Below are 144179 nucleotides of genomic sequence, written 5' to 3' on the forward strand. Positions count from 1 at the left end.
TAAACTCTGCTGATAAAAATTTCCTCTCATTAACAGCCTTGCTCAGGACTTGCAAACTGAGGGCTGTGGCATCCTTTATTAAGTCAGTTCCTCTCGTGGTGGGTGTTCCTCTTTTCCTGTTGCCATCACCATTTCCTAGCATTATTGTCTTTTCCAGTGAGTCTTTCCTAGTGACTAAAGCACAGCAGCTTCAGTTTAGTCGTTTTCGCTTCTAGTAGCAGAATTGCTGGATAAAACATTTCTTGGGCTGTCCTTTGTCAAGCTGCGAAGGAGTGTGAGGTGTGCTTGGTGTTTCCTATGTCAAAATTATGTGTGCTGTACTCAGTGGTGGGATCCAAACATTTTAGTAACAGGTTCCCATGGTGGTGGGATTCAAACTGTGGCGTAGCACCAATGGGGCTGGGTGGGGCACAACAGAGGCGTGGCCGGGCATTCTGTGGGCGGGGCATTCCTGGGCACGGCTGTGGCAAGGACGCAGCCACTGTGCCAGTCCTTAGGCGGGAAACGAATGCACGCAGGCGCAGGCTGCCACGCACGACGGTGCACCTCCTGCTAGACTGCTTCAAGTTCCGCGCGCTACTGCTGAGAGGAGGGGCGAAACTAAGGCCAAAATCACGTGGCAAAATCACCAATTAGTAACCCCCTCTCGGCACACACAAATAATTAGTAACCTACTCTCGGGAACCTGTGAGAACCTGCTGGATCCCACCTCTGGCTGTACTTGAAGAAAAATGCCCAGGAAAAGGCTAGGCTGAAAAATTTTCCACCTTGGGTTGGGTTTTTATATGTGCTGAAAGGCTGAGGGAATATTCAAACATTATAGATAGATAAAATAATGTAAGAGTATAATCATTCATTAGCAGTTCATAGAGGACAACATAATTTACTCTGCCCATTAAAAGAAGAAGAAGAAGAAGAAGAAGAGTTTGGATTTATATCCCCCCTTTCTCTCCTGTAAGGAGACTCAAAGGGACTGAAAATCTCCTATCCCGCCCCCATAAACACCCTATGAAGTGTGTGAGGCTGAGAGAGCTCCAAAGAACTGTGGCTAACCTAAGGTCACCCAGCTGGCATGTGTTGGAGTGCTCAAACTAATCTGGTTCACCAGGTAAGCCTCCACAGCTCAAGTGGCAGAGCGGGGAGTCAAACTTGGTTCTCCAGATGAGAGTGCTCTTGCTTTTAACCAGTTCACCACGTTGGCTCTCTTGTTGTTGATTGTATATGTTGATAATATACATTTATATATACATGTGTGTATGTGTGTGTGTGTGTATAATATGGGGGGCCCATCATTTTGTACTTTCTCCCCCCTTCAAAAACTTGTAGGTGCTCATGAGCTCATCTCCCTCTATTATCCCAATAGCCACAATTTAGTCTTGACCTTTTCTCCTGTTGGTTCAGTTTTCCTTCCTTCCTTCCTTCCTTCCTTCCTTCCTTCCTTCCTTCCTTCCTTCCTTCCTTCCTTCCTTCCTTCCTTCCTTCCTTCCTTCCTTCCTTCCTTCCTTCCTTCCTTCCTTCTGTTCATTCTGTTGCATCCAGTATTAGATTTCTGAGAGGCTTCTGGCTTCCTGCTGTTCCTTGGACACCTCTGACCATTGTTTGTTTCCACTAAACTGTTCGGTGGGGTGTGGGGAATAGTCAAGAATTTACAACTCTTTCTTAGGCCGGTGACATCATTGCAACACCTGCCCCAGAAAGTACTTTTGCTTCCACCAATATCTGAGCAGAATTCTACCATTCCTTGCCATGCCAAGAGTTGCAGTGAGTTGAACTGGAAAACCTTCTGGCCTCTTTGGCCTCTTGTCCACGCCTCTCCTCTTCCATACTCACAAACAGGGCCAGAGCCAAGTTTTTGGAGTCCAGATGGACAGTTCTCAGGGACCTCCTCTGCCCACCAGCAGGCACATACCCTCCTTCCCTTCCCACCTGCCTACGTGGGTAACCCTCTCTTGTCTGCTCACAGGCCCCTCCGTTGATAGGGATGCCAGCCTTCAGGTGAGACCTGGGAATCCCCCAGTATGACACCTCAGCTCCAGACTACAGAGATCAGTACCCCTGGTGCAAAGGACTGCTTTGGAGTGTGAACTCTATGGCATTGTGCCCCACTGAGGTCTCTGCCCCAGTGGCGTATCTGCCTATGGACAAGGGAGGACATTTGCCCTCGGGCGCAACAATTTTCAGTCACGTGGGGGTGCCAAAATGTCTGAGCCCCGCCCACTCTGGAGGGTGGCCACCCGGGGGGGGCACCAAACTCAGGTTTTGCCCACAGGCTCCAGTTTGCCTAGATATGCCTCTGCTCTGCTCTGCTCTGCTCTGCCCTCCCCCACCTCCACTCCTAAATCTGCAGGAGTTTCCCAATCTGGATCTGGCAACCTGACCTCACCATCCCCCTCCAGGAGTCACTCTAGAGGGTGCCAGCAGCAGAAGGCCCTGCTAGAAGTATTTGTCTTGGAAGCTCAGGATGTGCAGATGCCAGCCCTGCCCTCAAGGGTGCCCTACCCAGACCAGAAACCTGGATACAGGAGCATTTGAGGGTGCAGACGGGCACATGAGGTGCACGAATGAGCAACAGCGCCCAACCAAGCCTCTGTGCATGTGCGCGCTGCTGGGGCTGAACACTGGTTTCAACCTCACCCTCCGTAAGTGGAATGAAAGCAAGAAACTGCTGCAGCTGCTACTGCTGCTGCCTGGTGTTCGTCAGATGCAGCGATCGCAGCGATCGCATCAAGGGAGGATTCTTTTCTCTTTGCTTCTGCTGAGCTGAAGCCCATTCTGCCTCCCCCCCCCCGCCCCGGAGAAGTTCACTGCAGATAACAAGAGACCGGCTGGCTGGATTTTCTCACATCGCTGCCTTACTTCCTTGTTCACAGCTGCCAAAGAAGCAGAGAAGGTTTCCTGACAAAGAGACCTGCGATGGCAAACAGGATAATCCCAGTGTTGGAATTCCTGGCGGTGAGCGGCTGTTTCCTGGCTATGGCACAGGTAGGGATTCCTCCACTACTCCTGTTTTTCAAGGTTTGCTAATGCGGAATCTTGAGGGATCTTGTCTAGGAGGGAGAAGAACGAAAGAAACAAAGTATTGGCATTTTTAGTGCATGTGTTGTATTGCATAATGCCTTCGCGCATAAGGGGGAAAGAACGGTGTTGATTATAACTTCCTGAACAGCAGAAAGGTATGTTTTTATCGCTTATGTTTTATTCCAGTACATCACAGAGATCAGCCATCATTCCCCAAACATTACCGGCACGTTTCTTTGCAACCTGTCGGTAACATGTCGAGTTAATAAAGCTACGTTCCAAGTATAAATTTCTAGCCTTTGTTCAGCTGAATTTCAGAAGGTGCCATAAACATATCCTGCTTTGCAGATTAAATAGAAAGGGTAAAGCAACAGTCTGCCTCGTCAACGGTCTGGGGTATAGGGGGGGGGGGGGAAACCAGTAATAAGTCTGAAATGATTTGTTTTGGAGAAATGGATCTCAAAATAATCTATATACTATGGATGAATTATATTCTTGATTCCCTTTGACGAGTGCCTGTCCTAACCCAGTCAGCCTAAACTAGCCAGGTCGCCCCAGATCTCAGAAGCTAAGTAGGGTCAGTCCTGGCTAGAACTCGACTGGGAGATTACCAAGTCATTCCAGGGTTGCAACGCAGAGGGGAGACACAGCAAACCGCCTCTGAAAACCCCTGTCTTGGAAACTCTATGGAGTCACATAAGTTGGCTTCAACTTGGCAAAAAAAGAGAGAAGTGTTTGGAATTCCTTCCAAAAGCTGCACCCAAGAACCGCTTCCTAAATACGCACAGTTCTCAGATATCAGAGTCTTCCTAATACGCTAGAAGCCACATGGTATCATGTAGATTGAACTGCGTGTTTCTGCCACTTCAAGCACCTGCCTGATGGTTGAAAAAAAGAGGCTAGGGTGGAGAAGATCCTTCAAAATAACGCTGGCCAGGGTCAAGGGTTCTCGTGCTGTGTAGATGGGGAACTCCACTTCGCCTCCCTTGTGTATCTGTCTTGCTGTGTTTCAAACGGATATTTCTGGCCACTACAGTTGAGACTGATTCCAGTGAGCGAGGTCCCACTCAGAGGTGGGATCCAGCAGGTTCTCACAGGTTCCCGAGAGTAGGTTACTAATTATTTGTGTGTGCCGAGAGGGGGTTACTAATGGGTGATTTTGCCACGTGATTTTTGCCTTAGTTACGCCCCTCCTCTCAGCAGTAGCATGCAGAACTTGAAGCAGTCTGGCAGGAGGTGCACCGGCGTGCGTGGCAGCCTGCGCCTGCGTGCATTCGTTTCCCGCCCAAGGACCGGCGCAGCAGCTGCGTCCTTGCCATAGCCCTGCCCAGGAATGCCCCGCCCCCAGAATGCCCGCCCACGCCCCCGTCATGCCCCGCCCAGCCCCATTGCCGCTACGTCACAGTTTGAATCCCACCACCATGGGAACCTGTTACTAAAATTTTTGGATCCCACCACTGGTCCCACTGCTGTCCATTCTCTCAGATAAGCAGCTTGTTTTCACATATAGCAACATGAGACGCCACCACAGAAACAATTTATCAACAAGAGGAAAATAGAAGCATGTGCAAGAGGCTAAAAGTGTTTTTAACTTTGTGTGTTAGGAGCCAAAATAAGAACTAGATGAAATAATAAAGTTGGAATGAACTGACAGTGTATGTTTAAATACACTTGAAATGAACTGACAGTTTGAAACGAACTGATAGCCAGCATGGTGTAGTGGTTAAGAACAGGTGTACACTAATCTGGAGAACCGAATTTCATTCTCCACTCTTCCACATGCGTGGCCGACTTTTATCTGGTGAACCAGATTTGTTTCCCCACTCCTACATTCCTGCTGGGTGACCTTGAGGTAGTCACAGCTATTGGGAACTCTCTCAGCCCCACCTACCTCACAAGCTGTCTGTTGTGGGGAGAGGAAGGGAAGGAGTTTGTAAGCCCCTTTGAGTTTCCTTACAGGAGAGAAAAGGGGAGTAGGGTATAAATTAGTGTGACCAGACGTCCTGCTTTTGGCGGGACAGTCCCGCTTTTAACCAATTCGTCCCGCGTCCCGCTGGGTTTTTTTAATGTCCTGATTTTTGGAAGGCTGCCACACTGCCTTCTGGGGCACTCCCAGTTCCCGCCCTGTGACAGGGTGGGAAACCGGGGAGCGCCCCAGAAGGCAGTGCGCTCCTGCGGCCACGTGCGCACGTATCCCGCCTTAAAAAGGTGAAAATCTGGTCACCTTAGTATAAATCCAAACTATTCTTTTGATTTCCATAGAAGTAATTCATACTGTGTATAAGCTTAAACAGCAGACACGTATCTGTATCTTTATATATGTTGCTTAACATACGTGAGCCAGCGTGGTGTCGTGGTTAAGAGCAAGTGCACTCTAATCTGGGGAATTAATTAAATACATTTAAGGGCTTTTTAATCTGCCTCTCCCCAATCTGGATTCTAGGTGAGTTACAATTGGAAGGGAAGGGGGAGAGAGAAGGAGAGAGAATACAGTTAGAACATGTATCAGAAAACAACTACTTGTTGCCTGCAGGTGTCTGTCCTGGAAGCCCTTCTGAAAAACTGGCTGTTGTGGGTTTCCCAGGTTTTGTCTGAGGGGGGATATGATTGAAGCCTATAAAATTATGCATGGGGTAGAAAATGTTGACAGAGAGAAATTTTTCTCTCTTTCTCACAATACTAGAACCAGGGGGCATCCATTGAAAATGCTGGGGGGAAGAATTAGGACTAATAAAAGGAAACACTTCTTCACGCAACGTGTGATTGGTGTTTGGAATATGCTGCCGCAGGAAGTGGTGATGGCCAATAACCTGGATAGCTTTAAAAAGGGCTTGGACAGATTTATGGAGGAGAAGTCGATTGATGGCTACCAATCTTGATCCTCTTGGATCTGAGATTGCAAATGCCTTAGCAGACCAGGTGCTCAGGAGCAGCAGCCGCAGAAGGCCATTGCTTTCACATCCTGCACCTGAGCTCCCAAAGGCACCTGGTGGGCCACTACGAGTAGCAGAGTGCTGGACTAGATGGACTCTGGTCTGATCCAGCTGGCTTGTTCTTATGTTCTTATGTTGTGGTCACAGTCTGGTAGATTCTGCTCATGCAGAATAATGCACTTTCAATCCACTTTCAATTCACTGCATCTGGATTTTACTGTGTGGAATAGCAAAATCCACTTGCAAGCAATTGTGAAAGTGGATTGAAAGTGTATTATTCTGCATGTGTGAAAGGGGCCTCTGTGGCACAGTGTGGAATGATTGTGTGTTAAGGTATATATTTTGTCCACTTCACATGTCTGTGGGGGGGGGAGGGGCACTCCACATTTTGCTACGGATGCAGGCAAAGCTTTAGGAGCAAAAACTATCAGACCACAGCCACACAGCCTGGAAAACCACAATAGCCAGTTGACTCCTGCCATGAAAGCTCTGGCAATACTCCTAAGAAACTGTCCTCTTAAGAAATCCTCTATGATATTTTCTGATCTTTTGTTTTTTTAAAAAAAAATCTGCTAGAGGGTTATGTGGTATGCAGTAGCTATAACAAGCAGTAGAAGAAAACTTAGAAGAAAAGCAGAGATCAGGGAAAGCTCCAGCAGAAGTAGGTAAGAGGTCACCCCATCCCTAGCGGCAGTGGTGGGATCCAAAAATTTTAGTAACGGGTTCCCATGGTGGTGGGATTCAAACAGTGGCGTAGCACCAATGGAGCTGGGTAGGGCACGACGGGGACATGGCCAGGCATTCCGGGGGTGGGGCATTGCTGGGCGGGGCTGTGGCAAGGACGCAGCCGCTGCGCCGGTCCTTGGGCGGGAAATGAATGCACGCAGGCGCAGGCTGCCACGCATGCCGGTGCACCTCCTGCTAGACTGCTTCAAGTTTTGCGTGCTACTGCTGAGAAGCGGAGGAGGGGCATAACTAAGGCAAAACTCACGTGGCAAAATCACCAATTAGTAACCCACTCTCAGCACACACAAATAATTAGTAACCTACTCTCGGGAACCTGTGAGAACCTGCTGGATCCCACCTCTGCCTAGCTGTGTCTTTAGGAGAAGATCCTTTTGAAATCTAGAAAACAACATCAGCTTCTGTACTGAGACAAACCAAAGTTTGCTATGACTTGCAGGAAAAAAAACGTGGTTAGAATGCAGAAGTATGTTTGGTTGGCAACGAAGGGAATCTTGATATCCTCAATCTCACTGTGAACATCTACTTTACACAGTGGTTGTGGAGATTGTAAGGTCAGGTATGTGAAGCCCTTAGTGAGCTCCAAAGCATGATAAGACAACTTTTCTTTTTGAGCCCGTCAGCACTTTGAAGATTTCATAGCATTTCAAGATGCACAGAGCTCCATTGCCTCGGAGCAGTTCTTTAAGGACTCTCTGCAGAAGAGGACGGAGAAATACAAAACCTTCAAACATTTTGAAACGATTGGTTCCTTTAAAAAAATAACGTTCTGTGCATCTCTGTCTGTGGGATTAAATAGATACCAAATCTGGTGAGTCTGTGAACTTTACAATTTGAACTTGAGTGGGAGGGACTGACTACATGGGAAACAGAAGAGTTGAAGGACTTGACGGTTTGCTTACTTTTTTGTGCAGGAAGCCTGCTCAGGATTACTTTGGTGGTTGAGGTCTAACTCTACCTTACTTAACTGGAGTAGTTAAAGCAGAGGCGTCGCTACAATGAGGACATCCAGGGACAAATGCCTCGGGCACCCACCATTGGGGGCGCAGAAAAATTTGGGCTCATTTCTAAAAAAATTTGGGTATTTTTAGTGTTTTTATTTTGTTGGCCAGCAGGGGGCGCAATTTTTAAGCTAGCGGCACCAAAATTTTAGAGTATCTTTAAGTGACTCTCCTGATGATACCACCCAGGTCTGGTGAGGTTTGGTTTAGGGCAGGGGTAGGGAACCTGCGGCTCTCCAGATGTTCAGGAACTACAATTTCCATCAGCCTCTGTCAGCATGGCCAATTGGCCATGCTGGTAAGTGATAGAGTATGATTCCTAATTTATCTGGAGGCCTGGGATCCCTGGTTTAGGGGATCCAAAGTTATGGGCTCCCAAAGGGGGTGCTCCATCCCCCATTGTTTCCAATGGGAGCTAATAGAAGATGGGACTACCCCCTGAATAAAATTTCACTAAACCTAGGTGGTATCATCAGGATGGTCTCTTTCTGATACCAGCTAGGTTTGGTGAAGTTTGGTGCAGGGGGTCCAAAGTTATGGACTCCCAAAAAGTGTGCCCCATCCCCTATTGTTCCCAATGGGAGCTAATGGTAGATGGGGCTACCCTTTTGAGAGTCCACAACAGATAAAAGTGGGATATAAAAACCCAACACTTCTTCTGTTTTGGGAAAGGAATTGCATACCAGTGTCAGAGTTAGTGCTGAACCCTTTCTACCAGCACGCTCTGCCATTGCTTCAATTTAATTTAACCAACCTCAGGGTTAGCCTCAGAGAAGAGTTGTGTGTCTTGGAGAGATCCATCCCATTTGTTTTGCTCTCCAGCTTGCAGCTTGGGGCCAAAAACACCACAGGTCAAGCAAGGAGTTTGTTTTTACTCGGTCTGAGATGTTCTACCGTGCTGAAGGAAACATGACTCTGTTCTGTACCTTTGAAAGTACTTCAAAAATTGTTGTTTAGAACACGGGCCCCTGCAGAGATGCAGGCCATTTCAACCGCGACTTGTAAATATAAGTTGGGAAATAATAATCCCAGTCCATCAAAATTCAGCCACCAAAGGTGTCCCAGCTGGGTCCTGCACAAGTCCAATGGTCTCTGTCTCATTGCTCAGCCTCTTGTAATTTTACCATTTGATAAGCATGGAAGCCACCCCCACCAAAAAGATTGGTCTCTGACGTGTGACGCAGCAGGAAGGGTTTCAAAACTTTATAGGACACAGGGGCAGGCAAGAGGCACTTCACATTTGAGCCTGTTTACTTCCCTGAAATACTTGAAGGTACATTCATAGTCAGCCCTGTGGCAGTGGCACAGAGGAGTAAGCTCAGGCTGACCAGATGTCCTGCTTTTGGTGGGACAGTCCCGCCTTCAAACAATTTTTCCCACGGGTTAATTCAATTGTCCGCATTTTTGGGAGGCTGCCGCTGCCTGGGGTGCACTGCCTTCTAGGCTTGCTGTTTCCAGCCCTGTCACAGGGCGGGGGAAGCAGCATGGCTGTGATATCTCTCTCTTTCTACAGCGCCCAGTGTTATACCCCGTCCCAGTTCACAAAGGTGACCATCTGGTCACCTTAGGTAAGCTGCAGTACTGCAGTCAAAGCTCTGCTCTTGACATGAGTTCAATCCCACCAGAAGTCAGTTTAGGTAGCTGACTCAGGGCTGACTCAGCCTTCCATCACCTCCTTATGACATTCAGAGCTATAGGGACATTCCCTAAAGAAGCGTGAATCCTGTGTAGGAAAGTCTTGAAAGGGGTTTTGTTTTTCTCTTGAACTGGGATAAACTGTTTTCTGGAAATAAACATTTCTGCATCCCTTTAAACAAACATGGCGGCATCCAAGCGGAACGGTTGTTAGGAGAACAAATCTCATTTTCTCAAACCCGCAGTGACAGGACGGCAGACAAAAACTGATTCATTATGCTAGCGATGAGAAAAGAGTCCCAGTGATCTCACAGTGGCGAAATCTTCCGATGCTTAGACGTTAATTCGGTTCTTCAAAAGGGAAGGGCAGCTGCTGTTACGTGCAAACTTTGATTGTTGACTCTCTGCTGAGATATTCCTCACCAAGGGTGTTTCTGTCTGGGCTTCTCTTTGCCAGGTTGATTTGGACTATGCCGTTACCACAGAGGATCAAATCTATCTTCTCCTGGAGGCCAAAGTTCAGTGTTGGCAAAACATCACATCACAGCTCAGCAAAGAAACAGGTGATGTATCTGAGCAGCCTCTCTCCTTGTTTTTCACTCCGCGTTTCTAAACTATTTTGAGGTCTATGAGCCATGAGAGTGAGATAGATTGGTGTGAAATCAGTCTGGCTTACTGCTCAACTCTTGGATACAAACCAACAGAGTGAACATAAGAACATAAGAAAGAGCCAGCTGGATCAGACCAGAATCCATCTAGTCCAGCACTCTGCTACTTGCAGTGGCCCACCAGGTGACTTTGGGAGCTCACATGCAGGATATGAAAGCAATGGCCTGCTGCTGCTGCTGCTCCCGAGCACCTGGTCTGCTAAGGCATTTGCCATCTCAGATCAAGGAGGATCAAGATTGATAGACATAAATCGACTTCTCCTCCATAAAACCTGTCCAAGCCCCTTTTAAAGCTATCCAGGTTAGTGGCCATCACCACCTCCTGTGGCAGCATATTCCAAACACCAATCACACGTTGCGTGAAGAAGTGTTTCCTTTTATTAGTCCTCATTCTTCCCCCCAGCATTTTTCAATGGATGCCCCCTGATTCTAGTATTGTGAGAAAGAGAGAAAAATGTCTGTCAACATTTTCTACCCCAATTATAATTTTATATTTATAATTTTCTTGAACTCAGGATTGAAACATTATACTGTACCAAATGTTTATCTATCTCTGAGAAATCTGCATATGCATTATAGAGTTTGCACTTCTCCCCCAGTGAAGTCATTCTACCATGAATATTTAGGAGTAATTACTTGGGAAACCTTTATTACAGAACAGTTTTGTTTGGAATGTGCAAAAAATACAGAAAATACAAAAAATACAGTGGGTGGAAATGCAGCCTAGTGGTAATAATTGTTCCACAGACAATCTCAGGTAGGCCACTATGGCATCATAATTATTGAAGGCTTTCATGGTTGGAATCCTTGGTCTGTTGTGAATTTTCCAGGCTTCGTGATCGTGGTCTGGACGTTTTTGCTCCTAATGTCTTGCATGCATCTGTGACTGGCATCTTTAGAGGCATATGATAGTTAGATGTGTTAGGTCGAATCCCCACTTGAAATTTGCACGCAGATCCAAACCTGTTCGTTGTGAAACTGTGTCCTCTTCATCGGAGTTTCTCCCTCCCATGGCGAGAGCACACAGCAGACACACCCGGTTGCAGAACTCTTAGCAATCCCCACTACCAGGCCGAGAATGGCTTTGCCGGTCTCCCCTGATTGGCTGGCGTGCCTTGATGGGGCGGGACCTTTTCCCACTGCGGAAACATACATTGTAGGGGTGGGATTAAAAAAAACAGCATGTAAAAGTTGAACGTTTAACTGTGTAACTGTGCAAACAGTTAATCGTTACCTGTGTAAACCGTGAACAATTCAAAGTTACGCGTTTGACCGTTTAATGTTTGCATCCCCTTCTGCTGGCCGATGCTTAAAGCGGAAATGAAACCAAGGAAAGGAGCTGCGTGTGCATACGCCGGAGTGCTGATTGGTTGCCCAAATCCTGCGATCACACTCCAGGGTGGGAAGCAGGTCAGGATTTCAACCCTCATCCCTACCCTCAGATCAGCTCTGAGCCGTGTTAATGGTGTCTATGCCACTTGCAGCCAGGTCCTGCGGAGCGCCCAGATTAGCGGAGAAGCGAGAGCACCAAACGGAATCTGCCACACAAGCAATGGGGAGGTCGTCCCTCAAACCTGGTTAGTTTGTGTCCTGAAACCTGGCTAAGATGGTAGTGGGGATTTGACCTTAGAGAGACCAAACCTGGTATGGTGGTTAAGAGCAGGTGGAATCTAATCTGAAGGTTTGATTCCCTGCTTCTAGTGGGGTAGCGCCCATGGGGCGGGTGGGGGCATGATGCCCCAGGCGGAGCCACGGCGGAGACATGGGTGGGCCATGGAGGGGGCATGGCAGGGATATTCCAGGGGCGTTCCAGGGTAGGGTGGGCAGCGCTGCAGCAGGGGCGCAGGGTGCGCGCATGCCCTTGCTCTGCCTCTTCCTACTTTTCCACATGTGCAGCAGACTCTTATCTCGTAAACTGGGTTTGTTTGCCCATTCCGCTGCAGCAAGCCTGCTGGGTGACCTTGGGCCAGTCACAGTTCTCTCTGAACTCTCTCAGCCCCACCTACCTCACAAGGTGTCTGTTGTGGGGAGAGGACGGCAAAGGAATTTGTAAGCCCCCTTCAGTCTCCTTACAGGGGGGAAAGGCAGGATATGAGTCTAAATCCTGCTGCTTCTACTGAGAAACAGTTCTCACTGTGTGTCTTACCTGTGAAGATGCCAGTCGCAGATGTGGGCAAAATGTTAGGAGCAAAAACCTCCAGACCACGGCCACTCAGCCTGAAAAACGCACAGCAGTCCATTAAGACATATTTCACTGGGCTCAGGAGCTCTCTGGCTCATTCTTCCTTTTAAAAAAAGAGAAGAGTATGACACTATCCTCTCTGTGCCCAAAGTACATCATAACTTGTACGAACCAGCTACCTTGTTCTGGGTGGCCTAGCTAGCTCAGTCTTGTCAGATCTTAGAAACCAAGCAGGGTCATCCTGCTTAGTACTTGGATGGGAGACCAAGAGGCTTTCCCCACTACAGAAGGGAGCTAAGGTCGACTCGGTTCCCTTCAGTGGAGGGCGATTCCAGGCTGTCCCCACAGCAACTGAGTTGGCCCCCTGGAACCGAGCTAAATTAGGCGGGGATCATCTTGGTGCCTGTTTGGCTCCTTGATACGCGATTGGCTTGTGTTCGGCGGAAGCGGGCGTTCTTTTAACAGTTTTACAGTTTACGGTTTACAGTTACACATGCTTTCTGCCCACCACGACTCTCCGTTCTCGCATGCCACAAAAGTGGCTTTCGTGATTGGTTGAGCAGGATGAAATTAATGGATTTCGATGCTTCCCCTTGACGGTATCGACCTTGTTCCAACAGAAAAGAGTGTAGTTCATACTTGGCGACAAAAGGATGTACTTGATTCGGGGAATTGGGGAACTGAGACAAAACAATGTTGAGCTCGGTGGCAGTGGGGATTCACTGAGGCGAACCTAGGTAGAAACCAGTTCAACTCTGTCAGTGGGGAAAGCCCCCAAGAAAGAAGTCTAGGGTTGCTGCACAAAGGCAGACAATGGTAAACCACGTCTGTTTGTCTCTTGTTTTGAAAACCCTACAGGGCCACTTCCTTCCACTATCGTGAATGAGTTTCCAAAGTATTATCCAAAGAAAACAGATGTTTCAGACCCCACTTTGGACTAGAATCTGTTGACTCTTTGGACTGACTACAACAGACAACCTACTGCCCCTGAGCTTCTTCTACAGTACAGGTGTCAAACTCGCGGCCCTCCAGATGTTATGGACTACAGTTCCCATCATCCCCTGCCAGCATGGTGCTGGCAGGGGATGATAAGCGGTTGGCTATAATGCTAACATTTGGAAGGCTGCTTGAACAGTTATTTTCTCTCTAGAGGATGTCTGTGTGTGACTGGCATCATGTGACACTATAGAAATTTCCCAGATCTCTACAGTAAAAGCCATTTTGTGAGGTAGGCAGAGCTGAGAGAGTTCTGAGAGAACTGTGACTGGCCCAAGATCACCCAGCAGGCTTCATGCGGAGGAGCAGGGAATTGAATCTCCAGATTAGAGTCGGTTGCCCTTAATCACTACATCACACTTTCTCCAAAACTAAGCAGAACAATTGAAGCATGGTCAACAATTGCAATGGGTTGTGGGATAAAACCAAGCAATGTAAGATGGAGGAGAGGAAAACAGGGGAGAGAGAAAACTGTGACAAGAGGAGAGAACTTGCGCCCCCCCCCCCCACTCCACACTGAACAATTAAACAAAGAGATTATGCATGGGGTAGAAAATGTTGACAGAGAGACATTTTTCTCTCTTTCTCACAATACTAGACCCAGGGGGCATCCATGGAGAATGCTGGGGGGAAGAATTAGGACTAATCAAAGGAAACACTTCTTCACGCAACATGCGATTGGTGTTTGGAATATGCAGGGGTGTAACGAGGCAGCCCTGGGCAAACTGTAGCCCTGGGCAAAACCTGAGTTGGGTGCCCCCCCCCATGGGCGGCCACTCCACCATGACCAAAAAATTTTTTGCACGAGGACATTGGTGCCTGCAGGGGGTGCATTTTTAGACATATCAGCACCACAATTTCAACATATCACCAGAAGACTGTCCTTGTGCTACTCCCCAAGTTTGGTGAGGTTTGGTTCAAGGAGTCCAAAGTTATGGACTCCCCAAAGGGAATTAGCCCGTCCCGATTGTTGTTCCAATGGGGAGCTAATAGAGGAGATGGGGGGCTACCACAATTTTCGAGGGTCCATAACTTTGGCCCCTAGACAAACTGCACCAAGCTTGAGAGGAATTGCTACATCATCTCCAGATGATACCCTGAAATTTTGGTGCCGATACATCCAAAAATGCACCCCCTGCAAGAACATCCCGACATTTGCCCAAGAATCTTTGTTCTGCATTGAGTTTTCTGCATTGATGTCAATAGGGGTTGCAGGCTGGGGGGGGGCACATTTCTGAAGGCACAGTCTCAAAACTTTCAGGGTCTCATTAGGAGACTGCCCTAATGATACCCACCAGGTTTGGTGCAGTTTGGTTCAGGGGGGCCAAAGTTATGGACCCTCAAAACTGTAGCCCCCATCTCCTATTAGCTCCCATTGGAAACAATGGGGGATAGGGAGACACCCCCCCTTTGGGGAGTCCATAACGCTTTGGACTCCCTGAATAAACACTTTCTCACTTGGGGGGTAGCTTTATAGGACAGTCTCTCCTGGTGATCTACGGCTGGAAAATTTTGGTTCCGCTAGCCTAAAAACTGCGCCCCCTGCAGGCCAAAAATGGAAAACCACTAAAATACCCAAAAACGAACCCAGCATTTTGATGCCCCCCACAAGGTGATGCCCTGGGCAGCTGCCCACCTTGCCCAATGGGCATTACGCCAGTGGGAATATGCTGCCACAGGAGGTGGTGATGGCCACTAACCTGGATAGCTTTAAAAAGGGCTTAGACAGATTTATGGAGGAGAAGTCGATCTATGGCTACCAATCTCGATCCTCCTTGATCTCAGATTGCAAATGCCTTAGCAGACCAGGTGCTCAGGAGCAGCAGCAGCAGAAGGCCATTGCTTTCACCTCCTGCACGTGAGCTCCCAAAGGCACCTGGTGGGCCACTGCGAGTAGCAGAGTGCTGGACTAGATGGACTCTGGTCTGATCCAGCAGGCTAGTTCTTATGTTCTTATGTTCTTATGAAACTTATGGGAGATGGGTAAAACTCTCCAGGAAATAGCCACCAGGGAAACCGAGATGGTGAAATCCAGCTCCCAGTTAAAGCAAAATATCAAAGAAGTCAGGAAAAAGTCGCTTCATTAACTGCAGAAGGCCAATTTAATAAAGCGCGCACATGCCCCCACAAAACCTTTGGGAGGGAAGCGGAGATCAGATTCAAAGCACATCGGCGACTAGCAGCAACTAGGAGAGATGCACGCAGAGGGCTTCAGAGAGCGTTTCAGTAAAACCGTTTCTGAGTCATTGATCTAGTGCCTCCCACTCATTCTATTTCCATACCATGTCAAATATTTTGCCTTCCCCTTCCCAGTTGCAATAATAATACCCAGGAGGCAAAAAATATCTCATGGTTGATTCCTTGGGGACTTTCACGCCATCAGCACAAGATAGATTTATCTTGTTGTCCCAGGCCCTTTCCGTACCTATGGCCTAAAACGTTTTGAAAACATGTTCAGTCCCTACCCCCCTTTACTATATACTGACCCTGCTTACCTTCCAGGATCTGACAAGATCAGGCTATAGCATGCTGCCATCCCTCCCAGTTGAAGTATTAAATAATCTTAATGAAACAAAATTGTCAAGTGGCGTAGGAGGTTAAAAGCTCGTGTATCTAATCTGGAGGAACCGGGTTTGATTCCCAGCTCTGCTGCCTGAGCTGTGGAGGCATATCTGGGGAATTCAGATTAGCCTGTACACTCCCACACACGCCAGCTGGGTGACCTTGGGCTAGTCACAGCTTCTCGGAGCTCTCTCAGCCCCACCTACCTCACAGGGTGTTTGTTGTGAGGGGGGAAGGGCAAGGAGATTGTGAGCCCCTTTGAGTCTCCTACAGGAGAGAAAGGGGGGATATAAATCCAAACTCTTCTTCTTCTTCTTCTTCTTCTTCTTCTTCTTCTTCTTCTTCTTCTTCTTCTTCTTCTTCTTCTTCGTCTACTTCTTCTATTGCCTGGAGATCAGTTGTAAACCTGGGAGATCTCCAGCTATCACCTGGAGGCTGGCAACCCTATGCTAGGGTGCTCAGCCTTGGTGGAACACATATGCACCCATACTATGGCACTGACACGTTTAACAGACGCAAAGCATATGCACAATGTTCCATGCCTAATGATGTTTGCATGGTTTGCGTCTTTGCAAGAGACCCTAACACCCTAGTAAATTAAGGCCTTGCAATTTTATATTACCTATGAGTTATTGATATGTTCCTGCAGCATATTCCACTTCCACACCAAGCCAAAGAACAGTCATCTATGCATCCGCTTTCTTTCATCTCCGCCGAACAAGGTCCCCAGTCCCCGAGCGTGAATAAATCATCACTCTGTTTTTATTCATCAATGCAGTTCCGAAGTTTGCAAGTCATCTTTTAGCAGCCAGTGTTCAGGTTTTATGTTGTGGTGTCAAAATATCTAATAGCTGTCTCTTCTAATAAACCATCCAAACCATCCAAAGGTTCTTATGGCTTTGAGCTCTTTTAGCAGTGGCCAAGATTCACCCATTTCCAGACCTGACTAAGGGAGCTGGTAGACTTGATCAGTTGTATCCAACATATGTTTGTCATTCAGTACCATTCAGGAGAGAAAATCAAGGGGGTAGTAGTAGTAGTAGTAGTAGTAGTAGTAGTAGTAGTAGTAGTAGTAGTAGTAGTAGTAGTAGTAGTGGTGGTGGTGGTGGTGGTGGTGGTGGTGGTGGTGGTGGTGGTAGTAGTAGTAGTAGTAGTAGTAGTAGTAGTAGTAGTTTTCTCCTGTGAGGAAACTGCAAAGGGCTTACAAGCTCCTTCCCTTTTTCTTCTCACAACAGACACCTTGTGAGGCAGGTGGGGCTGAGAAAGTTCAGAGAGAACTGTGACTAGCCCCCAGCAAGAATGTAGGAGTGTGGAAACAAATCCAGTTCACTAGATAAGAGTCCACTGCTCATGTAGAGGAGTGGGGAATCAAACCCGGTTCCCCAGATTAAAGTCCACCTTCTCTTAACCTGGACTCTATGCTGGGATAAAAACCAGCTCTTCTTCTTCTTCTTCTTCTTCTTCTTCTTCTTCTTCTTCTTCTTCTTCTTCTTCTTCTTCTTCTTCTTCTTCTTCTTCTTCTTCTTCTTCTTCTTCTTCTTCTTCTTCTTCTTCTTCTTCTTCTTCTTCTTCTTCTTCTTCTTCTTCTTCTTCTTCTTCTTCTTCAGAAAGTCAGCCTCCAGTGGTCTCTGGCGATCTCCCAGAATTACAGCTCATCTCCAGATTACGCTGCTTTGAAGAGTGAACTCTATGGCATTATATCTCTCTGAGGCCCCTCGCCAAAGCCTTGTCCTTCTCGAGCTTCGCCCTCCCCTCACAAAGCTCCAGGAGTTCTCACCCTTAACCATAGGAGGATTTGGAGTCGTCGGGTTCAGTTTGGGAGGGAAAAATTGCAAAAGCATTGCAAAGCAGAATTCTCAGTGATCATGCATCAGACTTGCAATGTTCTTCTGTAACCTTTATCTGCAATTTCTTCCTAATTGTTTTTTTGCAGAAAGCAACTGTTTTCCAGAATGGGACGGCCTGATTTGCTGGCCCAGGGGATCTGCGGGGGAAACACTGGCTGTGCCTTGCCCTTCTTACATTTATGACTTCAACCATAAAGGTACCAAATACACCCTTCTCATTTACAGTTTATCTTCTGCAAAAGCAAGACAGGGAGAAATGTCTTCAAATGAAGGTCTACTCCTTAGAGTCAATCCACATGTTACATTAGGAGCGACCATCTTTAAATTCTAAGAAATAGCTGCTGCAAAAAGCAGTGTTCTGCAAAATGGGGCACTAACTCATCTCATTCATATTTACCTCACTCAAAAATGAGTTTCCTAGGCTGCTGTTCTTTGTAGTATTGGGAAAAAGACCAGTCTCGTGTGTGTACAATATTTTCCCCCCATCAGAGTTAAAGTCAGCTAGTGGGAAGGGGCATTTACAACAGTGGCGTAGCTATAAGGGGACAGGGGGTGTGCATTGCACCGGGCGCTCGCTTGGGGGTGGAAAAATTGCCCCACCCTGCCTACTTTCCTTTGATGTGCATCTGTGTGGGGGCTAGGCAGGGGATGCGCCCAGGCGCCATTTTGCCCTGGATGCCATTTTCTACCCCTACGCCCCTGATTTACAACCAGTGATGCCAGAGAAACAGCACATGGAGGAGCCTGTCCCTTCCCCCTTCCAGTACCAACTCACTGACCCATACGTTTGTCAGCTTTGGGTTGGGAAATTCATGGAGATTTTGGGACTGGAGCCTGGGAGGGAAAGGTTTAGGAAGGGGAGGAGCCTCAGCAGCATATAATGCCATAGACTCTAGAGTCTGCCCTCCAAAGCAACCATGTTCTGAAGGAGAACTGATTCTGGTCTTCTGAGTTGGGTATATTTGATTAATGTAGCAGCATTTGTCCGATCATAGAAAATGTGAGATTGAGCTCAATAAATCAATCCCCCCCAAGAAGAAGAAGAAGAGTTTGGATTTATATCCCCCATTTCTCTCCTGCAGGAGACTCAAAGGGGCTTACAATCTCCTTGCCCTTCCCCCCCTCACAACAAACACCTCCGAGAAGCTGTGACTCGCCCAAGGTCACCCAGCTGGCGTGCGTGAGAGTGTACAGGCTAATCTGAATTCCTCAGATAAGCCTCCACAACTCAAGCGACAGAGCTGGGAATCAAACCCGGTTCCTCCAGATCAGAGTGCACCTGCTCTTAGCCACTATGCCACTGCTGCTCCCACGAAGTACATCGCAAAAAGGCAACACTTGAATTTATTCGGGTCAGTTCTTTTCACATTCTTGATGCAGTTGAAAGAAAGATAGAAATCCTAAAGAATACATATCCCCAGACAAGTGGCCAGCTGATCCAGCATCGTGTGAGTGCAAGTATGAAATACTTGCTTCTATAGAAGCATCTGACAGCATGCAGGTCTATAGGGAAAGTGAGGCAAAGAACAGTGGCTACTGAAAGAGGAGGAGGAGGGATCAGAGGGTAGCTCCCAGGTTCAGACAAAGAGAGGAAGATCCTGCCAAGAGACAACACTGATACACTTAGGCCGTTTCCGCACGGCCTCCTTGCGCCCCCACGCCGCTAAGAGTGGGGGCGGCGTGGGGGCGCAAGCCCGTTCGCATGAACGGGCGAAGCGGAGGCCGGCAGGCGGCAGGAGGTCGGAGGACAGTGTGGGCGGGGCTGCGACGCCCAGCAGGCGACGACGAGGACACTGTGAGTGGGGCGGAGACGGGAGACAGCGTCTTCCCAGCGGCACGGTTCGCACCGCGCTGCCGGGAAGACGCTTCCTCCCCAACAACAACCCTTTAAAGGGTTGTTGTTTAGGGTGGCCTGAGGCCTGAGGCCGCCCTGGGGGGAGGGAAGCGCATCCAGGTCGCCGCTGCTGCAACGCAGCAGCGGCGCCTGTGCGAACGGCGGCCCGGGGGCGGCGTTTTTACCGCCCCCAGGCCGTCGTTAATTGGCCGTGCGGAAACGGCCTTAGAGAGGTTTAGCACCCTTGCAAAGCTGAGGCATGCTGAGTCACTCTCACTCCAACGTTCCAGAGATTAATTGTAATCAAAGGAGATCTCCAGGTGGCTCCTGGAGGTTAGCAACTCTACTGACCCTCATATTACCCTTGGTTGGTCTTCAGAACCAAAAAACATGTTTGGAGTTCAAATGTTTGCACCACATTGTCCCATGTGGGTTGACCCCCATTGAGATAGTAAACCTGGGCATGAAACCTTCATGGGTCTCAGATCATTGGACGTTCCTCTGTACTATTTTTTCCCCCCTTTCACAGAAAACTAGATGGCAGTGCAGCAATTTCCATCCTTAGCTTTCCTTCTTTCTAGTTTGCTGGTGGTGTGGTGGTGAAAAGTGCCATCAAGTCTTCACAGTCTCATGGCGACCCGTACATAGCGTTTTCAAGGAAAGAGACATTTGGAGATGGTTTTCCATTGGCTGCCTCCCCCTGGGCTGAGAAACTTTCTCTGGAGAGCTAACAACAGAAAATAAAGAAGAAGAGTTTTGATTTATACCCCACATTTCTCTCCTGTAAGGAGACTCAAAGACAGGGGCGTAATGTCCATTGGGCAAGGTGGGCAGTTGCCCAGGTCACCACCTTGTGGGGGGCATCACAATGCAGGGTTTGTTTTGGGGTATTTTTAGTGGTTTTCCATTTTTGGCCTGCAGGGGGCGCAGTTTTTAGGCTAGCGGCACCAAAATTTCAGCGTATCATCAGGAGACTGTCCTTATGCTATGGTGAGGTTTGGTTCAGAGAGTCCAAAGTTATGGATTCCCAAAGGGGGTGCCCCATCCCCATTGTTTCCAATGGGAGCTAATAGGACAGTGGTGGCGAACCTTTGGCACTCCAGATGTTATGGACTACAACTCCCACCAGCCCCTGCCAGCATGGCCAATTGGCCATGCTGGAAGGGGCTGATGGGAATTGTAGTCCATAACATCTGGAGTGCCAAAGGTTTGCCATCACGGTAATAGGAGATGGGGGCTACAGTTTTGAGGGTCCATAACTTTGGTACCCCTGAACCAAACTGCACCAAACCTGGGAGGTATCATCAGGGCAGTCTCCTGATGAGACCCTGAAAGTTTTGAGACTGTGCCTTCAGAAATGTGCCCCCCCCCCCAGCCTGCAACCCCCATTGACAGCAATGCAGAAAACTCAATGCAGAACAAAGATTCTTGGGCAAATTTCTGAGATGTTCCTGCAGGGGGTGCATTTTTGGATGTATCAGCACCAAAATGTCAGGGTATCATCTGGATACTGTCCTGATGGGACCCCCCAAGTTTGGAGCAGTTTGGTTCAGGGGGTCCAAAGTTATGGACCCTCAAAAGGATAGCCCCATTTCCTTAGCAAAGAGGGAGTTCTGAGAGAACCATGATTGGTGACAGGTCAACCAGCGGTACCAAAATTTCAGCGTATCATCAGGAGACTGTCCTTATGCTATGGTGAGGTTTGGTTCAGAGAGTCCAAAGTTATGGATTCCCAAAGGGGGTGCCCCATCCCCATTGTTTCCAATGGGAGCTAATAGGAGATGGGGGCTAAAGTTTTGAGGGTCCATAACTTTGGTACCCCTGAACCAAACTGCACCAAACCTGGGAGGTATCATTAGGGCAGTCTCCTGATGAGACCCTGAAAGTTTTGAGACTTTGCCTTCAGAAATGTGCCCCCCCCCCAGCCTGCAACCCCCATTGACAGCAATGCAGAAAACTCAATGCAGAACAAAGATTCTTGGGCAAATTTCTGAGATGTTCCTGCAGGGGGTGCATTTTTGGATGTATCAGCACCAAAATGTCAGGGTATCATCTGGAAACTGTCCTGATGGGACCCCCCAAGTTTGGAGCAGTTTGGTTCAGGGGGTCCAAAGTTATGGACCCTCAAAAGGATAGCCCCATTTCCTTAGCAAAGAGGGAGTTCTGAGAGAACCATGATTGGTGACAGGTCAACCAACGGTACCAAAATTTCAGCATTATCATCAGGAGACTGTCCTTATGCTATGGTGAGGTTTGGTTCAGAGAGTCCAAAGTTATGGATTCCCAAAGGGGGTGCCCCATCCCCATTGTTTCCAATGGGAGCTAATAGGAGATGGGGGCTACAGTTTTGAGGGTCCATAACTTTGGTACCCCTGAACCAAACTGCACCAAACCTGGGAGGTATCATTAGGGCAGTCTCCTGATGAGGCCATGAAAGTTTTGAGACTGTGCCTTCAGAAATGTACCCCCGCAGCCTCCAACCCCCATTGACAGGAATGCAGAAAACTCAATGCAGAACAAAGATTCTTGGGCAAATTTCTGGGATGTTCCTGAAGGGGGTGCATTTTGGATGTATCAGCACCAAAATGTCAGGGTATCATCTGGAAACTGTCCTGATGGGACCCCCCAAGTTTGGAGCAGTTTGGTTCAGGGGGTCCAAAGTTATGGACCCTCAAAAGGATAGCCCCATTTCCTTAGCAAAGAGGGAGTTCTGAGAGAACCATGATTGGTGACAGGTCAACCAGCGGGACCACAATTTCGTTGTATAATCAGGAGACTCTCCTTATTCTATGGTTAGGTTTGGTTCAGAGAGTCCAAAGTTATGGATTCCCAAAGGGGGGTGCCCCATCCCCATTGTTTCCAATGGGAGCTAATAGGAGATGGGGGCTACAGTTTTGAGGGTCCATAACTTTGGTACCCCTGAACCAAACCTCACCATAGCATAAGGACAGTCTCCTGATGAGACCCTGAAAGTTTTGAGACTGTTCCTTCAGAAATGTGCCCCCCTAGCCTGCAACCCCCATTGACAGCAATGCAGAAAACTCAATGCAGAACAAAGATTCTTGGGCAAATTTCTGAGATGTTCCTGCAGGGGGTGCATTTTTGGATGTATCAGCACCAAAATGTCAGGGTATCATCTGGAAACTGTCCTGATGGGACCCCCCAAGTTTGGAGCAGTTTGGTTCAGGGGGTCCAAAGTTATGGACCCTCAAAAGGATAGCCCCATTTCCTTAGCAAAGAGGGAGTTCTGAGAGAACCATGATTGGTGACAGGTCAACCAGCGGTACCAAAATTTCAGCGTATCATCAGGAGACTGTCCTTATGCTATGGTGAGGTTTGGTTCAGAGAGTCCAAAGTTATGGATTCCCAAAGGGGGTGCCCCATCCCCATTGTTTCCAATGGGAGCTAATAGGAGATGGGGGCTACAGTTTTGAGGGTCCATAACTTTGGTACCCCTGAACCAAACTGCACCAAACCTGGGAGGTATCATTAGGGCAGTCTCCTGATGAGACCCTGAAAGTTTTGAGACTTTGCCTTCAGAAATGTGCCCCCCCCCAGCCTGCAACCCCCATTGACAGCAATGCAGAAAACTCAATGCAGAACAAAGATTCTTGGGCAAATTTCTGAGATGTTCCTGCAGGGGGTGCATTTTTGGATGTATCAGCACCAAAATGTCAGGGTATCATCTGGAAACTGTCCTGATGGGACCCCCCAAGTTTGGAGCAGTTTGGTTCAGGGGGTCCAAAGTTATGGACCCTCAAAAGGATAGCCCCATTTCCTTAGCAAAGAGGGAGTTCTGAGAGAACCATGATTGGTGACAGGTCAACCAGCGGTACCAAAATTTCAGCGTATCATCAGGAGACTGTCCTTATGCTATGGTGAGGTTTGGTTCAGAGAGTCCAAAGTTATGGATTCCCAAAGGGGGTGCCCCATCCCCATTGTTTCCAATGGGAGCTAATAGGAGATGGGGGCTACAGTTTTGAGGGTCCATAACTTTGGCCCCCCTGAACCAAACTGCACCAAACCTGGGAGGTATCATTAGGGCAGTCTCCTGATGAGACCCTGAAAGTTTTGAGACTTTGCCTTCAGAAATGTGCCCCCCCCCCAGCCTGCAACCCCCATTGACAGCAATGCAGAAAACTCAATGCAGAACAAAGATTCTTGGGCAAATTTCTGGGATGTTCCTGCAGGGGGTGCATTTTTGGATGTATCAGCACCAAAATGTCAGGGTATCATCTGGAAACTGTCCTGATGGGACCCCCCAAGTTTGGAGCAGTTTGGTTCAGGGGGTCCAAAGTTATGGACCCTCAAAAGGATAGCCCCATTTCCTTAGCAAAGAGGGAGTTCTGAGAGAACCATGATTGGTGACAGGTCAACCAGCGGTACCAAAATTTCAGCGTATCATCAGGAGACTGTCCTTATGCTATGGTGAGGTTTGGTTCAGAGAGTCCAAAGTTATGGATTCCCAAAGGGGGTGCCCCATCCCCATTGTTTCCAATGGGAGCTAATAGGAGATGGGGGCTACAGTTTTGAGGGTCCATAACTTTGGTACCCCTGAACCAAACTGCACCAAACCTGGGAGGTATCATTAGGGCAGTCTCCTGATGAGACCCTGAAAGTTTTGAGACTTTGCCTTCAGAAATGTGCCCCCCCCCCCAGCCTGCAACCCCCATTGACAGCAATGCAGAAAACTCAATGCAGAACAAAGATTCTTGGGCAAATTTCTGAGATGTTCCTGCAGGGGGTGCATTTTTGGATGTATCAGCACCAAAATGTCAGGGTATCATCTGGAAACTGTCCTGATGGGACCCCCCAAGTTTGGAGCAGTTTGGTTCAGGGGGTCCAAAGTTATGGACCCTCAAAAGGATAGCCCCATTTCCTTAGCAAAGAGGGAGTTCTGAGAGAACCATGATTGGTGACAGGTCAACCAGCGGTACCAAAATTTCAGCTGCATCATCAGGAGACTGTCCTTATGCTATGGTGAGGTTTGGTTCAGAGAGTCCAAAGTTATGGATTCCCAAAGGGTGCCCCATCGCCATTGTTTCCGATGGGAGCTAATAAGGGATGGGCGCTACAGTTTTGAGGGTCCATAACTTTGGTACCCCTGAACCAAACTGCACCAAACCTGGGAGGTATCATTAGGGCAGTCTCCTGATGAGACCCTGAAAGTTTTGAGACTTTGCCTTCAGAAATGTGCCGACCAGCCTGCAACCCGCATTGACAGCAATGCAGAAAACTCAATGCAGAACAAAGATTCTTGGGCAAATTTCTGAGATGTTCCTGCAGGGGGTGCATTTTTGGATGTATCAGCACCAAAATGTCAGGGTATCATCTGGAAACTGTCCTGATGGGACCCCCCCAAGTTTGGAGCAGTTTGGTTCAGGGGGTCCAAAGTTATGGACCCTCAAAAGGATAGCCCCATTTCCTTAGCAAAGAGGGAGTTCTGAGAGAACCATGATTGGTGACAGGTCAACCAGCGGTACCAAAATTTCAGCGTATCATCAGGAGACTGTCCTTATGCTATGGTGAGGTTTGGTTCAGAGAGTCCAAAGTTATGGATTCCCAAAGGGGGTGCCCCATCCCCATTGTTTCCAATGGGAGCTAATAGGAGATGGGGGCTACAGTTTTGAGGGTCCATAACTTTGGTACCCCTGAACCAAACTGCACCAAACCTGGGAGGTATCATTAGGGCAGTCTCCTGATGAGACCCTGAAAGTTTTGAGACTTTGCCTTCAGAAATGTGCCCCCCCCCCCAGCCTGCAACCCCCATTGACAGCAATGCAGAAAACTCAATGCAGAACAAAGATTCTTGGGCAAATTTCTGAGATGTTCCTGCAGGGGGTGCATTTTTGGATGTATCAGCACCAAAATGTCAGGGTATCATCTGGAAACTGTCCTGATGGGACCCCCCAAGTTTGGAGCAGTTTGGTTCAGGGGGTCCAAAGTTATGGACCCTCAAAAGGATAGCCCCATTTCCTTAGCAAAGAGGGAGTTCTGAGAGAACCATGATTGGTGACAGGTCAACCAGCAGGCTTCATGTGGAGAAGTGGGGAAACAAACTCGGTTTCCCGCATTAGAGTCTGCCACTACTCCACTGTACCCTGCTTGCTCTCTAACGGGAGGAAACTATTTTTGATCACCAGGGTTCTATCATGTGAATTTCCTCACAGAGGTACACTCGACACAAGTACGGTATATTGCCACAGTGAAAACTAAGTCTAACGGGAGTTATCTCTGCCTCACAGGTATGGCATTTAGACACTGCAGCTCAAACGGAACATGGGTCTTCGTGCAAAGTTTAAACCGAACGTGGTCCAATTATTCTGAGTGCCTTCACTTCTTACAAGCAGAAATCCATTCTGGAAAGGTACGGCTTTTTTCTTCGGGGAGGGAGAGGTGATATAACGCTTCTTTACGCAATGTTTTTGAGAGCACTGAGAATGGAGTTGGCCTCTGTTTAACAGCCCAACCTACACTTCATTCCACCGCAGGGTGAAAAAAATGAGCTGGTACGTACAGAGGCACTCTCTCAGGTGCCCAAGACTGAAGCCATATCAATATTATTGATCCACAGCTAAATCTTCCTGTGCAGACAAATCAATCCAGGAGGCAAATGATGGCTAGAACAGCCCAATAACCAACAATATTGGGTTCTCCCAGCCCCCACTCTCAATAAAAGTTCAGGATGGTCACACTTGTATTTATTTGAGGGACTGGAGCACCTTCCCTATGAGGAGAGGCTGCAGCGTTTGGGACTCTTTAGTTTGGAGAGGAGATGGCTGAGGGGGGATAGGATTGAAGTCTATAAAATTATGCATGGGGAAGAAAATGTTGACAGAGAGAAATTTTTCTCTCTTTCTCACAATACTAGAACCAGGGGGCATCCATTGAAAATGCTGGGGGGAAGAATTAGGACTAATAAAAGGAAACACTTCTTCACACAATGTGTGATTGGTGTTTGGAATATGCTGCCACAGGAGGTGGTGATGGCCACTAACCTGGATAGCTTTAAAAGGGGCTTGGACAGATTTATGGAGGAGAAGTCGATCTATGGCTACCAATCTTGAGCCTCCTCGATCTCAGATTGCAAATGCCTTAGCAGACCAGGTGCTCAGTAGCAGCAGCAGCAGAAGGCCATTGCTTTCACATCCTGCAGGTGAGCTCCCAAAGGCACCTGGTGGGCCACTGCGAGTAGCAGAGAGCTGGACTAGATGGACTCTGGTCTGATCCAGCTGGCTTGCTCTTATGTTCTTATGTTCTTATGTTCTTATTTTATCTTTGAAAAAACTGATTTGCATCATAAGCTGTTATCTATTTTGAGGGCGGGACGCACGAGCTGCAGTCATTTGGGCAATTCTGCATTGGTGGTCCAAATACTAGCCAGCGCTGACCCTTCTTAGCCTCTGAGGTCTGATGAGAGCAGGCTAGCCTGGGTTATCCAGGCAAGAGACATTCGGAGGGCATTTGCCATTGCTTCCCTCCACATAACAGCAGAAGACTTCTTTGGTCGTCTCCCATTCCAGTTCTAACCAAAGCTCTTAGTTCTATTTAGTGTCTGAGGCTGATTCCGCATGGGCCAAAAACAGCAGTGTGAAAACGGTGTGAAAATGGTGTAAAAGGGTTTAAAATGGCGTAAAAGGGTTTATACTGTTTTCACACCGTTTTCACACCACTGTTTTTGGCCCATGCGGAATCAGCCTGAGATCTGAGGAGACCAGGTTTGCCTTATCCATCCAGGGCCAGGGTCATAAATTAATTCCGTTGTGCATGCTGGCCCAGCTGTGAAAATCAAAAGTATCAGAGTCAGCTGAACTTCGCATGTTAGAGCTTGTTGATTTTGACAATTTAAAAACTTGCATATGATGCTAAAGCTCTCGATTGCGCACCCAAATAAAACCGTGTCCTAAAAGTCTTGCTGTTGTTCTTTCCTCCAGAGGGAGTTTTTTGAACGCCTCTATATTATGTACACTGTTGGATACTCAGTCTCCTTCAGCTCCCTGGCAGTGGCTATTTTCATTATTGGCTACTTCAGGTGAGTGATTAACAGTTCCAGAATGTGGCTGATCTGAGATATTCCCAAGGTAAAAGAACATCTGTAAAAAACTACCTCCTGCTTCTACGTTACTACTACTACTACTACTACTACTACTACTACTACTACTACTACTACTACTAGTAGTAGTAGTAGTAGTAGTAGTAGTAGTAGTAATAGTAGTAGTAGTAATAGTAATAGTAGTGGATTCGAATCTGGATTTCCAGATCCTAGTAGTAGTAGTAGTAGTAGTAGTAGTAGTAGTAGTAGTAGTAGTAGTAGTAGTAGTAGTAGTAGTAGTAGTAGTAGTAGTAGTGGATTCGAATCTGGATTTCCAGATCCTAGTAGTAGTAGTAGTAGTAGTAGTAGTAGTAGTAGTAGTAGTAGTAGTAGTAGTAGTAGTAGTAGTAAATTTTGTTTGATATCACAGCTGCCAGTTCTTTAGCTGGTTGTTGGCCTTTCATTACCATTCACCCAGAGGCCCAGGATGTTGTAATGTATTCATGTAGTATCTGTGCGGATCCCAGCAGCACTATCTTTTGAATCACGGGCCCCTTCCGCCGATGAAGAATAATGCCTTTTCAATCCACTTTCAGTGCACTTTGAACCTGTGTGGAATAGCAAAATGCACTTGCAAACAGTTGTGAAAGTGGATGGAAAGTGCAGTATTCTGCATGTGCGGAAGGGGCCAGACTAATGTTGATTTTGTTGATTTGAAGATGTTTCAAGTGCTGCCCTAGTATTTCTGGAACGGGGCCCAGAGTACTGATGACCATTGGGATTACCTCAGCTGTTTTGTGCAATAGTCTCTGAAGCACCATTTTCAAACCATGATATTTAGTGACCTTCTCGTGTTCTTTTTCATCAACCCTACTGTCCCCTGGTATTGCTGTGTTGATGCTGGTCACTTTCTTACCTGCAACCACTGTGATGTCTGGTGTGTTATATGGCAAGAATTTGTCCATTTGGATTCAAAAATCCCACAAGATCTTCACCTTCTCACTTTCTCCGGGTGATATGCCCACCTGTTTTTAGCCATCCTGACATTGTAATTCTTGCATAAATTCTAGTGGAAGAGGAGGAGGAGGAGGAGGATGTGCAAGCTGGTAATTGAGGAGGCCAGCCATATGGATAATATGGACTAATGGATGGCCTTAACCAAAAGCTTGGTGGAACATCTCTGTCTTTCAGGCCCTATGAAATTGAGTAAGGACCCACAGGTCCCTGGTGTCAGCCAACAAAGAGTTCTGCCAGGCTGGTGCCAGGGCTGAAAAGGCCCTGGCTCTGGTTGAGGTCAACATAATGTCCTTGAATCTTAATCCTAGTGCAAAGGGCTTTTCTCAGACTTTTTTTTACCTCGACAGGAGGCTTCACTGCACCCGGAATTACATCCACCTTCACCTGTTTGTCTCCTTCATGCTCAGAGCTACCAGCATCTTCATCAAAGACAAAGTAGTCCACACTCAGGTTGGAGTCAAAGAGCTTGACTCCCTGCTGATAAGAGACCTGCAGAGTGCTGTAGTGGTTCCCCTCTTAGACAAGTCCCAGTACGTAAGTATTTCCTCTCCTTCCCATACTCTAGCTTCTCCAGTCGCCACTGTGGGAGTGACCATTGAAATACATGAGGGTGTTTTCACACCATTTGGGCCAGGGGTAGGGAACCTACGGCTCTCCAGATGTTCAGGAACTACAATTCCCATCAGCCTCTGTCAGCATGACCAATTGGCCATGCTGGTAGGGGCTGATGGGAATTGTAGTTCCTGAACATCTGGAGAGCCGCAGGTTCCCTACCCCTGATTTGGGCCAAAGGGAAGATGAGATGAGATGATAAGAGGAAGTAGTAATTGGGGACCAAGAAATGCGTCAGCGGTGGGGACCTGTGTTAAGAGAAGGTGCCAGTTAGACATATCTGAGAAGGGCACTCCACAACAGAGCAAAATAAGGCATTTTGCCCTTTCCCCACTCACCTTTGTCCAAGGGTTGCTGCGCTCAATTCCCAGTGCGCGCAATTCCTGGCGCGCGCCCTGGCTTCCCCACGACCCCGCGGTCATCAAAAGGCGCCATTTCAAAAGGCACCAGGAATTACGCGCGCTGAGGGGGCGCGAGAGAGGCAGCGTCGGGGCAGCTGTGTTCTCGCCACCCCTGAAGTGGGGAGTGCAGCTGGACCCCGCGCTGCTTGAGGAGAGTAGCGTGGGGCTTAAGGTAAGTGGGGAAAGGGCCATAGATTTCACTCACCTCAGAAGGTGGGGCATGTGACTTGAGCAGGCCCTCAGCTGCTGATCTTGATTTGTGTACCAGTGAAGCAGCTGCAGACCCTAGACCTGCTGGAACATTACTGGTCAAAAACAGAACTTTGAATAGCACCCAGAAAGAAAATGAAGGCTAATAAAGGTGTTCCATCACTTCCAAGGCATTATGAATACTTTGGCTGAAGCTCAACCAGCTTCAATTTCCAAATTCCTTTTCTAGAGAGCCATACAAATAATGTTCTGTAGTCTTCTCATTTCGATATTACCAAGGCATGGACGTATTTTCAGTGTTGTTATGCATGCCTATAATCAAACTGGGAGCATTCCTGAAGGCCCTACCAGTCATTTCATGATATTGTAGACAGCCCAGAATCATGAAGCAGAGCCAGGGTAAGATGGATGCCGATATTAATTCAAGGGCTCTGATCTAAAGAGCGTTTGCCTAACACATGACATCAGCCTTTCTCCGTCCTGAATCAAGGATGCATTGCCTTGGACAATGGGCCTTTCCCCACTTACCTTAAGCCCCGCACTACTCTCCTCAAGTAGCGCGTGGTCCCGGGGCACTCCCCACGACAGGGGTGGCGACAGCGCAGCCACCCCGACGCTGCCACTGTCGCGCCCCCTCAGCACGCGGCATCCCTGGCGCTCTTGTAAACGGCGCCTTTTGATGACCCTGTGCAGAGCGCGGGGTCGTGGGGCCGCCCGGCCGCGCGCCAGGGATGCTGCGCGCCGAGAGCAGCGCACGGCATAGGGGGGATCGTGGTGAGTGGGGAAACGCCCAATGCCTTCCCTGAAGGCTCAGCCACCCGAATCTGGATATCAACAACTCAGCTTTGAGATAATGGACCTGGCACCATCCTCACAAAGAACTTGCGAATACCCACACCCTGATTTCATCGCTGAACTGGCTAGATCACCCGTTACCCTTTTCTCCCAAATGTTATTTTAATCTTAAACTTCCTGCCAGCTATTAAGGGCTAGCAACCTTCCAGAGTGTCTTTGTTTTAATAGTCCAAGCTCAGAAAGCTTGGAATGCCCCTGTTTGTTTGTTTGTTTGTTTGAATTTCATCAACACCGTCCACCAAATCTTGGGCACTCCCAACTCTTAATCCAACCAAGCCTTTTCACACAAGACTGTCTGTATCAGGGAACAGAAGTTTGTTTTGTTCCAAAAAAAAATGCCTCTCTTATCATAGCCAGAGGGTCAGTTTTATAACTAGCCCCAATGAACTGGAGCAAAATTGGACTTCGTTCCTTGTGTCCGACATCATTTCCTGTGAGCTGGTCACTGTCACTCGCTTCCTTGAACCTCTTCCAGATTAGTAAATATCGGGCGTTTTCCCACTTACCAGTAGCTGCGCGCTACTGTAGGCAAGTAGCACGGGGTCCCCCGGCACTCCCCACTACAGGGGCGGCCACAACGCAGCCGCCCCGCCGCTGCCGCTGTTGCGCCCCCTCAGCGTGCGTCATTCCTGGCGCTCTTCCAAATGGCACCATTTGATGACGTGGGGAAGCCCGGGTGCGCGCCAGAAATGACGCACGCTGAGAGCAGCGCACGGCATAGGGGGGTCGTGGCAAGTGGGGAAACGTCCATCATCTGCCTCAATGCCCTTTCCTATTCCAGATCTCTCACTCTCTCACTCTCACTCTCTCGCTCTCTCTCTTAGGCTTCTCAAAATTCTGTATGTATTTGCAACGTGTGTGTGTGTGCATTTTTATTTTCAACCATTCAATAAAATTGTAACCCTTCTTCAATTTCTGTGTTTTTGGAGGGAGGTGGGTGACCTCTTTATAAATTGGTGTAGATTTCATTACCATCCTCTTGCATTGCATGTGTGTTCCCAGTTAACTCCCCCAACTGAAGGTGAATAGACCACTCTAATTTGGGTAACACCAGGATAAGGTTCTATTGGTGGAACAGCCAGAGGCTTATCGAAGGAAAATGGCACCCAGGGCAACACCTGCTCTGGGCACATACACACCCCACAGCACCCCACCCCACAGCTCCCCCCAGGCTGGGCCTAGGGCAGCGGCTCCTCCGGAAGCAGCCTGGCTGGAGCCGAGCATGCCAGGTGTGGCCATGCAGGGAATTAATGAGGGGGGGGGAGAAGGAGGTGTATGGGGGCAATTTTATGGAGCAGCAGTGGCGTAGGAGGTTAAGAGCTCGTGTATCTAATCTGGAGGAACCGGGTTTGATTCCCAGCTCTGCCACCTGAGCTGTGGAGGCTTATCTGGGGAATTCAGATTAGCCGGTACACTCCCACACACGCCAGCTGGGTGACCTTGGGCTAGTCACAGCTTCTCAGAGCTCTCTCAGCCCCACCCACCTCACAGGGTGTTTGTTGTGAGGGGGGAAGGGCAAGGAGATTGTGAGCCCCTTTGAGTCTCCTGCAGGAGAGAAAGGGGGATATAAATCCAAACTCCTCCTCCTCCTCCTCCTCCTCCTCCTCCTCCTCCTCCTCCTCCTCCTCCTCTTCTTCTTCTTCTTCTTCTTCTTCTTCTTCTTCTTCTTCTTCTTCTTCTTCTTCTTCTTCTTCTTCTTCTTCTTCTTCTTCTTTTTCTAAACGGCTGGCACCAGAGGATATGTGACCCCACTTGTCCCCATGGACAGTACGCCCCTGGGAGCAGCCAAAGGTAGTAAAGGGTTGTTTGAGCCACATACTCCATTTGAACAAATTTGGCTCCAAAACCAACTCCCCAGATGTCAGAGTAGGGTCACCTGCCAACACTTCCCTGGTGCCCAACAAATGTTCTTAAGAAATGGGCGGGGCCAGATGGGGCTTTTGCAGGGCTCCAGACTGTACATTTGATTACCTGTCCAGGTTTTTGTAAACGTTGCTTTGGCAAAGATCTTCACGTTGTGATTGGGGGTGCGCTGCAGCAGTCATTCTGTGGCGCCCTCCTATGGCCACCATTTTGTTGCAGCCATTTTGTGGCTTCGCCCAACATGCTGTGTCAGAATTCCAAATGTGCCACAGACTCAAAAAAAGGTTGAGGACCCCTTCTTTAGGGGAAAAGAAACATTATCCCGAACAGGATTTATCTTCTGTGGTCAATTCTGCCGTCTACCAGCAACCTCCTTAACATGAAATATTGTCCATTCTTTGTTTGGATATCACACTAGCTTTAAGAACCTTGAAAGTCAAAGGCGGTTTCCACACAGCCAAGGGAGAGACCCTGCATCGGCATTAATCATGCCAATTCAGGGTCTGGGGCCGTTCACACAAACAGCCCTATGGAATGCGCAGCTATGGGAGCAAGTTCCGCACAGCTGCGTATTCCCCTCCCCGACCCCAAATGCCTCCTTACCTTCTGCTGGCAGCCGTGTCGCTCTATCGTCGCTCTGAGGAGGGAAAGGGACAAGCCCCATGTCCACAGTGATGGCTGAAGCACCGGAGACCAGGGGGCGTGTCCCCTTCCCTCCTCAGAGCGACGATAGAGCGACACGGTTGCCAGCAGAAGGTAAGGAGGCGTTTGGGGCCAGGGAGAGGAGGGGAAAACGCCGGCTTCCACCTGCTGCCGTTCACATGGCAGCGGATGGAAGCCGGCGTTTGCAGGAAAACTCGCTCCCCAAGCGAGTTTTGAATACACCATTTGGGCGGGCACAGAGCGCTGCTACATCGATTTGGCTGCGGCCCCTGTGTGAAGGGTCCCCGCCAAAATGGTGTTTTACAGGGCAGAAGCCGTTGCTTTCTGCCCATGCAGAAACCGCCAAAGACTAATTCTGATTGGCAAGGACAGTATCTTTGGCATCCCAAATGATGGCAGTGTTGTTTTGTTTTGGATTGATGTGGCAGGTGGGATGCAAGATTACCGTGGTGATGTTTATTTACTTCTTGGCGACCAACTACTACTGGATTCTGGTGGAAGGCCTCTACCTGCACAGTTTGATCTTTGTGGCGTTCTTTTCAGACACCAAATACCTGTGGGGATTTACCTTAATTGGCTGGGGTAAAGTACATCATCTCACATTCGAGAAATGCTTTTTCCATTCTAAAATGTATTTATTTACAGTTCAGTAATTTGTCCTCCTGCTCAGCTAGTACAATTTTGTTGTTAAAGTTACAATTGTCAATATTTTCAGATTAAAATGTTTGGGATTTTTTTTTTGTATCGATGAGATTTCTTGCAGCTCATCAGTTCCTTTAATGGCTCAGTTGCAGGGAGAAACTCACTATTGGCTCTCTCCCTTCCCCTGCTCAACAACTCACTTATAAAATGCCTCAGTGGGCATTTCCCCACTCATCACGATCCCCCCTATGCCGCGCACTGCTCTCAGCGCGCGGCATCCCTGGCCATTTACAAGACCACCAGGGATGCCGTGCGCTGAGGGGGTGCGTCAGCATCAGCATCGGGGCGGCTTCGCTGTCGCCACCCCTGTTGTGAGGAGTGCCGGGGGACCCTCGCTACTTGAGGAGAGTAGCGTGGGGCTTAAGGTAAGTGGGGAAAGGCCCAGTGTCACAACCTGTCCAAGTCAGTTTGGAAACCCCAGGTGTCTACCCTTCGAGAGAAGCAGTTGTGCTGTCAAATAGCCAGTTCTAATATGTACACACTGATCAGGCTCTTGAATCCTTCTGGGATCTTTCAAGTCTCTGCCGATATTCATGAAAGTCCTCCCCCTACAGGTTAGGGGAGCTGATTGCAAGTTCTGTGCAGTGGAAATGAGTAGCAATGTGTCAAGCCCCGGATCTGTAGACAAATATAGGACTCTGGATTTCAAATCAGTAGCCTTTATTGACAGACATCGGCATGCCCCCAAAAGAAGCCAGTTCTAAAGAACTGACTTTGGGTACAACCTTTTATCCCTGATTTCTCCCCCCCTCCCTCCTCTCCTTCACACTCCAAATCAAAGGCAGAGTGAAACAAGACAGAAATGTTACAGCAATTGCTTTCTCAAGGCCTGTGTAAAGTGAGATAGTGAGGCGCCAGCGCTTGGGTGCTCCTAGTTCGCTACATGTTACACATCAAAGGGAAGGTGGGAAACTGGAAGTAAAGTGCAGGCCTAGTAACATAACAGAGCACATAGCCCCCTTTGATGTCTGGAAGGCTCTTCCTGACACAATGGCAGCAAGTCAAGGCTTTCGTTTCCGAGATGTTATGAAAATGAAAATGTCCATTGGGGCCTCCTCAGTGTCAGCAAGCTCCCATCGGCAGCTCCTGTGCATGGTAGTTTCATTCGGCCCCATGGCCCGGATCCCAGCCAGGTTTGATAGCCTGGCTTTGCTGCCTTTGGCTTTAGCTTAGGCTGACCAGACGTCCCGCTTTTGGCGGGACAGTCCCACCTTGAAACAACTTGTCCTGCATCCCGCGGGTTTTTTCAAATGTCCCGGGTTTTGGAAGGCTGCCGCACTGCCTTCTGGGGCGCAAGGCAGTGCGGCAGCCTCCCGCGCGGCCGCAGGAGTGCACGGCCTTCTGGGGCGCCGCCGTTTCCCGCCCTGTGGCAGCCACCCATCTGTCCTGGTTCGCGAAGGTGACCATCTGGTCACCTTACTTTAGCTGCAGCCCAGCTCCTAGCCTTGGCAGGTACTTCAGCTCCGGCACTGGTGGGGACTCTAGCTCTGACAAGGATATTATGTCAGAAAGGCCAAATTTCACTGTTCCAGTGAGGAAGGGTAGCTTTCCACCCATCTTATTGGCTCTGGTGATATTATTCCGGAGTTTGTTCCTGGCCCCTAGCCTCCCATCGGCTTCTCCATAAGTTCAATCTTTTGCATGCTTGACATCAGTGCTTGCATAAGTCTATGCGGCTTGCTTTCCTCTCTCAGCCCCCTGCAGTTTCATCTGCGGTTTGAGCTCAGGCTCCTGTTTGAAATTCACCCGCGTTTGCCTCCTGACGGGTGAGATGAACCACCGACACATTGTCCTTCAATCATGAACAGAAGCTAGCACCTTGTAATGTACTAACTACATATTACCTGTGAGGCCATAACCCATGTTCGGCCTGCGCAGCTGTCTTGAGAAAAGATAGGTTAGAAACAAACTCCCCAAAAAGCATCAGACATCTGACATCAGAAACAAACAGAACGTTTTACTGAACAGAACATAGATCTCTGACAGAAGGTGACCCCTCTGGGTGCTCTCGAAAGAGAGACACGCCCACCATACGAAAGACCTTAGTCTTTATAGATACAAAGAATACATACGTCACAGTTCATCCCCATACCCACCTACACAATCCATACCCCTTTCACGGGCTATAAGCATGAACCTTAAAATCCCATTGGATAATTTGTCTTCTTCCTGCTTCGAGTCTGAATCCTTCTGTTACGCAAACTCTGCATGCTGTTTGCTCATGTCCCTCTGCCCATGTGCAAACGGCTGCAATAAAACTAATGTCTGCCTTTTCTTGTTTCCAAGAATAACCAGTTTCCCTAGTTTTCTAAGTTTGCTCCTGAAGAGAGATACCTCCCCAGGGTATGTAGGTTTTTACCTACATTCTTTAAGATCATAAAACTTCCCTTTTCCCAGTTTGAAATGATTTTACTTTAACAGATTATACAAACATTGATTCTAACAATTATACCACTCGATTTTAATACAATAGAATTATAATAAAATACAGGTACATATGAATCTCTCATCATCTCTCTGTGTTCATTTAACATATATAGAAAAACACTTTTTTCCATTTAACTAATCACATTCATTTCTAGTCTTAACCTACTGCATCTGTGTATGGTTCTCCAGTTGCACAGCGGTAGATAGGAAGGCGCTCCAAAGGGTGATCACTACTGCACAAAGGATTATCGGCTGCCCTCTCTCCTCCTTGGAAGAACGCTATAATTCCCGAAGCCTAAAAAAAGCCCAAAATATTCTGAGGGACCCGTCTCATCCAGCACACTCTCTTTTTGAACTGCTACCATCTGGTAGGCAATACAGGACTATCAAATCTAGGACAAAGAGGCTTAGAGACAGCTTCTACTCTAGAGCTGTGGCTATGCTAAACTCCGCGGCTTCATGTTGATGTGTTTGGGGCTGTGTAGGGATGGGTGGAGGAAGGGGGAAGTGAGGATGATGTATGAGTCTGAAATTGTATGAGTATAATGTATTGTATGAAATTGTATGAGTATGATGTATGAGTCTGAAATGGTGTGCATCGAGGAATGCTGCTGTAAATTTCGTTATGCGTGCACAATGACAATTAAAAAAATGCTTATGCTTATGCTAACCTCTGATCTCTTTATTTCCCTTAGGCATCCCATGTAGCTAGCTTTAACAAAGTTATACAGTTTATGTCTTCTTTGTCTATGTCTTTATGACAAGATCTTAAAGATATTTATCTTTGCTTGCCTGCATAATCACTGACAAGATTCTAACATGCAGTTTGACCATCTGCTAACATGCAGTCCTGCTGGTCTCTATACAGAAACCCCATTTTGATTCTTAGAAATCTTTGGTTCATACAAACTTAATATTCCTTGATCAAATACAATTTGCAGGCATTCTGGTCCATTCTCACAACCGAATAAAATGGATTAACTAAATATTAACTAATAAAATAGCAATGTTATGCTTTACAGCCACGCCTCCCCTGTTTCCATCCTCTTCAGAGGCTTTCCAGTTGCCAATCATGGACCGTTAACTCTAAGGGGTGTCCTTGGGCCATTCCTCGACAATCCAGTGTTGGGTTAAGACAGTACGGCCCCTTCTGCACATGCAGAATAATGCACTTTCAATCCACTCGCACAATTGTCTGCAAGTGGATTTTGCTGTTTTGCACAGTAAAATCCAGCTGCAAAGTGCACTGAAAGTGGATTGAAAGTGCATTATTCTGCATGTGCGGAAGGGGCCTATCTGACCCACTTCTCATCCCCTTCTGTTGATGGCTTTTGGATCATGCCACATGAACTGGGAAGATTAAGGAATCCTTCCAGCTGCCTGGCTGGCGGGAAAGAGCAGATCAGCGGAGGGCATAATTGCTGCCAATTAACCGCCTGCTTATTTGGCTTTGACATTTGGAGGAAATGTCGGCTGCAGCTGCCATAATTAGGGAACATTCCATCATAGGAGCTTCCACTTGGGTCCCTCATTTTCTTTGAGGGGGTAACGCCGTCTCTTAGTAACATCAAATTTTGCCCCCCATGAAGGCTGATGGGATGGAATGTTCCCACAGGGAAAGAAAATCTTGCACATAGAGCTGGGGAAGTGATGGCGAACCTATGGCACAGGTGCCAGAGGTGGCACTCAGAGCCCTCTCTGTGGGCATGCACAAACAGAGTGCCCCCCCCAACACATCTAGGCTGGCCTGGGCCACTGGGCTCGATTATTAGCATTAAACCGAAGACCTAGTTTTGCGGAAGCAGTGTAGGTAACCCTGTTAAGCCCCACTGATTTTCATGTGAAGAACTAAAGTGTATCCTTTACCTGGGAGTAAACTCGGTTGCTGGCAATGGGGCTTGCTTCTGAGTAAACCCTCCTAGGGTCGTGATTCACCTGTTGGAAGCGTTCAACGGTTGCTTCAAAGCAAAGGCAACAAGGACTACCAAGCTTACTCCTGAGTAACGCACGCCTCGGAGCCAACCGTTTTTTCTAAACTAAAAACCTCAATATTCAGGTTAAATTGCCGGGTTGGCACTTTGCAATAAATAAGTGGGTTTTGGGTTGCAGTTTGGGCACTCAGTCTCGAAAAGGCTCTCCATCACTGCGCTAGGGTTCTCCTTACTGACTGTTAGTTTTCTAAATCAAGGCGATGGGGGGGGGGGGTATTTCATTATGACATCCTCCATGATGAGCATATTTCCCGTGCCTCACTCCGTCAAAGCCTCTCTTTGTTGCTTGCCAGTGCAATTTTTAATCTTAAGCGAAATACTGTCTTGCAGCAAATGAAATCATTTTTCTGGGTCTTTGCTGGAAAGGGCTGTTTGTCTGCTATGCTTTCTTTATCCATGTAGCAATTCTTGACTGTCTTACAGGCCGTTTGCCTAATGGGATGCTTGGGACAAAACACCCAATTAGTGGGCTGTGAAGTTGCTGTGTGCAAAACAGGCTGTAAGGATTAGATGTTAGACCCCCATCTAAGCAGTGGGTGGTAACCGGAGGGAGGATTGTGGGGGTGGGGCAGAATTTCTGCCGTTAAGGGTGGCACAATCACCCTGGGAAGTTCTGACCATAGAGTTTCTGATGTTTCCTAGAACTACCTGGAAAAGATAAGGGTGTCTCTAGCAATCACCCAAAACTCTATGATCTGAACTTCTGGTATTTTCCTTTTTAATTTTTTCCCCAGGATGATCGTACCCTCCCCTTTTGGCTGCAGTTTCTGCTCCCTGATCAGATGAGTGACATCAGGCAAGCGCTGCAATTGGCCCAGGGTTTCCTGCCGTAAGAGGGCAAATGGGAACCCTGCCCCCATCTAATGTCTACGAACTGGCTCCTATCCAAGTCAACACATTCGTGTCACTTGAGATATGAGGCCAGGCGTTTCTCTGTTATTTTGAGCCACCTTGAAAGTCTTATAGTTGAGAAAAGTGAGTTATAAATCCAAACTCTTCTTTTTATTTTTCTTCCTTTCAATCTGAGCCTGAAACCATTTATGCTTAGAAAGGCTGATTCTGCACAGGCAACACTAATGGATTAAATGGACCCATGTTGCCTTCGTCACTGCTTGCACAGCGTGGCCAGCTGGGATCGCTGTGATCCCGCTGGCAGGAGGTGGCATGGTTTGCATGGGAAATACAGTGTTTCCCTGTGAACTGCACAGCTGAGATTCCACCCCACCTAAGAATTGCCCCACCCACTTACCTGCACAACATGATGGCCCCCTGTTACAGAATTCATTCTAATGGTGGCCACCTGGAGAATCCACCATAATGGTCGATTGGGGGGGGGGGGGCGGAATAGAACACTTCCTGTTTGCCTTAGTTAGCACAGACAAGCAGAAAGAGTCTGAAACCCAGGTTGAAGAAAAAACAAGTCTTAACCTACTGCATCTGTGTATGGTTCTCCAGTTGCACAGTGGCGGATAGGAAGGCGCTCCAAAGGGTGATCACTACTGCACAGAGGATTATCGGCTGCCCTCTCCCCTCCTTGGAAGAACTCTATAATTCCCGAAGCCTAAAGAAAGCCCAAAATATTCTGAGAGACCCGTCTCATCCAGCACACTCTCTTTTTGAACTGTTACCATCCGACAGACGATACAGGTCTATCAAAACTAGGACAAAGAGGCTTCGAGACAGCTTCTACTCTGGAGCTGTGGCGATGCTGAACTCCGGGGCTTCGTGTTGATGTGTTTGGGGCTGTGTAGGGATGGGTGGAGGAAGGGGAAAGTGAGGATGGGGTATGAGTCTGAAATTGTGTGCATCGAGGAATGCTGCTGTAAATTTTCGTTGTGCGTGCACAATGACAATAAATGCTTATGCGTAATTGCTTATTTAGCTACTTTCATTTAACCGAAGTTCAGGCAAATATAATGGGTTAGAAGTGTCGGGGGAGTTCTGTGGGAATTTCTCCCCCATAACACTTTGAAAAAGGACCTGAACCCGTTCTATTTGTCCTGTGCAGAATCCCCCAAAGGCCACTCATTCCCCAATGGCTTTTATTACTTGCTTTTGCCATAGGTGAAAAGGATTTTGAGACACTCTTTTGTTCCTCCCGCCAATCTGACCTAACAGGTAACTTTTTTTTTCATTTATAGGATTTCCAGCTGCATTTGTAACAGCGTGGGCTGTGGTTCGAGCGACGGTGGCAGATTCAAGGTCAGTGGACAAGGTAAAAGTGTGATGTGGAGAGGTAGCATAGTGTTGTGGTCAGAGGATCTGGGGGTTTCCAGGGTTTGCATCCTCCCTCTGCTGCGAAAGGTGTTAGGACTCAGACCTTAAAGCAATAAACAGACTCTGGATTGTTGATCAGTAGCATTTATTGGAAAGTATCGAAGCACCCATCTGGATAAAGCGAGTTCTGGAGAACCTGGCTTTTGCTATCAGTTTTACTCCAATGCTACTCCCGCCTCCCATTTCCCCCCAAAATACGAGAAATAGTTAATTTGGAGCTGAAGCACCCGAGGCCAGCGATCGATAGAGATAAAGCCACCTGGCATCCTGCGCCCACAGGACAGCGGAAACAATCCCGTTTCCCATGAGACAAAAGTGTCAGGGGAAAGCCTAGTTATCTACTCAGCGTGTGAAGTCATAAAGCAAAGATCAAGGAAAGAATGCCCCGTAATGACAGTGATAACATAGAGCAGGATGGTTAGATATATCTTTTAGCAAGCTGTTTGCATATATCTTGTAGCAGTTACATCGAGCTATGAATGCATCTCAACCAACTAGATACAGTCCCCTGACACAAGATGCCCTCTACACTCTCAACCTCATCTGTGTCACAGAGTTGTTGTGAGGATAAAAGGGAGAAGGGGGGAATATTATTAGCCAACTTGGTTCTCTGCCAGAGGAACAGGCAATTTATGGATGAAGTAAGCAAAATGATAAATACTTGATTCTCATTTTTCCTGTATGGGCAATTGGATAGCTGCTATTTGAGCAAGCTGTTCATCAAATGAAAGTGGTGATGTCAGTAGGGATGTGGGTAGAAAGAAGAGCTTCTGATTGGCCAGACTGTGGGGGTGGGCTCTGGAGGTGTGATGGGAGGCGGGGAGAATTCCATCAGCAGAGTTTAAAGCGGAGTTACTCTGGTAAGATGAGAAGGTCTGGTAATCTTCTTGCACTCACTGCAGCCTCCTAGCACTTTGGAAAAGAATACTCTCCACGCAAGATGTTCTTTCCAATAGGAAGGTTTTACTTTAGCAGCTGCAAGGTTACACAAGTCTATCCTATACAAGACTACAAAGCTATACAGAACTCTTCAGGAAGAACACAGTGAACACACACACACTAAACTTAGACACTCAACTTACACTCTGAACTTAGCATGTACAATGCTTTGCCTTTTATACATTCAAACAGGATACTTTTCCCCCACCCTGGCAACAGCCTCTCATTGGTCTAGAGCAGGGGTCTGCAACCTGTGACTCCGGAGCCGCATGCGGCTCTTTTGTCCTTGTACTGCGGCTCTGTGTGGCTTGGGACCTGAGCAACCTGAGGACCATGCTTTGCCATAATAAGCAAGCGCACAACTACCCTGGGCCATCTACGGAAGACGCCCCCAGCCGGGCAGGTGACAGCAGGCACCTGATGAGGGCAGGAGGGGAAAGGACGTTGGAGAGAGGAAGGAAGGAAGGAGGGGGTGGAGAGGGAGGCACGCTCGCCGTGTCCCAAGTGCAACTTGCCATCATTGGCGTTGCCACCGCTGTCTATCCTGCCCACTTGGATGACAGCTCACAGCATTTTTTGTTTGCTACATGCTTTTTAATTCATTTGACAGAGACCTTCAGACTCGGCATGTTTTTCGGTTATTATTATTTAAGAGTTCAAAATGCGTTCTTTACATAAATAAAATATACTTTTCTCTGTAGCACTTCATGGATTTCATAAGCAACACACTGTAGTTGTTTGAACAAAGCGTAAAGGTAAAAAAACCAATATATACAGTGTCATCTTCATTTTAAATGTCAAAAAATATTCGTGGCTCCAAGTGTTTTCTTTTCCATGGAAAACGGGTCCAAATGGCTCTTTGGATGTTAAAGGTTGCTGACCCCTGGTCTAGAGTCACAGTTGAACTCACCAATCATGTTAAAGGTTAACTGTAGCCACTTGCCCCTAGACCCGGGGACTGCAACCTGTGGCTCTCCAGATGTTCATGGACTACAATTCCCATCAGCCAATTGGGCATGCTGGCAGGGGCTGGTGGGAATTGTAGTCCATGAACATCTGGAGAGTTGAAGGTTGCAGACCCCTCCCCTAGACTGTCTCCCCTAGACTGTCTCCGGCCTCTTTGTTGGGCAAACCTCTGCTGACTAGAAGATGAACCTTTTGTGAACCTTTATTTTTTATATATCATGATAAATTCCATCAGCTGCTCAGGAGGAGAAGACTTGGCAGATGGCTGGTGAGCTGGGGCCAAGGATGGGAAGGTATATAGGAAGAGTAGCAATCAGCACTGAGAGGAAAGGGAACAGAGGGCGTTTCCCCACTTACCTTCTGCCCTGCGCGACCGTAGCCAAGTAGCGTGGGTCCCCCGGCACTCCCCACTACGGGGGTGGCGACAACGCAGCCGCCCCGCCGCTGCCGCTGTCACGCCCCCTCAGCGCGGGTCATTCCTGGCACTCTTCAAAACGGCGCAGGGTCGTGGGGAAGCCCGGGCGTGCGCCAGAAATGTCGCGCGCTGAGAGTAGCGTGCGGCATAGGGGGCTATGAGTAAGTGGGGAAACGCTCAGAGAGGGGACTGGGCATCTCAGAAACCAGATGATTAAGCAGTGATCAGTGGAGGAATTTGCCCATGAGTTCCTCATGTGCCTCACTTGTCTGTTGTCATGCCAGGGGACAGCATTCCTCTGAAAAGGCATCCTCGGGTTAAATGTTTGCTTCCTGTCACTCCTCCATCTAATCTTCCAACCGTGCATCATTTTCTGTCTTGGAGGCTTCGTGTTGTACGACCAAGTCTCTATCTGAAGTGTCTGTAGGACATCTTAACCTTAACATTTTTGTTGTCGGTGCCCAATTACTTCAGCAAGGAGAGCGTCTGAGAAAAACACACACTCCATTCGCACCGGTCTCTGTGTGTTCCATAAAGAAAAAGCAGCCTTCTCTTTGATACCACACTTCATTGATTCTGAAGGTCAGCTCAACTTCTCACAGGAATTGAGCGATCTGCTTGCCTTCATTTTCTTCAAATCCCAGTCATGCAAAGAAAAAGAACTGATACGTTTTGGATCTTGGCAGAGTCTTGCATATTTATGGTAGAACAACTTCCGCTAACCAAAAGTCTGAATCTTTGTTTCTTGCCTGCAGTCTAGGGCCTTTCCACACAAATCTTTTAAAACATTTCAAGGCAGGAAACGAAACGTTTCCACCATGGAGTTCCACATATCTTTTTTTTAACCCCCAAACATTATATTTCCAACCTCAAAACATTTTAAATGAATCCCCTTTTAAAATGGTTCTCTAGCTGAAATGTTTTGAAAACTCTGCTTCCCTAAACTTCCGCCTCGGCGCCATTTTCTAAGCTCACTCAGTTCCTCCTTGCCTGTTTATTTGCATCATTTCTCTGTTTGTTCTTTTATTGGGAGGGCAATCTTCAAAGCATCGAGTGTACAAGGAGTATAGAACACATCACAAGACTGTGAAGCATTGGAGCATTGATTCAACACAGAAGGTTTTTTTTAAGTGAAAAAATCATGTAATGGCAGTCAGGAATCATTTCGAGGGGGTGAGTGTAAACATACATTGTTGTAAAGGGGTATCTGGAGATCTTCTGCTATTACCATTGATTTTCAGACTGAAGGGCAACAGGTATATTTGGTGTATATATAATCCTGTCAAGCAAAGTAATGGGTGGAAATGTGGATTGTGCGGCACATCATATTAGAATAGCTTATCTGTCAAAAAACCGGCCGTTTTACCTCCGACGTTCATGAAAACATAAGCAGAACTTTACTTAACCTGAGAGAGAGATACATTATATACACAAGTATCACATAATAGTTACATGCACGGCTAATGGTTTGTTACAGTTTGGTTGTGTTAAAATATCTTTTATTCAGTATAGTCAGAGCACATTTCTATATCATTTGGTTTACAGAGCAGTATACAGGGCATCTTTCTTTTAGTTAGTCAGTCAGGGAGTCTCCTAGTGTTGATGGAGAGGGGAGCGGCCGCCGCCCCTGCAGCTCTCCAGCATTGTTTGGAGGCCGTAGCTGGTTGGTTGAAACAGAGCAGGCTGAAACTGAATCCATCGAAGACGGAGATCCTTTGGCTGAGGCGTGAGGGTGGGGTGGGGGACCTCCAGCCGCCGGTGTGGGAGGGGGCTATATTGGCACCAGTCCCCTCTGTTCGCGACCTGGGGGTCCACCTGGATTCGTCTCTTTCGATGGAGACCCAGGTGGCCCATATAACCCGGGTTGCGTTTTACCATCTTCGCCAGGCCTGGAGGCTGGTCCCCTTCCTCTCCCAAGCTGACTTGGCCACGGTGGTCCATGCAACGGTCACCTCCAGGCTAGACTATTGCAACTCGCTCTACGCGGGCCTTCCCTTGCGTCTGATTCGGAGATTGAAAATGGTCCAGAATGCAGCGGCGCGTATGCTCACGGGAGGTGCCATGAGAGAACACATCATGCCTGTGCTCCGCCGCTTGCACTGGTTACTGATTGAATACCGAATCATTTTCAAGGTGCTGGTGTTAACCTTTAAGGCTTTACGCGGCTTGGGACCTACGTACCTACGGGACCGTCTTACCCCATATGTCCCGAATCGGCCTCTGCGTTCGGCAGAGGCCAACTTACTGGTGATCCCTGGCCCCTCAATGATACGGCTGGCCTCCACCCGGGCCAGAGCCTTTACTGCTCTGGCCCCTGCCTGGTGGAACACTCTCCCACCAGCTGTTCGGGCCCTGCGGGATCTTGTTGAATTCCGTAGGGCCTGCAAGACAGAGTTGTTCCACCGGGCCTTTGGGGAGCCTAGCCATTGATAGGGGCCCCCTACCCCCCCTCCTCTTTATGATCTTATAACATCAAGTGGATCTACCGCCCGTCCCCTTTGAAGTTTGGGAGAACGGAAGTTGGTGCCATCTTGTTTTAATGCTATACTATTGTACTGTATTTTAATGGGGTTGGGCTTATTTTTATTAGAGCTGTATTTAATTTATATTTACTGAATTTAACTTATTATTGTGCTCTACTATATATCGTTCACCGCCCTGAGCCCTTCGGGGGAGGGCGGTTTATAAGCCTAATAAATAATAATAATAATAATAATAATAATAATAATAATAATAATAATAATAATAATAATAATAATAATAATAATAATAATAATAATAATAATAATAATAATAATAATAGTGTGTGTGGTGAGGGAACAGAACACTACCAACGGATTCTAACTGCCACCTTTAGAATGTTCGTGCAGCTTCCCAGAATTCCATGCTGCTCTTGCTGCTGCTGCATGCAAAGCAAGGCTGGGAATTCCAACACTTTGGACCTCCGTTCAGCTCAGATCAGTTCCCGTGGATAAAATGGCTGCTTTGGAGGATGGACTCTGTGGCATTATGCCCAACTGAGATCCCTCCCACAAACTCCATCCCCCAAATATAACAAGTTTTTTCCCAACCCAGAGTTGGCCACCTCACTTCAGTACTATTATCCAGAGCGGTGGGGGGATCTCCAAATCATCATCGAATTGGTGGCTGAGAGAGACCACATTTCTTTGGCTAGCAAGTCTCAAGACATTCAGCCAACAGAAGGTGTTACTGTGTATTCCTAGTAACATGAATCCTCCTATATCGCTTGTAACACCAGTGCTCTGCGGAGTAGTGACATGGGCCTCAACTTTAGTCAGCCACTACAGGTTGGATGCCATGACCTCAGTCGATGCAACTGATGCAGCCCATAAAAGTATGTCCCAGAACAATACAGTTGACGGTTCTTCCTTTCCATTTTATGCGTGGCTTTTTAACATCTGAACATTCAGGCCCATTCCACATGGGTCAAGAAACATGGGTGCAGGATGCTATATAACCAGAGGTGGGATCCAGCAGGTTCTCACGGGTTCCCGAGAGTAGGTTACTAATTATTTGTGTGTGCCGAGAGGGGGTTACTAATGGGTGATTTTGCCACGTGATTTTTTGCCTTAGTTACGCCCCTCCTCTCAGCAGTAGTGTGCAGAACTTGAAGCAGTCTAGCAGGAGGTGCGCCGGCGTGCGTGGCAGTCTGCGCCTGCGTGCATTCGTTTCCCGCCCAAGGACCGGCAGCAGCAGCTGCGTCCTTGCCACAGCCCCGCCCAGGAATGCCCCGCCCAGGAATGCCTGGAAATGCCGCCACCGCCCTCCACGGCCCGGTAGTCGCCACAGTTTGAATCCCACCACCATGGCAACCTGTTACTAAAATTTTTGGATCCCACCACTGGTCCTATAGGTTAACACCATGATGAACTTCTATTACTGCTTGCAAGAAACTAGTTAAGTCTTCCCATATGGTTGGATCAGAAGAGTTTAATAAACAAGATAGCTTTAAAGTGTCAGAAAATCCAGCTGTATAGATTAAAATGGGGTTTATATATTTTTCACGGATGGTTCCAAGTCACAGTGTATGCAGTAGCTGCAGTATACCTACCTTTTGCTTATTTTGATTTGGTTTTGTTTGTCCTTCACTGTTTATTTATGTATCTTTGACTGATGGCTACGAAGCATGTCTGTGTCACGGAGTTCCTGCTGGGCCACTTCATTGAGCCACACTATTTAAACTTACCTGGGTCCATTTTGTTCATCGGGGCTGAGTCTGTACAAAGCTAAACACAAGCCCTTTTTTTTGAAAAGGCAGCTCCACAGGCCTTCTGGGTATCCAGGCAACATTCTGAATTCATCTCATGTAAAAGATCTATTTGCATCCAGATTATTGGTCACCAGGATGAAACAACTGAAAACACCTGAGGAACTGCCAAGAGAGTATAATGGACTGGAAATCATTCAGACAAATTGAGAACTGATAGAGCACAGCCTTTGAGGGAAAGAACACATTAAGCCTTTGAGTTCCTGCTTTGGGCCTTTTTCGCACACGCGGTTTGTTCTAGAATTAAAGCAATCTGCATCGACATCCTGACCTTTTTGTTGCTGTTTCGTCGCTCGAGAGCATTCACACATCACCAGGTTGTTACGGATCTTCTGGGTGCTTCACAACTCCTGTGTTTTTGCATCGCCCTGGAATGCGGTGCAAACGACGATTCCGATTGGCTGTTGTGCCGTCCAGGGGCGGGTTCCATGTGAAATCTTGGCAGCGCTTCGTAAGCTCAACCGCATCCTGATTGGTTGGAGAAATGCGCATCACACAGTGAAGCGTGATCCTCGCGGTAAGCTTGCTCCAGTTGTGTTTTGCACCTAGGCACCAGATTGTGGGGGGAATCCATTTTATCCAAGAAAGTTGCACAATTATCGAGCAACAGGAAAAATGTGGGACAAAGGCTGAAATGAGGTACAGATTAGGGGTCGGGCCACATTACGGCTCAAGTGTGTGCGAAAAAAAGGCAGAAACCGTGACGACCTCACATATTAAATCAAGAACAAACCGTGTGTGTGAAAAAGGCCTTGGGACTCCTTGCTGGCTCAGCCTTTCCAAGGAAGTAAAGATAACCAGCAACAGGAGGATGAGAAACAAGTCTGAGGGCAAACCACTTGGCTCTTTCTGTCTTCTATTGGAGAGGTAAATAGCAGTGAGGTGTAATGGTTAAGAGCAGTGGACTCCAACCTGAAGAATCGGGTTTGATTCCCCACTCCTCCACATGAGCGGCGGACTCTAATTGGCGAACTGGATTTGTTTCACTGCTCCTACACATGAGGCCTGTTGGGTGGCTTTGGGCTAGTCACAGTTCTCTCTGAACTCTCTCAGCCCCACCTACCTCACAAGGTGTCTGCTGCAGGGAGAGGAAGGGGAAGGAGCTTGTAAGCTGCCTTAAGTCTCCTTACAGGAGAGAAACAGCAGTTTTTCTGGAGTTGTAACAAGACATCATCTAAATAGCCTAGAGTGTGATAAATTACAGGGGCCTGCTGAAGTTGTTAAGAACGGACTTGGGATTTATACGGAAGGAGTCTTGGTCCAAAGATAAGGTGACCAGATTGTCACCTTTGTAAACCAGGAGACCAGACAGCGGGAAGCAGGAGCGCCCAGAAGGCAGTCTTGGCTCCCCTGTACACGTCTGTGAGGCCACTTACTGCCTTCTAGAGGCCCCCTGTTTCCCACCCTGTGACAGGGCAGGGCAAAAATCGGGACAGTTCAAAAAACCCACAGGACACGGGACAAATTGATTTAAGGCGGGACTGTCCTGCCAAAAGCGGGATGTCTGGTCACCTTGTTCAAAGACCGCAAGATGAAGAATCCTATGTGCCCATGTGTCAATTATTATTATTATTATTATTATTATTATTATTATTATTATTATTATTATTATTATTATTATTATTATTATTATTATTATTATTATTATTATTATTATTATTATTAGTATTTTATTAGATTTTTATACCGCCCCATCCCCGAAGCCCTGGGGAGCACAGTGGAACCGGAAGCGCATCAGGGAAACAATTCTTCCCCAATGTGCTTCCTCTTTGTGGTGTGCAAAGAGCGGAGGTGCATTGGGGCAAGATTCCTTGTCCCAACATGCTTCCTCTTGCCCACACATGCTTCTTGCTTTCCCCAGGGAAAGCAAGAGCACTTCTGGCATGACTTTTTGTGCTAGAGCGGGGCAGGGGCGGGGAACAGGCAGCAGTGGGTAATCGGCCACTGACAGGTCTCCTGAAGATAATTAGTGACATTCCTGTCCCCTCCAGTTCAACACACCCCCTTTATTCCTCTGTGCAGATGTCTCCATGAGTCACAGACAAGAAAAATGAGCAAGACATGTATGATGAACAAGGTGTTCTGCTGCAGTAATAATAGTTTCTCTTCTCAGTTCCTGTGCCCGGAGGTAGATCTGCAGAGAGAAATGCCACTGCAAAATCGTAGCCTTCGATAAGCAGCTATTAATGAGGCAACCAGGTCCCGGGAACACACTTCCTCCAGCCTCGTGGATTGCTCCTGATGATTACTAAGTGAAAGTGACAGGTCTCCACTTCCTGATTCATGATGTGAGGGAAAGGGTGCACTTCCCCACTGAGTCTCCTTTCATCTCTTCATTAAATGCTGGAGAATAAATTGAATGTCACCTGTTCAAAAATGCAGTCTCTAGGATTCTTTGAAAATGTTCACCCTGAAGAAGAAGGAGGAGGAGGAGGAGCAGGAGGAGAAGGAGGAAGAGGAGGAAGAGGAGGAGGAAGAGGAGAAGAAAAAGGAGAAGGAGAACAAGAAGGAGAAGAAGAAGAAAAGAAGAAGAAAAAAGGAGAAGAAAAAAGGAGAAGAAAAGAAAAAGAAAAGAACAAAAGAAAAGAAAAGAAGAAGAACAAGAAGAAGAAGAAGAAGAACAAGAAGAAGAAGAAGAAGAACAACAAGAAGAAGAAGAACAAGAAGAAGAAGAAGAAGAAGAAGGGGGGGTTGTACCCATCATTTTTCTACCTTTTAGGAGTCTCAAAGTGGCTTACAAACTCCTTTCCTTTCCCCTTCGTACAACAGACACCTTCTGTGGTAGGTGGGGCTGAGGGAATTCTGAGAGGACTATGACCAGCCCAGTGTCACCCAGCAAGCTCCATGTGGAGGAGTGGGGAATCGAACATGGTTCTCCAGATTAGAGTCCATTGCTCCTAACCACTATCCCACGCTGGCTTTCCCTGCATGCAGGCCAGATTGTTATTGGCAAAATATTTGAATATTCCTCACGAAGAAAGACTTTGCTGTTGTCAACTTAAAGAACATGACATGGGCCCTTTCTGGACTAATCCCCCCCAAATGTTGACAAAATGTTTTCAATCCTTCCCCCTTGTTTGTTGGCACTCATCCCCTTTGAAAAGATTCCTGGCCGCCATTTTGTGATGGTTCCATTTTGGCGGGATTCTCTGTGGATTTGATGCTGTGATGCCTCGAAGCCTTGGGCTGCGATTCTTGTAGGTTGCGTACGCGAAGCTTTGAAGCTTTGACCCCACCAAATGAAAATAATGAAACTAAACGGGCGAGCCCACGGAGCGAGCTCAGAAAATGGCACCGGGGAGGAAGTCTGAGGGCTGCAGAGAAATGTCGAAAACATTTTAAGGGGATACACACACCAGGTCAAAACATTTTGAAAATATTTCAACAATAACATTTCCCAAACGTGAGGGTACATTTAAAACACTTTGAGGCTGGAAATAAAACATTAGGGGGAGGGGAACATCTGTGGAACTCCTCAAAATGTTTTATCTTGGTTGTGCGGAAAAGGCCACTATTGTGCCTGTCCCCTCTTGCACTACCCACTGCATAGTCGGCAGAGTTCTCAATTAATGTATCCCCTTCTGCGAGCGCCAACAAGATTGGACAATCGAAGAATCAGATGAAATTTCTTTCATCTGATTATAATCCTGAGGTTACTACTTGGAAGCACGCGAATTTTCATGACAATGGACGCTTCCCCACTTGCCGCGGCCCTATGCGTATGCTCTCCAGTGCTGGCGTCATTTCTGGTCGCGTGCCGGAGCTACAACCCAGCTTCTGCACGGGTCATCAAAAGGAGCCATTTGGAAGAGCGCCAGGAATGACGCATGCTGAGGGGGTGCGACGGCGGCAGCGTCGAAGCTGCTCGTTATCGCCGCCCTGTAGTGAAGGAGTGCCGGGGACCCCGCGACTACTTGCCTACGGTAAGCGGCGGGGCAGAAGGTAAGTGGGGAAAAGCATATTGATATTTCAAAAGAGGTTTTTTTCAGGATAAGTGGGATGTTATTGAACGAATTAACTGCATGGGGATAAAACTATTTTATCCTCCTCTCGATGCTAATAAAGATGTTGATTGATTAGGAAGGATGGATGGACCAAGAGTCTGACCTAGTGAAAAGCAATTTCAGGAGCCCAGCTGGACAATAGGACGAGTGCTACCAACTGCTGGTTCAGAAATACCTGGAGATTTGAGAAGGTCACCTGAATATTTGAGGTTTAGGAAGGGGAAGATCTTGCCAGGGTTTAATGCCCTGCAATCCACTTTCCAAATCAGCCATTTTCTGCAGGCGAGGGGAATAAACATTTTGAATAAACGATGCGTGCAGTCCGGAGGTCAGGGGCAATCCCAGGAGACCTCCTGCCCCCGACATGGAAGCTGGCAACCAGGGGTGTAACGAGGCAAACTGTAGCCCTGGGCAAAACCTGAGTTGGATGCCCCCCCTCAATGAGCGGACCCGCACCACGACCAATTTTTTGCACCAGGACATTGGTGCCTGCAGGGGGTGCATTTTTATACATATCAGCACCAAAATTTCAGCATACCATCAGGAGACTGTCCTAATGCTACCCCCCCAAGTTTGGTGCAGTTTGGTTCAAGGGGGCCAAAGTTATGGACCCTCAAAACTGTAGCCCCCATATCCAATTAGGTCCCATTGGAAACAATGGGGAATGGGGCACCCCCTTTGGGAGTCCATAACTTTGGACTCCCTGAACCAAACCTCACCAGACTTGGGGGGTAGCATAAGGACAGTCTCCTGGTGATACACTGAAATTTTGGTGCCACTGGCCCTCCAAAGACCGGCGCGCTGCTAAAATGGAAAAGCCATACAAACTCTCAAAAGCAGACCCACTGCATTTGATGCCCCCCACAAGGAGGTGCCCTGGGCAACTGTCCACCTTGCCCAATGGGCATTACACCCCTGCTGGCAACCCCAGAAAAGACAGGAACGCTACAGGCTTCTTCTCCTTTCCCTGATGGGGCTAATGGTGGTTGATTCATTCTCGAAACAATGCAGAGAGGAATGGGTCAAACAGCCAGTTCTGCCTCTCTGATCCAGTTCCTCCCCTCTTCTCCCCTCCCCACAACACACAAAGGTCTGAAGTCACAACCAGTATACGGCAAAGCAGCAAGGGGGTGACAAAGCAAGTGAGAAGCCGAGGTGGTTTGCCACTGCCTTCCTCTGTAGAGTCTTCCTTGAGGGTCTCCCTTCTTTTTTTTAATTTACAACCTTTATTAGGCATATTAAAATAGGCTCCAGAGCGTTACAGACATTTCTGAAGTACAAATCAAACGTACATTCAAAACACAGACAGATCAACTGTATCTAGCATTGGACGTTGCCAAGAAAAGTCTGTCACTTGTCAAAGAAAATTTACACTGCACTTTTCCAAGAGCCGCGGCCTCTGTGTTATTTAACAAAAGCTCCACAACAAGAGTTGTCAGAGTCTCTTTCAGATTTGTCTAAGACCCACCCAGGAGAGAAATTCCTAATACCCACATATCCTCGGACAGTCAGAATTATAATGTGAGCTTGAAGAGTCTCCCAGCCTTGGTTTTTTACGAGTGTGGCTGGACAGGACCGCACGATCCTGAGAGAGAGGGGATAGATAGGTAGCGTAACGCTTGTAATGGCCGATGGGAAAGTATTGCATCTGACCCTTGCAATAATCCATCTCTGTTGGGGTTCAGTTAATCGTTCAAGATATTTGGCTCTGTGCCCCTGTTCTGGTCTCCCTTCTAAGTACTGATCCTACTTAGTTTTTGAAATCTGAGACGCAGAGGTGGTTTTCTATTGCCTTCCTCTTCAGAGTCTTTTTTGGTGGTCTCCCCTCTAAGTACTGACCCTGCTTAGCTTCAGAGATCTGAGAAGCAGAGGTGGTTTGCCATTGCCGTTCTCTACAGAGTCTTCTTTGGTGGTGTCCCTTCTATCTACTGACCCTGCTTAGCTACTGACCCTGCTCAGTTTACAGCAGGGGTCTTCAAACTATGGCCCTCCAGATGTTCATAGACTACAATTCCCATGAGGCTCCTCCTACCTACCTTGGCCATGCTGGCAGGGGCTGATGGGAATTGGGGCAGATCCATGAACATCCTGGAGGGGCTATGCAATTCTGGTGAAGACCCCTGGTTTACAGGATCTGAGAAACAGAGGTGGTTTGCCATTGCCTTTTGAGCTTTCCTTGGTGGTCTCCCATCCAAGTACCGATGCTGCTTAGCTTCCAAGGTCTGATAAGATCACCCTTTACCATGGCATCTTCCCTCCTCACAAAGGAGTGCAAAAGAGGGGGTGCAAAAGAGCTTTCCTCTTCTTTTGCTGTTGGTGGGAACTTGCTCTTTAAAAATTACTAGTCTTTGAACAGCCAAACTTAGAATTCAGGTAGCACTCCAGGCCTGGCATGAGATCCATTTACAGCTTCCTTCAAAATTACGGATTGGTTCATTAATGATGAAGGGCCTTTGAAATCTTTTTTGAAAGCCCGAAACTGGAAACCTCTCATTCTGCGCTTGTTCTAAAAAGGCAGGTAACCCTTTCCAGCCAAAGAATGAATATACTCCAGGAGAATTTATTCCCCTGCTTCATGCTGGTCATGCTGAAATCTTTGATTTTACAGGTGCTGGGAGCTCAGCGTTGGAGACCTCAAGTGGATTTACCAAGCTCCAATTTTAGCAGCTATTGGGGTAGGCCTGATACATATCACGTTTGTTTAAATGCTCTGATTGAGGGGGGTAGGGTTGCCCACTCTGAGTTTTGAAATTTTGGGAGATTTGTGGGTGGGGGGGACTCTAGGGAGGGGAGAGACTTCAGTGGGGTATAATGCCATACAATCCGCCTTCCAAAGGACCCATTTTCTCCAGAGGATGAGTTGAAAACAGGAGATCTCCAGCAATGACCTGGCAGTTGGCAACCTTGGGATGGTGGCATCCAGAGGTGTAGCTACCAGGGGGCCAGGGGGGATGCACGTTGGACCAGGCACGTGCCCGGGGAGCACAAACACTGTCAGAGTTGCGTTTTGTCAGGGTTGGAGTTTTTTTTTTCCCAGTTTTTTTTTGGTCTTCAGGGGAGGCAGTTTTAGAAGCTAGCTTAGCACCACAAGAATTCTCAAGGGAGTTTCTTGGGGAGACTCTCCCTGATGATACCACCGCAAATTAGGTGAGGAGTTTAGTTCAGGGGGTCCAAACTCATGGACACTCAAAAGGGGTCCCATCTCCCATTGTTTCCAATGGGAGCTAATAGGAGATGGGGGCTACACCTTTGAGGGTCCATAACTAGCTACGCCTCTGGTGGCATCTGTACGGGCACAAATTTGCAAATGCAAGGAGGATTTGAGGAAGAGTTAGATTTCTCTCCTATAGGAGACTCAAAGGGGCTTACAAACACCTGCAGTGGCGTAACTAGGCACACTGGAACCCTGGGCAAAACCTGAATTTGATGTACTGAGTGGTATGATGCCTGGCCTGCAATCTTGCACACACACACCCGGAGCCTTGTAGCTGGAGTCCAGTGTGGCATATCTAGGCAAACTGGAGTTTGGTGCACCCCCCCCCCCACGGGCAGCCATGCCCCCCACCATGACCAAGCAATGATTTTTTACACCAGGTCGTTTCAAAGTCACCATCACATTATAGAACATGCCCCAACTCACCAAAATCTGAACACAGCAATAGGCCATGCACACAGCAGAAATCCCTCCCTTTGAGGTGGATTTTAAAAGGAGAATCCCTTTAAAGGCTCCCTAATTTCCAAACAAGTGGGATTGCTGGAATCCACTCCCAAACAGCATCATTTTCAATGGTAGTGGCCCATAAACTAGGGAGCCCAGATTTATCTCGCTTTTAAATATCCACTATAAAAGAAAAAATCTAAACTTCCCAGTTTAAACAACATTGAAAAGTGATGCTATTTTGGGGTTGAGTTCTCCCCACCCTGAAACAGCATCACTTTCAATGGTCAACTGAAGGACCTCCAGATTTTCCCTTTAAAATTATGCCAAAGGGGGGGATTTAAAAAAGGAAAAATCTAGGGGAAATTTGGGGGGTGCCTGCTGTCAGGAGTGCAATTTGGTTAAAGTTAGCAGCTTGGCCCTAAACTTTTCCAGGGGCTATCTTTAGGAGACTCTCTTGAATTATACCCACCCAGGTTTGGAGGTGAAGTTTGGTTTAGGGGGTCCAAATTTATGGACCCTCAAAGGTATAGCCCCATCTTCTATTAGCTCCAATTGGAAACAATGGGTGATGGAAGCACCCCCTTTGAGAGTCCATAGCTTTGGACCCCCTAAACCAAACTTCACAAAACCTGGGTGGTATCAGTAAGAGACTCTCCTTACAATACCTCCCAGGTTTGGTGAAGTTTGGATCAGGGGGTCCAAGGTTATCGACCCTCAAAGGTGTAGCCCCCATTTCCTATTAGCTCCCATTGGAAACAACGGGGGATGGTCACCTCCTTTGGGAGTCCATAACTTTGGACTCCCTGAACTAAACCTCACCAAACCTGGGTGATAGCATCAGGAGAGTCTCCTGAAACATCCCTGAAATTTTGGTGCTGCTAGCCCAGAAGTAGGGAACCTGCGGCTCTCCAGATGTTCAGGAACTACAATTCCCATCAGCCCCTACCAGCATGGCCAATTGGCCATGCTGACAGAGGCTGATGGGAATTGTAGTTCCTGAACATCTGGAGAGCCGCAGGTTCCCTACCCCTGTGCTAGCCTAAAAACTGCACCACCTGCAGGCCAAAAACGGAATACCCACTCAAATACCAAAAAAAACCCACAAATGAACCCTGCATTTTTGGTGCCCACCACAAGGGAGCGCCCTGGTCAACTGCCCACTTTGCCCAATGGTCATTATGCCCCTGACACCCTGTGAGGCAGGTGGGGCTGAGATAGCTCAGAAGAACTGTGACTAGCCCAAGGTCATCCAGCTGGCATGTGCTGGAGTGCACAGGCTAATCTGAATTCCCCATATGCGGGGAATCAAACGTGGTTCCTCCAGATTAGAGTACACCTGCTCTTAAACACTATGCCACTGCTGCGAAAGCCATGAATCAAGAATGGGGAGGGAATGAGATTGCCAGGTCTGGATTGGGAAATACCTGGAGATTGGGGGTGCAGAGCCTGAAGGGGATGGGGTTTGGGAAGGGGAGGGACCATTTTTCTCCAGGCAAATTGATCTTTGGCCCCTTCTGCACATGCAGAATAATGCATATTCAATCCACTTTCACAATTGTTTGAAAGTGGATTTTGCTATTCCACACAGTAAAATCCAGCTTCAAAGTGCATTGAAGATGGTTTGAAAGTGCATTATTCTGCATATGCGGAAGGGGCCTCTGTTGCCTGGAGATCAGTGGTCATCCTAAGAGATCTCCAGCCATCAGCTAGGAGCCAACAGAATCACATTTTAAAAATGTTCTGGGTTACTGATTTATGTGGGTGACTCCTGTATTATTATTGGCTTTTGCCCTGAAGTTGGGAATGTTTTGCCATGGAAATGTTTTGCTCTAAGAATGTTTTTTTGTGTGTGTGTGTTTTAATTGTGAGAATAAAGGGACACTGTTCATTCATTTGGTTTGTAGAAAGAATCCGAAAGATATAATTACTGACCTGTTGCATTCCAGAGTTTCCTATTGTTGCAATTTAAAATCCAATTGCTGCACAAACCTATTAGTATGAGCAGATAGTCCCCCTGGGTTATTTCAGAACCGCTGTGTTTTTAAATTTTAAATTTTTGCAGCCTCCTCTGATCAATTTGTCACTTCATTTCCATTCCAGGTGGGCACATCCCTTCCCATATCAAACCTTAATTGTTTGTTCTTCAATTATTATTATCTTCAATTATGGAAACCAAAGTGATTGCTCATTAATTTCTCGTTTTGATTTTTATGCTCATCATTTAGCAATTATTTCATTACTATCATGAAGTGTTTAAAACATGGGTTTTTCTTTGCCGCAGAAGAAGAAAAGGTTTAATTACTTCCCTTGAGGGGGAACGGAACTGGGAATTAAAAGATCATTTGAGGAGTGGCACAGCTACCAGGGAAATGTAAATAATGAAGCAGACCAACTATGGTCGAATCCCCGCTTGAAATTTGCACGCAGATCCAAACCTGTTCGTTGTGAAACTGTGTCCTCTTCATCGGAGTTTCTCCCTCCCCACCGCAGCGAGCACACAGCAGATACACCCGGTTGCAGAACTCTTAGCAATCCCCACTACCAGGCTAGCTCGCTTCGCCAGTCTCCCCTGATTGGCTGGTTTGCCTTGATGGGGCGGGACCTTTTCCCACTGCGAAAACATACATTGTAGGGGTATGATAAAAAAAACAGCGTGTAAAAGTTTAATGTTTAACTGTTTAACTGTGCGAACAGTTAATCGTTACCTGTGTGAACCATGAACGATTCAAAGTTACATGTTTGACTATTTAATGTTTGCATCCCCTTCTGCTGGCCAATCGCAAAAGCGGAAATGAAACCAAGGAAAGGCTGCATGTGCATCACAGTGCTGATTGGTTACCCAAATTCTGCATCACAATCCAGGGTGGGAAATGAGTCAGGGTTTCAACCCTCATCCCTACCCTCGGATCAGCTCTGAACTGTGTTAATGAGGTCTATGCCACTTGCAACCAGGTCCTGCTGGAACACGGATTAACGGGGAGAACAAGTGCCAGAAACGGAATCTGCCACGCAAGCAATGGGGAGGTCATCCCTCAAACCTGGTTAGTTTGTGTTCTGAAACCTGGCTAAGGCTGATTCCGCATGGGCCAAAAACAGTGGTGTGAAAACGGTGTGAAAACATTATAAACCCTGTTACACCATTTTAAACCCTTTTACACCATTTTCACACTGTTTTCACACTGCTGTTTTTGGCCCATGCGGAATCAGCCTAAGATGGTAGTGGGGATTCGACCTATAAGTCAAAGGAACAAAATGTAAGAATATAATAACAAGGAGAATATTTGCTGAAGGACATTTGCTTTGAACTGTACATATGGTGGGATCTTAGCTGTTAGGCTTATGGGAAATATAGTCAATATATCAGGATCACCAAAACCGTTTTGGGCAAGTGTTCTTAGAAAATGAGTCTCCTACAGGAGAGAAAGAAGAAGAAGAGTAGAAGAGTTTGGATTTATATCCCCTTTTCTCTCCTGCAGGAGACTCAAAGGGGCTTACAATCTCCTTGCCCTTCCCCCCTCACAACAAACACCCCGTGAGGTAGGTGGGGCTGAGAGAGCTCCGAGAAGCTGTGACTAGCCCAAGGTCACCCAGCTGGCGTGTGTGGGAGTGTACAGGCTAATCTGAATTCCCCAGATAAGCCTCCACAGCTCAGGCGGCAGAGCTGGGAATCCAACCCGGTTCCTCCAGATTAGATACATGAGCTCTTAACCTCTTCCTCCTCCTCCTCCTCCTCCTCCTCCTCCTCCTCCTCCTCCTCCTCCTCCTTCTTCTCTTCTTCTTCTTCTCTTCTTCTTCTTCTTCTCTTCTTCTTCTTCTTCTTCTTCTTCTTCTTCTTCTTCTTCTTCTTCTTCTTCTTCTTCTTCTTCTAAAAACCACAGGCTGATTATACACTTCTGATCTGCTCTGTCTCGAACCTTGAAGCAAGAAACGGACTCTGTATTGTTGATCAGCAGCATTTATTGATAGGCAGTGAAGCACCCAGTTCTGCCAAACCTGCCTTTTGCTATCCCCTTTATTCAGAAGTTGATTCCCCCTCCTATTTTCCCAAAGAATGTGAGAAAGAATTATTTTAGAACTGAGGTGCCCCGAGATCGGCAATAGACAGAGATAAAGCCACCTGGTCTCCTGCCCTCACAGGACAACGGAAACATCCCGTTTCCCACGGGACCAGAAGTGTCGGGGGTAAACCTAGTTACCTACTTAGCGAGTGAAGCCATAAAGTGAGATCAAGGAAAGAATGTCCCATTCCAGCAGTGGTAACGTATAGCAGGGAGGTTACATATCTCTTGTGGCAATTGCATTGAGTCAGGAATGCATCTCAATTAACCGGATACAATCCCTGGCAATATATTTTGTAACAACTTCATCGGGCTAGGAATACATCTCAATCACTAGGCATTCTGCAACAAGGGAACGTTTCCCTCAAGGCAGAGGTTTCTGAACTGTCACATTCTGTTCTAGCCCTGCGGATCCTGCAAGCCCAGCTGCTAATGAGAGTGGAGAAACCTCAATGTTTATTCTCACTTTGAGGTTTCTGCTGCTTCCAGTCTGTGAGAGAACGGTCTGAGGGAGGTGGCGGTGGTGGCAGCAGCAGCAACAGAAAGGCTGGGCAGAGCTGAGCAAAGCTCCTGTACTCCAGAGAACACCTGGCAGAGCGGACAGAAGGATCCCATTCGGGTGTACAAGCAGCCCGCTGGTACGCCACCTCCTCCCTCAGACAAAAGCTAGGGATGCTGGGTCCTTTTGAAAAAAATACACAGCAATATCAATATAACACTTATATCAAGATGAAATTTAAGTGGCTTCCAAAATGAGGCCAGCTATCTCACAAGGAGCGGGAGCAGAGGTGGGATCCAGCAGGTTCTCACCAGTTCCCAAGAGTGGGTTACTAATTATTTGTGTGTGCCGAGAGGGGGTTACTAATTGGGTCTGCTTTTCCGTTAGAAATTCCATTAAGTCCAAAAATCATAAAGTCCCGTTGTTTCCTATGTGGCTGGTTAGCGAAGGTAGAAAACGGGATAATTCTCCCTGTTGGGATGTTTTCAAAACATGTTTTAGAAATATGGTCAAGTTACTTGTTTAAGGAAAGTATCCTTCTTGTGATTTCTAGAAACAAAATTAAGTATTTGAAAGTATTCAGTATTTGACAGGCAGTCAATTAGAGGAGAAGTGGTTGTTTCTGTTGGCAGTAGACGATAGGACTTGCTATAATGAGTTTCAATTATGGACAGAAAGATACCAGCTGGAAATTAGGAATTTTTTTTTACAGTAAGAGTTTTTACAGTAACAGAGAAATTATTAATGCCCCACCCCTGGAATGCCCGGCCACGCCCCCATCATGCCCCTCTCAGCCCCATTGGCACTACGCCACTGTTTGAATCCCACCACCATGGGAACCTGTTACCAAAATGTTTGGATCCCACCACTGAGCGGGAGCCAGGAGCAGAGCAAGGGGAAACTAACCCTAACCCGTCCGCCCCTTTCCTTCCCTGCCATGTCCCCAGAATGCCCTGGAATGCCCCTGCCATGCCCCTCCACACCTCAGCCACACCCCCACCACAGCACGTGCCCGGGGCGTCATGCCCCCCTGTTGGTTCTATGCCACTGCCAAGAGCGACCTGAAAGTGGGGGCAGCCGAACCACACAGCAGGCCATGGCGCACTTCCTTGTGTGTAAACACAGAACCACAAGGGGATTCTACTGTGACTGCCCTGTGCAGCGAAGAGCCTGAGGAAAGCACTCCATGCATAATAGGCTACAGAGATCAGGGAAAGTCCTAGAGTGCTGTGAAACACAGCAACATTAATTCTGCATGCTTAGCTGGAAGTGACATTGCGGTGCTATTGTCCCCCCCCATTCCACCATTCCTCCGCCACTGCTCCACTGAACGCTGCCAGGGATATGAGGAGCTCACTTGACATCTAGCAACCTGATGTGCATTTGCCTTTTATCTTTTATGTGCTGTTTCCAACAATATAACCAGTGTATTCCGAGTGCCCTTTCACCGGGCTGCCTTTTCTGTTTACAGTTCAGACCTAGCTCTTGTTCGGCACGCGCTTGTGTCTCTCGTGGGTCTGCTAATTTAATATTCTGATCCTGCCTTTAAACACTCCCGCTGCCTTGGCAATTTCCATGCAACGAGTTTGTGTTATATCAGCATCTCCAACAATGGCTCACGGAGCCTGTGATCTCTGGTCACAGAGCTAATTCCGTCTTTGACAAGCGAGTCTCTGATCGCTCCACAATAACAGATTGCTGCTGGCATCCTTGATGCTACTACATAAGGAGTCCGCAGGTACTGTAGAATGCCGCAGCTAGGTGGCTTTCTCAACTCTGTCCCCATTCTGGTAGCACACTCTGTCCAATGAGACCGGGGCCCTGCAGGATCTCATGCAATTCCACAGGGCCTGTAAGACAGAGCTGTTCCATCAGGCATGCAAGGGAAGGAGAGGAAGGGAGAGGAAGGGAGGGGTGGCATGCAAGGGAGGGGAGGGAGGGGAGGGAAAGGCATGAAAGAGAAGGGGAGGGAGGGTGGCATGCAAGGGAGGGGAGGAAGAGGGTCCGGCATCTGGACATGGCCCACTCACCCTAGCAGAGGGAGGGGAGGGGTGGCATGCAATGGAAGGGGGGTGAGAGAGGGGAGGGAGGGAGGGGTGGCATGCAAGGGAGGGGAGGGAGGGGATCGAAGCAGCTATGGTTGAAGCAGCTATGATCCCATCTGGCCTCCCCCTGCTTTCCTCAAGTCTACCACTAATCCCTCAAATATTTGTGCACTGTTTACTGCCACCTTGTATCAGTAAATAATTATGGGAATGTTTTCAAATGAAGAAGAAGGAGAAGGAGAAGGAGAAGGAGAAGGAGAAGGAGAAGAAGAAGAAGAAGAAGAAGAAGAAGAAGAAGAAGAAGAAGAAGAAGAAGAGAAGAAGAAGAAGAAGAAGAAGAAGAAGAAGAAGAAGAGGAGGAGGAGGAGGAGGAGGAGTTTGGATTTATATCCCTCCACAAAAGGGGCTTACAAACTCCTTTCCCATCCTCTTCCCACAACAGACACTTTGTGAAGAAGGTGGGGCTGAGTGAGTTCAGGGAGAACTGTGACTAGCCCAAGGTTACCCAACAGGTTTCATGCGGAGTAGCAAGGAAACAAATCTAGTTCACCAGATAAGAGTCCGCAGCTCATGTGGAGGAGTGGGGAATCAAACTTGGTCATCAAACATCTCCGGACGACAGAAATCAGTTTCCCCTGAGAAAATGGCACCCTTGCTGAAAGTCTGTCTTCTCCCCTACATTCCTGCCCAGGGATTGAGATGATAGTGAGAGGCCCTCTTGACTGTCCCACCAATCAAAGATGATCTGTTGGTGGGTACTCACTAGAGGGCCTTTTGGATGCCAGTATTCATCTAGTCCAGGAGTGGTCAACCTATGGTGCTCCAAATGTTCATGTTTGGACGTATCAGCACCAAAATGTCAGAGTATCATCCTGAGACTGTCATGATGCCAACCCCAAGGTTTGGTGCAGTTTGGTTCAGGGGGTCCAAAGTTATGGACCCTCAAAAGGGTAGCCCCCATCTCCTTAGCAAAGAATGTGGGATGGGGTACCCCATTTGAGGGTCCATAACTTTGGACCCTCTAAACCAAACTGCACCAAACTTGGGGAGTCCCATTAGGATTGTTTCCAGATGATACCCTGACATTTTGGTGCTGATACATCCAAAAATGCGCCCCCTTCAGGAACATCCTAGAAATTTGCCTCAGACACTTTGTTCTGCATTGAGTTTTCTGTATTGCTGTCAATGGAGGTTGCAGGCTGGGGGGGCACATTTCTGAAGGCACAGTCTCAAAACTTTCAGGGTCTCATCAGGAGACTGTGCTGATGATACCCCCCAGGTTTGGTGCACTTTGGTTCAGGGGGGCCAAAGTTATGGACACTCAAAACTGTAGCCCCCATCTATTAGCTCCCATGGGAAACAATGGGGTATGGGGCACCCTTTTTGGGAGTCCATAACTTTGGACTCCTTGAACCAAACCTCACCAGCCTTGGGGAGTAGCATAAGGACAGTCTCTTGATGATATGCTGAAATTTTGGTGCTGATATGTCTAAAAATGCACCCCCTGCAGGCACCAATGTCCTGGTGCAAAAAAAATTTTGGTGGTGGTGGAGTGGCTGCCCATGGGGGGGGCATCCAAATCAGGTTTTGCCCAGGGCTACAGTTTGCCCAGGGCTGCCTCATTTTGCCCCTGGCCTGCACACCCTGGGGGTAAGGGTAGGAAGGGGAAGGGGGTGTGTCATCTGGTTGTGGCCCACCCACCATGCAGGGAAGGGAGGGAAGGGGAAGGGGGCCCATCATCTGCCACTCTGAGGGGAAGGGGGCCTGTCATAGAGTTTTATTGGCAACTCCTAGAGCATCAGCCTCAGCATCATAGCAACACTTCCATTTTCTACCAGGTGTAACATCACACATCTCATCACCACTGCCCCACTATTTCAACCCATTTCCCCTCCAATGGCCTGAGAACCACCAGCCTGCACTACTGGAGATGATAGTGAACTGAGGGAAATGGCCAGGAAGTTTTCTGCTATAGGTGCAAACAGGTCTACTCAAAAGTCGCATGCTATTCAATGGGACTTACTCCCAGGAATGTGTCCTTAACATTGTAGCCTATATTACTTAGGCATCATGAGATAACAATCTGCGTTCTGTTTTACAGTTAAACTTTGTTTTGTTCCTGAACACTGTTCGAGTTTTGGCTACAAAAATCTGGGAGACCAACGCAGTTGGCTACGACACAAGGAAGCAATATAGGTAAGTCTCCATGATACATGTTAAATCTCCTCCTCTAAATGTTCCAAAAAAGCAAATAAGTGTGGAAACATTACATAATTTTTGGAAACGATGGGGGACTAAACTTTCACAGTGTAAATAAAGCTGTGTTTTCAAATTCACCAGTGCTACTTTTTAATATATATGTCAAAACAACGTCTATATTTACTAATTTCAGCACTCTGAGTTAGGATTTAAAACTGACACATCTGAACATGAAAGTTTCAAAGAATGCAATAGGAAATTGATCTTTTTTTCTTGTCTGTTTAATCCATATGTAAGGCAGGTTTTAGTCAAGCTGAATGATATGTGTGCCTGCCATCAAAATTTAAAACAGAGTCTCAGTCACTGATCTAAGACATCTCTTCTCCTGAGGACTGGTTTGGTTGTAATCAGCATAGGTGTCAAACTTGCGGCCCTCCAGATGTTATGGACTACAGGTCCCAGGGATACCGCGGCAATGCTACCGCCCCCCCTCACTTTTGCGGTGAATATGGCAAGAATATGGAGCAAGAATATGGAGCTGGCCCAGGGGGTAGGACCTGCCGCAAAATCAGCAGCCACTTCCCACCAACCCACCCCCATGCTTCCCATCACCCTTGCCACCCCCACCTTCACCCTGGGAGGGGAAGGTGGGGGTGGCAAGCAGGGGGACTAGGAGGGGAAGGTGGGGGGAGGATGGCAGGGGTACCATGAGATATGAAGAGTGAGGTCAAGAGTACCGTGACGTCAAAAAGGTTGGGAAACACTGCTGTAGATCCTTGTGCCACGGTGGCAGCTGCTGCCAAAGCAACAACCTGCAAAAGCAACAATCTGCACTGGCAATCAAATCTACAATAGTCAATCAAAAGTCTTGCTGAACAAAAACCTTATCTGTCCCTCCAACTTTCTAAAAAGTGTGCAGGCACCAGAAAAGATGTTGGTGGGCACCGCTGGGAATCACAAAGCATGCTGGGTAACCTTATGAAAAAATCTTATCACTCAGTCTAAACACAGGCCACACTGAGTTTTTTTGTAGGGAGATTAGTATATGAAGATATTTCTCTGGCATTCTAAATGGCAGGGAGGTGTTAAATTCACAGTGAACTAAAACGATGGCATTTTCAGAATGTATCTTCTCTGAGAGATCATAATTTATTCTGTTCTAACCTCCATGACACTTCATGCTTTCTTTTTTACTGACTCATAGGCCGTTTCCGCACGGCACAATTATACCTGGTTACGATCGGTTTCTTAAAATCCGAGTCTATTTTATCGCAGTTTCTCCCTTCGCATGGCTGCCCGTTTCTGTGAAGGAATCAAGTGAAGACCAAGAGAGAATACTCCAGTTTGTTTTGTACGAATCCGGGTCCTTTGTATTTACACTGCAAGTGTGTCCGCCCATGCCCGGTGTCCCCCATTCTGATTGGCTGCTGTTTTTGAGTGGCAGCTTGAATGAACGTCAGGGAGGGAGATCAGGAGCGCAGGCGGTGGGGAGGGGAGATCAGGTGGCTGGGCAGGAAAAATAAATTGGTTCTGCTCCTGGGGTGTTTGCACGATAGTGGGTTCACCCCGGGATTTTTAAAAAGAATCAGCAAATTGGCGATTTTTGAAAATCCTGGGATAAGGGAAATATCGCAGGGCAAACCCGCTTTAGGAACAGGAACGTGCGAACCTCTGGGCCACACTGGGATATTTCCCTCGCTCAACTCAGGATATTTGGACCGTGCAGAAACAACCATCGAAGAAGCCACACAGCCTGATCATTTGGTGCTAAATTTAAAAAGTAAAATCTCTAATCCTTGCCAGCTTGGTGTAGTGGTTAAAAGCACGTGGACTCAAATCTGGTGAACCTGATTTGTCTCCCCACTCTTCCCCTCTCCTGATTTGTTTCCCCACTCCTGCTGGGTGACTTTGGGTTAATCACAGGTGGGTTCCACACAGGCTGGATATAACAGGCATAGGACTGTATATGAATCATTTGGTGGGGGGGGGAGACTTCACATAGGTCTCATTCCTAAAACAAGTTGGGCCTGTTCTGTTCCTCTCAGCAGTGGCGTAGGAGGTTGAGAGCTCGTGTATCTAATCTGGAGGAACCGGGTTTGATTCCCAGCTCTGCCGCCTGAGCTGTGGAGGCTTCTCTGGGGAATTCAGATTAGCCTGTGCACTCCCACACACGCCAGCTGGGTGACCTTGGGCTAGTCACAGCTTCTCGGAGCTCTCTCAGCCCCACCCACCTCACAGGGTATTTGTTGTGAGGGGGGAAGGGAAAGGAGATTGTCAGCCCCTTTGAGTCTCCTGCATGAGAGAAAGGGGGGATATAAATCCAAACTCTTCTTCTTCTTCAGTCTGGGATTTTCAAAAATTGCTAAATCAGCAATCCCTTTGCACAGTCTCTGGGTGGAGGTTCTCCCACGTGAACACAACAGGCAAGAGATGCTTTATTTTTTTAAAAAAAATCAGCGCGTGAGGGGGGCTCAGGGCAGGGGGCAAGGGCGGGTCTCCCCCAGGGCGGCCGCCCCCCCCCCCACTGCCCCGGACCCCTCAGAGGGAGAAGCGCGATGGGTGGTGAAGACGGTGAGAGAGGCAACAACACCGCCGCGGCAGGCAGGCAGGCGGGCAGGCAGAGGGATGGAGGGATGGAGGATCTGGGGCTCAGGTCCTATATATGATTTTCCACGCTCCATGTATATTCACCCCTTGATAGAGAGGTTAAATATTGACATGTCATCATCTGTTATGAACTTTCCACTCAATGGTCCTTGTGATCTGTGAAAATGTTGCGAGCTTTCTGAAGCATTACCTGGCTAAGCGTAATTATTCTCCGCAAAACAGTCATGATTAATTTAGCTCTCTTTGTGTTCTGTATACAGGGTCCGTATGCAGATACTTAATGCATATTTTAATGTATTTTAATGGGTTCAGTGAATAGATAAACGTTCCCTTTTTTAAAATATTGTAATTTATAATTCCCAAAAAAGGCTTCTGTCTGTAAGATGCTTTATTCCCCTCCCTTCCACCCAAGTTCTACACCAGTGGTTCTCAATCTCGCTAATGCTGGCGACCCTTTAATACAGTTCCTCATGTTGTGGTGACCCCCAACCCTAACATTTGTCCATTTTACAGATGGAGAACACTGATGCAGAGAGTCTTAGGCGACCCCTGTGAAAGGGTTGTTTGACCCCCAAAGGGGTCTCGAACCCCAGGTTGAGAACCACTGTCAGGGAGAATCAGCCCACCTGCCATTCTGTGCAGGTCACCCAGCAGGTTGTTCCTGACAGTGTACAAAGTCCTCCAAGCATGTTTTCTCCCTGTGGCAGTGAGTATGACTGATCTACAGCAACATGTTCCTTATTGCCCAGCCAGGGAAGGGAGGTCCCTTTTTGTTTTTCTTTTTCTTTTGTGTGTTGCACATGTGCAGTTACCCAGGTGCAGCCGATCGTATTGTGGGAGGATTGGCATGGCTACAGGGGTTCATTTCTGTATGCCTGTGCAGCTACACACGTGTTGCAGGAAATTTATTAAAAAGAGAGAGAAGCATCTCCGTGCAAAGCTGTTTTCGTGGGCTCCAATTGCTGCCCGAGTGGGTGACAGGCACACATGTGAATGGGAAAAGGGAAAAAAGGGGTTCCTTTATGAAGACTATGTAAGAACATAAGAACTAGCCTGTTAGATCAGACCAGAGTCCATCTAGTCCAGCACTCTGCTACTCGCAGTGGCCCACCAGGTGCCTTTGGGAGCTCACATGCAGGAGGTGAAAGCAATGGCCTTCTGCTGCTGCTGCTCCCGAGCACCTGGTCTGCTAAGGCATTTAAGAACATAAGAACATAAGAACTAGCCTGCTGGATCAGACCAGAGTCCATCTAGTCCAACTCTCTGCTACTCGCAGTGGCCCACCAGGTGCCTTTGGGAGCTCACATGCAGGAGGTGAAAGCAATGGCCTTCTGCTGCTGCTGCTCCCGAGCACCTGGTCTGCTAAGGCATTTAAGAACATAAGAACATAAGAACTAGCCTGCTGGATCAGACCAGAGTCCATCTAGTCCAACTCTCTGCTACTCGCAGTGGCCCACCAGGTGCCTTTGGGAGCTCACATGCAGGAGGTGAAAGCAATGGCCTTCTGCTGCTGCTGCTCCTGAGCACCTGGACTGTTAAGGCATTTGCAATCTCAAATCAAGGCAGCCATTAACATTGATGGGTGTTTGGGACATAACTCTGGAGAAATCAAGTAGCAGCGATGAAGTTTCTTTTCAGCTGAAATTCGAGTGGAAATATTTCAATTTCAGTTGAAATATGTCCATAGGCATTAAATATCAGAACATAAGAACAAGCCTGCTGGATCAGACCAGAGTCCATCTAGACCAGCACTCTGCTACTCGTAGTGGCCCACCAGGTGCCTTTGGGAGCTCACATGCAGGATGGGAAAGCAATGGCCTCCTGCTGCTGCTGCTCCTGAGCATCTGGTCTGCTAAGGCATTTGAACCTCAGATCAAGGAGGATCAAGATTGGTAGCCATAGATCGACTTCTCCTCCATAAATCTGTCCAAGCTCCTTTTAAAGCTATCCAGGTTAGTGGCCATCACCACCTCCTGTGGCAGCATATTCCAAACACCAATCACACGTTGCGTGAAGAAGTGTTTCCTTTTATTAGTCCTAATTCTTCCCCCCAGCATTTTTAATGGATGCTCCCTGGTTCTAGTATTGTGAGAAAGAGAGAAAAATGTCTCTCTGTCAACATTTTCTATCCCGTGCATAATTTGATAGACTTCAATCATATCCCCCCCTCAGACATCTCCTCTCCAATCTACTACCCATTATACATATGCTGTGCAGAATCCACCACAGTTCTCTCTGAACTCTCTCAGCCCCACCTACCTCACAAGATGTCTGTGGTGGGGAGAGGAAGGGAAAGGAGTTTGTAAGCCGCCTTGAGTCTCCTTACAGGAGGGAAAGATGGGGGCCTAAATCCAAACTCTTCTTCTCTTCCTAACAAACTGGGATTTGTTACTAATTTAATCCCTCTGATTTCAAAATCATGTGGGCCTAAATCTTAACCAGTTCAGGGAGTGCTGGAGTGGTCAGCTTCGGGTTGGGACATTCCTGGAGATTTTTTTGGCTGCAGCTTGTGGAGGACGGGGTTTGGGAAGGGGAGGGACTTCAGTGTAGAGTCCACCCTCTACAGCAGCCGTTTTCTTCAGGTAAACAGATCTCTAGACTGGAGATCAGGTATAACTCCGTGAGATCTCCAGCCATACTAGAACCAGGGGGCATCCATTGAAAATGTTGGGGGGAAGAATTAGAATTAATAAAAGGAAACACTTCTTCACGCAATGTGTGATTGGTGTTTGGAACATGCTGCCACAGGAGGTGGTGATGGCCACTCACCTGGATAGCTTTAAAAAGGGCTTGGACAGATTTATGGAGGAGAAGTCGATCTATGGCTACCAATTGATCTCAGATTGCAAATGCCTTAGCAGACTGGGTGCTCGAGAGCAGCAGCAGCAGCAGCAGAAGGCCATTGCTTTCACATCCTGCAGGTGAGCTCCCAAAGGCACCTGGTGGGCCACTGCGAGTAGCACAGTGCTGGACTAGATGGACTCTGGTCTGATCCAGCAGGCTAGTTCTTATGTTCTTATTTACTTGAAGGCTGGCAGTGCTAGGGAACACCCTAAGAACCTTTGGAGTTGATTTGCTTTACTGGTGACACCAAAGTTTGTCCACTGGGTGTTGATTCAGGGGTCCCAACTTGATTCTTCTGTGAGGGGCTTGATCACATAACCATTTATGGTGAACTACAAATACTTCCACTGTCTAAGCATGTGAGTAAATTAGGGGTGAAAGTGAGTTAAGCAAGAGCTTTAGCAAGGCAGAAGGAGTCCTGAGGTGATTGTTTTCAATTCCCTCCTTTTTCGTCTTAGGATAATCAGTTCTGTAAAATAGTGTAAAGTGGTTGTCTTGCAAAATTTGGAACTTTTTGTGTATATATAACAAGCTCCATCTATGGTGAGATGATGAGCAAAAAGTTTTTTTTTAGATCAGATTCTTACTATTTTTAACTTTCCCAGGCCCACCTACCTCACAAACGTGCCGGTTGTGTGGAGAGGAACAGAAGGTGATTGTAATCACTTTGAGACCCCTTACAAGAGAGAAAAGTGGAGTATAAATGTTGGATGCAGTGATTAAAATAGCAGAGTTTGCCCAATCATACAAGCATGATACTGAGTGCAGTAAATATCAGTCCACCCAAGACGTCAATTGCAAAAAAGATAAAACTACATTTATTCAAGTAGATTCTGTTCACATTCTTGTTGCAGTTGAAAGAAATCGTAATCTAAAGAATACTTTTCCCTATACAAGTGGCCAGCTATTCTGATGTCATATGAGTGCAAGTATGGAATATTTCCTTCTACAGGTCTCTCCTGTAGATTTTCTGGAAGTGTGCTGTAATGTATACAGACACTTAGGCACCTTTAGACAGTAGAATGTTAAGAGTGTAAAGGGTTAACATGGAACTCCACATGATTGGCTAGAGAGAATTGCAGAGCATTCTTAGCCTGAGCACTGAGAGTCTTGAGGGGGGAACTGAATAGCATATCAGAGGGAACAGGTGTTCTGTTTGAGTTCCATTCTGTGATGGCTAAGGGCCAGTTCTAAGTGAGCTGAGTGACTCTAATTAAGTGCCAGGAAGGACAGATTTAAGTTGGGGAGTCTGTGCCAAGGTCCTGGAGCTAACCACAACACAGTGACAAAGATAAATCACACTGGTGGCTTGGTTAATTTCTCTGAGAACTCACCCAGATATGGGGCAGTGAAGCTCCTGGGGGTGTTTGAGTTTTTAAAAAGAGAAAGGATTGGATTTCCTGGAGGAAACTCACAAGTCCTTCTCTAAGAAGCATCATGAGAGAGAGTCACTCTAGGGGAAAGACTGTCTTCAAGTTAGTGTCTGAGGAACTGTGTAGGTTATACTTACCTGTGGGTGGAATCAAAGATTTAGCACATAAACTAGAAAGTCAAACAAAAAAACTGTCCACCTATCCTGATGGGTCCTTAGTTTGTGAAGAATATAAGTAACTGTAACAACTTGAAGGTTTTAAAGAAAGTGACCTGTGTGAACGTTGTGTCAACTGTAAAAAGATACTGAAACAACTTGTAAAATAGTAACCTCTTGAAACAAGCTTCTTGTATATAATTTGAATTTTATCCTTTGCCAGAAAAACTTCCTGATATATTTCTTGTAAATAAAAAAACTTTTGATTCTTTGTTAAAACTTTACAAGCCTCTGGTGCCACTTTAGTATTTTTTTCCTGACAAATAGGAGAAAGATTATTTTGGTGTCCCTAGAGAGCTGCTAAACTTCCTGTCTGTGAAGTGCCCCAGTTGAAATACTAAGAACCATTCTTGCTATTTAATTTAATTGGTTAAAGTGGGAAAATGCAAAGTGTATACACAAAGTTACTACATTGCATACTGACAAACAAAAGGACAGCTATGTCAAAGCATAATTGATGGTTAGGATTTTGGAGGGAAAAATCTCCTCAGGGTATGAGTCTGTGGGAAGGATTAAAGCAAAAACTCTCCCACTCTTCATAAGTATGCTTGGAAACATGCCTGTTTGGCTTATACAACTGGTTCTCCCTCATTAGATATTTATGCGTTCTAATGAATAGCAAGTCAAAGCATGTCTTTGTGGACTCTCCAGGAAGGAATATTGTCTGTTAAGCCTATATTAATTGTGGAGAAAGCCCCAGTGCAAGGCAATTAGCTCTTATTCACTAGGTTTGGAGGAGCGAGTGAAAGAGAACTTTAGGTTTCCTTGCCATGATATAATTATTGAAAAGATAATGGCAAAGATTAGCAAAGAAAAAACTTAGGAATGCCAATATTGCCTTTGTAGTCAAGGGCTGCAAAAAAGCTGACACTGTGAGGGCCCTGATGCGTTATGCAATCATCGTCATCATCACTGTCACGTTGTCATCATCATCATTGTTGTTGTCGTCATCATCATCATCATCATCCAGACTGAATAAAAACAGAGGCACAAGTCAGTAGCCAAGATGATCCACTGGAATTTATGCAAGAATTACAACATTAAGACAGCTGAAAACTGGTGGGAACATTGTCCAGAGAAAGTCATGGAAAATGAGAAGGTCAAGATCTTGTGGGACTTGCAAATCCAAATAGACAAAGTGTCGGCACATAATACACTGGACACCACAGTTATTGAGGACAAGGAAGTGATCATTGTCAACATAGCAGTGACAGCAGAGTCATTGAGAAAGAACGTGAGAAGGTAACTAAATACCACTATTTGAAAATCAAGATTCAGTGACTATGGCAGAAACCAGCAGAGGTCATCCTAGTTGTAATTGGCAGCCTGGGTGCCATTTTTAAAACAGTAGGGCAGTACTTGAAATATCTTCAAATGAACAAAATCAACCATCTGTCAGATTCAGACAGCAGCCCTGCTGGGATCCGCACAAATACTACGCTGATACATTACAACCTCCTAAGCCTCTGGGTGAGGCTCGAATTGTAATGAAAGGCCAACTATCAGCTAAAGAACTGGCAGCTGTGATATTAAACAAAAAAATTAATGATAATAATAAATCACCAGTCCAGGTCAAAATCGGCTGTTCTACTTCTCCCACCATCGCACCATCTTCAGTGACATTCGCGATGCCTACAACATTTTCTTTTACATTGTGTGTCTGGCGGATAGGAGAGCCTGACTGCAGTCCTGGGCATCAGGGCGTCACTTGAATCTCATTGCAGCCAGCTGGGTTAAGCAACCGGGGAAGGGCTGTGGCTCAGTAGTCGGGCATCTGCTTTGCATGCAAAAGGTCCCAAGTTCTATCCCGGGCACCTCCAGTAAAAAAGATTAAAGAGATGATATAAAAGGCCTTTAACCTCCAAATTCGGGCAGCCTCTACCAGTCCGGTGAATTCCACACAGCATATTATAATGGGATGCAGTCCTTGCAAAGGAACCTGTTTTCCTTTCCTTTTCCCCCCCATTCACATGTGTGCCTTTCACCCATTCAGGCAGCAAAATTGGAGCCCATGGAAACACTCCGGGTTGCTTCCGTGCCTTCCCGTGAAGACACTTCTCTTTCTCTTTTTTAAATTTCCGGCAACACATGAGTAGCTGCGCAGGTATGCCGGAATAAACCCTCGCAGCCAGGCCGATTGTCTCACAATCTGCATCTGCGTAGCTGTGCAGGTGCAACACACAAAATGGGGAGGGAGGAAAAGGCACCGCCCTCCCAAAACAGGACATGTTGCTGCAGATCAGTCGTACTCACTGCCATGGAGAGAAAACGTGCTTGGGGAACTTCGTACACTGCCGGGTGCACAGAGAATCTGCCCACAACCTGCTGGTTGACCAGGACAGAATGATGGGCGAGTGTCAGAACTGAGCCTGCCAGTACCCAAATGGCAGGTAGGCAGGGGGAGGCGATTTACCATCCTTTGATGTGGGGCGAAAGTCGGAGCATCCTGGACACAGCTCTTATCAAAGGAAGGTGTGAATTGTTCCCAGGCTTTCAGTGCTTTGTAGTAAATCCTTTGTAGTTTGTAGAGGGGAGTAGGGGCGCTTGACTTTGTCGGAGGGGGCAACGGAATATAGCTGGGTTGTTTTGATTTCCCAGTCTGCCCCTGGCAGCCCGGCATCTGCCCCTGGCTGCACTCAAAATGGGCAGCTATGTCACACGGGATGATAGGACATGCTCATCAGGTCATACCTGATGCACACCTGTCCCTCCAGGGAGCTGTTTACTCCCCTTGCATGCCACTCCGCACTCACTCCCCTCCCTTGCATGCCACCCCTCCCTCCCCTCCCTCCACTAGGATGGGTGGGCCAGGGCCAGATGCCGGGCCCTATCCCCTCCCCTTGCATGCCACTCCTCACTCCCTCCCCTCCCTTGCATGCCACCACTCCCTCCCTCCCCTCCCTCCCCTTGCATGCCACTCCTTCTCCTCCCTCTCCCCCTCCCTCCGCTATGGTGGGTGGGTCATGTCCAAATGCTGGGCCCTCCCCTCCCCTCCCTTGCATGCCACTCCCTCCCATGCCACTCAGATGTTCAAAGATGTTACCTACGATCTTCTGAAATAAAAGCTTTAGAACAAAATCTACAGTTTCTGTTGTTTCCAGATCCGAGGTCTGACAGTAAGCTGATTCTCCCTGACAGTGGATGGCAAACAGGTGGAAGGGAGGGCTATAAATGGACTGTTGTCTTCATGTTGGAGCACCTCCAACTCGGGATTGTGCAAAAGGATCACTGGTTTAGCGATTTTTGAGAATTCCGGGTTGAGGGGAATAAAACAGGTCAAACTCATTTTGGGAACAGGATCTGTACAAGTGCGCGCGCACACACACACTGAGAGAGATGGTTTATATAACATCCTCCACCAGTTATATGAGGCCTGTTCAGAATCCACCTTGGAGTAAACAACGCTTAACATTTTGCTTCAGCTCTGTGTTCAGATTTCTGACTGGCTCCAGATCTGTTCATCGATTTACAAAATTTTCAAATGCCGCCTCTCTGCCCTTGCCTATTTCTACAGTACACCTCCTACTGCATTGGTTGTCGGACGTCCCATCCTGTTGATTTGTCGATGTACTCTGTGTAATCAGCCTTTATTCCCAGTGAGAATGGCCACGATAAATACATTAAATCAATAAAAATAAAAAAATAAATATTGAACTTGATGGACCTTGATTGTCAGATTCAGTATCAGGGAGCTTCATGCCCTAAGCAGCCCAACTGCGGCAAAGTATCTGTCTGCTTGAAGTATCTAACTGGAATTAAAGCAATACTAAAATGCTAATAATAACGCTGCTGCTTTTCTGATATTCCAGAAAACTAGCGAAATCTACCTTGGTCCTGATCCTCGTCTTTGGAGTGCACTACATCATCTTTGTGTGCCTGCCTCACACCTTCACAGGGTTAGGCTGGGAGATCCGAATGCATTGTGAACTCTTCTTCAACTCCTTCCAGGTGAGCGAATCGTGCTGTCTGTCCTACTGATCCATGCCATTGGATTATCCAAAGGGGAGATTTGGCCCTGGACTTTGGCAGATATATACAGGCCCACTCAGAGGTCCAGAGAAGACAATCATAGCTTTTGAGGTCCCTACCCATAATACAAGTGAAAAATAGCGACACAAGAATTGACTTGACTAAATAAAATGACTTAACTTAGCAACACAAGAAAATAAGGCACCCCAGAAGAAGAGAAACATAATTTGGAATGAACAAATGTCTATAGAGTTGAGGCTCCTTTTGAGCTTGAGACCCAAGTCAAATGACTGGCAACTGCCCAAAGATGGAGGGGTCATACAACATGACATCACTTCTGGAAGGTTCTGGTGATTCCTAGAGCAACCTGATGTTACGTCCAGTTTCCACATGATGTACTTCCATGTGATCACCACTATCTTTAAGAGTGCAATGTCAACATTAGCCCAAATAAACTCAAAAATAAGACTAATATATAAGATTAGACACAGCCAGAGTGCAACGTGTGTATTTTTTAGTTTATTTGTACTTCCATGTGATGACAGCATTTTTTTAAAAAAATTCTCACCTCCCAAGATCTTGGCAGCAAGAAGAGTGGGTTGCTGGTGGCAGGTCTCCCACTATGGCCATGCTGGCAGGGGCTGATGGGATTTGTAGTCCATGAACATCTGGAGATCTGCAGGCTGCAGACCCCTGCGCTATAGCTTATAGCTTGAGAACTGGCAACCCTACCGCCTCCAGCAGCTTGGCCTTGAGACAGACAGTCATACCAGAAAGTGAAGGGGTGTCAAGTCTGAGGTCTGAAGTCAATAAGAAGACTCTGAGTGATTAGCCAGAAGTCTTTATTGGACCCAGCTAGTACCTGACTTTGGCAAAGCCAGTTCTGCTGGGCTTTGGAAACACAGTTACATTTATCCCTCAAGCTTCCCACCATAAAACCCCCTCTATGGGCGATTCCGCACATGAGTAAAATAAGTTCGACCCATTTCCCTGAGAAGGGTACTGACCTAGGTTGAAGCCATTGTTGTTCCCCACTGCAACCAGCTTGATCCCATCTCGGAGGGTGGAATCATCCTGTGCCTCTTCGCCGCTCCGTTCCGATTGGCTACTGTTCTACGGCCATGTTCTGTCTATCCCCACACACGTTATAAAAAAAACTGCCACAGGAATGGAGGGACAAAGGTGGCATTTTTTAATTGGCCAGCTGTACGGATGCCCGAAACACTCAGCTGTGATTGGCTGAATGGGGGACTCCTGGCACCAGAGATTCCGCACTTTACTGGAATCGAGCTGAGTTCGAGCGTGGTTCCCTGAAAAAGTAGTCGTTCCCAACTGGAGTCGGAAATCTGACCGTTACACGGGGCGAAGCTGGTACAAAACCACTTTGATCCCAGTGGTTGTGCGGAGCACTTAGGCCGAACGAAGCTCGAATTTAGGTCAATAACACAAGTGTGGAATCGACCTAAGTTTCCCATGGAATGTGAGGATAGCAGAACTGAAAGAAGGAGGCTTGGGAGTCGAGCATCTCAAGGGCAGCACAGTGATAGTGGTCAGCCTGCTGGTGCCAGGGTTGCTTCTAGTTTAGCTACAGTTGCAAGCGTCAAAGGAAAATGAAAGCACGGGAAAGGATCCATTAACGTAGTAAAGGTAAAGACACTTCCCCCTCCACCCCCTCAGGTATGAGTCCTCGCTCCTCGCCCCAGTCCTTGATGTCAGGTTCCTTCCTGACAGGGGGCCACTTTGGTATGCGTCCAAAACACCCAAACAACAACCTCATGGTGTTTTTTAAATGCTTTTGTGACATAAAAAGACTAACTGACACTAATTGGCAATTGACTATATCAAGAAATGTTCTATTCCAAGAATCTGCAATATACATAGAAATCACTGGTATCCAAGGAGTGCGTAGCTGAAACCACTCTGGGAGACTGCAGAGAGAGGGGGGGGGGGGCATACAAATCGCATTCATTCCCTGTGGGGTTTCCTCTTTGAGTGTAGCTTCTTTTCAGTTTTGCTATGTATAAGGCAGACAAGCAATTCCAATGCTAATTCATCTTCCACTCCTCAAACACACACACGCACGCACGCACGCACGCACGCACACACACACACACAGGCACACATCCCAACTCTTCAGGCATGCTCTTCTATTTTTTTTAGCAGTGGCGTAGGAGGTTAAGAGCTCGTGTATCTAATCTGAAGGAACCGGGTTTGATTCCCAGCTCTGCCGCCTGAGCTGTGGAGGCTTCTCTGGGGAATTCAGATTAGCCTGTGCACTCCCACACACACCAGCTGGGTAACCTTGGGCTAGTCACAGCTTCTCGGAGCTCTCTCAGCCCCACCCACCTCACAGGGTGTTTGTTGTGAGGGGGGAAGGAGATTGTAAGCCCCTTTGAGTCTCCTGCAGGAGAGAAAGGGGGGATATAAATCCAAACTACTCCTCCTCCTCCTCCTCCTCCTCCTCCTCTTCCTCCTCCTCCTCCTCCTCCTCTTCTTCTTCTTCTTTTCTTTTTCTTTTTCTTTTTCTTTTTCTTTTTCTTCTTCTTCTTCTTTTTCTTCTTCTTCTTCTTCTTCTTCTTCTTCTTCTTCTTCTTCTTCTTCTTCTTCTTCTTCTTCTTCCATTCTATAGCATCCTTCTGTTGCTTTCTTTTGTCAACGTAGTTGTAAAGCCACTCCCTGGGAGGGGAACCAGAGCCCGGGGCAAAATGGCTCCCAGGCCTGTCTGTCACACACCCTGTGAGGCTGCACACACACAAACCCACGCCTGCTAAAAAACAGCCTTTATTAAAGTGTAGTGCCTATTAAGGTATAGTGCGAGGGGGCCTGTGTGTAGTCTGGGCTTCTGAGGCACTCATGCCCAGCCAGGCAGGGGGGCGTGTCTATGTGGGGGGCCATTTTGCCCCCCCATGTGACCTACAGTGGGGGCGCCCGGGACAAATGTCATTGCTGGGAGGGGAGTTTATAACCTCCCCTCGATCACGAAGGCTGCTTGTGCAGGGAGCTGGTCTGCACTGAGTTCAGCGTTGTAAGGAGAGCTGTTTGTCTGGCTGAAAGGAGCTCCGTTCTGGAGTAGTGCTGGGATTTGGAAAGTGCCAGTCACACAATCCAGCAGTGAAGGAGTTAATTGTTGCATGCTAATTAGTTGGTGAGGTCAGAAGTCAGTCACCAGGTAATTGATACCTATTGGTTAAGCCGACTGGCATGAGATACGTGCAGTCGTACACGTAGGCATTAGATAAACATGCTGTTTTACACTCTGACGTGCACAGTAGCAGTTCTTTGTTAGCAATGTGATAGTCTAAGCTAGTGATGGCGAACCTTTTCGAGACCGAGCGCTGAAACTGCAACCCAAAAGCCACTTATGTATCGCAAAGTGCCAACATGACTATTTAACCTGAATACTGAGGTTTTAGTATAGAAAAAACGGTTGGCTCCGAGGCGTGCGTTACTCAGGAGTAAGCTTGGTGGTAGTCTGTGGCTTTGCTTTGAAGCAACTGTGCAACCTATCGAACGGGTGAATCACAACCCTAGGAGGGTTTACTCAGAAGCAAGCCCTGTTGCCAGCAACCGAGCTTACTCCCAGGTAAAGGATCACGCTTTAGTTCTTCCCATGAAAATCAGTAGGGTTTAACGGCGCTTAACAGGGTTGCCTACACTGGCCCTTTCCCCACTTTCCTTAAGCCCCGCGCTACGCTCCTCAAAAGTAAAAGCGGGGTCCAGCTACTTCCCAGCTTCAGAGGCGGTGAAACGCCCAGCAGCCCGGCAGCTGCTCTCTCTCCCGCCCTCGGCAGCGGAATTCCTGGCGCACTTTTGAAATGAAGCCTTTTGACGACTTGGCGCGGAAGTCTTGAGGGTTGAAGCCGAAGTCTTGGCAAGTGCTTGGCGCCAGGAATTAGCATACGCCCGGGAATTGCCCGCAGCAACTCTCGGGCAAAGGTGAGTGGGGAAAGGGCCACTGCTTCCCCAAAACTAGGTCTTAGGTTAAATGCTAATAATCTCCCTGAAATAATTACACTATTATCACATGACGAACTCTGTGCACGCGTGCCCACAGAGAGGGCTCTGAGTGCCATAGGTTCGCCACCACTGGTCTAAGCGGTAAGCTGGCGGATGAGCCGGCTAGTCATTTCTTGTTTTATCTCCCAAGTTACCTTACCCTTATTCTTAGTAAATCAGTAAACTTTATTTCAGTTAAAAGCAACTGTCTCTGCCTCCTTATTGCACTGACTCTGTTTTGCAAGTAGTATTTCCCAGCAGGTAGCCTAGCATGGCATAATGTTGCATTTGTATGCAGTCTGAAAGGTCATCCTGAAGCAAATGCTGAGCTTTGGGACGCTAAGAGCTGCTTTGAATTTTGAGGAGCCACACTCAGATTGCCCGCCCACTCCCTTCTGGGCCTCCCTTAATCAACGCTGAACCTTTCTGTTGGATTGTAAAGCTCCAAATGCCCCCTGCCCTTCAACACAAGCAAACCCAACAAGTGGAAAGCAGAGGCCTCCAAATCAGTATTATCTCAGGCGTGGGGCATCCTTGTTCTTTTACTTCCCTTTCTGCGAGGGATGCTGAACTCCAGGTAGGTCCTGAGGCTCCCCTGAAATTACAGCTCATGTCCAGACTACAGAAATCAGTTTCCCTGGAGACAATGGCCGCTTTGAAGGTTGAGCTCCGTGGCATTGTATTCCCATTAAGGTTGCTGTTTTCTCCAGGCTCCTGTCAGGATGTGGTTAGTGTGTGATCTGTCCTTGGGAGGTGGCCGCCAGCTGCTTCTGGCTTTCTGCCTAGGATGTGGATTTTTTGGCGTAGGAGGTTAAGAGCTCGTGTATCTAATCTGGAGGAAGCCTGAGCTGTGGAGGCTTATCTGGGGAATTCAGATTAGCCTGTACACTCCCAACACACGCCAGCTGGGTGACCTTGGGCTAGTCACAGCTTCTCGGAGCTCTCTCAGCCCCACCTACTTCACAGGGTGTTTGTTGTGAGTGGGGAAGGGCAAGGAGATTGTAAGCCCCTTTGAGTTTCCTGCAGGAGAGAAAGGGGGGATATCAATCCAAACTCCCCCTCCTCCTCCTCCTCCTCCTCCTCCTCCTCCTCCTCTTCTTCTTCTTCTTCTTCTTCTTCTTCTTCTTCTTCTTCTTCTTCTTCTTCTTCTTCTTCTTCTTCTTCTTCTTCTTCTTCTTCATCTCTACTTGCCTGTGTGAAACTATGCTTTGTTTATTCTGTATTGCTTTGGGTATTTGCTTTGTTTATTCTGTATTGGCGGGAACGTGAACTGCCACTGTGTAAATCTACTGTCAGAGGTCTGAGGCTCTCAGACCTTGCATTGCTTGTATCTGACTATGACTGCCAGTACAATAAAGAACTGAGAACGGTTACTTTGGCCTGGACTTTGCTAGTTCGTTACAGCTCCACCCCCAAATCACTAGGAGTTTCCCAACCTGGATCTGGCAACCTCAACCTCCCTTCCAGTGGCAATGGGGACCTAGCAACCCTAAACGGATGAGTCTTTAGCGCCCCTCCACTGAGGCCTGCTTCTGTGGGAATTTAGAGACATAGGTGAATAAAGGAGGCACAGATAATTAAGGCCTTTTCCACACAAAACGCTTACATCATTCCCAGCCCACAAATGAAACATTTCCTCTGTGATGTTCCACACTGGTTCCCCCCCTCCCTCCTGTCATTGGGTTTTCAGCCAACTTTGTCTCTGCTGTTTCTGAAAATACATTTACAGAATGTTTCTTGCCGAACATTTCCAAGCTGGCAATCATATTGAAATGTTCGTTCCCACCAAAACAGTGAACCATTTCCCATTCTTCAAGTGCGATCACCAAACTTCCCCTTTGGAGCTTGCTCCACCATTTGCGGGGGCTTCCCAATCTCTCTCCTCCTCCTTTTAATTTCCTGTTTTTGTGCATTTTATCTCCCCTCACCCCCCGTTTTTATGGACCATTCAACCAGTGAAGCTGTGTAGCATTGCTGTAGTGCATGGTCGAATCCCCACTTGAAAATTGCACATAGATCAAAACCTGTTCGTTGTGAAACCATGTCCTCTTCATCGGAGTTTCTCCCTCCCCACCGCAGCGAGCACACAGCAGACATACCCGGTTGCAGAACTCTTAGCAATCCCCACTACCAGGCGATCTCGCTTCACCTGTCTCCCCTGATTGGCTGGCGTGCCTTGATGGGGCGGGACCTTTTTCCTCTGCGGAAAAGTACCTTGTAGGGGTGTGATCAAAAAAACCAATGTGTAAAAGTTTAATGTTTATTTTTACTAATGTTTATGCTGCTTAAAGGGTTACCAGTTAATCGTTTGCCTGTGTAAACTGTTAACAATTCAAAGTTACACGTTTGACTGTTTAACGTCTTTCTGCGTCCCCTTCGGCTGGCCGATCACAAAAGCAAAAACAAAACAAAGGAAAGGCTGTGCATGCATCGCATCAGCGCCAGCAGTGCTGATTGGTTGCCCGAATTCTGCATCATGCTCCGTGGCAGGAAACGAGTCAGGGTTTCAACCCTTGTCCCTCCCCTCGGATCAGCTCTGAACAGTGTCAATGGGGTCTATGCCACTTACAGTCAGGTTCTACCGGGACGTGGGAGAACGGGGAGAACGAGTGCCAGAAATGGAATCTGCCGCAGAAGCAATGGGGAGGTCGTCCCTGAAACTTGGTTAGTTTGTGTTCTGAAACCTGGGTAAGAAGGTCTTGGGGATTCGACCCATGTGTGGGAAAAAGTGAAAAAAAAATTACAGTGGCCAGAAAAGGTTTCAAGGAGGGGAGTGCAGACAAACATGGAGAAAAATGATGGAATTAAAAACATCGTTTGAGTTGGAGTAAGTGTTGTGTGCAGAAAAGGGCTAAAACTGCAAAAACCTGGGGCACACTTTCACAGGCTTTGCAACCCGTGTTCGGGTCAGGACCAACAGGGTGGGAAACTCTGCTATTGAGCTCTGGAGTAGTTCCCCATTTCCTCCTCTGTGTCAACTGGTTAATGGAAGGCTGCCATTTTGTTTTAGCAATACTTAAATACAGTGTATGACTCATGTTTCGAGATGATGGTATTGACAAACCACCCAATCGTTTTTTTTTATTTTTCTGTAGGGATTTTTTGTTTCCATCATATACTGCTACTGCAATGGAGAGGTAAGCCACCGAGCTTAGGCACCAAGTTCTGCTTGACCAAGATCATCCGGTTCATTTCTTCCCAATCCTCTGCCTGCAAAATGGGAATGGCCGCAGCCCGTTCCACATGTACATTGGGAAGACTAATGGTCCTTCACCCATCCTCACTTTTATTGCCTGGTTGAGTTCCATAGGGAAAGGAGCCAAAAAGAGGACACATTGCTGCAGCATATTTGGATCTCCTTCTTCACAACTAGTCCTCTCAGTTGCTAAAAGGAAAGTCAGCATCATGGCCCTCCGGCTTCAAGGATATTATTGCAAAATACCTCAGCTATCCTAGGGGTCTCCAACATGGTGTACGTAAGCACCAAGGACCCTGCCAACACCTCCCTTGGTGCCCACCAAGAATTTTTAGAAAGAGGGTTGGGCTAGATCATAGGTGTCAAACTCGCGGCCCTCCAGATGTTATGGACTACAGTTCCCATCATCCCCTGCCCAGGGGCTAATGGGAACTGTAGTCCATAACATCTGGAGGGCCTCGAGTTTGACACCTGTGGGCTAGATGGAGCTCAGCAGGGTCTTTGATTTACCACTGATTGACTGTGCAGACCAAAATAGTGTTGTTGTTGCAGTGGTGATTACAACCACCATGTTTATTTTATTCTCTCTTCCCTTTCAATCTATGTGCTTGGGCTTCTTTTATGTTTGTGGCTTTGCTGCCTGTAGCAATCGTTCCAAGGTTGACTCTGCCTTCTGAGGCAGCCACTTTATAAGAAAGAAGGTCCTAGCTGACCTCCATGTGATGGCTGGAGATATGGTATTACAGTCCCTCCCCAAACCCTGGCCTCCTCAGACTCCACCCCTCAAATCTCCAGCAAAGACTGTACTATCTGAGACTTTTAAAGAAACAACAACTGAATGGAAAACTCTTGGTGTCCTTTTACCGCTGTGCTATAGAGAGTGTCTTAACCTACTGCATCTGTGTATGGTTCTCCAGTTGCACAGTGGCAGATAGGAAGGCGCTCCAAAGGGTGATCACTACTGCACAGAGGATTATCGGCTGCCCTCTCCCCTCCTTGGAAGAACTCTATAATCCCCGAAGCCTAAAGAAAGCCCAAAATATTCTGAGAGACCCGTCTCATCCCGCACACTCTCTTTTTGAACTGTTACCATCCGGCAGACGATACAGGTCTATCAAAACTAGGACAAAGAGGCTTAGAGACAGCTTCTACTCTAGAGCTGTGGCTATGCTGAACTCCGTGGCTTCGTGTTGATGTGTTTGGGGCTGTGGAGGGATGGGTGGAGGAAGGGGAAAGTGAGGATGGGGTATGAGTCTGAAATTGTGTGCATCGAGGAATGCTGCTTTAAATTTCGTTGTGCGTGCACAATGGCAATAAAATGCTTATGCTTATGCTTATTTCCCAACCCATAACTTCAACCCTACTTATAAGACCAGAGATTGGCATTCTTGTTTTGTTGTAGATATTTTGGAGGTTTGTAATATATTTGGTCATTGACTGTAAATAAAGTCTTCTTCTTCTTCTTCTTCTACTTATAAGACCCCCAAGCCTAAAGCCCTGCCACTCCAATTTTAAGGTCCCTTCCCTCCATCTCAGTCTGACCATTTCCTTTGGTTCGCTTTCCATAGGTGCAGACCGAGATCAAGAAAATATGGGCCAGGTGGAACTCGCCCGTCGACTGGAAAAGGACGGCTCCTTGTGGGAGTTACCGCTACGGCTCTGTCCTGACCAACATGACCCACAGCCCCAGCATCCAGTCCCACATGGTGGCCAGTTCCCATATGGTCTTGATAGCCAACCGGGCCAGCAAAAATATCGCCCTGCCCAACGACCCGCACGTGAATTTGCCCGGATATGTCAGCAGCAACTCCGAACAGGATGGCCCGCCTCACTGGATTCACGATCCACCCGATGAAGGGGAAGAGAAGCGGGCGGACGGCATTTGTCTCAAGGAGGCTCTGAGGCTCCAAGATGCTCACATGGGCCCTCTAGAGGAAGAGGAGGAGTTCAGCAAGGTGGAAGCAGAGGAGGCGCTTTAACAAGCCCCGGGCCTTGGATACGACGGTTGCGGTGATCTCCTGCCTAGGTGGCAACGCTCACATTTGAATCTGGGAAGTCTTTATCAACAAATCCCACTCAGTTCCCATGATGCTGCCTTACACAGAATCAGCCCATTGACTTCTCTGTTTTCCTCTGTGACGGGCAGCTGTTGTTAAAAGTGTCATGCTAATTCTCTTCCACAGCCCAGTACCCATGAATATCTCTGGAATGGAAAGACTGGCGGTTCAGTTAGAGGACCTTTTACATACAAAGGAGACGCTCTCTGCTGCTAAGCCGTGGGCCCTTAACAGATACATTATTTATCAATATGATAACTCTATCGATGCCAGAAACACTATTGAATTTGGAATTCATTGGATTTGGGGCAGAACAAAACACTTCTCTTTCTTTTTTGATATGATTTTTATACCATTTTCAGTAAAACGAAACATAACTGGATGTGTTCAGATAATTTTTAAAAAATACAGCTATCAGATATACTTTACTAATCTTATATTCCAATAGCAAAATCGGCAAATCCGAGGCTATTTAAATCTGGTGACTGGAGCTCTGAACAGGCAAATCAGGTCTTTCTAGAAACCTAAAAAAGGTCCCCATGTTTGCTAAAAAAAAAAAGTGAAATCTTTAAAGCAAAATTGAAACATTTGGGAGGGTTTGAAAAACCCCAACCTGATAAAAGGAGCCCCTTGAACGATGGATTCCCTCAGTGGCTGTTGCTAAGCAACCACAGAATCAGGCTGGGTTTCTTTTAGAAAAAGGCAGACAGAAGGCAGGTGCTTTCCAGACCTATTTTGACCGTTGAGGGAGGATTCATTGGAGCCAGGCCTGGAAAAAAAGTTGCCAACTACAGGTGTGGAAATTCCTAAAGATTTGGGATGGAGTCCGAGGAGGGCGGGGTTTGCGAAAAAAGAGAGGCCTTAGAGTCCATCCTCCAAAGCAGTCATGTTCTTGCTAAAGAACCTGACAGATTCTGTGCTCTGCAGTGGATCCATTGTAGCCAATGGGAAATTTCTGAGTGTGTAAGCACTGGCTGCACATTTTTCATGGTAGAGGCACCAGACTTTCAAGGTGGCTCCAGGAGGCCCTCCTGGTAATAGCATCCAGGCTTGGTGAACTTTGCTTCTGGGGGTGGGGGGGGGGCAGTTGAGAGAGTTCTGAGTGAACTCAGCCAGCAGGCTTAATAAGAACATAAGAACAAGCCAGCTGGATCAGACCAGAGGCCATCTAGTCCAGCTTTCTGCTACTCGCAGTGGCCCACCAGGTGCCTTTGGGAGCTCACATGCAGGATGTGAAAGCAATGGCCTTCTGCGGCTGTTGCTCCCTAGCACCTGGACTGTTAAGGCATTTGCAATCTCAGAACAAAGAGGATCAAGATTGGTAGCCATAAATCGACTTCTCCTCCATAAATCTATCCAAGCCCCTTTTAAAGCTATCCAGGTTAGTGGCCATCACCACCTCCTGTGGCAGCATATTCCAAACACCAATCACATGTTGTTGCGTGAAGAAGTGTTTCCTTTTATTAGTCCTAATTCTTCCCCCCAGCATTTTCAATGAATGCCCCCTGGTTCTAGTATTGTGAGAAAGAGAGAAAAATGTCTCTCTGTCAACATTTTCTACCCCATGCATAATTTGATAGACTTCAATCATATCCCCCCCTTCATGTGCAGGAGCGGGGAACAAAATAAGCCTTTTGGGGGCCCATAAAGTTAAACCCCAGGAGCAAAGTTCACCAAGCCTGGATGCTATTACCTGGAAGGCCTCCTGGAGGCACTTTGAAAGACTGGTGCCTCTATCTTCAGAAATGTGCAGGCTGCTTACACACTCAGAAATTCCCCATTGGCTACAATGGAGCCACTGCAGAGCACAGAATCTGCCAAAAAATACCCCCAAAAGCCCAAATACCTTGCATTCGGATTCGTTCATATTCAGGCATATATGGCCAAATTTGCCCAGATTCGGGCTGAATCCGGTGTTTGTTGTACCCGAATCTTCCAGCCTATTGGAGATCATCTAGTCTCACAAAAGGCGCATGTGAATTACCACGAGGCGGAGTTGCTGATTGTGGTGGGGATTGGAACGAGCCCAGCTGGCCCTGCCCAGACAAGGGTGGAACTGGAAAGGGAGCCACCATGGGAAGGGGCAGCGTCACTGGATGAAAGGAGGAGCGAGCCGAGGCTTTAAAGCAGGGGTCCCCAAACTTTTTAAACAGGGGGCCAGTTCACTGTCCCTCAGACTGTTGGAGGGCCGGACTAAAAAAAACTATGAACAAATTCCTATGCACAAATGATTGTAAAATGTTTGATTTCACCTTTTCAGCCTTTCTGTCATGAGGTCTATTTTTAGAACAGTGACCAGAAGTATGTCAAAGAGTACAGAGTGGGTTCCAAATATTGTTGGGGAGGCTGTGGAATACCTTCCCCTGTAAAAAAAAGCAGAACTTTCCCAATGAAGCATTCCATCTAATCCAGGATCAGGTATCTTCCTCCCTAGCAGCGAGCGATTCGCCAGCCTGGCTGATGCCAATGGGAGTGAAGCGGAACAGAAAGTCACTGAGAGCAACACATGGAGTAGCGAGGAGGAGGGAAGAGCGGAGCAGGTGTTTGCCACATGTAAAGGTTAGGGTTAGAAAACTCTGGGTCAGAAAATTCATGGAGATTTGGGGGTGCCATCATGTAACTGCAATCAACAGCCGTTGGGGCCGGTTCCTCCTCTCCCTCGAGCCCCCACTGCACATGAATGGAGCCATCGCCGCCATGCCTGGCGGGCCGGATAAATGCCTTCAGGGGGCCACATTTGGCCCCCGGGCCGTAGTTTGGGGACCCCTGCTTTAAAGGGACTTGCCCTCCTTTGTTCAGGCCATGTGCTTGCCAGCCGACGATTTGCCCACCCACCTCACCCTGCTTTTATATGTTAATGCATGCTGTTATGTCATAGCCTAGTTCGCGGCGGTTTGGCGCATGGGTATTGATCTGGAAGGGCAAGGGGAAGGGGGCTAGGGAGCCACGCCTTCCCCTTGGGAACGGCAACAGCAACAAGAGGCGACAGCCCTGTTGAACCGGGCCGAAAGAGAGAACCTCTCTGGCCAGGAGCGGCCGCCCAGCAGAGCCCCACAGTAGATCAAAGCTCGGGACCGGGCACCCGCCCTGCTGAGCTGTAGCATGTACCCGCATGACCAGATCCAGACCCATGCTTAGCCTCACGCTTCTGCTCAATAAAATGGCTATGGCCAATTTATTACCCCAGCAATGGTGTGATGTGTGTCATTATAGAGGGGCCTCGCACAAGAAGTGATCCACCCTCGGGCAGCAACTGATCTCCAAATGACAAGTGATCAATTCCCTGGAGAAAATGGAGACTTTGGAGGGTGAGATTTATGGCATATCCTGCTGAGGTTGCTTCCCTCCCCAAACCTCACCCTCTCAATGCTTCACCTCCAAATCTCCAAGAGTTTTCAAACCTGGAGATGGCAGCTTTAATGGGGGACTGAGGTCTGTAGTTTGGATATCTGTTGCGATTCCAGGAAGTCACCAGGCCTTACCTGGAGATTAGCAACCCTAGGAGAAAAGGAAGCAGAAAAAGGGGAGGTGTTGTGGGGGCTTTCAGGAAGGGAAAAGAAGAAATAGTTAAGGAGGGGAAATAAAATTACTCCCCCAAGTCCTTGCGGGTTCCTATTTTACTCAGATTTGCCTGAAAGACCTCTCCACCCCTGAATAAATATTAATCAGCATTGTTGTATCATCTGCCCTTTTCAAAATATGATTGCCATCGTCTAATAAAAATGTATGCTTGCTCTGCTGCTCTGTAATTGTATGATCTTGTCCATGATGACAAAATAACCAGATTTTTTTTTTCAAACTCACCTCTGGTCCATTCCGCGCAGCACAAAGAAGACGTCCCGGGGATGCTACAAAAGGCATCCTAGGAAGGCACTCCACACAATTGTCTCCCCCAGAGGTCCTCAGGACACCTTATTTTAGCTCAAGGCATCTTTTTTTTTGGAGAATGCATCAAAGTGTACCTTTTCCTCAGTGGTGGGATCCAAAAATTTTAGTAACAGGTTCCCATGGTGGTGGGATTCAAAGAGTGGTGTAGCGCCAATGGGGCTGGGCGGGGCATGATGGGGGTGTGGCCAGGCATTCAGGGGGCGGGGCATTAATAATTTCTCTGTTACTGTAAAAAACTCTTACTGTAAAAAAAAAGTTCCTAATTTCCAGCTGGTATCTTTCTGTCCATAATTTAAATTCATTATAGTAAGTCCTATTGTCTACTGCTAACAGAAACAACTACTTCTCCTCTAATTGACTGCCTGTCAAATACTTAATACTTTCAAATACTTAATTTTGTTTCTAGAAATCAAAAGAAGGATGCTTTTCTTAAACAAGGAACTTGACCATAGTTCTAAAACATGTTTTTACAACAGCCCAACAGGGAGAATTACCCCGTTTTCTACCTTCGCTAACCAGCCACATAGGAAACAACAGGACTTGATGATTTTTGGACCTAATGGAATTTCTAACGGAAAAGCAGACCCAATTAGGAACCCCCTCTGGGCACACAAAAATAATTAGTGACCCACTCTCGGGAACTGGTGAGAACCTGCTGGATCCCACCTCTGCTTTTCCTCCTCAGCTACCTGCACGACGTCTCCTGCATGGCCGTGTGGAATGCAGAGCCCAGGAGGCGTCTTATTTTTCCCGCCCAACCATTTTGCTCTCTGGTCAGTTTCGTCCTCAGCTTGCGTCCGACATTTTGTGTGCAGCTGAGGGGATTCTCCCTGCCGCCATTTGCTGAAGGTTGCCCCGGGATGTTTGTTGTGCAGGCTCTGAGCCTGGGTGCATTTGAGCCCCCCAAATACACAGTTGTACTCAGCTGGCTCTGCTGATTCCAGAAATATATTCTTTTCATGCATGTAGCTTTGAAAATATGCAGACACGCATAAGAGAATGTTAGCCTGCCGGAGGACGCCCACTGAAAAGCATTGGGACCATGGAGGCCAGGTCTACCACCCAATGAGAAGCATATCTTGTCTGCCCTGTATGGGCAAAAGCCATATGGAACTGGGGCTTTAATAAAGGAGAGTGCTTGTCAAGATTGCATGAAAAAGCTATCAGGGCCCAACCTAACGATTATTTATCATTTCATATCACAACGTTTTGTCTGGCGTAGAATGTGCAGGAAGGTATTGCCATTTCTTGTTTGCAAGGTGAAACTTAACTTTACACCATTCAGTTGAGGTGCTTAAAATATTAGCTGTTACATCATTTTTCACTTACTCAGAGTCCCCACTACCCTCCACGCAGTCTATTGTACGAGTTCAAGGGTACAATTAAGTCAGTTCGCTACCCACGTTGCCTCTTTTAGAATATATAGAAAGCCATGACTGTTTCATACACAAGGCCACACCCCTTCCATTCAAAGAGAAACCACCAGTGTAGCCCAGCCCCCTCTAACTCTCTTCCTTCACTCAGACACCACCCAGAGTTGTTGGGGATTGGAACTGAACCACTGCTTGGTTCAGTAATGTCATGCCCTTATATAAAGCAGTGGTGCAACCGCACTTGGAGTACTGTGTTCAGTTCTGGTCGCCACATCTCAAAAAGGATATCGAAGAGATAGAAAAAGTGCAGAGAAGGGCAACGAGGATGATTGAGGGACTGGAGCCCCTTCCTTACGAGGAGAGGCTGCAGCGTTTGGGACTCTTTAGTTTGGAGAGGTGACGTCTGAGGGGAGATATGACTGAAGTCTATCAAATTATGCACGGGGTAGAAAATGTTGACCGAGACATTTTTCTCTCTTTCTCACAATACTAGAACCAGGGGGCATTCATGGAAAATGCTGGGGGGAAGAATTAGGACTAATAAAAGGAAACACTTCTTCACGCAACGTGTGATTGGTGTTTGGAATATGCTGCCACAGGAGGTGGTGATGGCCACTAACCTGGATAGCTTTAAAAGGGCTTGGACAGATTTATGGAGGAGAAGTAGATCTATGGCTACCAATCTTGATCCTCTTTGATCTGAGATGGCAAATGCCTTAACAGACCAGGTGATCAGGAGTAACAGCCGCTGAAGGCCCTTGCTTTCACCTCCTGCATGTGAGCTCCCAAAGGCACCTGGTGGGCCACTGCGAGTAGCAGAGAGCTGGACTAGATGGACTCTGGTCTGATCCAGCTGGCTTGTTCTTATGTTCTTATGAATTCAGGAGGGGGGAAAATGTGTGTGCAACCAAGAATCTGACTTGAAGGCAATGTTTACTCACTGTGAGGCAGACCACAAGTGAATAATTGGCCTACGGCGTTATACTCCAAGTTCCTCCTTGGGGTCCACCCCCCAAAATCTGCAGCTGTGCCCCAACCTGGAGCTGGCAACCTTAAAAGACAATCTGGTCTGTTGCCACTTGTGAAAATTGAATTGTTCAAATAGTTTTTAAGCACAGTTTACCTGTGAGCTTCCCATGCAGAGTGAGTGTTAACCCTTCCAATGGTTAAACTGTTGCAGAGAAGTCAAAACCTGGTCGGTGTCACACCGAGTGCGGATGAGAGTGAACGTGGCTTTTGAATATTCAGGGACAAATATAGCACCAATCTTTTAAAAAGGATTTTTGGGTCACATTTTAATTGAGCAAAAGGGAAACAAGCAGTGTCTGCAAGCACGTGATCAATGCACCTGTTGTTTACAAGCGACATCTTCTCGCATAGGGATAATAGAAGATAATGGGAAAGGGAGAAGGTCGCTTTCATTTTGAGTCCAGCATATGGTTGATTGGAGACCGTGTGGGGTTACAGCAAATGTATTCAGATGTGTTGTGCAATAGCCCGTTTCATAGCTGCTGCTGATAAGCCTGGTTTTATTCATGTATTTTTTAAAAATCCCATTACTGACTGCATTAAACTGTTGACCCATAACAAAGTGTCTGTCTGTCTGTCTGTCTGTCTGTCTGTCTGTCTGTCTGTCTGTCTGTCTGTCTGTCTGTCTGTCTGTCTGTCTGTCTGTCTGTCTGTCTGTCTGTCTGTCTGTCTGTCTATCTATCTAATCTTCCTGTTTACCGGGAGGTTTTTTTTCTTTTAATGAAGAGGAGTCACCATGAAAGCCTCTGTATGAACCCTGTTTGCTGTGCCCAGACATGCAGATGTGAGGTGGGTGGCAAGCAGAGATGGGCCTTTATCAGTGGTGGCATCCCCCTAGTGGTGTGCCCTTCCCATTGAGGGTCACCTACTTTCTTGTTGATCCTTGGCTAAAACATTTCTCTTTCTTTTTATCCAGGCCTTTAACTAACAGGTCGATCATGTTAAACCTTGTTTTTGCTGACTGCTTCTAGCCTGATGACTGTTGAGGTCATCATTACGATTGTCAGCTGTTTCCTACTCTGAGGTTCTGGGCAGTTTTGTGCTCTGGGGTTAATTGGCTGGGCCTTTTAAGTGTTGTAAAGCAGTGGTGGGATCCAAAAATTTTAGTAACATGTTCCCATGGTGGTGGGATTCAAACTGTGGCGTAGAGCCAATGGGGCTGGGTGGGGTACGACGAGGACATGGCCAGGCATTCTGGGGGGTGGGGCATTCCTGGGCGGGGCTGTGGCAAGGACACAGCCACAACTGCTGCGCATCAGTCGCAGGCCGGAAACGAATACCGCGCCCAGCGCGCAGAGCTGCCACGCTGCGCCGGTGCTGCCTCCTGCTAGACTGCTTCAAGTTCTGCGCGCTACTGCTGAGAGGAGGGGCGTAACTGAGGCAAAAATCACGTGGCAAAATCACCAATTAGTAACCCCCTCTCGGCACACACAAATAATTAGTAACCTACTCTCGGGAACCTGTGAGAACCTGCTGGATCCCACCTCTGTTGTAAAGTCTGATGATTTTAAGCCTTTCCAGTGGTCCCTGGTTTTATTTGATGAGCTTCCTCCACAGAGGCAATGTACACATTTCCCAAGCAATAATATTGAAGTGATTTTTTCTCCTCCAGCAGTCCGTAGCGGAAAACTGCTGCTCATTTCCATCTCATGCTGCGCTGTGCGCAGATTATTTGGCAGTGGTTGTCTGTGTGTTTTGTGGGGGGGAGGGCGGGGGAAAGGGAGGCGAATGGGCCAAGCTTTCTTTTCCCTCAAGGAAGCCGCTGATTTTGGAGCCTCCGATCCCCATCTCCATTATCAGGGAAGATAAACGAGCTGCCTGCTTCAGACAAACTACGCAAATGGCAGCGTTTGGAGATGAGCATCACGTATTTCACCATTCATTCCACTCCAGAACAGGGGAATGCAGAACTTTGCAAACTTTACAATGTCATGATTGCTGTCAAGATAGCAAACACCTTTGCCAGACTGTTCTATTGGAAATATGTACTTATCAAGCAGAGCTTAGCAGAGCTTCCAATAAACAAGACAGAGTCACAGTTGCTGTTATAAAAAGAGAAAAAATGTTACCAGCTATGATAATAGAAAAAGGTTACAAAAGATAAATGCTTTCTATCAGTTGCATCCGAGCAGTAGCCTGCTAGCTGAGACTGTTCAAGCCTACATTCTACACGTGGTCTCATGCGGTCTACAGAACAAAACAAAGGAAGTGAGATAACTTATAACTTCGATCATATGTGCTATCTAGTCAGAGGTGGGATCCAGCAGGTTCTCACAGGTTCCTGAGAGTAGGTTACTAAGTATTTGTGTGTGCCGAGAGGGGGTTACTAATGGGTGATTTTGCCACGTGATTTTTGCCTTAGTTACGCCCCTCCTCTCAGCAGTAGCGCGCAGAACTTGAAGCAGTCTAGCAGGAGGTGCACCGGCGTGCGTGGCAGCCTGCGCCTGTGTGCATTCGTTTCCCGCCCAAGGACCAGCACAGTGGCTGCGTCCTTGCCACAGCCCTGCCCAGGAATGCCCTGCCCACGGAATGCCCAGCCACGCCCCCGTCGTGCCCCACCCAGCCCCATTGGCACTATGCCACTGTTTGAATCCCACCACCATGGGAACCTGTTACTAAGATTTTTGGATCCCACCACTGTATCTGGTTCACTAGTAATGTTGGACCAGCCTGGCCAATGGCTAATCAATTGACCTTCTCATTAAGCAGTGCCCTCACCATCTACGCAACATACAGTTAACTCTTTCCTGGCTCAGTTGTGAGATGGACACTTGCCAAATCCCAACATGTTCCCGTACTGCAACCCCCACTTTCCACCTATTATCAGCCCCCTACTGGTTTAACAGCCCAATCCACAATGGTTGGAGGTGAGGAAGTTACTCCTGGAGGAGGTGTGGCCCTTCACCGGCAGAAATGCCCTCCCCAGGAGGAGGAGCAAATTCACTGGCAGGCAGTCTCCTCATCCTTCCAGGGTGCCCCAATACGATACTGCGCACCATGTCCGTGCCCGTACACTGCCACCAGCCCCGTTGGCATAGCAGAGGCAATCTGGAGGCAAAGCTGGGATTGAAGCTGACTAGCATCAGCTCCACCCCTGGCCATGCCACAGCCCCGGACTCTGATCTATGGCATCCTTTTGGGTGGCATACCCTGTTCCCCCGAATATAAGACATCCCCTGAAAATAAGACTTAGTAGACGTTTTGCTGAAGTGCGAAATATAAGGCATCCCCCGAAAGTAAGACATAGCAAAGTTTTTGTTTGGAAGCATGTGTAACCCCCATGCTCAAAATGGGTTGACCCAGTAAGGGGTGGAGACTCAAAGCAGCAAGAGGCTGCAGCAGAGCTCATGTAGTTTGGAGGAGACAAGGCTACCAGACTCGGACCTTGATTTCTATGAGCCCTTAACACCTTGTTAAGGTAACTGCAATGTTGTTGGGAACTACTGGGAACTACTGTTTGTTTTTCCTATGTTGTAAATGTTGGAGTTTATTGTTTCAGGGTTTTTTTATGTTTGTTATGGGTGAGAGTTCTCCTGGAAACCTTCATCATGTTGAATCCTGTTCACCAAGCCCTTGGAGTCTTCAGGAGCCAACCCACTTGCAAAGAAGAATTGGACTTGGCAGTATCAGTAAATTAAGGACTTGAAAATGCAACCTAAACAGGACCTTGAAGTGTGATGTTAAATGTTGATGTTCTATGTTGTATGTTAAGAAAGTAAACCATTTTGTTTTTAAAATTCGTTGTTGCAAACTCATTCCAAGTTCTGCCCCGCAGAACCCACAGTTAGAGGTTACACATGCCCGACGAACAGAACACAGAAAAATAAGACATCCCCTGAAAATAAGATATAGTGCATCTTTGGGAGCAAAAATTAATATCAGACACTGTCTTATTTTCGGAGAAACATGGTATGTCCATGGAGCCCTGCGGAGGGCTTTCCGATAGCGGGGGGGGGGGGTGTTGAACTTTTCTTTTTTGCCTGCTGCATCTCCAAAAGTTCTCTGGAGGCAGCAGGGAAACACAGCAGCAGCAACATCCCCACCCATGAGGGCCTCTGAATTGGGCTGTAAGACATGTTCTGCCCCCCAGAACTGGGCTCCGATTTTTCCACATCTCAGACAGCCTCACTGAAGGATAGGGGCGTCCTTCTTCCTTCTAGCTTTCCAGCAGGCCTGTAAAACAGGACTGTTCTAGAGAGCTCCCGTGTGCCCTTCTTCCAGGGCCTTTTGGGGACAAGTGGTTTACACCATGGTCGAATCCCCACTACCGTCTTAGCCAGGTTTCAGAACACAAACTAACCAGGTTTGAGGGACGACCTCCCCGGTGGAATCCCCACTACCGTCTTAGCCAGGTTTCAGAACACGAACTAACCAGGTTTGAGGGACGACCTCCCCGGTCGAATCCCCACTACCGTCTTAGCCAGGTTTCAGAACACAAACGATCTCAAACCCTGGTTTGGTTTATCGTGATTCTGGGAGAACCTAACTAAGCCATGTGAGTGAGACCGGAAGGTCGTCCCTCAAACCAGTTAGCTAATTCTGAGAATAAGCACCTAACTAAGATGGTAACAGTCGAAGAGATTTCATATAGTGAACTGCTGCCAAATACTGTTTTTTTTCTTTGAATTCCTCATTTTTCCTTCCATTTGGTTCCAGAAACTTTTTCTCTTCATTTTTCCTCTGTTCTTTTCCCAAGTACTTTTACTGAGGCATTTTTTTTCTGATCCATTTCCAAGTCAGCTTCCTTTGAGTGGGTGATCATGGTTGAAATAATCTTTATTTCTCTGCCCCACTGAATATCTGTCCCTTATTCACACCTCCATGTATTTGCTAACCTCTCCTTCAGCCGTTCTCTCATCTCCATCATACCCCATTTTTGGAAAGATTTTTTTTAAAGATTTTTTTTTCTCAGTTACATTGGGAAGGTAATGTAAGGGCACAGACAGAAGTCAGGTCAATCATATTAGCTTTGTCAATTTTATCTCCTATCGGTTAAGGTGAAGATACACTGTGTCTGCAATTAGGGACAAGTGAAATTGACAGGGGAAACTGCTTTTGCAGGAGGAAATTGATAAGAGACTGCTACAGAAAAGCATCATTTTTACTAAAGCTGCCCCTTGTCAGTTGACGGGGTAATGGAGATGTGCAGAATAATTTCACAGAAAACTTTTCCAAGGTTTTTTTGGACAAAGGGAGAATGTCCCAGTGGTTGGGCCAGACATTGTTTTAATGTGCTGTTTTTCATTGAGAAAGTCAGAGATGTAAATATTTTAAAGAAATAAAGCTTTGATTATGTTTTTTACCAGGGAGCTGCAGGGCCAATCAGTTTGAAGAACAAAAAGCTGGAATTGCTAAGTTCAACCTGAGCATTCCCCCCTCCCCCCTCCATATTATTATTTCTATTGTTTAGGCAAAATGATACAAACAAGATGTTTCAGGAGATCAGAATTGTGGGTTTTAGATAATGTGTTTCTATCTAGAAATTAACCAGCCTTCAGACAAAAAGGATGAAACTTCATCAACAAATAGCATCTTCTAGCATGGTTGATCTGCACAAAGCAGGCCTCCAGAATCATTACCCAGAGAAGGATTTTAAAATATAACATTGAAGATCACTGGCAAAGAATTAATTCTTAAATTACCACTTACTTGCTGACATGCAGAGCAAGTCGGTTTGGCAGGGCTGGGATTCCTTTAGAAATTCTGAACAGCGAAAACAATTTGATGTATTATTTAATCAGTAAGACAAGAAGAAGAAGAAGAAGAAGAAGAAGAAGAAGAAGAAGAAGAAGAAGAAGAAGAAGAAGAAGAGGAGGAGGAGGAGGAGGAGGAGGAGGAGGAGGAGGAGGAGGAGAAGAAGAAGAGTTTGGATTTATAACCCCCCTTTGTCTCCTGCAGGAGACTCAAAGGGGCTGACAATCTCCTTGCCCTTCCCCCCTCACAACAAACACCCTGCGAGGTGGGTGGGGCTGAGAGAGCTCCGAGAAGCTGTGACTAGCCCAAGGTCACCCAGCTGGTGTGTGTGGGAGTGCACAGGCTAATCTGAATTCCCCAGATAAGCCTCCACAGCTCAGGCGGCAGAGCTGGGAATCAAACCCAGTTCCTCCAGATTAGATACACAAGCTCTTAACCTCCTACGCCACTGCTGCTCCAGTGGAGGAGGAGGAGGAGGAGGAGGAGGATTTATATCCCACCTTTCTCTCCTGTAAGGTGACTCAAGGAGCCTTACAAGCCATGCCCCCACAGAAACCTTTGTTATTTTCATTGTTAAAGTATCAGTTTCCCATAGATAGCATGGATTTAGTGTTCCGTATAGTCTCCAAAGGGAGGGAATTTTAGTTAGCCCCTGTCCCTTTAAGAAGTTTCCCAAGAGGCATTCTTTCCGTTATCTCCCAGCAATGCCCCTGTTTAACATCAGTTCAGTTCAGTACAGTACAGGTGCCAAAGGAGTTAGGAGGCAGAAGTATTTTGCCACGTCAAAGGTGTACTGAGAGCACAAGGTTGAGGTTTACAGAGACTAGTAGCGAAATAACGACTCAAGGAACTTAAAGAAGTGGACTTTCCTGGACACTTCTACTGTCCAGTCAAGCAAGTACTTTAATTTAGACAGACCTAGGGAGGAGTTAGGGTCTCCAGTCTTCTAAATATTAAACCTTTTGTTTGAACTGTTAAACCTTGCTTGTGACTCTCCCACTCTGTTCTGGCTGGGCACAGGGCACCAGAAACAGTTTTGCTTGGGGAACAGAACGCCCTTCCTCTCCCTGCAACAGACACCTTGTGAGGTAGGTGGGGCTGAGAGAGTTCTGAAGAACCGTGACTAGCCCAAGGTCACCCAGCAGAAATGTCGGAGTGCGGAAACACAACTGGTTCACCAGATAAGCCTCTGCCACCCAGGTGGAGGAGTGGGGAATTAAACCTGGTTCTCCAGATTAGAATCCACCTGCTCTTAACTACTACACCACACTGGGAAGGGAGGGGGGAGAGAGTACTAAGTGAGCGGTATGAAGGTCTTTCTCCCTTATGAACCCTCCAAACCACTGCAGTAATCTTTGGATATTTTGATTCAAGTGCCCTCACCTTCTGAGGCCGGGTGGGTAGCAGCCAAGAAGAGGGCCCTCTTGGTAACAGCAGCAAAGTTCTAGAACCTTCTCCCTCTCCCCAGTGAGATTCATCTAACCTCTTCTGATGCTGTCTTCTACCAATAGATGAAGGCCTATAGGTTTCACTTTGCATCCCCTCAACGATCCTTTCTCGCTGACCCAAATTTCAATTGTATTTTCTGTTTTGTAGGTCCTTCAAGACTGTTTTAAAACTCTTTCCCAAGTTGTTCTACTGATAAATGTTCTTCTCATTTTGAAACCTAGTTTCATGGCGTTCGTGGACGTTTTGTGGGAAGGGGTCTCAGCGTGGCTCCCATAGGAACCGTGGCGCCTGCTGAGACCTTTTCTGCCCCCCATCAAGTGCTTTCAACAAGGCTTCTGATTGGCAGTTAGAAAGTTAATCGGCTGCCACCCAGCCACGACGACATTCGCTTTGTGACTGAACATCAGGTGTCTCAAACAACAGTTTCATTTTAAAAGACACCCTGGTAAACAGAGCTTCTCCATGAAATGTTGGAGAGCTGCTATTAGATTGATGGATTTAATTTCTGTCCCATCCTTCAAATGCATCCAAAAAGCCAGCGGTCAGGGAATAGGCGGCATAAATCAGTCAAAACGCCTGGATGAAGATGGAGGTCTTAACCAGGCGCTGAAAGATTTATAATGTCCAACCTGTTAGATTTTGTTTAGAGTCATGGATCTGCCCAGTAGTGTGTGTGAGTGCAGTTTATAGAAACTTCCCAAGAGATAAAGGTAAAAGGTAAAACTTACATTTGTTCAAGCATCTCCAGTTCACAGCTTTGTTCCAGGAAAAAGGTAGATAGAAAGAAACCCTAGTCTAAAGAGATTACTTCCCCTACGACAAGTGGGCACAACTAACGCGCCATCACGTGTGTGCAGGTGAGAGGATGCTGCAGTGGGAAAGGCCCCACTGAGCAGGTAGCCATTGACCATGCACTCGGGTCAAAGGCTAGAGCAGAAGTGAGACCAGCATGGGCAGGGGTAGGGAACCTTTAACACTCAAAGAGCCATTTGGACCCGTTTTCCACGGGAAAAGAAAACACTTGGAGCCGCAAATAATTTTTAACATTTAAAATAAAGATAACACTGTATATATTGGGCTTTTTTACCAGCTCATTCTGAGAAGCGCATGGATACGTCCGTCCTACTGCCTGCAGGGCGGGCAAGGATGGGGCCAGCGGCTCGGCCTCACCGCTCCAACGGGGTGGGCGAGAGGGGAAGCTGGGCAATTGGTGCGCCAACCCTGCTGCCTGCAGGGCAGGCAAGAATGAAGCCAGCGGCTTGGCCTTGCTGGCCGCCGGGAAAGCACCCGCCCCGCTCGAACAGGGCGGGTGAGAGGGGAAGCCCGCGGCGTGGCCCAGCTGGCCGCGGCCAATTGGTGCACTTGCCCTGCTGCCTGCAGGGTGGGCAAGGATGGGGCTGGTGGCTTGGCTCGTGGAGCCGCAGTGCAAGGGCAGAAGAGCCGCTGGCGGCTCTCGAGCCGCAGGTTCCCTACCTCTGAGCATGGGGAAGAAAGGAAGTTAGTGGGCGGTCTCCTGGCCCAGACAAGGAGGGCAAACAAGAGAGGCAACATCACAGTTAGAGTGAGATACACAGCACCCCCCAGTGTCCAGGCATGCAGAAGTCGCTTATTCCAACACAACCTGTAATGAGAAGGCATTGCATAAAGGCTATCGCAGAGAAAGCCTGCCATACAGCCTCCACCCCCTTACCTCAGAGGTGGAAGGGACCACCAGCAGCCTCCCGGCCCTTGACATCAGCCCCTGGGTCGGTCTTTATGGCAGAAGGCTCTTCAGCAGATAGTCTGGTCCTAGGCTGTTTAGGGCCTAATAGGTCATAATTAACACCTTAAATTGAGCTCAGTAGATGACTGGTAGCCAGCGCAGATCCTTCAGTATGACTGTTATATGCACACGACCTGGAGTGTTTGTCAGCAGCTGAGCCAGCTCCATCTTCCGAACTGTCTTCAAAGATACCCTCACATAGTAGGTATCTACAGAATAGTGCATAACTTCATTTTCCGACAGCTTATGTTTGGCTCCACCTCCTGCAGCAGCCATTTCATGTTTGGCTCCACCTCCTTCAACAGCCATTTTATGTTTGGCTCCACCTCCTTCAACAATCATTTTGCGGAATTGTGCATTACAGAATTGTGCATAACTTGATTCTCTGAGAGCTTATGTATGGCTCCACCTCCTTCAACAGCCATTTTACGTTTGGCTCCACCTCCTTCAACTGCGATTCTATGGAATTGTGCATTACAGAATTGTGCATAACTTCATTCTCTGAGAGCTTATGTTTGGCTCCACCTCCTGCAGCAGCCATTTCATGTTTGGCTCCACCTCCTTCAACAATCATTTTATGGAATTGTGCATTACAGAATTGTGCATAACTTCATTCTCTGAGAGCTTATGTTTGGCTCCACCTCCTGCAGCAGCCATTTCATGTTTGGCTCCACCTCCTTCCACAGCCATTTTATGGTTGCTGCCATCACCCGGGTTCAAATTTCAAAGGCTGTTTTATGCTATGTATTGTGCTGTTTTTGGTATGCTGATCTCTCGGCAGTCCTAGCATGTTGTCGGTTGCTCCTTTCATCCTTCTCCAACGTCGTTAGGTTTAATCTGTGTAATTGGCTTTTAAATATCAACCAGAAAGGCAGGCAATAAGTGAAACAAACAAACGCACGCTAATGAGAAGAGCGTTCTGCTCAAGCGCAGCTATTTTGGTCCTCACTCATAAATTACCCCAGACATATTCCAGTTAATGAATGCATTCATACGCCGCTGCTTTCATGCACTGCTGAAACAGTCTTTCTGAAGCTTTGAATCTTTAGTGTCTGCCTTATACCAAGGAAGTCCTGACTCCCCTCTAGCTCAGATCTGTCCCCCCCCACACACACACACACATGTACACACTCTAGAGCTGACTCTCAAAGGTGTTGGGCATGGATTTTATTGACATCACTGCCTGCTAAATAACAATATGGCAAGCAAATGCCCTCTTTGAATGGCATAGCCTCCTGAGTAACTTTTGTTTGGCTTCACCTTTTGTAGCAGCCATTTTCTGTTTGGCTCCACATCCTTCAACAGCCATTTTATGGTTGCAGCCACCACCCTGTGCTCAAATTCTAAAGGCTGTGAGCACCCCTGTTTTATTCTATGTATTGTGCCGTAAAGAACCTCCTGGGTTTGATCGGCCACAGAACAGCTGGGCCACACCAAATAGGCTCCACACAAGCCACAGAAGATGCTCACGCTTCCTGCAGAAATGGTGCATGCTCCAACCTCCCGAAGGCAATCGTTGAGCTGACAGACACGTCATAAAATAAGCCCCTCTTCATTTTTATAAGGGCAAAGTTTGGAAATGATTAAATGTACCCCATAAGCTGATCAAGTGGGTGATTGATCTACATATGAGCAGTGGTGGGATTCAAATAATTTAACAACTGTATTGTCGAAGGCTTTCACGGCCGGAATCACTGGGGTGCTGTGTGGTTTCCGGGCTGTATGGCCGTGGTTCTAGCAGCATTCTCTCCTGACGTTTCACCTGCATCTTTGGCTGGCATTTTCAGACGATTCAAATGATCCTCTAAAGATGCCAGCCACAGATGCAGGCGAAACGTCAGGAGAGAATGCTGCTAGAACACGGCCATACAGCCCGGAAACCACACAGCACCCAAATTGAACAACTGTTAACAAGCACCATTTTAACAACTGGTTCTGCCGAAGTGGTGCGAACCTGCTGAATCCCACCACTGGATATGAGACTGTAAAACTCGTCCTGTTTTACAGACTATGCCCTGGCGACGCTGTCTGTTTCATGTTTTCAGTTATTGTATTTTATTTTTATTGAATTTGTCTAAGGCCCCTTCCGCACATGCAGAATAATGCACTTTCAATCCACTTTCACAACTGTTTGCAAGTGGATCGTTTGCTATTCGGCACAGTAAAATTCAGCCGCAAAGTACATTGAAAGTGAATTGAAAGTGCATTATTTTGCATGTACGGAAGAGGCCTAAGTAATGTCATGCAGTGGTTTTTAGAGATTGCTTTTCAGATGTATTGTACAAATGCTTTTTGAATGTCTATGAGAAGCCCAAACCACACAATAATTAAATAGTAATGGATCTTTCCAAGTGTCTGCAATTCGAGATTGGAGTTGTCAATTTTCTGTTTGTCATCAGGTTAATTAGTTTTTGAGGTTGTTAGCTGTAATAGTCTATCAGCTATGTATAGGGATAGTTAATAAGTCATGTAGAGATTGGTGCTTTGTTATTCTATATGTTATGTATTATATTGTTAGGCTCTTGCAAACTGTTATGTAGGTGCTTATTGTAGGTACTAAAGTATGTGATATGTTCAGTGGTGGGATCCAAAATTTTTAGTAACAGGTTCCCATGGTGGTGGGATTCAAACTGTGGCGTAGTGCCAATGGGGTTGAGCAGGGCAAGATGGGGGCATGGCCGGGCATTCCAGGGGCGGGGCATTCCTGGGCGGGGCTGTGGCAAGGACGCAGCCACTGCACCGGTCCTTGGGCAGGAAACGAATGTACGCAGGCGCAGGCTGCCACGCACGCCGGTGCACCTCCTGCTAGACTGTTTCAAGTTCTGCGCGCTACTGCTGAGAGGAGGGGCGCAACTAAGGCAAAAATCACGTGGCAAAATCACCAATTAGTAACCCCCTCTCGGCACACGCAAATAATTAGTAACCTACTCTTGGGAACCTGTGAGAACCTGCTGGATCCCACCTCTGGATATGTTATGTTTGATATGTTATGCAGGTGCTTAGTGTAGATGATGCATTATATTGTATGCTATGTATTATGCTGTTATTATGTTGTATGCTATTGATGCTTATTACGTGCTATGCGGATTATGTTGTCAGTAATTAACCTGAGATAGGAATATTATTGTTAGTTATATTTAGCTGTTGTTGGACTATTGTCAGGGTCTGGTGCAAATGTTGTATTATTATGTATTATTATGCTTGGCCTTGTTGTATTGTTGTTGTTGTCGTTTAACATGTTGTACACCGCCCCGAAGGGCGGTATATAAATTAAATTTCAAATCAAATCAAATCAAAAATCTAGATTGGGAAATTCCTGGAGATTTGAGGGTGGAATCTGTGGAATGAGGTGTCCTTTCGTCCTGTCGAGGCGAAGTCTATGGCTCTAGGCTTGTGAAATCCTAAATAGGATTGTAACAATGTCTTCTTTGGGCATTATCCAACCTCTGTAATTCAAGCCAGTTGCTCCAATGCTTATGACTCCTGAGGTGGGAACGTAGAGCTGTGTTACACCTTTTAAAAAGAAAAAGATCGGCTCTGTGGCTAGAGTGGGACCCTTTAACTTGGGCTGCAATACAGAAAGACAGTGAACTTTTTTGGAACACCACAGTGGGGAAAAATTAGTTCTAGGTCACTGATTTCATACCACTTTTGTGTCGCTGGTTGGAAAGAAAGCTTTAGAGCAGCCATTCTCAACCAGGGTTCCGTGGTACCCTGGGGTGCCGTGAGCATGTCCCAAGGGTACCTCGGCAACACTACCGCCCCCCTCATTTTTGTGGTGTCTCCCACTGGCACCAGCAAGGACATGGAGCTGGCCCATGGGGCAGAGCCTGCCGCAAGGTCAGAAGCCACCCCCCCAGTGCTTCCCTTCACCCTGGGAGGGGAAGGTGGAGGTGTGGCAAGCAGGGGCAATGGAAGGGGAAGGTGGGGGTTGGGGTGGCGGCAGGGGTACCATGAGATATGAAGAGTGAGGTCAAGGGTACCCTGACCTCGAAAAAGTTGGGAAACACTGCTTTAGAACTTTATTTTCTGATACAACCAGGGCTGACTCGACAGCTCAGCTGGCTTTACCTCCTTGCTCCAACACTTGCCCCCCCTTATTCTCAGTTGAACAAGTTAGAACTTTCATGCTCAATCCAGAGTAGGGGAGGGGCAAAGGCAGTTGTGGAAGTGGGGGGCCCTCCCTGAGTACTTACCCTGGCAGAGGGGCAAATCCACCAGTGGGCAGGTGCTGCAACCTTCAGAGATGCCCTGACATGGCGCAGAGCACTGCATCAGTGCCCCCATGCCCCCACAGGGGGTGTTTTGGAGGCATCACTGGGGGTGAACCTGATGTTTTGGGTGGTGTAAGCCCATTGAGCCCAATGGAGGGCTTTTTAAGAAGAAGAAGAAGAATTTGGATTTATATCCCCCCTTTCTCTCCTGCAGGAGACTCAGAGCTTACAATCTCTTTGCCCTTCCCCCCCCCCACAACAAACACCCTGTGAGGTGTGTAGGGCTGAGAGAGCTCTGAGAAGCTGTGACTAGCCCAAGCTGGCGTGTGTGGGAGTGTACAGGCTAATCTGAATTCCCCAGATAAGCCTCCACAGCTCAGGCGGCAGAGCTGGGAATCAAACCCGGTTCCTCCAGATTAGATACACGAGCTCTTAACCTCCTACACCACTGCTGCATCTCTCACTGCCCCAGGGTTCTGGATTGGGCTATAAGAGTGAAAATGAAGTCAGGTAAGGCTCCTAGTCCTGATATGAATAATTTAAATCAGACCCAACTTGGGTGGGCAGAAGTTTGGGCACAAGTGAATGAAATGGGCACAATAGGATTCAACATCATACAATCATTGTGCCAATACACAATTAAAGACATATGTCAGATTCTTCTAATTATCACCATATTAGCCTGTTGACAATTGTTGACAAATTATTGTGCCAGTACACAATTAAAGAAATCCATCAGATTCTTCTAATTATCACCATATTAGCCTGCTGTCAATTGTTGACAAATTATACACATCTCTCCTGAATGGCAGGATTGTTGAATGGTTGGAGAATACCATGATCTTGAGGAAAGAACAATCTTACCTTCGAAGGGGAATGAGTTCAATTGCTCATTGCCATGTGCTGTGCTTTATTATTGGTAATTTTATTATTGGTAATTTTATTATTGGTAAATTTATTTATTTATTTATTTATTTATTTATTTATTTATTTATTTATTATCATATTTATATACCACCCCATCCCCTGAGGGCTCTGGGCGGTGGACAACAGATTAATATCACATAAGCAATAAATAATTAATATAAATAACATCATTAAAACATAAAATTACAGCATTCTACAAAAACCACTTGGCGTCCAGCATTAAAACTATCAATAAAACCCTCCCAAAGAGGGGGACGGTAGATCTAGATGTCACAGCTCCCAGGGTGTTAGAAAGGGAGAGGCAAAGAGGGCACCTCTAATAAGATGGGATCATTAAGCATGGCCTTTATGGATCTCAAAAACGCTTTTGATGCTATACCAAGAGATAAACTTTGGACAAAATTGGGAACACTTTCCATGGAAGGACAACTTTTTCTTGTTTGTCAGTTTTATCATCATCCTACAGTCCAAGTGAGATGTGGCCCTCCAGAAGCTCATTCTTATGAAGTGGTATTAGATAGTGTTCCGCTAGATAAAAATATTAAGCAAAGATGTGCTTTGGCCCCTCTGCTATTTAATTTGTGTACTGATGATCTTAATTCTTGTTTTGTTGCAAGAGGATTGCCCCTCACCATATCTTGCTTCAGTGAAGCTGCCTGTCCTCCTGTAGGTGAATGACACTGCTTTCTGTCCAGATCCACAGTGGGTCTGCACAAGCTTATTTCTTTATTTCACAGTTATTATTGCAGAGAAGGTTTTGTAATGAATGTGGCAAAGTTCAAGATCTTCAGTGGAAAACAGAAAGCAAGGGACTATAAATGGTCTGTGGCTGGCTTGCCAATGCACCTGCTTACTCAGTTTAAATACTTGGGAGCAATGTTCATGGAGAACCCATGTGGCTTTGGTAATAAGACCTGTGAGCAGCACTGAAAAAGCAATTACTAGCTTTTTCAACACTTCAGTGCTCAGAGAATTTAATTCTAAGGTAGCTGGTTATTTCTTATAAACAGCCGGTGGATGGATTGAAGCTGTCACCAAGGATATTGATCAATCATTAATTAAGTTTATTCCCAGTATATTGGGAGCCCTCAAATGTGTAGATGGTGTTGATTCAAGAGCTGGAGTGGGCAAAATCTCTTATGAAGTTAGGGCATGGAGAAGAACATTTAATTTAAATCTAAAGATCTTGCAGTCAAACCAGGAGCTGAGTCTGCTCAGTCTTATTAAATTAGACAACTATTTGAGCACCTGGGATAAGCTGATGAAATTAACTTGTCAGGGTATCTCATCAGACTTGGAGGGAAATGCAAGTGTTGATGAGCCAAAACACCCAGTTGACATACATCTGAAATATCTGGATTATAAGAGTACTTCAGTAAGGGCAAGAAGAGCCTTCTCAACCGCTACAGTTGGTATTCCCTCACCAGTCTGTTTTCCAATGTATTTCTAAGACTTAACATACCTTAAACACGGGCACACCTTTTTGTTGGCATGCCTCAATGCTTTACCATCTGCAGTTCTTTCAGGTAAATACACTGATATTTTATACTCAGAGAGAATATGTAATTGAATCCACAGACCATGTATTTCTAAGTTGTTCTGAATTCTGGGAGCAGCAGTGGTGTAGTGGCTAAGAGCAGTGGCTAAGAACAGGTGCACTCTGATCTGGAGGAACCGGGTTTGATTCCCAGCTCTGCCGCTTGAGTTGTGAAGGCTTATCTGAGGAATTCAGATTAGCCTATACACTCCCACACAGGCCAGCTGGGTGACCTTGGGCTAGTCACAGCTTCTCGGAGCTCTCTCAGCCCCACCCACCTCACAGGGTGTTTGTTGTGAGGGGGGAAGGGCAAGGAGATTGTAAGCCCCTTTGAGTCTCCTACAGGAGAGAAAGGGGGGATATAAGTCCAAACTCCTCCTCCTCCTCCTCCTCCTCCTCCTCCTCCTCCTCCTCCTCCTCCTCCTCCTCCTCCTCCTCCTCTTCTTCTTCTTCTTCTTCTTCTTCTTCTTCTTCTTCTTCTTCTTCTTCTTCTTCTTCTTCTTCTTCTTCTTCTTCTTCTTCTTCTTCTTCTTCTTCTTCTAACTCAGACAGAAATTGCTCTTTCCCCTAATTAGTAACAGGGGGATGAGGTAGACAAAATATATATCTCCATATTGCTCACAGAGGACACTTCAGTCCACCGAGAGCAATCTCCTGGTTATCCCAGGCCCAAGGATTTAGGACTGGCTTCCACCAGAGCCTGGACTTTTATGGCCCTGGCTCCTACTTGGTGAAATGTGTTGCCAGTGGATATTAGAGCTCTTTGGGATATTAAACAATTCCATGGAGCATAGAAGACCAAAATAGTCCACCAGGCATACAACTTACGTTGTTATTGACCTACGTGGAATCTGTTGGCTCCTACATCTACCACCATCACCACCACCTAAGTAAGATCTATAAGATTGGATGATATTCAGATTTATATGAGCAATTGACTTGGATTTAAACCACCATCAGGGATATCTTATGATATGTTTTTAACTGCTGTTTATGTGAAGTGTTTTGTATTACTGTTTAACCATGTATATTAGCCAGATGCATAGTGCCCAGGGGGCTGGGGGGGTGTCTTGCCCCGGGTGCATGCTGGGGGGGCATGGCAGGGGCATTACAGGGCATGGTGGGGGCGGGCGGGGCAGTGGCACGGGGCCCACGCATGCCCTGGATGCAGTTCCCCCTCACTCCAACCCTGATATTTGCTGCCCTGAACTTGGTTATGGCTGTGGAGGGCAGGATATTAAATCAAATCAAATAATACTATCATCTATCTATCTATCTATCTATCTATCTATCTATCTATCTATCTATCTATCTATCTATCTATCTATCTATCTATCTATCTATCTATCTATCTATCTATCTATCTATCTATCTATCTATCTATCTATCTATCTATCTATCTATCTATTTATTAGATTTTTATACCGCCCTACCCCGGAGGGCTCAGGGCGGTGGACAAATAAATATATGCAGACAGGGAAACGTTAAAAACCAGTACAAATATAATACTAGCCCTGTCTCCCTATTAAAACCAATAACAATGATACAGTCAGCAGCATCCGAGGGAACTAAAACCTGCGACCCCCCCCTCGGAGGGAACCCCAAAGGTCCTCCCCTAAAATGGGCCACATAATAGCCAAGCAGAGAACAAGGGGAGGAGGGAGGGGACCGGGGGCACCCTCAGCAGCTGACCCCCCCCAAAAAAGCCCGGCAGAACAGCTCAGTCTTACAGGCCCTGCGGAACTCACCAAGGTCCCGCAGGGCCCGGACAGATGGAGGGAGGCTGTTCCACCAGGCAGGGGCCCTGGCCCTAGTGCAGTGGTGGCGAACCTTTGGCACTCCATATGTTATGGACTACAATTCCCATCAGCCATGCTGGCAGGGGCTGATGGGAATTGTAGTCCATAACATCTGGAGTGCCAAAGGTTCGCCACCATGGCCCTAGTGGAGGCCAGCCGCATCATAGAGGGGCCGGGGACAACCAGCAAATTGACCTCTGCTGAACGCAGAGACCGAGCTACCACAGAATTGCTCCATATTGTGCTATGGAGAGAAACACATCTCACCACAATGTGCCTCTGAAGATGCCAGCCATAGATGCGAGCAAAATGGCTAGGAGCAAGAACTATCAGGTCACGGCCACGCAGCCCAGAAAACCCACAACAGCCACTTCCTATTTGACTTCACTTCCCGCTTTCCCTGCTCTGATTCCCATTCCCCACCTTCATCTTTCCCCCATGGTTTGTTTCGGAAAAGTCAGAGTTGCTCAGCAGGGTCCTAATTGCTTTAAAAAGCAATATCCCACTCAGCCCTGCCCCATGCCCAGCTCCGGTAGCTTGGGGTTCCAGGCAAAAAAAAAAATTCCCAAGTCCCCTCTGCCCTTAAGAACATAAGAACATAAGAACAAGCCAGCTGGATCAGACCAGAGTCCATCTAGTCCAGCTCTCTGCTACTCGCAGTGGCCCACCAGGTGCCTTTGGGAGCTCACTTGCAGGATGTGAAAGCAATGGCCTTCTGCGGCTGTTGCTCCCGAGCACCTGGTCTGCTAAGGCATTTGCAATCTCAGATCAAAGAGGATCAAGATTGGTAGCCATAAATCGACTTCTCCTCCATAAATCTGTCCAAGCCCCTTTTAAAGCTATCCAGGTTAGTGGCCATCACCACCTCCTGTGGCAGCATATTCCAAACACCAGTCACACGTTGTGTGAAGAAGTGTTTCCTTTTATTAGTCCTAATTCTTCCCCCCAGCATTTTCAATGTATGCCCCCTGGTTCTAGTATTGTGAGATTCCCTTCCTCTCCCCACCTCTAGATCTGGAAATCTCTTGGAATTGCAACTGATCTTCAGAGGTCAGCTCCTCTGGAGAAAACAGCAGCTTTGAGCATTATACCCCGCTGAAGTCCCTCCCCTTCCCTAATCCTGCCCTTCATAGATTCCTTCCCCAAATCTCCTGGAATTTTCCCACCTGCCACTCATTGCCCTGCTCCCCCCACACCTGCATGCCTTCCACCTGCTTGTGTGTCCTACCCTTCTCTGGTCACATGCTCACTCTCTGCCTCTGCTCACACCTGCTTGTAGCCCTTTCCTCAGCAGCATCAAACTTCAAGGGGGGCCAGCAGCAATGGACCCCTTCCAGAAATCCTGAGCCCTAATAGCTTCCCAGCCTGAGGTGACAGGGACACTGGCCCTGCCGTAGCCCTTTTAAACTAATATCCTTCTGTTTGATTCCTGCAGTTTTAAAAAAAACAGGGGAAATAAACACTGACTTAGTTCTTGAGGGAAGATTTTCTTGGCCAGAGCTAGCCTTAATAATCTGCATCACCATTCTGGTGCAGTGGCGTAGGAGGATAAGAGCTCGTGTATCTAATCTGGAGGAACCGGGTTTGATTCCCAGCTCTGCCGCCTGAGCTGTGGAGGCTAATCTGGGGAATTCAGATTAGCCTGTACACTCCCACACAGCCAGCTGGGTGACCTTGGGCTAGTCACAACTTCTCGGAGCTCTCTCAGCCCCACCTATCTCACAGGGTGTTTGTTGCGAGGGGGGAAGGGCAAGGAGATTGTCAGCCCCTTTGAGTCTCCTGCAGGAGAGAAAGGGGGGATATAAATCCAAACTCTTCTTTTTCTTCTTCTTCCTGCAGTTAAAAAAAACAGGGGAAATAAACACTGACTTGAGGGAAGATTTTCTTGGCCAGAGCTAGCCTTAATTATCTGCATCACCATTCCGGTGTAACGGGGAGCAAGCCAATTCCTCAAGGCTTATTTTTAATTCCCCCCTGCCTTCCCCCACCCCACATGCCAAGTTTGACTGTGCACAGTAGACTGATCTCTCCCCCCCCCCCCCCCCGAAAAAAATAGTGTCTGTGTCTCTCGAGCACTCGGTATCGGAGCTACCAGGCAGTTAATTTACATCCCATAGTGTTTGTCCTGAACCCGCTGCCTGATTGAAGTGCAGCTCCTAAGTACGCTGTAGATAACACACGTATTCTGATTCAGATTACATGACGTCGAGGCATATTGTGGGTTGTAACTTATCTAGTATTTTATACTGCTGGGAAGGGTTTCTCATTTCTGTGTTACATTCTCGCCGTTCCCTGCATTATGATGGAATCTGGTTTTCGATCTTTTGTGAGCAGCCTTGGAATCTTGTTGAGAGAATTGCCAAACACAGTCTTTGTAGGAAGCAGAAAAGATATTATAGTCTTTGAAAGGTTTCTGGGTTTTTCTTTTCTCACAGGTGCTGAATGTATGTAGCCTTGCAAGTTTCAGGTTGGGAGATATCTAGAAGTTTTATGAGCCTGAAGAGGGGGGCGGGGTGTGAAGGGGAGGGTCTTCAATGGAAAATAATGCCATAAAGCCCACCATCCAAAGTGGCCATTTTCATCAAGTGAATGTGTCAATGTTGCCTAAAGATCAGTTGTAAATGTGGCCTTTGGTGCACGTGGTCTGCCTCTCATAAAGCACACATTTCCATTGGGTTGGATTCTCTGTTATGTACTTATTTTGCCTTCTCCAGAAGCCACCATCGTCTCAAGTCAGCGAAGCTCTGCAGCTCCCAAAACTGGGCAAATCTTCTACATTCTCTCTCTCTCTCTGTCCCCTTCTGCACATGCAGAATAATGCACATTCAATCCGCTTTCACAACTGTTTGAAAGTGGGGTGCTGTGTAGTTTCCGGGCTGTATGGCCGTGTTCTAGCAGCATTCTCTCCTGACGTTTCGCCTGCATCTGTGGCTGGCATCTTCAGAGGATCTGATAGTAGGAAAGGAAAGCAAGTGGAGTATATATACCTGTGAGTAACAATGAAGATAGCAAGGTCAATAGGTATATATACTGCACTTGCTTTCCTTCCCTACTATCAGATCCTCTGAAGATGCCAGCCACAGATGCAGCATCGAAGGCTTCAACACTTCATTATCACTTTCGTAACACCCAGTGAGTCCAGCCATGAAAGCCTTCAACAATGTTGAAAGTGTATTTTGCTATTCCGCACAGTAAAATCCAGCTGCAAAGTGCACTGAAAGTGGATTGAAAGTGCATTATTCTGCATGTGCGGAAGGGGCCTCTGTGTATTTTACCATTTGAGAGTGTGCAGGTTTATTATTTTCTCAATAAAAATGGTTAAACTTTACTGGCTGGACTCCTACAGTTTTTTAAAGGAGAAAGACCCCTGTAAACTCAGGGAGCAAGACCCACTCACCCCCTCTCACAAAGCAAGGTCAGCCCCTGTTAATTCCCCATCCAAAAGGGGGATAGACACTACCATTTTGGGTAACAGGATGGCTAATTAAAGCAGGACACACAAATATGTAGGCGGTACAATTTAAAAGAAGAGTTGGCTTTTATAGCCACTTTTATCTACCTTTTAAGGAGGCTCAAAGTGACTTACCATCACAATCATTTCCTCTCCCCACAATAGGCACCTGGGGAGATAGGAGGAGGTGAGAGAGTTCAGAGAGTACTGTGACCGGTCCAAGGTTTCATGTGAAGGAGTGGGAAATCCAACCTGGATCTCCAGATTGGGTGGCTGAGCAGGAAAAATAAACTGTTTCTGCTCCCGTGGTGTTTGCACGATTTGGCGATCCTTGAAAATCCGGGGATGAGGGAAATGTCATGGGACAAACCCACTTTCGGACCAGGAACCATGCGAACTTCTTGCCCAAACCTGAATATTTCCTTTGCTCAACCCAGGATATTTGAACCATGCGAAAACGACCTTAGAACGGCTTTGACTTTTAGGCATGAAGCTTTGACTTTCTTCTTTAAACTGCTTGAGCGAACTGATAGTTTTCCATGTATATAATATCTTTGCAATGCAGCGTTTATTTTTCCACTACCGATTTTACCTTTTACTGACAACTGGCTTAAATGTAATGAATGAATTCGTTTGTTCCCCATTTGTGATTTTGTGCACCTGTTTCCTCACCTTCGACGATTTGCTCCAGTATTATGCTTTTTGCTGGTCACAGTTCTGTAGCATACTGCGCACAGTGCCGCAAGGGGCCGTTTAATAGGTACCGGTTCAATACGCCTTCATAGTGATCACTAACTTCACCCACTGGGATGATAAAACCCCCTAATTAACTCGTTTCTGTAGCCAGGAATCCTCATTAATTGGCTTGTTAAAGGAGAAGCGAGTTGGGAAGATGGCAACCTTGCCAGGAAAAAATTGGGTGGAAAACGTCAGAGTTTTCTTTTAAAATTGTACTCCGAGCCAAGAAATGCCAGTGATAACAGACCATCAACCACTACTGCATGTCAATTTCTTTAACCATCACAGTACCAGTCGCTGTTTCTTTCAAAAGACCTCGCCCTTCATTTTTGCACCAATTAACGTTCCACTTTCATTCAAATGAGGCGGAGGATCCAACAGTCGGTCAGGGAAAAGGTGCTCATTCCCGCTCAGCACTCTTTCCTGATCCGTGCGAAAACAACACGTAGCTGATGAGATGATGCGGCACAATCTCTGTTCTCGAAATAATTACTGCAGTGAGGGAAAAAAAACCAGGAAAGGCAAAGAAATCGTCTCTTCGTTGTTGTTTGTTTTTAAAAAGAGAGACTCTGTTTCTTCTGATTTCGCTTGCTTACCTTTACAGGCTTTAACGAGCGCATTTCGCTGCTGCGTCCTCGCTTTTTCTTGCAGAATTTCGGATGGCAGACTTGTGGATTTTTCTTATGATTATCATTGTAATGATCACAGCAACCCTTTGAAGTTAGCTAAGCTGAGCAGAACTGCACATTGCAGGCAATTCTGTTGTTCTTGGGGGTGAAGGCAGGGGCGTAGGAGGAGAAAACGGTGCCTGGAGCAAAATCTCCCCCCGCAGCGCCCCCGTGCATCCCCGCCCCATGGCCCTTTCTTACAAACAGGTACATAAGGATTGCTAGCTCTGGGTTGGGAAACACTGGGAGATTTTTGTTAGATTTAGTTTAGGCCCCTTCCGCACAGGCAAAATAATGTGTTTTCAAATCACTTTCGCAACTGTTTGCAAGTGAATTTTGCTATTCCGCACAGCTTCAAAGAGCACTGAAAGCAGTTTGAAAGTGCATTATTCTCCATGTGCGGAATGAGCCTTTGAGTCATGCCCAACAAGAGGGCAAAGTTGAGTCATACCCAACAAGAGGGCAAAAAAATGGCTACTGAGAACCAGCAATGCTACTGAGAACAGCCTGTCTTATTCCTTTGGAGCAAGGGATCCATTCGTCATCTCGCTGGACTCGTTTGCTCCCACCACACTGCTTAAATAGAAGCCTTGATAATTGGTTGTATTGACTTGTATTAGAGGACACCGCTCCAGAGAAGCTATTTGTGTGCTTTCCCAATTAACCAAAAACACATGTCAGCATTTACCCAGCTGTGGGTCAGGCTGCAGAGGTTCAGCTATTCTGCATGCAACATGCTTTAGCAAGAGAAAAAGAAAACATCAAATCATTTCATTAAAAAAAGGTGTCCCAGCCTCCCAAAAGAACACTATTATTAAGCTGTATAATTTAGTTCTCTGGATGTTATCAGCTGTTAGACGTGCAATTGAAATCTGATGGGATTCATTTCCTACTCAGATTAGAAAGAACTAGTGGAGATTGGAATGAATTCCAGAAGGTGATCAATTGTTGGTCTATTGCAGAAGAAAATGAACAGTCTGGTGGCATTTTATAAATGAAACAGAATTTATTCTAGCGCAAACATCCATGAAATTCACTTTATTAAATTAAATATATGGGATTTTCAGTATGTTTGTAAGTCGCACACAGTGGTGGGATCCAAACATTTTAGTAACAGGTTCCCATGGTGGTGGGATTCAAACTGTGGTGTAGCGCCAATGGGGCTGGGCGGGGCACAACGGGGGTGTGGCCAGGCATTCCAGGGGCGGGGCATTCCTGGGGGGGGCTGTGGCAAGGATGTAGCCGCTGCGCCAGTCCTTGGGCGGGAAACGAATGCACACAGGCACAGCCTGCCACGCACGCCGGTGCACCTCCTGCTAGACTGCTTCAAGTTCTGCGCGCTACTGCTGAGAGGAGGGGCGCAACTAAGGCAAAAATCACGTGGCAAAATCACCAATTAGTAACCCTCTCTCGGCACACACAAATAATTAGTAACCTACTCTCGGGAACCTGTGAGAACCTGCTGGATCCCACCTCTGGTCACACACCCTGTTTGTGGAGACCCTGCAAGGGACTGCCGAGGCAAAGGAGAAGCAGTGGAGGTTTGCCATTGCCTTTCTCTGCAAAAGTCTTCTTCCGTGGTCTCCCTTCCAAATTTCGCCCTTGTTTAGCTTCCAATATCTGAGAAGCAGAGGTGGTTTGCCATTGCTTTCCTGCAGGATCTTCCTTGGTGGTCTCCCTTTCAAGTACTGACTCTGCTTGGCTTACAACATTTGAAAAGCAGGGATGGTTTGCCACGGCCTTCCTCTGCAGCGTCTTCACTGGTGGTCTCCCTTCCAAGGGCTGACCATGTGTGGCGTCTCCCCAGCCGCCCGTCTCCCTCAGGCGAGTGTGACGTCCCACCTTCCCTGACCTGGGGGTTTGCTTATTGTGTGCTTGTGTATTGCCCTTATTCCTTAATTAAAAATTTTAAACTTTATTCACTGTCCTGCAAGTTTCTTGCAAAGGTTGACTTCCATAAAAAAATAGGCAATCAAGATTCCAAGCTTGTCCAACCTTTTGCTGAGCCACGAGTCTGCTCTCGCCAATTCCCTACTTTAAAAGGGAGTGACTCCCACCAGTAGCAGCAGCAGCAGCAGCAGCAGCAGCAGCAGCAGCAGCAGCAGCAGCAGCAGCAGCAGCAGCAGCAGAAGAAGAAGAAGAAGAAGAAGAAGAAGAAGAAGAAGAAGAAGAAGAAGAAGAAGAAGAAGAAGAAGAGAAGGAGGAGGAGGAGGAGGAGGAGTAGTTTGGATTTATATCCCCCCTTTCTCTCCTGTAGGAGACTCAAAGGGGCTGACAATCTCCTTGCCCTTCCCCCCTCACAACAAACACTCTGTGAGGTAGGTGGGGCTGAGAGAGCTCAGAAGACCTGTGACTAGCCCAAGCTGGCATGCATTGGAGTGTTCAGGCTAATCTGAATTCCCCAGATAAGCTTCCACAGCTGAGGGGGCAGAGCTGGGACTCAAACTTGGTCCCTCCAGACTAGAGTGCACCTGCTCTTAACCACTACACCACTCCAGGTCATTTCCCCTGGAGAAATGGCTATTTTGGAGAGTGGATACTATGACGTTATACCCCAGTGAGGTCTCTCCCCTCTCCAAACCCCACTCTACCCAGGCTGCACCCCAAAATCTCCAGCCATTTCCCAACCCAGAACTGGCAAGCCTGGGTAGATGGGACAGTGTGAGAGTGTGGATGAACATAATATAAGGATCTGGGCTTAAATGTTCATGTCAGACAATACCAAAAGAGCAGGGCTATAATACAGAGACACCAGCCAGGCAGTTTTCCCTGCCCCCAACAATGTTGTATCACCTCATCATTTTTAGCGTGTTAAAAGGGATGCCAGAAAGGTGCATCATAAGAATAGGTACGGGCAAAGCATTTAGAAATTGATTTTGAGTGTCCAAAATACAAAAGGAACATTTTTCCCCTAAGGTGACCAGCCGTCCCGATTTTCGCGGGACACTCACGCTTTTGCGCAATGTGTCCAACGTCCCTCCAGGCTTTGACATTGTCCCGATTAGGCAATGTGCTCCTGCTGCAGCACACACGCAGCCGCAGGAGCACACTGCCTTTTGCGGCGGCGCCTTTAGCGTGGCGCTCCCCGGTCAGGAAACAGGGAAGCGCCCCAGAAGGCACTGTGGCTGCCGCAATGCCTTCTGGGGCGCTTCCCTGTTTCCTGACCAAGGAGCGCCGCGCGAAAGGCAGTGTGCTTATACGGGTGCGCGCACGCGCGGCCGCCCCGCTTTTCAATCGTAAAAATCTGGTCACCTTACCCTAAGGGTTCAAGGGTGCTGCTCACACTTTGTAATACATTTGCCATCCAAATGGACGGATGATTGACATTCAAGCTGGGCACAGAATATTATCTGAAAACACAGAAATTCTGGACCACACTGGCAGCCACTACGTCAGAGTACACAGAGAAGCCACTGCTGCTCTCTGTTTGGAGCACCTGTTTAGCATTGCTGATGGTCCTGGATTCAATCCCCGGCATCTCCAATTAAAAAGATCGTGTGGTAGGTGATGAACAAGGTATCTAACCTGAGCTGGTCAGCTGCCGCCAGTTTGAGAAGACAGTGGTGACTTTGATAGACTGATGGTCTGGTTAAGGACGTCAAGGAGAGAGTGAAGAATCGGGCTTCATTAAATTTGGAAGGTGCTATGGCTCAGTGGCAAGAAATCCGTTTGGCGTTTATTATGTTATATTTTATTACAACAACAACAACAACCTTTATTTGACATTTAAAAATAGGTTCTAGAGCATTGCCAGATATTTTTGAAATACAAATCAAGAGTACATTCAAAGTGCAGACAGGAAGACTATATAGCAGTATACATTACTTAGAAAGTCCTGTCACTTGCAAAAGAAATTTTGCTACTTTTTCCAAGAGCACGACATCTGTGTTGTTTAACAGAAGTTCCACAACAGAACAGTCAGAGTCACGTTCAGATTTGTCTAGGGCCAGCCTGGGAGAGAAATTCCTAATGCCCACATATCTCGGACAGTCAAGAATAATGTGAGCAAGAGTCTCCACTTGGTTTTTACAGTGTGGACAAACCCAATCCTGGAGAGGGATGGATAAGTAGCGACCCTTTGTAATGGCTGATGGGAAGGTATTGGATCTGGCCCTTGTGATAATCCATCTCTGTTGGGGTTCAGTTAATAATTCAAGATATTTGGCTATGTGCCCCTGTTCCGGTATTATTCTGACAGAGAGGGGTGAGCATGATTTATTTGCTTGCCCCAACAAGATATGATATTCCTGTTCTAGAAGTTTACTTTTCAAGGTTTGGAAAATTTCTCTGGGTGCCAGCATACAGAGATCTTCCAGTAATAAACCTATTGAGTAAATTTTTGATTTGAGAAGTTGATACCATTCGGAGGCAAATAGATCTGGGCGCGCTGTATGTATTAAACTGCACACATCAGAGTTAAAACATAATTTGATCCAATACTTGAATGTATTCAGCCATGCTCTTGTTTCATATTTTATTATATTTCTACTCCGCCCACCTCAGCCAAAGTTGGGCTCATGGCAGCTTACGGAAATTAAAACATTAAACATTAAAATTCTAATAACGAATACTTTAGTTCTTAAAAAATTACATATGTATCTCAAGATGGCTATTTCAACAGGGGTCCTACATCCCCAAATCTAATAATTTACACCACTCCACATCCCAATTTAATCTCTCTTTTTTTCTGTAAAAACATTTTCCAGGTGGGAGAAAGAAATAGAAGGTTGCACAAGAAAGGGCAGGCAGGAAATTGAAAATCTGGGGAGATTGGCTTCAAATGGATAATGTGAACTAATGCAGAAGCTCCCTGGTTCAATCTGTGACGACTCCAGGTAACTGGCTCAGGTAGGAGGTGATGTAAAAGGCATCTCACCTGAGACCCTGGACAGCGGCTGCTGGTCTGAGTAGACAATACTGACCGTGATGAACGGATGGTTTGATTATAAAGCATCTTTATCTGTTTACGCGAAACAAACCTCTATGTGTGCTCTTCTGCCATCTACTGGACAGCCTTGGACATTACAATGAACATGATTTTTAAAGTTGACTGTAACCCTGCTTGACAGAATCGAGTTAAGTGCTTGTGTAACCTCTAACTGTGGGTTCTGCGGGGCAGAACCTGGAATGAGTTTGCAACAACAATTTTTAAAAACAAAATGGTTTACTTTCTTAACACATAACATATAACATCAACATTTAACATCACATTTCAAGGTCCTGTTCAGGTTGCATTTTCCTTATGTTTACAGTCTACTGATACTGCCAAGTCCAATTCTTCTTTGCAAATGGGTTGGCTCCTGAAGACTCCAAGGGCTTGATGAACAGGATTCAACATGATGAAGGTTTCCAGGAGAACTCTCACCCATTACAAACATAAAAAGAAACCCTGAAACAATAAACTCCAACATTTACAACATAGCAAAAAACAAACAACTACCTTCCCAGTAGTTCCCAACAATATTGCAGTTTACCTTAACAAGGTGTTAAGGGCTTATACAACCAAGGTCCGAGTCTGGTAGCCTTGTCTCCTCCAACTACATGAGGTCTGCTACCTCGTGCTGCTCTGAGTCTCCACCCATTACTGGGTCAACCCATTCTGAGCATGGGGGTTACACTTGCACTGCCACTCACATGGTCAGGAGTTCGAGCCCCCTGTGGGTCAGATATCCTGGCAGCTGGCTCATGGTCAACTCAGCCATCCATCCGTTTCTTGGTAAAGGAGTACCTAGCTCATAGCTAGGGGGTAAAGATTAGCCGGGGCAAGCAATGGCAAACTACCCCACAAAAGAGGCTTGCCTGTGAAATCACTGCTCGCAGTGGTACCCCAGGGTCGAACACGACTGAAGGGGAAACTTTACCTTTTTTTACATGACAGATATGCTCACGCTGCCTGTTTCCGGAAATACTGCTGTTCTGCATCCAGACACAATCTGGGTTGCAAGATTCCCATTCCCTTTTAGGCAAGAGGTATATTAAATAGAGAAGACTGATAAAACAGCCACCTTGGTCATTTCTTCCTGAGAGACAGAGGCATGGCGCCAAGGGGACAGGGTGTGTGCAAGACGCCAGGCTCGTGCCGATGTGGGGTTCTGGGGGGGATGTGGGGGGCATGGGGGCGGGGGCACAGGGCGCACATGTGCCCCAGGCGCAGCTCCCCCTCGCTCTGGCCCTGCTGAGAGACAGTGTGTTTCAGTGGTTAGAGTTTTGAGGTTAGAGGTTAGAATCTGAGAGGTTAGAGGTTAGAATCTGAAAGGTTAGAATCTGAGAGCTTCCTGGGTGACCTTGGGCCAGTCACAGATTCTCAGTCTAGCCTACCTTATAGGCTTGTGAGCATGAGATGAGGGAGAAGAAAGTGATGTGAGCCACCTTGGGTCTCCATTGGAGATAAAGATGGGGTACAAATTAAGCAAATAAATAATACATAAGCTGTTTTGGGACCCATTGGGACAAAAGGTGGAAAAAGGAGCAGCAGTGGCATAGTGGTTAAGAGCAGGTGCATTCTAATCTGGAGGAACCGGGTTTGATTCCCCGCTCTGCCACCTGAGCTGGGGAGCCTTATCTGGGGAGCTAGATTAGCCTGTGCACTCCCACACACGCCAGCTGGGTGACCTTGGGCTAGTCACAGTTCTTCTGAGCTCTCTCAGCCCCACCTACCTCACAGGGTGTTTGTTGTGAGGGGGGAAGGGCAAGGAGATTGTCAGCCCCTTTGAGTCTCCTACAGGAGAGAAAGGGGGGATATAAATCCAAACTCTTCTTCTTCTCCTCTTCATATAAATGTCTAAAAACATAAGTAAAATATTTATGAACATTTCCAAATGCCTCTTTTCAAAATGGGTTCAAACATTTAAATTTGTTCTGGCTTGTGAGTTCCTATTTTATTATGTAGGCAGTTGATATCCTAATGACACAGAAACAGAAACATTATGAAACAAACTGTCTTTAAATATACCAGGTCATTTATACACACACACACACACACACACACACACACATATACATACGTACATATATATATATATACATACATACATACATACATATACATACATGTATGTATGTATATGTGTGTGTGTGTGTGTGTATATATGTATATATATAAAACCAAGACAATGAGATGGAACAATGAGAAAATAGAACAATAAAATACAACAGTAAGGGGGAAAATGATATTTTCTAATATACTGCATTCTCTAGAAACCTAACATCTTACTCATAATAAGGGATGGAATATCCCAACGGTGAACCCTCCACCAATGGGGGAAGCAGGACTCAAGAAGTGAGTCCTGCTCTCCCATTGGTAGGAAACATTCCATCCCATCCCTGGAGCAGCAGTGTGTTGGTGCTGCTGCTCCACGAGCCACTGCGACTGCCACCTCTGCCACCCCCAACCACCCCAATTTCACCATCACCATCACCCCATCCTAACCCTCACCTTCCCACCCTCCACACACCCCAAGCCTAATCTTCTAACCCTTCCCCACCCCAATACTCACCTTTCCAACCCTTCCCCACCCCAGACTCACCTTTCCACCCTTCCTCCACCCTAGTCATACCTTCCAATACTTCCCCACACTGATACTCGCCCTCCAATCCTCTCCATTCCTAGACAACCCTTCCAACCTTCCTCCACTCCAAGCCTTACCTTTCAACACTCCCCCGTCCCAAGCATCACCTTGCCACCTTCCTCAAGTCACTGCTCTCCCCCCTCCCGCTATCCTCACCTTTATTGGCATACAAAACATACAATATAAATACAATTAAAATTACTAGATAAAACTTCACACTGGATCATAAGTTCAGTTCGCAAACCTCAGCCAGAAACTTTGCCACTGCGAGACAACAGTCAAGGTCATTACAGTTTAAGAGCATATTTACTTCATCAAGCTCTGTCAGGGTTTTCATACAGTCAATGATTTGTAATAATAAGCTGGATCTTGGATTCTGGTAAAGTGGGCCGTGGAGGAGAATGTGCGCAATGGAATCCAACTGCCCTGGGCTGCAGGGGCATAGCCTCTTATCGTTTGGTAGACCCTTGAGTCTTCTTCTATGGAGCGGGGATGGCATAATGTTAAATCTAGCCAGCATGTAGGCTCTCCTATCTATAGGGTTGGTAAGCGCTGCAATATAGTAGGCTGGGTTTCCCTGCGCAAATGGAATGGCCACATTCATTGGCGAACAGGATTTGTTGGCCAAGCTCTGCAGTTGTTGATAATCCATTGCTAGTAGCCGCTCTTTGATGAGGGCAAATGTCTCAGTAAGGGTTAGCATGTTCAGAGAGTCACTATCATAGCCCAATCCCCCAATCTTTTGTTATAACTGATGTGCACCATTTAGAGTGATGGAGTTCTCTTAAGGTGAGTTGCGTCAGTGAGTTGTCGAAGCTTTGATAATGAATATGCAGACAAAATTTTACGATGTACAGCCCCAGTAAAGCCTATTGCAGGGGTGATAAGCTTTCTCTTCCCCCCTTTTCTAGGGCCCACCGCGTCTCCCCCGCAATGGGCTTTGCTGCTAGAAATTATATAGACGACGTTCTATAAAATCTCAAGAGAATTTAATTAATCAAATACATTAATCCAACATGAACATCGATATATGATTACTATCATTTGTTTCTGGGCACATTTCTTACCAGATTTATGACATGATAGCATTATATATATTTTTTACTTCTTTTGAAATATTCACACGGATTTTTTTCTCTCTTTTTTAACTCATATTCTACACGCTTATATCATTTAAATCTCCTCAACCTTTTTCCTTTGTGATTTAAGTTTATTTAAAAAACTATTTAATGAACACTTTGTCGAGTCCCTGTTGCTCCTGCAGCACAGCTGCTTTCCTAACAAAGGGCATGACACACTGTCAGTAAAAGGCTGTCTGTGATTACACGTGATTGAAGTAAGACCCATTATGTTCTACGAGTGCTCTAAGCTGGGGGGAAGAATTAGGACTAATAAAAGGAAACACTTCTTCACGCAACGTGTGATTGGTGTTTGGAATATGCTGCCACAGGAGGTGGTGATGGCCACTAACCTGGATAGCTTTAAAAAGGGCTTGGACAGATTGATGGAGGAGAAGTCGATCTCTGGCTACCAATCTGGATCCTCCTTGGTCTGAGATTGCAAATGCCTTAGCAGACCAGGTGCTCAGGAGCAGCAGCAGCAGCAGAAGGCCATTGCTTTCACCTCCTGCACGTGAGCTCCCGAAGGCACCTGGTGGGCCGAGTAGCAGAGTGCTGGACTAGATGGACTTTGGTCTGATCCAGCAGGCTAGTTCTTAGGTTCTTATGCCATGAGCCCAAAAAGGGGAGGGGCAGGATATTAAAATGAATAAGCAATAATGATAATAAGGTGAAAACTAAGGTTGCCAAAAGGTTGGACTACTAAGGTTGGAAAAAGAGGTTTGACTAGACGGGCCCCATGAACTTTTCCAACTCTATGGTTCCCAACGCTTCGCTTACGGCTACAATGGAGGTTAGATTCGGCAGCCACATGGCCTTGCGACCCAACCCAGACCGTTTACACGAGCGGTCCCACGTTAAACGACGAGGAGGGCGGCGCAGCATCGAAGGAACCACGCCCCCGCTGCCCTGCTTGGCGACAGCTTTCGGAAGTTGCAGGGGCAGGGGGGCGTGTCCTGACCTAATCACGACGTGCCGGAGGGGCTGGAAGCATGGTAAGAACATTTGGGAAAGAGCGGCCCCAGGAAGATATGGCGCCGCTTCCAGTGCTGCCAGTATTAGCAGCAGTGGCTGGAAGCCGCTGTTTCCCAAAAACCTCCCTGGGGAAGTGAGGTCGGGAAACAGCGGCTTTGCGCCGCTGGGGAGTACACAAGTGGCGGCCAGCGGTTGCTTGATGTATGCACCCCCCCATGCCAGAAGCAACTCCCTGGGGACTGCATTTTTGCACGCGATCCTCAGGGAGCTGATTAACTTTAACTTATCTTGAAAAGGGCCTATGATTCTGTGAAATTCCTGGAAATTTGCGGGGAACAACTTGGGGAGGGTGACATTTGGGAAGGGGAGGGAACTCAGGAGGATATAATGCTATACAGTCTACCTTCTAAAGGAGCCATTTTCTCCAGAGAAACTGATACCTGTAGTATGGAGATCAGCTATAATCAGTGGAGATCTCCATACCCAGGGGCCTAGCTAGGGAAAATGGAACTCGGGGCTGACTCAGAGTTTTCTGCCCCCCCATGGGCCCCCACACCACCACCCCTGCACTCATTACCTTAGCCGGTGGTGGGGCCTGGTGGGGCAGGGATGGGCAGTGGCACATGCAGCGGCCTCTGCCAACCCTGGCAGGGTGGAGCTGGGCAGAGGCATGAGCAGCAGCCTCCCCTAGGCCTGGTGGGGCAGGGCCAGGCAGGGGTGCCTGACCACAGCCTCCACAGGGCCGGACCTGGCCAGGCGAGGCTGGTCTGGCAGCGGTGTCTGCATAAGCATAAGCATTTTATTGTCATTGTGCACGGACAACGAAATTTACAGCAGCATCCCTTGATGCACACAATTTCAGACTCATACCCCATCCTCACTTTCCCCTTCCTCCACCCATCCCTACACAGCCCCAAACACATCAGCACGAAGCCACGGAGTTCAGCATAGCCACAGCTCTAGAGTAGAAGCTGTCTCTAAGCCTCTTTGTCCTAGTTTTGATAGACCTGTATGTCGTCTGCGGATGGTAACAGTTCAAAAGAGAGTGTGCTGGATGAAGAACGAGGGTCTCCAGAAGCTATTTTGGGCTTTCTTTAGGAAACTTCGGGAATTATAGAGTTCTTCCAAGGAGGGGAGAGGGCAGCCGATAATCCTCTGTGCAGGAGTGATCACCCTTTGGAGCGCCTTCCTATCTGCCACTGTGCAACTGGAGAACCATACACAGATGCAGTAGGTTAAGACACTCTCTATAGCACAGCGGTAAAAGGACACCAGGAGTTTTCCATTCAGTTGTTGTTTCCTTAAAAGTCTCAGATAGTACAGTCTTTGCTGGGCCTTCTTAACCACTGCGGCAGTCTGTACGTCCCAGGTCAAGTCCTCTTTAATCATGACACCCAGAAATTTAAAACTAGCCACCCGCTCTACTTGATCTCCATTTATAGTCTGCAGGACCTGGCGGGGCAGGGCGGGGCAAGGGAGGAGGAGGAGGGGTGTGGGGGAATTTTCCACACACCCCCACATGACCCCAACAGCATCTGCTCGGGGCGCTTGTCCTCACCCTGCCTTGTGCTAGCTACGCCACTGGTATGAGCACATTTTTTTTTTTGGCAAATTTCAGGTTCAGTTTTAAAAAACCTGGAACTCTTCAGCTTTCTTCTGCTTTACAGAATTTTTTAAAACCCTTGCCCAAAATTTACCAGTTATCTCCCCTGCAGCTCTTCATGTTCACAAGGACTTGAGAAGCCACGATGGAGAGAATGTCAACGGAATGCTGAGCTCAGCAGGGCCGAGCTCCCCCGCCCCATATGTTTTTCAAGTCCAGGTGGACTTGGGAAATAACAGTGTGGGGCAGAGGAGGAAGAGTCTAAATTTCAATGTTGGGGAAATTAATAGCATATGAGAAGACCATAGGTGTCAGGAGCCTGTCAGTGCCCAGATGTCTTGCTGTGTGGGAATTGCAAATGTTTCCTGTAAATGCTTTCCTGTTTCCCTCTCCCCTCCCTGGCAATTCCCTGGCGCCAGCTCTCCTGCAAGAAGGTGCGAAAGTTCCCAGGTTCCTTGAAGCTCTGTAGTGCAAATGTTATACGATTTGTAAAGCACATTTGGTGTGGCTCAAAGGGGGGGGTGTTGAAGGGTATAATCTCTGGATCTAAACGTGAGAGCTTAGATTCAGCTTTCTCGGTTACTCTACGCGTTGTAGAAATAAACTGCTTTAGGACTTTCCTACGGTCTCTGTTATTTCCATGTTCGAGAGCCTGACATTAGGCCCTTATCTAAGAGAGGAGAAGGGACAACATTTTAGGACAAGAAAAAGCGGGAAATAGGAGTGAATCCACTGCCATACTGATGTAACAAGCACAAGTTTTTCATTTTCCAGAAAATGGATTCAAAACGCACAGCTGAACTTGAAATACGCATCCAACCACGTAAATATTGCTACAAAAAGTATGTCAACAACAATGTGAATATATAGTTGTATTGTATTTTATTGTAATATTGAATGCATTTTTAAACTGTGCAACCCATCCTGGGATGTATTTGAAAAGTGGGATAGAAATCGACTGAGTAAATAAATATTTTGCATTGTTGTGTTATTGTAATCCTTTGGTCAAGAGTTAATCAAATATACACTGACATCTAGTGACTCATGTTCGCACTGCACATTTTGTTTTTGTCATGGCGCAAGATTAAGATAGCTCCAGATTAGCATGAGGTGGTTAGATCTCTAAACAGGGTCAATCCTGACTAGTATTTGGATTAGGGGTCTCCAAAGAATACCAGGATTGTGACCCAGAGACAGGCAGTAGCCAACCACTTTTGAACATCTTTTGCCTTGAAAAAAAAAAAAAACCCATACAGGGCATCGCAGGGCAGGGGGGCATGTCCCCAGGCCTTGGCGACGCGCCGGACAGTCGCAGAGAAGGTAGGTCGACCGGGCACGGGGGAGAGGGATGGCACCTTCCAACCGCTGTTGTTCGCACGGCAGCGTCTGGAAGCCACCATTTTCCATAAACCTCATGAACAGCTCCCTGGGGACTGCGTTTTTGCTGTCCCCTGGGCATGTATTAGGCCCGTGCAGAAAGGGCCACAGTATAGTATACGTGTGAATTTGTCAGAGACGACTATCAGTCTTTCTCATTGTTGTGTTATCAACATTGGGGTGAACTGAATATCATGTCTCATCTTAAGCCAACTCAAAGCACAGCTATGGAAAAAGTTGAAGAAGCGTGGAAAGGGCATAATGGTTTTGCAGCGCTTTTCCTGACTTCTGAAGGCACACTTTTCTTCTCCTTGACCTCACTGTAGATTCACGCAACTATGCATTTGTCATCTTCAGGTATAATTGTCTGAAGCATTGTCACTGGTGTAACTGGATTTCTACAGTTAACAAGATCTTTCTCTACCTTACCTGTTTCCTGACCTGTGTAACTTTGCAACTCATTGAAGGATTCTGCCACCAATCCACCAATGAGTGGATTGGGTGTATAAACCATTGGGGGGGGGGGATGTTGCACAGGTCCCGTTCCCAAAATGAGTCTGAATCCCTGACAGTGTACAAAGTCCTCCAAGCATGTTTTCTCCCCATGGCAGTGAGTATGACCGCCATATAGATCTGCAGCAACTTGGTCATTATTGCCCCACCATTACAGGAAGGTCCCTTTTTCTTTTGTTTTGTGTGTTGCACGTGTGCAGCCATGCAGGTGCAGCTGATCGGATTGAGGGACAATTCTCAAAAGCCCCTTCCCTGGCTCCCAGCTGAGGAGACATGCAGGGGAAATGGGGTGGAGGCAGAAGGCAAGCAGGCAGGAGGAGGGGGAGGAGGAGGAGGAGGAGGCAAAGAGGGGAGGGAGGAAAGCACTTTTGCGCAAAGGTGCGCGCCCTGGCGAACATCCTGGATGCCCATGGGACAGCCAACTGTGCGAAGGGACCGGGGCAAAGTCAGGTTCATATAACCCACCTTTCCTCTGTTTTTACTGGCCCATGAGGAAAGGGCCTCTGTCTCCATGCCACCAAGAGTCCCAATCTTTCCCTCTCTTCCCTCCCTTCCCCAGTTTTCTCCACACCTTTTCCACACAGTTCCTCTTGGGCCCCTTCTGCACATGCAGAATAATGCGTTTTCAAACCACTTTCACAACTGTTTGCAAGTGGATTTTGCTATTCCGCACAGCTTCAAAGAGGACTGAAAGCAGTTTGAAAGTGCATTATTTTGCATGTGCGGAATGAGCCCTTGTTTCACAACACTTGTCTTCATTCTCTCTTTGTTCCCAGCTCTTTGGTTCTTTTCTTCCCTGTTTTCCTCTCTCTTCCTCTGTTTTTCCTTTTCTCTACTTTGCATCCCCACCAATTTTCCAGTCTCTCTTTGCAGACTTTTAAAATACTTTCTACACACCACCCTGATCTCAACACTTACTTTTTCTGATCCTTTCCCCTCTCTGTCTCATTTTCCACAGTTTCTCTTTTCCCAGTACTTTCTCCCCTTCACCAATTTATTCTGCCTCCCAGAGTGATTTGTATTATTCCTCTACATCTACACAATTTTCCACTCTTTTCCCCTGGTCCTTTTTCCTCTTCCTGTATATTCGTGCCTTTCTCTCCTCCAGCCTTTCTTTCCACCTTTCTTCCAACTGTTTTCCACTCGCTTTCTCCCCACACATTTCTCCACTTTCTCTTTTTTCAAAATAATTTTATTAAGCTATTTTAAGAAGCAAACAACAACTAGTCACGTCAATCTTTATTACAGTCACAGACAGCATACAGTAAATAAAAGGATAAAAAATATCAAAGGGCAGTTATCAAACAGTAGTTATTATCTAAAAGGAAATAGAAGTAAAACCTTCTGGTAAAAGAAAGTTGTGGGCCTCTACATCCACACAATTACATTAAGAGTAATGCCATGGCAAATATCTGAAGAAAGGCTATTCCAGAGCCTAGGGGTAATCATGGAGAAAGCTCTCCCATGTGCACCCGCCCCTCGCCCCTGGTCGGGGAGGTACCACCAGGAGCATTCCTCCTGTGAGCTCAGTGCCCAGGTAAGTCCATACGGGCACAGGTGATCCTTCAGGTAGGAGAAACGTTGATCTTATGGGGGTAGGTGAATGTTTATCTTATGGGGGTTGGAGGCAGTGGTGGGATCCAAAAATTTTTGTAACAGGTTCCCATGGTGGTGGGATTCAAACTGTGGTGTAGCGCCAATGGGGCTGGGCGGGGCACGACGGGGGCGGGGGCGGGCATTCCGGGGGCGGGGCATTTCTGGGCAGGGCTGTGGCAAGGACGCAGCCGCTGCGCCGGTCCTTGAGCGGGAAACGAATGCACACAGGCGCAGGCTGCCACGCAAGCCGGTGCACCTCCTGCTAGACTGCTTCAAGTTCTGCACGCTACTGCTGAGAGGAGGGGCGTAACTAAGGCAAAAATCACGTGGCAAAATCACCAATTAGTAACCCCCTCTCGGCACACACAAATAATTAGTAACCTACTCTCGGGAACCTGTGAGAACCTGCTGGATCCCACCTCTGGTTGGAGGGGTAGAAGCTTAATTGGTCTGTCTGTTCCTCCAAGGAGGTTAATGGCACTGGGCTATCTTTGACTGCGTGATTCACACACACACTCAATGTTTATTAGCCATAGGCCATACACACATAAACAGATACTTCAACCGAAGCCCTACTCCCCACAGTTTACAAAAATATAAAACACATTGTGAAATTTTTTCTAGCTGTAGAGTACAGAAGCATTACAATTCTAAAGCGTTAAGTTACCAAAGCGGAGTATCATATATTTACTTATAGCAGGATCTGATTGTAATGTTAAGAGTTTTTTTTTAACCACCTTTATTACAACTTAGCTGGTGGGTTTTGAACATCAGTTAATCTTTCTCTGATTTTCGCTGCTAAAAACATAAATATCGCTACTTTGGATGTAACCTCAGCATACACATCAGTCATCAGGAGCAGCAGTGGCGTAGGAGGTTAAGAGCTCGTGTATCTAATCTGGAGGAACCGGGTTTGATTCCCAGCTCTGCCGCCTGAGCTGTGGAGGCTTCTCTGGGGAATTCAGATTAGCCTGTGCACTCCCACGCACGCCAGCTGGGTGACCTTGGGCTAGTCACAGCTTCTTGGGGCTCTCGGAGCTCTCTTAGCCCCACCTACCTCACAAGGTGTTTGTTGTGAGGGGGGAAGGGCAAGGAGATTGTAAGCCCCTTTGAGTCTCCTGCAGGAGAGAAAGGGGGGATATAAATCCAAACTCTTCTTCTTCTTTCTCGTCAGAAAGCAAACTTTCTCTTCCTCACTGCCTGTCAGGCCTGACAGGATATCATTGATATATTTGTTGCGGGCAATGAAGCGTGTAGCGTATTATGTCCTCACTCTGATTTAAGCTACATCTGCATACTCGTAGCTCTCTTGGTATTTTAGCATATCTCCACTGGGCTATCAATAGCTACATTTTACTGCTTTTATTGCTATAATCCTGTGTTGCAAGCCACCCTGAGCCCATATGGGGAAGAAGGGACTATAAATTGAAATTATTATTATTATTATTATTTTAAAGATAATTAAAATCAGAGTTAACATCTGTTCAAGGCATAAAAACATCAACTAGATTTAACATAGGTGTCAAATTCGTGGCCCTCCAGATGTTATGGACTACAGCTCCCATCATCCCCTGCCAGCATCATGCTGGCAGGGGATTATGGGAACTGTAGTCCATAACATCTGGAGGGCTGCGAATTTGACACCTGTGAACTAGAACTTTGATTAGGAAGGAGAGATGTGTGTGGTAATATCCGAGACAGTCCAAGAGATGGCAGAAGAGCATCGATAGCTGAGGCAGGCTGTGAATTCACTTCAGAAATGTCTCCTTCCAGACGTGTTTTGTACACACACACAATGCTGCATGAAATTCTCTCGGAACCGAGCTCATACTTCACAGTCTGTTGATGCAGAGGATGTGTGGAGGTACCACATACCACTAAAATACCCCCAGTTTACTGCTCAGCTCATATGCTTTGCTCACAATAAAAGTAAAGACGCCAGGCTTCAAGTGGGACCTGGGGATCGCTCAGAGTTACCGCTCATCTCCATTCCACAGAGATCCGTTCCTCTGGAGATACTGGAGGCTTTGGAGGATAGACCCTACTGAGGCTTTGAAGGGCATTGTAGAAGAGTTTGAAGAAGAGTTTGGATTTATATCCCCCCTTTCTCTCCTGCAGGAGACTCAAAGGGGCTTACAATCTCCTTGCCCTTCCCCCCTCACAACAAACACCATATGAGGTGGGTGGGGCTGAGAGAGCTCCGAGAAGCTGTGACTAGCCCAAGGTCACCCAGCTGGCGTGTGTGGGAGTGCACAGGCTAATCTGAATTCCCCAGATAAGCCTCCACAGCTCAGGCAGCAGAGCTGGGAATCAAACCCGGTTCCTCCAGATTAGATACTTGAGCTCTCAACCTCCTACTGGGGTCCCGGTCTTCTCCAGTCTCCATCCCCATATCTCCAGGAGTTTCCCCACCTGGATCTGGCAACTCTGTTTCCCCACCTCCACCGGTGACCAGGAGAGATCACCCTAGATAGCAGCCAGTTTGCACATTGCCTGAGTCATTCACACAAGGAGTCATTCACACAAGCCACACCAGTTAATTCGCTGAAGGTGGGTTTGTGGTGACAGAGAGAACCATAGAGTTTCCTGTGATAGAGAGAACCACAGCATCTCGGTCAGACCCAGGCTATTTTTCTGATTGACTGGAGTATTTCTGTCATTGCTCCGCCCCATACTAACAGTTTCATCTCTGAGCCACGAGGGTCTTGCTGACACAGCTCTGCCCACAAGATGTTGTGTGTATGTGTCCCATGAATGCGTGCACGCACACATGTTTGAACCGATAGGCCCGTGGTGGCGAACCTTTGGCACTCCAGATGTTATGGACTACAATTCCCATCAGCCCCTGCCAGCATGGCCAATTGTAGGGGTTGATGGGAATTGTAGTCCATAACATCTGGAGTGCCAAAGGTTCACCACCACTGCGATAGGCTAAAGAGACAGCTGTGGGAAGATGTTCCAGGATTGCAGGGGTGGGGTTTGTGTAACGGTTATCGGCAGAATTTGCTGCCCCTAGCCTTCAGAATGGTATGCTTGGACAGAAGGCAATATCCCTTCAGTGAGTTTAGCCTACCTCGCAAGAATGTATTGTACACCGCCCAGAGCCCTACGGGGATGGGGCGGTATAATAAATCGAAAAAATAAATAAATAAAAAATAAAATAAATAAAGTAGATATGAATTGCACACGAGCGTTCTCCGGCACCCGATTTGGGAATCACTGCTCTAGCTGCTGCACCGCACTGCCTCTCGTGACTTGGCAACCCTGGAGGAAAGTTGAACGTAGGCAGCTGTAGAGCCCAAACAGCCCCCGCCATGCTGTCTTGTTGGATATTGCTTCTGTCTCCTGGCAACCCTCCCATAGTGAGAAATCACAGCAGAAGCAGCTCAGATGCAAACAAAAGAACCTCTCTCTGGTGCTGGAGGATGACATTAAATTGGATTGCGGGGAGAAGGCAGGGTTGCCAAATCAATCTCAGAAAACTCCTGGAGATTTCAGGGTGGAGCTTGAGGAGGAAGGGTCCTCAGTGGGATAGAATACTATGGAGACCACCCTCCAAATAATTCATTTTCTCCAAGAGAACTGATCTTTATAGCCTAGACGTGGGCTGTAATTCCGGGGGGTGCCCAGATCCCATCAGGAGCCCAGCATCCCTTTAAAACATCAATGGGTTGAAATCTTGATTCTGAGTTGGGTTGCTAACCTCCAGATATGGTCTGGAGTTCACCTAGAACAACATCACATCCCCAAACTACAGAGGTCAGTTCTCCTAGGGCGATTCCGCACACAAGTAAAATAGGTTCGACCCAGTTCCCTGAGAAGGTTACTAGCCTGGGTCGAAGCCATTGTTGTTCCCCACTGCAACCAGCTTGATCCCAGCTCGGAGGGCGGAATCATCCTGTGCCTCTTCGCCGCTCCGTTCCAATTGGCTACTGTTCTACGGCCATGTTCCGTCTATCCCCACACACATTATTTTAAAAAACTGCCACAGGAATGGAGGGACAAAGGTGACGTTTTTTGATTGGCCAGCTGTACGCATGCCCGAAACACTCAGCTGTGATTCGCTGAATGGGGGACTCCTGGCACCAGAGATTCCGCACTTTACTGGAATCGAGCTGAGTTCAAGCGTGGTTCCCTGAAAAAGTAGTAGTTCCCAACTGGAGTCGGAAATTTGACAGTTACATGGGGCAAAGCTGGTATAAAACCATGTCGATCCCAGTGGTTGTGCGGAGCACTTAGGTCGAACGCAGCTCGAACTTAGGTCGATAACCCAAGTGCGGAATCAACCCTGGAGAAAAGGGCTGCTTCAGAGTGGACTCCAGTGTTATACCCTCCTGGGGTCTCTCCCCTCCCCAAACTCCACCTTTTCCAGGCTGTATCCCAAACGGACAGGGATTTCCAAATCCAGAGCTTGCAATTCTAGTCTCTTGGGAAAGACGCTCTTACCTTCACATAAAAGTTTTCTTTTGGTAGTCGAGAGACCTGAGAGAAATCCTTGGCCATTTCAGCATAAAAGTTGCCAGTATGCGTACCTATCGCGGCTGTAAGCGCTTCAAGTAAGGATTTACAAGCAAGTTTTTTTGTTCAAAGCATAAAAAAACCCACCGCGAAACATGCACAGCCAATCGGATCCACCATTGGGCCCACCCCCACTTCCTGGTTCCATCCACGTGGGAGGGACTCCTCTTTGTAGGCAGGGAAAGCTGGGAGGAGCCCAAAGGAAAGGAAACACAGGTTGGTTCCCTTGGCTTTTCCTGAAAAGTGGCACTTTCAGAAATCATGGGTGTTCTTGGATCTGAGAGCGCGGGGAGCCCCAGAGAGGGGAAATCGTGTGCATAACTGAAAATCCAACCCAAAGGGAATGTACGCTCAATGCAAAGGAGACCAGAAGTGCATCAAAGCCCCCAGACTCATTTCGCTTCCCTGCCTAAGACAACAAAATCACCTCCTACAAATACCTTTTGTCAATACAAATCTTTCGTCAATACAATTAAGACAATTCTGTTCCAGATACAGATTTATCAGTTGAAGACTTAATTCAGTGATGCTCAGTGCTATCCTTATTGCACTTCAGATAAGTCAGGGATTGACTTCATCAGCCCCTGCCAGCACTGGCCATGCCTGGCAGGGCTGATGGGAATTGGTAGTCCATAACATCTGGAGTGCCAAAGGTTCGCCACCACGGACCTAGGGGAATCAATATATAAGACATGATATTGAATTACACTGTGTTTTGTTACAGTATGGCCGGAAGCTTTATGTAACAAAGAACTTTTATTGACTGTGCTTTTTTGCTTTTCTTGGTAATTTTCAAACTAACTTCAATTTCTGGGTTCGCTCTTGATTGTTTGTTTTTCTCTTTTCCTTTTATTTTTTCCCCCTTTTCTTTTATCTAACCAGAATTGATATGTTTGACTTGTAACATTGTTATTTGTCTCTTATACTGTTGGGATTTTGTTGTTACATTTGATGGTGTTCTTTTAAAGTTGTGCCTTTTCAGTGGTAAAATCAAGATTGTAATAAAATAAAATGTGTGCTAAGTTCTCACGCACGGGTAATGCTATTAATTCTGCTTTCAACTTTGAGATAAATCAAAAAAAAACAGCAATAAAATAAAACGGAGAACCGCTGTTCCTTTCAGTTTCTGACCCCACTGTTTCCGTGGAAACCCACCAGCCCACACATGCCTACACTTTTTCAATCAGAAAATCAGGCGGCACTGTGTCATCTCCATTAGAAATGCAATTCTTTCTCCTCCTCCTGAGTTTCTCATTCAGCAACACATATGCACAGATTTTGGTTTACTGCGTCTGAATTGAGGGCGTATTGAAAACCTGCTTTCATTGATTGATGGATGGATTAAAGCAATACTATCCTATCCTTCTCTGAGGCTCAAAGCCTCAGAGTCCCCCTTTCACTTTCCACTCTCTTCGCAGCAAGCAACCCTCTCCCCACTCCTGTGCTAACATGACAAGAGGTCACATTGTTGAACTGAAGCATTTCCCAGCACCAAACATGCATGGAAACTGAGCTCAGATGTCTATACGTTCTTCAACTACTTTATCGATTTGAGTGAGTGCAACTCAGGCAGCTAGAAAAGAAATACCTATGTGGTGCCTCCCCTGCCCGCCTGTCCCCCTGGGGCGAGTGTGCCGTTCCTCCTCCCTCACTTTGCCCGGAGGTTGTCCCTCCCCAGCCAAGCTCTTTAAATAACCTTGCCCACAGGGCTTCTCAGCCTCTAGGCGTGCACCTGGCCACCCTTCCCACCCCCCCCCCCCCCCCCCTGCACTTTTCTCCCCCTTCATTTGCCTCACTGGAGTGAGGGGTTAGGCCCACCAACTAGGCTCTCTACTCTCCCTCCCCTGTTGCACCTTTCACAGAGTGCAGACCCAACAGGAGTCCCCCCTAGCTTCTGTTCCCCAGCAACAGCTGGACCTCTGGGACTCCTCTCCCACTCCCAGCCCTCCTGGGTCTGCGACTGTCCCTCCTTCCCTGCCTCCCACACAGCTCTCTCCTCTACCATCTTTCCCCAGACTAATGCTCCCCTGAGCCTTTTCCTTTCCCACCCCCCCTTTATGTAGCCTTCCTCCCCTCATCTACCCTGCCTCGTCCGGCTGCCCGTTCTCCCCTGGATCATCAGGCTCAGCTAGCTGCCAGCTGGGCTGAGCCTGTCCGAAGCTCAGGAGGCTCTGCCCTCGCAGTCCCTTGGCGGATCGCGGCTTGCATTGGCATGATGGCTGACGCCTGGCTGGGAGACCATGTATGGGCGCATGGCGTCCGGGTCCGGAGTGCCGGTGGGCGTCGCCGTGTCGGGGCAGCGGTGTCCCATCGGGGAAGGGAGGCGCCGGATCGGCCCGGCAGTGCGGCGTCTCCTCTCCGGCTGCAGCCACGATCTCGCGTGGCTCTGGAACAGAATCTGGAAGCAGCTGGACTCCTCTACGGCCCAGACAGCCCTACTCGGTGCTCAGATAAGGTGGTGGGGTAGTTAGAAAGACAGATTGGGGACGGGAATATCTATGTTCAAATCCCTGCTTGCCATGAAATATACTGGGTGGCTTCCAAGCAGTCATGCTCTGTCATCCTCACAGGGGTTTGTGGGGGTAAAATGAGAAAGAGGGAGCACTAAAGAAATCAGAATTGCCGATTGACCCTGATCAAGGAGCTGAGCGAGAGGGAACTGAGTCCTGAGCATGCCTGCGTCCTGCACCCCTGCCACACCCATGCCTGCCCCCATCCCAAAATGCCCCCGGAACACCCTGGAATGCCCCCCAGCCACACCACGCAGACTAGTGCGCACCTGGTGCATCCACGCCCCCTTCCCCCTTGGTGCTATGCCACTGCTCTGATCAGATATAGCTCGATTCTGCACTTGCGTTATTGACTTAAGTTTGAGCTGCATTCGACCTAAGTGCTCCGCACAACCACTGGGATCGACATGGTTTTGTACCTCAGCTTCAATTCTCGTGTAATGGGCCAAACAAATCTGGTTGGGAACTACTACTTTTTCAGGGAACCACGCTTTCAGAACTCCTCAGCTCGATTCCAGTAAAAGTCACGAATCTCTGGTGCCAAAGGGTCCCCCTATTCAGCCACAATCACAGCTGAGGTGTTTTGGACTTGTGTACAGCTGGCCAATAATCAAAAAACACCACCTTAGATCCCTCCATTCCTGTGGCAGTTTTTTTAATAAACGTGTGTGGGGATAGACAGAACATGGCTGTAGAACAGCAGCCAATCGGAACAGAGTGGCGAAGAGGCACAGGATGATTCCGCCCTCCAAGCTGGGATCAAGCTGGTTGCAGTGAGGAACAACAATGGCTTCGACCTAGGCTAGGTACCTCCTTCTCAAGAGACTGGGTCAAACTCTATTTTACTCATGTCTTGAAGGAATAAGCCCATAGTCTAAAGTGTACCTGAACTCTCCAAAAGACCTCAGCAGGAGGTTGCAGTTTAACCTTCTTTAAAATCTCCCATGTTATTTCATTTGTCGGGACTGTTTGCCCCTCAGTTCTGCAGTAGCCCAAGAAACCTAGGGAAGTGTCTTCAGATACTCCCATAGAGCTGACAACCTCCATATAAGGCCTAGATGTCTCTCCATATTACAATTGTTCTCTAGACTATAGAGATCTATGAAGAAAGTGTCTACTTTGGAGGGTAGGGTCTTTGGCATCATATCTTGATGAAGCCCCTCCCCTGACCAAACCCTGCCCTCCCCAGGCTCCATCCCTAAAATAGGAAGGAATGTGGCTCAAGCTACCATCCAATCAGCACTCCAGTTCTGGGGGAAAGGTTCAGTCAAAGGAGCCTGGAAGATGTGATGGACCTGCCTCCTCTTGAGGCTGGCCTTTAAAATACGGTGACCAGACGTCCCGCTTTTGGCGGGACAGTCCCTCCTTAAAACAATTTGTCCCTGATGTCCCCAAGGGTTTTTTTGAACTGTCCTTGGATGTTTGGTAAGGCTGCTGAACTGCCTTCTGGGTGAAAGGTGCAGTGTGGTAGCCTCCCGCCAAGATGTTTTAGGAAGACAGCCTTTGGCTGCTCAAGCCCGGCCTCTGCATTGGTGGGCGGGAAACGGGAGCCTCTAGAAGGCAAAAAAAAGGCCTCTGTGGTTGTGTGCGCTGTCACTTGACCATACCACCCATCCCGGTTTACAAAGGTGACAATCTGGTCACCTTACTTTAAAAGTCAGGGAAAAGGCTGGTGAAGGCAGACCAAGCTTAGCTTCAGGGTATGGAGGAGCCAACTAGTGGGAAATAATAAGCTGGAGAAGGAATCTGGAGCCTCCTTTCCTTAGTTGAGGCCTTAAGAAGAGCTAATACGCAGCTTGCCATATAACATACTGGGGCTTTGATTTGCCAAGCTCCAAGGTATCCTGGAATTGCTACTGATATCAATAATCCAGAGCTCAGTTCCCCTGAAGAAAACAGCAGCTTTGAAAGGTGGTCTCTGTGGCATTAGAGTCTGCTGTGCTCCTCGTCCATCCCAGTCACCACCACTAAACCAGGAATTCATGAGTCTGAATCAGACAGGTGGAAAGCTGTATGAATGCAGAACCTGACACAAAAGTATAAATATATTTGTACCAGAACTTGACAAATCCTAGGTGCCTGGTTGCCATGACACCTAGAAATCTCCTTGTAGCTAGTGCCTGGTAATTTCAGACATTAGTTTATTGCAGTTTCTCTCAGCTGAGGTATAAAGGGTTGGATCCAACCAGTTTTCCCACTGATTTAAAAAGAGAGGAAGGGTTCCCTTTGACCTCTGATCCATGTTTGGTATCTGGGCAACAACCACAGGGAAAGGAGGGAAGCTGGCTAAGAAGGAGTGAAAAGCTTTCTGGATCCAACCGAAAGCTCATTTATCATTTTGCACCGGAATGGTTTTTTTAATTCATTTTATTTCAATACACAGAGTAAACATAGACATACGCATAAAGCATACATTTTCATTTTCTTGCAGTTTCTATGGATCTTACTACCTAAATTTAAATATTTTTTTTTAAAAAAACTATTTTACTCTGGCTCATTTCGCGCATGCAGAATAATGCACTTTCAAACGGCTTTCAGTTCTCTTTGAAGCTGTGCGGAATGGCAAAATCCACTTGCAAACAGTTGTGAAAGTGGTTTGAAAGTGCATTATTCTGCATGTGCGGAGTGAGCCTCTGTCTTTTCAATATATCCTCAGATTTAATCACATATTACCTTTGAAGCATATTTGCCCCAATCTTTCTTCTTCTATTTTGGTTAGCTTTATTTTTAATTTTCAGCTATATCATTAAAAGAAGTGTTCCATTTTTCCTGAAGTTCTGAAATTATGCACAATGGGTGTTAGTTTTGCCATTATTGTGTATTCAGTTAATTTACTCATCCGTTCGTTCAAGTGTGGATGTTTCTCTAAGATAGGCTGCATATATTTCTCTTGCCACCATCATCATGTATTTAAATAATGTGTGGTATTTTTTTTTGTAATACTGCTTGATACGATATTTTCAACCCAATCTGGGAGCAGGAATGGACTCATTTTAGAAGTCAGAGCAGTAGAGGGGGGGGGGAGATACATGGGCAGGCGCCAATGGTATCACGACACCTGACCTTGGAAGCTGTCACCATTCCCAGCTCCACTGGTGCACAATAAGAATAAGAATTTGGATTTATACCTCCACCTTTCTCTCCTATAATGAGACTCAAGTTGGCCTACAAACTCCTTTCCCTTCCTCTCCCCACAACAGACACCTTGTGAGGTAGGTGAAGCTGAGAGGGTTCTGAGAGAACTGTGACTAGCTCAAGGTCACCCAGCAGGAATGTAGGAGTGCGGAAACACATCTGGTTCACCAGATAAGCCTCAGCCACTCAGGTGGAGGAGTGGGGAATCAAAGCCAGTTCTCCAGATTAAAATCCTCCTGCTCTTAACTACTACACCACGCTGGCTCTGCATAGCTATGGGCATTACAGGGGCATGCCAGGGGACGGCGTGGAGCAGATTGCAGTCAACTTCTATTGCCCTCCCATCCCCTGCGTGCTGATGCAGCCGGCCTCAGACATATGCCAAAATTTTGGTGTTGTAAGTCCATTATCCCTAATGGGAGATTTGGGCAAGAGGGAGTTTCTTTTTGTTTTGAGGCTTCCTGCATTGTGAAGAAGCCCTTTGGAGGTGGCAGGGAGGTGCCGCAGTGGCATCACGTCCCACTACCCAAGGGGTCTGGATTGGGCAGTTAATAACATATCTATTTGGATTCATCTCAACTTAGAGTTTTAAACTCTTTTGCATTTCATCACGCATCTCTGTCCAATAGTTTCTTGTTTTCTTACATGTCCACCACTGGGGATAGAATCAGAGGTGGGATCCAGCAGGTTCTCACAGGTTCCTGAGAGTAGGTTACTAATTATTTGTGTGTGCCGAGAGGGGGTTGCTAATTGGTGATTTTGCCACGTGATTTTTGCCTTAGTTGCGCCCCTCCTCTCAGCAGTAGCGCGCAGAACTTGAAGCAGTCTATCAGGAGGTGCACCAAGTGCGTGGCAGCCTCCAAGCGCCTGCAGTGTGCATTTCCCCGCCCAGGAGGGTATGCGCAGCTGACTGCAGTGTCCTTGCCACAGCCCTGCCCAGGAATGCCCCGCCCCCCAAAATGCCTGACCACGCCCCTGCCATGCCCCCGCCTTGGCCAGGTCCCCACAGGCTTAATACGCACACAGTTTGAATCCCACCACCTTGGGAACGTGCTACTAAAATTTTTGGATCCCACCACTGGTAGAATGTAGTAGCATCAGAATGTTTGAATGTATGACATTAAACAAATATGCGTGACGTTTTTGTTATTGGTGGTTTATACATAAGGGTAACTTTTTCGCCCTTTAGTGTGGGGGGTGATTTTTTCTTGAAATAGAAGAATTCTCTGCTGGTTTCAATGACATGGAGCTTTTAAAAGCAATAATAGAATTATTAGAAATCAGGGAAATGGCAGGGTTTTTTTTTTTTTTTTTGCTGTGCAGACGACAACCAGAGTTACCTCTGCATTTATTTACACACTACAACCCTTCTGCCCTTATGAGAAACCATGAAGATGGTAACATTAGTTCTGCGGTACCAAGAATTAGAATATGTGGTCCTTAGAATCATGTGACCCTGAAGACTGAAAAACGGGCCTCTAGAATTGATTGAAGTATTTATGTTTCTATGAGATGGTTTTGCAGGCTTGAGGTTAAAGAGCTTCCAGATGGGGTTTAGGGTTCTCAGGTTCCTTCCTGGCCATTGGTGGTGGTGGTGGTGGGGGGGGGGGTGTTGGAATTTCCAGCCTTGCTTTGCATGCAGCAGCAGCAGAAACAGCAGGGAATTCTGGGAAGCTGCACGAACATTCTAAAGGTGGCAGTTAAAATCCGTTGATAGTGCTCTGTTCCCTCACCACACACTAGCAGACTGATTGAATAACTAAGATGTGCTCTGTATACTGCTCTGTAAACCAAGGCCCCTTCCGCACACGCAAAATAATGCGTTTTCAAACCACTTTCACAAACTGTTTGCAAGTGGATTTTGCCATTCCGCACAGCTTCAAAGAGCACTGAAAGCAGTTTGAAAGTGCATTATTCTGCATGTGCGGAATGAGCCCAAATGATATAGAAAGTGCTCTGACTATAAGATATTGTAACACAACCAAACGGTAATAAACCATGAGCCATGCATGTTATTATTATTATTATTATTATTATTATTATTATTATTATTATTATTATTATTATTATTATTATTATGATGTGATACTGTGTATATAATGTATATATATATATATATATATATATATATATATATATATATATATATATATATATATATATATATATATATATATATATATATATATATATATATATATATATATATATATATCAGGTTAAGTAAAGTTCTGTTTATGTTTTTATGAGCTTCTGCAGTAAAACAGCTGGTCTTTTGACAGATAACTATTCTAATTTGACGTGCCGCGCAATCCACGTTTCCGCTCGCAACTTTGCTTGACAGGATTATATATAACAAATGTACCTGTTGCCCTTCAGGAGGTAGGTTTGCCAGCTTCAAGTTGCCAGCTTCAAGTTGGCAAACTCCTGGAGATTTGTGGGTGGAACCTGGGGAGATCTCAGTAGGGGTACAATTCCAAAGAATCCATCCAAAGAATCCATCGTCTCTAGTGGAATTGATCTCTGTAGTCTGGAGATAAGCTTTAATTCTGGGGTGTCCCTTGGTCCCACTTGTAACCTGGTATCCCTAATGGGGCCTGCAGATCTCCCGGAATTACAACTGCTCTCCAGTTGACAGAAATCAATTCCCCTGAAGAAAACGGCCGCTGAGGTCCCTCCCAGTGGTGGGATCAAAAAATGTTAGTAACAGGTTCCCATGGGGGTGGGATTCAAACAGTGGTGTAGCGCCAATGGGGCTGGGCGGGGCACGACGGGGGCGTGGCCGGGCATTCCGGGGGTGGGGCATTAAAAATTTCTCTGTTACTGTAAAAAACTCTTACTGTAAAAAAAAAGTTCCTAATTCCCAGCTGGTATCTTTCTGTCCGTAATTTAAACTCATCATAGCAAGTCCTATCGTCTACTGCCAACAGAAGCAACTACTTCTCCTCTAATTGACTGCATGCCAAATACTCAATACTTTCAAATACTTAATTTTGTTTCTAGAAATCAAAAGAAGGATACTTTCTTTAAACAAGGAACTTTGCCATATTTCTAAAACATGTTTTTAAAACAGCCCAACAGGGAGAATTATCCCGTTTTCTACCTTCGCTAACCAGCCACATAGGAAACAACAGGACTTTATGATTTTTGGACCTAATGGAATTTCTAACGGAAAAGCAGACCCAATTAGTAACCCCCTCTGGGCACACACAAATAATTAGGAACCCACTCTCGGGAACTGGTGAGAACCTGCTGGATCCCACCTCTGGTCCCTCCCCTCCCCAAATCCTGCCATCCTCGGTCTCTTCCTTCAAAACTTCCTGATTTCCCCAATGTGGTGTTTGAAACCTGAACATGGTGGTGTGTTACAGACCTGTGCTTATCAGGAGACATAAGATACACAGAGGTACGCTTGTTGGAGGAAAGGCTAGTTCAGATTCAACACATATTTGCTATTCTGGTGACAGCAAGACTGCAGTCATTGTCTTGGCTGACAATGAGAGGGAATAAGAAAGGTGGCAGTGGGTGGATTGATTTTATCTCTTGAGCATAGGGTGGGGTGCGGGAAAGAGGTTTCTGAGCTCTGATTCAGTGAACTGTGCCTTCAGACTCTAGGAACTGATCCTTCCCATCTGATTTCCCGCTGCTAGAGAACACATTTTAGGTCATTCTTGTTCCGACTGCAATTCTATGCATGTGGTTCAGGAAAGGTGTGATTAGACTCAGCAAGATTCCTTTCTATCTAAATATGCATGGCGCGAACATCTTTCTGGCAGACGGAAGAGAGCGCGCGCCAGAATCTGTATCCCACGAGGCAGGATTGTTTGCCTGTTAAACTTATTAGATACATAAAATCGGTTACATAAAACATTTTTATAGAACTGAGCAGTTACCTGCATTGTGAAATTATTTTATTGGAAAATCAAACTATGGACACAAGCGTAGAAAAAAATGTACAACAAATGTTCAACATGGTCGGGGCAGCAAACATATTACTGCATTTAATGCGATCAATAAAAGAATGCTTACCGGTATATAAAATCAAGTATTTGTGCAGGTTAATAATGCTTGATGTCAGTGTCATTTGGGGAAAGGTTTTTTTTTTTTACAATGTGTGGCTTTTACATGCTCTGGGCGGCCAATAGTGCATACTTTTTTACACACACACACACGTTATGATAGTTCATTCGGTTCTTGCTCTAGTTAGATTGTTAAAATGTTATTTATACTTAACTGGAATTATATAAATAATTTCAAGTTCAGTATAAATTACATTTCAATTAGAGCAAGAACTTTGCGAACTTTAATGTACAAAGAGTATACGTATCTGTCTAAAAATTTATTTTCAAAATATAATCAATGGGAATGAAGCAAGACATAATTAGATTGCTTAATGATTAATGATTAAAGTCGTCCCTATCTAGTCTACCATCTAATGTTAATTTGTTTTTCTTAATATAACAAGATCATAAGTGCAGATGCATTTAATATAATCAGCTCTATAATGTATTGCTGTTGTTATTATTGGTATAATTGTTATGTGCATTCATGTTTGTTTTTTCATTTTTAAAAATTTTCTTTCCTTTTTCCTGTAACTTTTTGTTGGTAAATTTTTTTCCTACTTAACAGAGGGTGGTGCTGGGGGACCTCTGTTCTGCCCCTTAGCTTTTGCCTTGTGGGGTCCCACTAGCTTCCCATCTCCTCCCCCAGGCTTTTTGAAACCCATGTAAAGCTGTTCAGAGAGGTCATCTTGAGATTAGGGGTTGGTTGTCACCAGTATGCAGATGACCCTCAGTTCTAACTTACAGGATGTTTTTCAGCACGAGATAGCAGCACAGAGAGCAACGCAGTCCAAACTGAATTGTAAGAATGTCTAGCTTTGGACAAATTTTATGTACATTAAAAATACCACGTGCCCACAAGCCTTTGACGATTTATTGAAGCCAGATACTACTGGATACTGGCAGCTCATTGTGAGGTTGCTATTGAGCTTAGATTAGCTTTCATTTATGTGAATTGTTGAATGATTGTATGCAGAGCTGTAGCGAGGGGGAACTGTGCCCTGTGTCCCTGCCATGCCCCCGCCCACCCCACCCCGGAACGCCCCCACCACACCCCCCCACCCCCGTGCCCGAGGCAAGATGCCTCCCTACCTCCTGGGGTCTATGCCACTGATTGTATGCAGTGACATATATTTGTGGAGACTGGGACATTAGTTTTCTCATAGCCTCATTTGTAGACTCTGTCCTTGAAAGTGATTGAGTAAAGTATTAAGCTATTCAGTCCCGCTGACCACTAGCCATTGTTTGTACACTGTTCACAGTTTTGATTACTAGTGCCCAATCCCCACCATTGTGGTCTCTGGACTAACTTGCATTTCCAGCAGATCTCTGAGAAGCTGTGGAAACCATGTGCAGATACCTGGATGCAGTTTTGGGATGCATGAGGCCTAAACAACTGACAAAACAGAAGCCCTACTGGTGGATTGACCTAGGACAGTGATGGCGAACCTATGGCACGGGTGCCAGAGGTGGCACTTGGAGCCGTCTCTGTGGGCACGCACACACAGAGTTCATCATGTGGGGGGTGGAAAATCACCTCCCCCCACACACATCTAGACTGGCCTGGGCCACTGAGCACGACATGTGCGCACCGTGGTGACCAGGGAGGACTTGGCTGGCGGGCCTGGTGCCTGTGCTCTGGGTGGCTTCTGCCTGGGGGGGGGGGCGGGCCGCAGAGGACGCAGAGATGCTAGAGAGGCACAGAGTGGTGCACGCAGGACTTGCTGAAGGCTAGAGCAGGCTGGCCTCTGCTCGAGCAGGTGGGGCGGAGGAAGAGGGAGCCAACCAGTTTTTTTTCTAAATTAAAACCTCAGCATTCAGGTTAAATTGCCGCGTTGGCACTTTGCGATAAATAACTGGGGTTTGGGTTGCAATTTGGGCACTCGGTCTTAAAAAGGTTCGCCATCACTGACCTAGGAATTGGGATATCTCCTGTTTTAGAAAGCGTTTGTGAATGTTTCGATGGTGGGACTGGTTTCATGTTTTGATGTTTGCCCAGTGGTGGGATCCAAAAATTTTAGTAACAGGTTCCCATGGTGGTGAGATTCAAATTGTGGCATAGCGCCAATGGGGCTGGGTGGGGCATGATGGGGGCATGGCCGGGCATTCCGGGGGCGGGGCATTCCTGGGCGGGGCTGTGGCAAGGACGCATTCCTGGGTGGGAAACGAATGCATGCAGGCGCAGGCTGCCACGCACGCCGGTGCACCTCCTGCTAGACTGCTTCAAGTGCTGCGCACTACTGCTGAAAGGAGGAGCGTAACTAAGACAAAAATCACGTGGCAAAATCACCCATTAGTCACCCCCTCTCGGCACACACAAATCATTAGTAACCTACTCTCGGGAACCTGTGAGAACCTGCTGGATCCCACCTCTGCGTTCGCCACCTAGGAAACCCTATTTTGGTGGACTGATATGTTTAAAATATTTTCCCTGAGATTTTTCTTTCCTGGGCATGTTGGAAGTGAAGGACTTTGCACTGTTTCCTACCTCAGTGATGAGGGGGACTTATCAGTCAGATGGCTAGAGCAGGTCAAGACATTGGGCACCTTTTCTCTGTTGTTCGGCCACTATCCCTTTGATTGTGACTCTCGGGGGATTTCCTTCTTTCCTGCTTCTTCTCCACACAGCCCCATTCTTGCACACCGCCATCTTGCATTATGCATGCAGAGAGATGCCGACAGCAAACGTCACCATCCAGCAAGTTAGATTAGAATAGAGAACCTCTCTCTCCACTTTTCTATTCAGAGTAAAGCCCACTAATAAAGGCTACTGTTATTAGTTAGAAACTATGAATCATCTCTGAGGGATTTGGGCGTCTTAGTTGATAGTTCCATGGGAATGTCAACTCAATGCATGGCAGCTGTGAAAAAAGCA

At 47.1% G+C, this 144179-nt stretch overlaps 1 protein-coding gene across 1 annotated transcript; it reads left to right on the forward strand.

The window, feature by feature from the left end:
- The first annotated feature begins 2884 nt into the window (after positions 1–2884).
- Positions 2885–84622, forward strand: PTH2R (parathyroid hormone 2 receptor). The gene is made up of 13 exons (XM_048485636.1): positions 2885–2982; positions 9789–9894; positions 17673–17783; positions 25666–25787; positions 27355–27452; positions 28817–29003; positions 33502–33655; positions 40335–40395; positions 53691–53757; positions 63447–63541; positions 74393–74531; positions 81644–81685; positions 83313–84622. Exons 1-13 carry the CDS (start codon positions 2914–2916, stop codon positions 83721–83723), a joined length of 1662 nt encoding a protein of 553 aa, XP_048341593.1. The 5' UTR covers positions 2885–2913; the 3' UTR covers positions 83724–84622.
- Positions 84623–144179: the final 59557 nt, after the last annotated feature.

This window comes from Sphaerodactylus townsendi, linkage group LG02 (assembly GCF_021028975.2).
Source record: "Sphaerodactylus townsendi isolate TG3544 linkage group LG02, MPM_Stown_v2.3, whole genome shotgun sequence".
Taxonomy (NCBI): Eukaryota; Metazoa; Chordata; class Lepidosauria; order Squamata; family Sphaerodactylidae; genus Sphaerodactylus; species Sphaerodactylus townsendi.

Coding starts and splice junctions, on each gene's coding strand:
- PTH2R (XM_048485636.1), top strand. CDS start 2,914: ATGGCAAACAGGATAATCCCAGTGTTGGAATTCCTGGCGGTGAGCGGC. Junction 25,788..27,354: donor CAGAAATCCATTCTGGAAAG/GTACGGCTTTTT, acceptor TCTTTCCTCCAG/AGGGAGTTTTTTGAACGCCT. Junction 29,004..33,501: donor TCTTAGACAAGTCCCAGTAC/GTAAGTATTTCC, acceptor TTGATGTGGCAG/GTGGGATGCAAGATTACCGT.